The 102,182-nt window shown below is 43.3% G+C and overlaps 6 protein-coding genes across 12 annotated transcripts; 3 read left to right on the top strand and 3 right to left on the bottom strand.

Annotated features, from left to right (window-relative positions):
* Nucleotides 1-27,174: 27,174 nt before the first annotated feature.
* On the bottom strand, nucleotides 27,175-30,405 carry supt7l (SPT7 like, STAGA complex subunit gamma). 2 transcript variants are annotated; one of them, XM_061301876.1, is made up of 5 exons: nucleotides 30,299-30,405; nucleotides 29,464-29,910; nucleotides 28,952-29,276; nucleotides 28,517-28,754; nucleotides 27,175-28,362 (listed from the first exon to the last, which is right to left on the bottom strand). In XM_061301876.1, the coding sequence occupies exons 2-5, from the start codon at nucleotides 29,886-29,888 to the stop codon at nucleotides 28,067-28,069; spliced, it is 1,284 nt and encodes a 427-aa protein (XP_061157860.1). In that variant the 5' UTR covers nucleotides 29,889-29,910; nucleotides 30,299-30,405; the 3' UTR covers nucleotides 27,175-28,066. The 2 variants fall into 2 exon arrangements, with proteins under 2 accessions (XP_061157860.1, XP_061157859.1); XM_061301875.1 differs by having other exon boundaries at nucleotides 29,464-29,913.
* Nucleotides 30,406-30,617: 212 nt separating this feature from the next.
* On the top strand, nucleotides 30,618-34,894 carry slc4a1ap (solute carrier family 4 member 1 adaptor protein). 3 transcript variants are annotated; one of them, XM_061301205.1, is made up of 15 exons: nucleotides 30,618-31,463; nucleotides 31,584-31,779; nucleotides 31,852-31,980; nucleotides 32,054-32,114; nucleotides 32,204-32,343; nucleotides 32,410-32,570; nucleotides 32,652-32,721; nucleotides 32,798-32,987; nucleotides 33,104-33,200; nucleotides 33,272-33,494; nucleotides 33,695-33,784; nucleotides 33,852-33,919; nucleotides 34,002-34,071; nucleotides 34,179-34,232; nucleotides 34,314-34,894. In XM_061301205.1, the coding sequence occupies exons 1-14, from the start codon at nucleotides 30,627-30,629 to the stop codon at nucleotides 34,226-34,228; spliced, it is 2,382 nt and encodes a 793-aa protein (XP_061157189.1). In that variant the 5' UTR covers nucleotides 30,618-30,626; the 3' UTR covers nucleotides 34,229-34,232; nucleotides 34,314-34,894. The 3 variants fall into 3 exon arrangements, with proteins under 3 accessions (XP_061157189.1, XP_061157187.1, XP_061157190.1); XM_061301203.1 differs by having other exon boundaries at nucleotides 34,179-34,894; XM_061301206.1 differs by having other exon boundaries at nucleotides 33,698-33,784; nucleotides 34,179-34,894.
* A 303-nt stretch (nucleotides 34,895-35,197) lies between these two features.
* Nucleotides 35,198-44,365, bottom strand: si:dkey-16j16.4 (uncharacterized). Of its 2 annotated transcripts, none has more exons than XM_061301207.1 (5): nucleotides 43,815-44,365; nucleotides 40,588-40,669; nucleotides 39,862-40,412; nucleotides 38,217-38,270; nucleotides 35,198-36,474 (listed from the first exon to the last, which is right to left on the bottom strand). In XM_061301207.1, exons 1-5 carry the CDS (start codon nucleotides 43,881-43,883, stop codon nucleotides 36,370-36,372), a joined length of 861 nt encoding a protein of 286 aa, XP_061157191.1. In that variant the 5' UTR covers nucleotides 43,884-44,365; the 3' UTR covers nucleotides 35,198-36,369. The 2 variants fall into 2 exon arrangements, with proteins under 2 accessions (XP_061157191.1, XP_061157192.1); XM_061301208.1 differs by having other exon boundaries at nucleotides 39,862-40,385; nucleotides 43,815-44,363.
* A 4,975-nt stretch (nucleotides 44,366-49,340) lies between these two features.
* mrpl33 (mitochondrial ribosomal protein L33) lies at nucleotides 49,341-50,308 on the top strand. Its single transcript, XM_061300835.1, has 4 exons — nucleotides 49,341-49,486; nucleotides 49,617-49,635; nucleotides 49,716-49,822; nucleotides 50,038-50,308. Exons 1-4 carry the CDS (start codon nucleotides 49,465-49,467, stop codon nucleotides 50,085-50,087), a joined length of 198 nt encoding a protein of 65 aa, XP_061156819.1. The 5' UTR covers nucleotides 49,341-49,464; the 3' UTR covers nucleotides 50,088-50,308.
* Nucleotides 50,187-79,678, bottom strand: rbks (ribokinase). 3 transcript variants are annotated; one of them, XM_061300832.1, is made up of 9 exons: nucleotides 79,595-79,678; nucleotides 65,372-65,433; nucleotides 62,533-62,665; nucleotides 61,465-61,528; nucleotides 60,767-60,829; nucleotides 59,835-59,999; nucleotides 57,411-57,502; nucleotides 54,817-55,005; nucleotides 50,187-50,616 (listed from the first exon to the last, which is right to left on the bottom strand). In XM_061300832.1, the coding sequence occupies exons 1-9, from the start codon at nucleotides 79,661-79,663 to the stop codon at nucleotides 50,443-50,445; spliced, it is 1,011 nt and encodes a 336-aa protein (XP_061156816.1). In that variant the 5' UTR covers nucleotides 79,664-79,678; the 3' UTR covers nucleotides 50,187-50,442. The 3 variants fall into 3 exon arrangements, with proteins under 3 accessions (XP_061156816.1, XP_061156818.1, XP_061156817.1); XM_061300834.1 differs by lacking the exon at nucleotides 79,595-79,678 and adding an exon at nucleotides 77,964-78,105; XM_061300833.1 differs by lacking the exon at nucleotides 79,595-79,678 and adding an exon at nucleotides 66,794-66,936.
* On the top strand, nucleotides 66,988-96,330 carry babam2 (BRISC and BRCA1 A complex member 2). Its single transcript, XM_061300831.1, has 12 exons — nucleotides 66,988-67,144; nucleotides 67,554-67,709; nucleotides 67,944-68,020; nucleotides 70,321-70,415; nucleotides 74,708-74,902; nucleotides 75,237-75,311; nucleotides 85,275-85,384; nucleotides 91,982-92,081; nucleotides 94,917-94,987; nucleotides 95,120-95,202; nucleotides 95,279-95,432; nucleotides 95,579-96,330. Exons 2-12 carry the CDS (start codon nucleotides 67,573-67,575, stop codon nucleotides 95,640-95,642), a joined length of 1,161 nt encoding a protein of 386 aa, XP_061156815.1. The 5' UTR covers nucleotides 66,988-67,144; nucleotides 67,554-67,572; the 3' UTR covers nucleotides 95,643-96,330.
* Nucleotides 96,331-102,182: the final 5,852 nt, after the last annotated feature.

Genomic DNA, 102,182 nt, shown 5'->3' on the forward strand with positions numbered 1-102,182 from the left:
GCAGCAACTGCATTGCACTGCCACCTAGCAGCTAACCTGACGCCTTAAAAGACCATTTCAGTCAGGCATGTGCTTTGAATTTGTGATTTCCTTCCACCAGTTTTTTTCTTCTGTACTTTGGCAGGCATGCACACAGCCTCATAGCCTCTCTCCGCTCTTGCAAAGAGAGGCACATATCAAAATGGCAGAATCCCTGTGCAGGGATTATGCCACTATGTTAATTCCAAGAAGATCAAGCGGCCAACACATCCATTTTGCGCAGGCACTGCTCTGACTCACCAGTCATGCTGTGTGACCAAAGGCAGTTGAGTGCATGCGGGTATTTTGCCATGTTCAGGTTAGTCCCCCCCCCCCACCCCCAAGAGGACAACATTGTTAGCTTTCTCTGTCCATCAGTGACTTCCCCCATGGGGAAAGAGTCAATATGAAATGTTTGGGCACTTTGTCACCGTTGGCAGCTGTCGGATGCGACGGATTAGACTTTGCTTGTCTGCACGTCGATGACAAATCGGGTCATCTTACAGTAGATGTGGGAAAGTGCCACTTCTATCCTGTTGCTAAGGCCAAGGAAAATGGACAGACTTTAACATTAAAAAAAAAAAAAGAAAAAAGTACGAGTCGTGATAAAATAGCAAAAACTGTTTGCAACCTTTTAGGAACCCTGACAAAATACAAACATTCACTCCACTTCTGGGGCCGTACGAGTGCAAGACTCACGCCGTGTGTTGGCCAACTTGGCAGACGGGTCGGTCCCGGCCAAAATGACTAAGGACTGTCTTGGCCAAATGACAATTTGCTGGCAAAAAGTCAATATAGTATCCACCTTTTAATTGCTGCTTCAGCCCACATCTAACACCAGCGCAGGCCATCTTAAATTTTGGGTCATACATTTATGTGATCATTGGGCACTATAACGTCTGAATCATTGTCTTCGATATATTCTTTTTAATGATCACAACTATGAAGAAGTACACAAACAATTTGAAGAGAAAGTGTTGAATGCAATAACTATTCCCACAGCGGCGCAGCCCTCCCTGTTTCCCAGCACTCATCTGTGAAATGACCGACATTGAATCTAAGCCACCTCCGCGCAGGTTTATTATACTGGTCACAAAAAGAAAGTCCAATATTTTATGATGAGCTTGGATTAGCTTTGAAACGGGGAGCTACGGAATACAGTATGACCTTCTCACAGAGGCCGTTGTTCTCTTTCAACGTACAATACACGCGCAGCATGAAGAGTGGCGCGAAGCGAGAAATGTACATTTTCAGGCATGAAAGTAGCAAGATTTCTTGGATTTTTATGTCCCATTGGGAAAGCACAGCAGCATTTTCTATGCCCTGCCTCCCAACCGCTAGGAAATGAATCTCACTGAGCTTTGCTACTGTGAAAGACATTTGTATGCTTGCAGCAGCGTGTGCATAGGCTCGCTCCTTTATACTGTAGAGAACCTCATACAGGTGATTAAACAATAGCTCTGTCAGTTCTGCTGCTTCCAAGTAGCGTAGATTAACAAAATAAAAATGATGATTTGACCTCTAAGTCTAAAAGATTGTTCCTGCAAAAGACTGGGTGAAGAAATCCTGAGCGAGCAACATAGTGCTGGAGAAAAGTTTGTCAATAGAATTCAAAACAAATCTGGCATGTTTTGGTAAACAGAAATGCGGCACATAATCCTTTTCACTGGTCTAGCTGTGATAAAACACTTGCAGCTGTTGTTTTGGCAATTTTGGATCGGGGGGGGGCGCCACAGCAAGTCGCTCGCATGATTAATTTGGCAGGGTTTTTCACGCTGCCCCTGATTCCACCCACCCATTCGATCTTGTACACGTTGGGGATCGGCACGAGCTGGGTTTGGGGGGTTTCTCGTTAATAAGCAAACTCAGTATTGTTGAGTATTGTTGCTTTGAATGGCAGCTTAATTCACATCACGTCTTGTGTAGTTTCTTCAACATTGGCGCTGGTTATTGTTTTGAAATAATCAATCTAAAGAAATGAAGGCAAAGTAAAGGAGTTGCTGGTAAGAATCTGATGTCTCACCTGAGATTATACATCAGTCATTTGAAAAATAAAAAAGTCACCACATATTCAAGGAGAGAAAATATTGAGCAAAGGTCATCCATTTCTTGCTGAATTCTTTAACCTCTAAGATGTTCATCCATAAAGTTTACACTGCACACTTCCTTTTTAAAGAAAGCTGTAATACAACTCCCAGCTCCACATTAGACAGACGAAGAAGCCCCAAAACACATCTCCTCTGTTTTCTTTGATTGTTTGAGGTACATATTTCACAGTCTTGGGTTCCCAGTGGTTGTGCACTTACATGTGCACGGATCTCATTGATAACACCGTCCTTTGCAACTGTCTCTCACACACACGCGCACATTCCCAACGACGTATCACCTGCATGCCAATTAGTTCTGTTCCCGCGTGGCTCGTTTTCAGGTCTGGAACTATCATATTCATCACAGTTTGGTCTCCGGAGAATCAACTGCATGCTTTCAAGCCTTCGCTCCTTTTTTCAAGTGGAACTCTCTTAGCCCTGAGCATAGGACACTGTCCCACTGCCCCTTGAGAGTAAAAGCCCAGTGATTGGAGAGGCTACTCTCAAGAATACGGACTAGCATTCAAGTTATCAAGGTATAGTGCTAAAGTCAAGGTCTCTTACGTGGACACTGGGACAGATTTTCTTTTTTTTTCTGTTTTATTTGGAAGGCAGGCAATGCTCTTCAAATGCTCCACAACACAAAGCGACATCTTTAATTAATGATGTCTGAGTACATATTCAAGCAGTTCTCCTACCCTCTATCATGATCCATTTCGAGTAGGTTCAAAGAAGCATGTTGTATATTATCTACTTTGTGGTATTTAGTTTTTCTTGGCACCGCCCATCTTCTCCTTGTATGTAATGCACCTATAACCATGAGAGAGGATGCCAGCCATTTTTGGACCGGTGCCTAAAGTGGCAGTTGGCCAAATTTGGTCTCTCGGGCTCTATCTGCGTTTGCCGTGCACCCGCCGTCGTCATCCGTGTATTGGCAGTGCCATTCTTGGGGAGCAAAACTGTCCTCCCTGTGTTTTCAAAAGACTTTGCTCAGGGCTCGTAAACAAGCATGCTCGCTTGTTAGTGGAGCTATTGTGAGCTTTCTGTCGGAGATGTAAGATACAAGAGAAGCCCCAGCCTCATCAGAAGGTGTTCTTGCTCCGGCTTCGTTGTGTTCTCATTTATGAAATCCTGAATATATCTCCGCAGAGAAAGTTTAGCATTTCAACTTTTAAAGAGCAAGTGTAGACCCAAGGCAATGCATCAGCTATAGTTAGTTAAGAGCAACGTGGAAATACTTTCAACGCTTCCTTCTGTGCCCCCAATTTAAAGTGCAAGAGATTTGGATTGAGGCTTGGGAGAAATTTGATTACCTAGAATCTAAACACTATTATGTTTGATCCACATCAAACCGAGGCAGCTTCATGTACTGTATGTTACCGAAGCTTTTCATTTATTTTGTTACCGTCTTAAATGAACGTTTGAATTCAAACATTGGGTTGAATTACCTTGAATCAGTGAGGGGAAAGTGAAGTGATAGCATTTTTAGCCCGTGTTGATGATGGTTATGTAAAAGTGAGCTGCATGTGTTAAGAACAGGCAATATGAATATCTGCTCTATTATATACAGTAGTTGCTCTATCCACCTAATTATCGTTTCGACATTTGCAGTTACCTCTATCAAATCCACCAGTGACATTCCTTTGTTGCATTTGTGTGATCAAAGTTTCAATTTTTTTATTATTATAAATTGCGGGTGTTTTTTTTTTACTATCATAAAATGACACGAAGGTGTAAAAGTATGAGCAAGAAGCGGCGACAAAAATGGCTCTGATTTTCACGATGGGATTTCACTAGCTCAAGTACAAAAAGCTCCTGAATGAAGAGGGCATTTGCCCATCAGATGGGAGACCAGAGGAGAGTGCTTGGAGAGAGCAGACAAATGAATTTGGTCCATTTCACAAGGTACTGTTTATTGCCAATTACAGCCAAGTACGTACTCCAGACAGAGGCTGTGCGGAAGTGAGTGACACTCACCTCACTTCTCTCCTCGTGAGATAAACACTATATGCCAACATGAGTACTGTTCAATCAAAACCATGATCCTGTGCCTCATGCTTCCTCTAGCTCCCTACATTATTTTTTGGTGTGTTTGTTGTTTTTCTAACCTTAAAGGGGGGATGTTAGGATTTCCTTGACAGTTTGTCTGACTCCTGTCACTACCTGAGCCCTTTTGAGATGGCTGCGCAACACTACACATTTAAGATGCAAGAAGAATACGGCGAGCATATGCAACGCTTTTGTATTTGCTCCCATTTTTCCTCATCTCTGAATTTGTCACAAATTTCTAAATGAGTGAGCAATTCCGTGCTGGGGTGTTGCCAATTTTGTGCTATCGGCGTCGCACAAATCTTTCTAAATACGTGTTCAGTGAGCACTTGTGATTTGAGAAAATAATCCATCGACCTCAACGGTGCAGCATTGAGATGTTGTTTGGACAGCATAATTATTGCACAAATTAATGCGGCGTAAATCAATGTAAGCCATATAAAGATTTGACTAAACACTTTGTCAGATGATCAAATCATTCTCTCAAATTTATATTTGTAGGGGCTCTTTTGGGCATGCCCCTAAAAACAAGGACATAAAAATGGTGAAATTCTCTTTCTACAATTCACTTCCTTCGACTGTACCATAGTGCGGTGTCTCAAAAGCGTTCTCATTTTAGCATGTTAAACACAGGAGATCCCAAACAAATCAAGCAGGAGCCACGCATACAAATCTGGGACAGCATAATGAATCATGAAGGGACGACATGCGGGGCCTCATTTAAAATATAAACCACCCACAAATTAATGTTGAAGCCCATTCCAGTTAATGACTTGGTCTCCAATGCTTTGTAAAGCAAATCCCACGGCTTGCGAGAATAAAAAAAAAGAGAAATGAGGGTCCCATAGTTGGCCCATCGTTGAACTGGACGGCTGCCAAGGGCTGTCACGTTCCCTCCCAAAGAAGCAGCAGCAGCAGCAGCAGCCTCAGACCTTTGTATTCCTCCAGCAGACAGCGGCGTGCCGTAGACTGAACTTGCGTTAAATCAAAGCGTTTTCCTTGGCAGTGCTCCCGGGGATATATTGATATTACACTGTCACAAGATGTCTTTTCATAAATCATGCTTTGTTGTAACTTAATGCAACGGTTCCTCAGCTCAATATGGGCTCCATTTCTTTGCATTGCTGCCGGTGCTATTTTACATATCTGGATTATTTCAAACGCCACAAAGGAGCGGAAGACTGAGCTTCTGAGGTATAAAGAACTTTCTTTGGACCACTTCCAAGGATATTGCAGACCTTTTGTACTGCATCTAGAATTCAATCAGGTATTTTGCTATTTGATGTTTATTTATTTCCAAGATGGACATCTTGGCAGATGTATTATTGCTTACAGTGACAGTTGGCATCTTCCTAATGATTTGATTAAAATCGTCAGGATGTGTTGACATTTTGTTTACTGTATGTCCAAACTCAGCATGCATGCAGGAGAAATAAATTAAAGTCTCGGCCTTGTCTGGCACATTTCAGTTTGGAGTTTCTGTTCTGGGCTGCTCAAAAATGTCATTTGACACGCCTACTTTTAAGACAGGAGGGAGAGTAGAGCAGTACTTTGCACAACTCGGGGGAATCCATCCATCCATCCATTCATCCATCCATCCATCCATCCATCCATCACCCCCACCCAAGACCCTCAACAGTATAAGCACTATTAGAAATTGATGGAAGGAATTGGAACTACGTTAAGAAAATCTTTGTCAAGATCTACTGATAGAGCTTGCGCCAAAGCACAGTAGAAGCTGCTTGGATGACGCATTATCTCACTTTGAAGAAACATAGCTTGCAGAGTCTGTTGAAAGCAGATAGCAGCCCATCTTTCGAACAGCAACATGCATGACACGTTCAAACACTTACAGTCTGATGACACAGCAGAAAGGCTCGCACGCGATTGGCCAGTCACGGTGAATTTGGAGACAAGAGAGGGGGGGGGGGGGGAAATGCATGCTACAAGTGCACACTTATTGCACGTTAGCCATTTTTATTGCGTTGGGACAATAATTCAACTTTATTGCGTCCTTTCACACACACGGGAAGAGGCTCGTGTGTAGTGTATAGCTTATCGCAGTGGAGGCGGCTTGTTGTTGTTGTTGATGAAAGTTGTATTAATTAAATCCTTGGCCCTAGGGTGGAGCAGAAGAACGCGCTGTAAGCACAAAACGGACATGAACCAGAGCATGTATTGTTGAATCCACCTCATTAGTGAGATTGGGGTCCACGTTGATAAGAGTCAATAGATAAGATCATGTTTCATCATGTATAGCTCAAATCATTCTGGGTAAACAGCACACACAGGAAACGTATGCCTGTCCAAAACATTTTACATCAGTTCGGCTCAAGTTATTTTCATTAGAAGCAAACTTCATTTTTTTTTTCTTTCAGGCAGGAATTAAGATGCTCAGACAGTATTACACTATTTCAATTTGTTCATGGTGTTTCGACAGCAGAAATGTCTTCGCTAAGCAGATGAAACGTTAATAGAAATTGAATTTTGCCATGTGTGTGTTTGTGTGGAATATTACAATTAGCTTACGATGCAAAATGGTGCATAGTATCATCTTGTCACTCTGAGGAGCTACTTTGGTGTTGAAGAGTTTGTCGGGTTCATCCATCTGTGCACTTTTGCCTCTGTAAATGCTTGAGTGATGGTGTAGTTAATATCTTGAAAACGCTGCTGTATTTTTGTCGGTGGAAACTTTCCCAGAGGAGTGCAATTCATCTCCTGTGACTTGCCAGGTAGATAATTAAGCTGGTGGATGTGCTTGACAGGTCCGTTTTCTTTGGTTCTTCCACCTTGCTTTCAACGCGCTCACTCAACCATAGATGAGCAGAGGCGGACAAAAATAATCTATTTAATTAAAATCACAGTGCTAGATCTCAGCCCTATTGTTCAAATGCAAGCCGAGTAGGAGAAGTCACATTAGACAAACATCATTGTCATATTGTCCCGTGTCGTCCTCACAGAACCATCCATGTGGATTATCGATCGACAGATGCTCAGAATGCACGTAGCTTTTTTTTTTTTTTAAATATATACAGAGGCAAAAGACTGCCAGGAATACTCGGCAGCCTCTCGAAATGCTAAGGGTTGAACTTTAAAGGAAAGCTCAGTGGGTCTCATCCTTTTTCCCTAATGCCCACGATGTGTTTATCAGCGCTTCAGAAGAGCAAACCCTCAAATCAATAAAGCAATTAGTACACCCTAGCCACCAAATCTGGCCAGTGGAGATTGATTGGATGCAACAACAGCCCGGGCACAAAAGGACCTCATCGTTTTTCGTGTGCCTGGCTGACCGCTGACAGGCACGTCATCTGCGGCTTGGGTCTGAGAAGGGCTGGGCGGGGAGGGATGATGGAAACTAGTCTTCTTTTTCCATTTATGTACGATGAAATTCAATCAAATTGGTCTACTTTTTAACAGAGCCATTTAAAAGGTGCGCACACAAACACACACACACACACACACACACACACACACACACACTTAATGATCAGGAACATCTACCTGGTCTTTTGTCTTCTTTGTACATCAGCAGCTCGACATGATGTCCTTGCCTACATATTGATGGAGCAGAGTGGAAAGTTCTGTCTTCCACTGTGATTGGTGAAAAGTGACTCCAGCTCTGTGCTGTACATCATGACGAGCAATATCTTCTCGAGTTCCATGGTAAGTGGACACCGGGTGACAATCTAGCTCAATGGGCCACTATTGCTCAGCCAATGAAAGATTTCTTCGGGTAACAAGCAAACCACACTAGCTGGGTTGATATTTATCCATTTCCAGAAGTGACTTGAAGGAAATGGTTCGTGAAATAACACTTAGAAAATAGATGGGTTATTTATTTTTTCCCAAAATTACTGAAAGTTGGGTCCAACTGACTCAACTCTCTGGGTCAACCATCTAGTATTCATGTCCAGAGAAAATATTGGGTCAGGCATTTTCTATACCAAAGAATGCCTATAATCTTTTCAGCCACCTTTTATTGACTTGACACATATGTGGCAAAGTCATCACATTTATTTATCTTCAATGCTCCATAAAGACAAATACAATTTTCGTAGGGCGGGGGGCTTTATAGCCTTTGGTGCTCCATAGTTGTCAAAAGGCAGTTAGATCATAAACTAAATGCCATTTTGTGTACTGTGGGGAAATAAAAGTGAAGGTTGATATTCTACTGTGTTAATAAAAAATAAAAATAAAAGGGGGGGGGGGGGGGTACACAGAGCTGCACCTGGATGCAGCAACATCCTTAATTACCTGGACTGCTTTCAGGTTGCTTTTTGTGCTGATGTCAGGCTGTGGCTTCCATCAGGGAGATGCTCACTTTGTCACATCTGCAAAGGCATTTCCTTTGGCCCCATGGACACAAATCCCCTTCCTAATTACACATTCACACCAAGCCATCGCTCTCCTACACGCTCGCATTTGCACAAATAGGCAGTCTCGGAATAATTCATGCGTTTGTGCTTTAGAAAATGCTACGCCAGCTCCTATTTAAGGGCCATGCAGCAAGCGCACACCTTGAGCCCTCCGTGTGTGTGTTGACAGCGCATGGCACGCCATGCAAAAAGGTAACAATCAGTGTGTGAAATGTCAAGAGACTGTCGTTTCCTTTTTCAATTGGTTAGGATTCTGGTCAGCGTCATTATCATCCACCCTTGGTGCAAGGACATTGTCTTTAAACGTATCTCCCGCTGTGCCCCCCTTCTTTCCTTTCTGGTCAGGTTTTCAAATCTAAAATGGCTATTGTTTCACGAGAAGGCTTTCATCCAGCGGCTGAGGAAAAAGAGCAGCAGATGGCGTGGAGTTACTGTGACTTGGCATGTGATGATGGCGGACACCTGAGGATTACCAATCACACCACGGACTGCCGGCCTCATGCCTCCTGGTTGTTTTGACAAAATTCAAACCAACAGTGTACACCGAGTCGTGAGTCTTTAATTAGGTCCCGTTGAATAACCCGGACAGCTGCTTTCTGATGGCTGCGACAACATCAATCCGACCCGGGCGTCAGCAGCTCTATTGTCTCGGTCATATCCCCCGAGGTTGTAGCCAAACAATTTAGCAATCCGAAAACGCTCTTGCGGGTCCTGTTACTCAATTTAATCTGAATACAAACACCTCTCGTCTGTCTTGGATGTTTTATCTTTGACCTGTTAGTGGGAGAAAAAGATGTCTAACCTTTCGCAATGTACAGAGTGGGTGGGCTCTGATATTTAAGACATATAATCAGCGACAATATGTCCTTTGGAGCAGTTCTCTTCTGTTTCATGTTAAAGTTTGATGGATGCGGTTAGTTGATTTCAATCCTTTCAATAATACATAAGATAGAGTGAAATTTTGTTTTGATAAAACATGTGGCTTAGCAACTGTTAAAAGTCTTTGCGTGCATTTTTTATACTCTAAACAGCCCAAGGTGTATTATTATGCATAATTATGTCTACTATAGAGAAGCTTTATTTAGTACGTACAAAGTACTGGTCGTGCCTCGACAACAAAAGGATCACAATTACCAAGCGGGACTACACTGTAGGCTCGAAAAGACAATGAAAGAGAATGAGGAAGTGACCTACTTTGCCTCCTTTTTAGAAAGACACCAAGTTTATAAAAGGACCAAATACTTGCAACTTTTGCATACAGATGTTTTGATGAACAACAACAGGTTCTTTTTTCCTGAAGTGCATACAAGCACATCTCATTTTGCGTAACTGTGAGAGTTACTCAACACTCCAAAATGATTACATTTCATCAACAGGCAAAGATCATATATTACATTACAGAGAATGGCCAGGGGAGCGGCACTGGACAAACCTTTGCTGCACGTTAAATTCTGACTGAAATAACAGCACGTGCATGACCAATATAAAATAATGAAGCAGAAAAACCCGGCTCCTAATTTCGAGAGAATAATACAATCGGACATACTGAACCCTGCCGCGATGTTATCGATTCCTCTAACCTCACGTCCCTCTGGGGTATTGTTTTGTGTAAAGCCTGCAACTCTAAACGCAGATTTGTTTTTCAACTTCATGATTAGATAAGAAAACCTAGCAAGATTGAAGCGGAGGCAAATTGGCTCAGCAATATCATTATGCTAATTGCGCAATAATGGTCATTTTCATTCATTAGGCACTTTGTTTTTATCTACAGCTTCCCAAATTTGAGTCATTATCTATTTGATGGTCTCGGCTAACCCCGAGCTAGAGCGCCCATCGCTAAAAAGCCACAGCAGCTTGCTTTGGTCAAATCGCCCTCACTGTCTGCAGTCCAAATCCTTGTTTGTGTATGAAAAGTTTTTTTTTTTTAATCCAGGCAGCATCTGCTCCCTCTCTTTATCTGTCTTCCGTGTCTGCGATATTAAAATGGCAACTTAATCATGATACGAATAAGGCAATGATGTCCTCCTTTGAAGAAAAGATGCTTAGCTATTACAGTGGAAAATCACTGCATTAAAGCAAACCGACACAAGTGAGCACGCGCTGCATGGCCGGATTGCATTTGAAATGACAAACCCTGCAGGGGTGTTTTCAAGCAGGATAGCCACCAGATGCTGTTTCCCGTCTTTAAAGTTCACTGTTCTTGCGAGGGAGTCTCAATGTTTAAAAAGAAAGAGCAATGTTTAATCATCACCCATCCGATGGATTTGTTTTTGGACAAGAATGGATTTTTAGTGGTAGTCAAAATTCACATGGCAGTTTACAGGGTCATTTGGCTGTGAGATGTTTTGTTATTCTCTCGGCACAGCATGAATATTTTCTTTGGGACAAAGTCAGAACATCCTGATAGTATCCTTCCAGGCAAAGGGAGGGCATTCAACTCACAAAGAACCCAGACAACTGTCAAAGCAGACTTTTCTTGTGAGGTGACATTTATGCGCGGCAACACACAAAACTGCCTGCTGCACCGAGGATTGAATAGATTATTGAATGGCATCTTGTAGGAGTTCAAAGAAGATCTTTTTGCATCACACTCTGAGATTACATTTACATGCTATCAAAATTCAAAACTTGATTCTTGGATGCCGCTCACAGATTATCCTGATTGGCATTTGTTTTGTGTGGCATGGTTTGTTATAAAAAAAAAAAGAAAAAAGGAGGGCTATTTTTCCTCCCCTATCCATTCAGAAAACAACTGTGGCCAACAACAATAGATGGAAGTACAGCCGTCACTTAAGAAAAAAAAAAAAGAAATCTTTCGATGGTAATGAACTGATTCAGATAGGATTCTAATTGAACCAAGTGAAATACAGTTCTGGCTCAAATAAAACATATATAGAACTGTTGATATACAGTCAGCATTTCATAATCATAATTCAAAAGCTGCACCTAGATTCAGTGAAATCGAGACGAAAAAATGTTCGTTTAATACCAGCCTGGAATTTCTCATGGGTATTTAGCGAAATGATGAAATTATTCAGCTGCATAAAACCAATCTCTTCTCAAATCTTACTTAAAAATGGCAGAATAGATCTTGTTTTGTAAGAATTGGAGGTCACAATGGGAAAGCCATTCCTCGTCATATGTGGCTTAAATAACGAGCAGTTAGAAAAACAGCCACATGAAGGCAATACATCATTTACAATAGTTGCTATTTCATCATTTCAAATGGCATCAAAAGAAGCAAGTTGACAGGCCATGGTTTGGCTTGTTGACTTGTCGCAAACCAAATTTGAGCTGCTCAGTTTATATTGGTGCAACATTGAAATGAATCTTATTGACCTTTTTACCAATCAGGTTTGCAAAATAAATTGTACATTGACAACTGGAGTATGTACACCTAATATTGTGACCAGATAATCTTCTACTTATTCACCTATAGCTAAACATTTCCCATCTCCACCCAGCAAACTGTATTTCAATGAAATGGAATAGCGGAAGGTAAATAAAATAAATAATAATAAAATAAAAAAAACTTGCTAGCTTCTGGTGCACCTTGACTGCAGTAGCGTAGAGGCAGGTCAGTGGCAGTAAATCCCACAAAGGCCATCAAAAAGATATAAACATAACAATGAATAATGGCTTGGAGAGCTGCAGTGACCAGAGGACTTATGAAAACTGTATTTGAAAGACTTCAATCAATAGGGTGACATTGGATGGAAGCACTGAGAAGAAGAAAAAAAAATCAATGTCATTGCCTGTATGAAAAAGAAAGAAGGTCCAAACTGGATGAGAACATGTAATAATGAGTGACTCAGGAGAACGCTGACCTTTGAAAGGTCGAACAATCTTAAACATAAGCTGTCTGATGTATTTCATTAAAAAATCATGTGCAGCAGGGCCATCCATGCAAGTCCTACGAGTCCATCACTAGGCGCTGAAGAAATAAAGTCTTCTTGTCGCAGGACCTGTCAAGTGATTCCTGCCTTATCGTTTTTATATCTAATTTAGGTGTAAGCAAACTGCAACTAGTCCTGATCAGCAATCCAGCTCACCATTTAAGAAAAACAGGAAGCTTTTCTTTCTTACCAGAGGGGAATATGAATCCACTATTTGTTGCGCAGATACAAACTGAACCATTTCAAAACTTCTGCCCGAACAAAGTCTATGATACCGCCGGACCCCATTGAGCAGATGTTCCCTTTCTTATGATTGTATCCAATGAATTATTTCTCTTTGACATTTAAAAGTAATACTCACAACGCAAAATGTGTGTCGTTAAATGAAAGCTGGCTCAGATGATTCTGCCCCAATATTTGAAGAATGAGCATTCAAACGGCATGTAATGTCTTTTCATTGGCAGCAAATAGCCTGGAGCCACCTCATTTGCTCTTTTCAGGCATCAGGTGAATAATTGTGTTGGAAAATTCGCCGCTGTGCTAATGAGTGAGTATTTGATGGGCCGCCATACGGCTTGATCCGTCCATGGTTCTGTTTCGCTAGCTGGGTGACGGAGCCAGAAGGTGAGTGCGGTGCTGCTACATTGTGAAAATAAACAAGTAATAAAGATGGGGAGACACAAGAGGTGTGACTAGCCCCTGCTAATGTTGACTTACTCTGCATACAAATGTATTTTTTTTCTCTCTCTTCCGAAAGTGGATGTTTGTCACAGCTAGTATTTGAGTGTGATGTTATTATATCCGTGGCACCCGGGAGGGAGTGTGGACTATGAAAATCGAGGCTCCAGACACTAAAGAACCATGTCATTAGGATTTATTTTTTATCAAGTCAGCCTCAGAATTCATATTTATCCTTCACTTGCAGTTGTTTTTTTTTTTTTGGACCAACAAATATAATTTGAGCAGCCAATTTAATACGTGTATTTGCACTTACCTCTTGCCAATGATCAGAGGAGAAAACCAAATTCACGACTTGATTTCGCAAAGAGCTTGAATTCCCTCACATGTGTGTATGCCAGCGAGACAGAGGAAGAGAGTTGAGATATTTATGAGGGGCATCAGCACACGTAACCATAATACAAAAAAAAGAAATACAGCATTTTGATGATAGAGGCAAAAATTCCATCTGGATAAGATTGTAATTGTGCAATAGCGGCGACAGTAAATCCCACAGTGTTGCATCAGAAGCTACTGGATGAAGGCAATATTGACGAGGGGATTAGTCACAACCACAGTACTGCCATAAAATGGATTAGATCAATCGATACCGTGACATTGCATGTGAGCACTTATCAGTCCATTGGCTCTCAGTCTTGATGCATTTAGGTGGAATGTTTTTTTTCTCCTTGGATCCATGATATGTTGGATCTGGCTGAAAGGACACCTTAAATCGATTTTTAAGATGGCAAAGGTATAACTGTTTGAATCGGGTATATTGCTTTGCCAAAACAAAATGGGAAAAAAAGACAAATCATCTTGTACATTATGCTTTTGCTCTCTGAAGATTGTGCAGCATATGGCGATAAAGAGGTCGCTAAATTGCGTTAAACGGCAAAAGATATTTTTAGCATGCCCACGTTCGTGAGAGCTCATTTGTAATTTCATATTCACGATCAGGGGAATATCAGCAGCGACCGCTGTGGCTGCGGCGGGCGCAGCTGCTTGCTTCAACCTTCAGAGAGCTTGTATGGAAATGGCTGACTGGATGGAGACAATCCTCAGTAGATTCTGCTACGAGACACTTAGCCTGCAGCTCTTAACCGAGTTCACTTAATGAAAACATTTCAACTCATTCAAACTGGGAATGCTAATCTATAATGTAATGAGCTCGGGGTGCTGCTGTTCTCGGCTACGCACCAGTGAAAGGTGTTCAGGTTTTTTTTGCATGGCAGCTTCTTAAGCATCCCAATTGTCTGTGGATTGTTGCTGTTTTATTAGGCCCGGTTAAAGTGTTCAAAGATGTTTTATGCCTCTTGAAATATTCATGGGTTAAGATGATTTAATGAGATTTACTTAGCATTTGATGTTTGCCGACTTGATGTTATTGATTCCTTGCTAATGTAGACACACATCACCTGACTTGGGAATAGATTCATATGTACATACAGAATCAGATACGATTCTTCAACGATTATTCAAAAATTAAAAAGCCGAAAATGATGCTGCTCCCATTTTAACTGCAGCTTATAAGAGGGAGCACGTCCAGTTCCGGCCTCTGCTCGCTGGCTCCTTGCACATTTTAGAGTGCATGTTTTTATTTGTCTTTAAATCGTCTCGGCCTATCTTTCCTCTTTGAGCTCTTCCGCCCCAGTGCCTCGGGTCAGCTAGCCACCGAATGCAAATGGAGGTATCAAGGACTAAGAGGGGATGGAGCTTTTCACGTTGCTGCTCCATCCTTCTGGAATGACCTTCTGCTCTCCATTACTGTCTTAAAACAATTGTTATTGTTTGGTGGCCAATGCGACATGTGACTTTAAAAAAATGGATGACCTTTCAACATGTATGCGACCCTCTACAAACTTCTGGAAAGCTTCTTTTTAATTTCAGACTTCTATTGGAAATGTGACATTTTAATTGCTAGTATAAAAATAGCTCAGTCTCGGGAATGCTAAGCCATCCATCAAGTGGGAAATAATACAGCTAAGTAAAACACTCTTGACCTGAAAATGTGTCTGGGAGCATTGTGAAATTTGCCAGAATTTGACTGATCGCTGATCAATTGCTGCCTTGACCTCATTCAGTGTGACAAATTACGCAGATTGAAAAAAAAAAAAAAAAAAAAAAAAAACACCCATTCTTAGTTTAGGGGTGTCATGCTTTTGCTGCTTTGTTTCCTTTCCTTTTGATATAAATAAATATACATGATAAAATGGCTCCTCACTTTGTTTATCAGCATTAATGTCTAGTCACAAACTTTCGAGAGAAGGTACTGTGTTTGCTGTGCTCCGTTTTGCTACGCTCGACTTCTTGAATGAACACCAACTGGAACGTTGGCTTGTTTACAAAGCCATCACCCTTTTCTTTGTTTCCGTTTGTTGGATGACTTCACGTTCCAAGTCTGCCGTCTCGTATCGGCTGTCATCTTCAATTGGACAAATCTTCAACCTCGAATGCGTGTCTGCTTTAAGCGAGGAGTTCAAATCGATGACGCGGTAGATAAAAGGTGCTCGGCAGTAGTGCGGTTATAGATTTGCCAGTTATCAGATATCGAGGTTGTTACTTTTGAACCTCTCATAAATGTGCTCCTTTTTTGGTGATCCGTCCGACTTCACTTTCTGCCATCATTCTCGCTGATGTCTGTTTTGCCCACTCCGAGATGTTCAGTGAAACGACTCCAGTAGATTGAATCGTACTTGAAATCGATTCAAGTGGCACCAAGGTAAAAATGCACAATTATTCACATAAATAATTGCATTTTACAAACCTTACCCAAAATAATGGGTGTCTCTTCTTTAATTGTCTACTTCTAGCCAGTCCAAATGTCACATCCTGGAAATGCGAGTCGCTATGATAACATTGCATTCCAAAAAGGTAAAGAGGTGCTGACGTGCACTTGGCTTGATGATTTGCCCTGTGTGTGCACTCCATTGCTGTCATCCAAAGCCGTAGCCTCTGCAGCATGCGCTCTTCTTTGATATGCTGACGATGAAGTGAAAGCAGCGGTGCCGTAGGTATTTCTCAGATAACGACTTTATAGCATCGGAGATGACTGCCTAATTCCTGGAAGGGAGGGAGAGAGCAATCATTGCTGTTCCTTTTATTAGCGCTACCGCTTCATCAGGGCGAGGGGAACAAGGCCATGTCGGCGGCGTGCGCAAAGAGAGAATAATGACCCTGTCATTGTCGTCGACAGCAAACAGACAACGAAGGGAGGGAAAAAAAAAAAGAGCCAACGTTCATCTGAACTGACTGTGCATAAAATCATACACATTTTCCCCCTGCTTGCACAATAAGTCTATGATTAGGAGTGACATGGACTTTTATAGGACCCTTGCAGGGCTTTTCATGTCAAAGCCTTGGTAAAAGAAAAACGGTGCGACGTCCTTCAAGGGAGATTCATGTTTGCTCCATTTAAAAGATGTTGCTTTGACATTGCTAATTGACCACTTGAAGTAAAAAAGTTGTTTGCTACCTAGAATGAATTAGTTAGGGCGTAACGGATACTGTCATCTTATTTCGAGGGGAGGACACTTTTTTTTTTTTTTTTTTTTTTTTTACAATGATTGATCAAACACTGCACTGCTATTAACAAGTTTGAGTAGGATGAGTACATTTTTGTAACTTGGGACCTCAAGAACCATCTGCACCCCAAGTAGACATCTGCTTCCGTAGAGAAGGTAGTCAAATAAAAGACATAACAAGCCAAAATATTCATTTCAATTAGAAATGAAAGAACCCCTTCTTCCTTTTTCTTATCGTTAGATTTGTCTTATAAAATCCATACAATGGAAATGTGTCATCTCTGCCATACAGATTGATGAGATGCAGCCAGATCTCTTCAAACACAAGAGGTTCAATGACAACATAAGGAGCATGGCAAATAACTCCTAAGGAACCTGGGCTCGTGAAGCCCTTTCCCCTTTTGAAAGAATTTATTTCTCTGCCACCGTGTGTCTTTCAAAATCCATGAAATCTGTTCTCCTCTCCAAGCATCCGCTCGTATGTACTAAAAAAAAAAGAAAAATCACTCGATTCACTTGATTAATAGAACTACTTCATGTAAGCAAACGTGAGGATTGTTTAGGTTAGGAAATATCATAGGATATATTCTGTGGGTCTGTCCTGTCACACGCTGAATAAAATGGACACTACAGCACTATTCGAAAATGTTTTGCAAATGAGTACAGGGCGCATTAGCTACTTGAGGAAATCTCCCCTGAGGATTCAGCTCAGAGGGATAATCAGCTGTGGTGCACCACACGCTTGACAAAAGGCTTACTTGCGTGCATGCGTGCATTTTTCTTTTTCTTCCGTTGTGCAGCCTTCGTTAACATCCACGGACACAAAAGTAGAGAAATCCCACATGCATGCTAGATCCTGCAGAGTTAAGGGGTGAGCTAATCTGACGTCCGTAATCCAGTCTAGTTGTTGTTGTTTTCCCTCTGGTGTGTGTGTGTGTATCTGTTGGACTGAGCCATTCATGGAGTTTGTGCGGCATGTTTTTGCCTCGTTAACGAGGAGCCTACTCCTTGGATTAGTCACTGATAAATGACATTTAAAAATACCAGTTTTGTGATTTGGAGATGAGTCCATAATCTGCTAATAAGGCATTCTCTTTTTATACAGCGCAAAATATTGCTGTTTTTTCCTCACAGCTTGATAAAAAAAGAAAGCTCTAAAACTGCAAATCCACTCCTTTAGTTAAAGAAGTCATTAAATGTTGAAATCTGTCTCGAGATGATTATTATAACCCACAAGATGATTGGAAATGGAAATCATGGCCTGCGAAGGCATCAACAGAGGCGCTCATCGGCACGCAAGCTCTAACAAAGCCTTGGACGTGGAAACATTTGAAACCATTTGCTGATCAGCCAGCACACTTCTTCCCCTTCAGTGCTTCTTTCTGCCAGTTGAATGCACTGAGCGCCTCACTGCGCCTTCCATGCACACCAGTAGAGAGCACTACCTATTTCTGTCTGCAGGCAACCTGTCCATGATATTGCTTGCCTCGAGCCAGGAAAATCTCTTGCTGCATAAAACGGAGGGGGTAAATCAGATGAGAGCCGGCGCCACCATTTCGACACTCCTTTCTCAAGAGGCATCACCGATGTGTGTTTGTTGAAAAGAACTAAGATGGCATCTTTAGCAGTAAGTGCAAAACTAAAACGTCGCACTAAACTACTATGGGGCGGTTGCTGTTAAGATCAGTTGCTTCCTCCTCCTCCTCTCAAATAAACACCTTATGGCTGCTACTTTGTACACTTGAGTGAATAAATGCTGAACACAATTTGAGGACATATGTTCATAACTGCTGAGTTTTTCTTAGAGCTAAGACTTTATCATTTCGGTTGAATAATGACAAAAAATTGTTGATGAGGGAAATTCAATCAAACCTTTCTACTACATATTTTAGTAACTTGAGTCCCCCCCCCCCCCATACCAACAGCACTCACAAATTGCGTGACCTGACTGAACACAACACAAAGAGCCAAAAAGGAACCACACAAGGAGCGCCTCAGCACCTCCACCGGTGCACTTATCAACATGGCAAAGCGTACGACTCCAGCAGCTGCGACGGTGACAAACTACAAGTCAGTGAGAGATAAGTCAAGCACAATGAACCCCGACTGGATAATCATTGGCGTGTGAACACTGGTCAAGCCGCGCCAGCAGTGACCATGGTCCCTGAAGAGGCCATCTCTGTAAGGTCAATGACCTCACTGTGGTCAGTGCTGGTTGTTTTCATGCTCAGTCAAACAGCGGATGTTGCACACAGTCAGAGTTACACATTTTGATGATAACCAATGTCTGGATTATTTGCATTGCTTCATCATTTAAAACAGTAGCTCCTACCTTGTTGGAGATGGAGGAAGGATGTCCAATAAAGGTGTAGGTAATCCAAAGCAGTAAAGAACTATGTTCCCACGATCTTTTTTTTTGCTCTCACACACAAACACACACATCCACTATCTTCTCGACTGAAACAGACTGCCATGTGGAAGGGATCTTTACCTGATTAGGTACCTGATCAGGTGACTGACCAGGTGACCAAAGACTGTCAAAATAAAAGTCCCAAATTATAACCACAATTCCAAATAAAGATCCATGACCCTAGGCCATGACCCTAGGCCAGTCAATCCAAAGCAAAATTAAAGTTGAAGATAAGGAAACCAAATGTTGCCAAGGTGAATCAGCTGAATGTTGTGAACATTGAATTCTTAGGAATGAGAAAAATATGAGGCTGCAAGGCATGCATTTCTGGAATATTCTTGAACTTGGAATGATGTCATGATGTACGCCACAATTGAAGTTTCGTATAAATGTGAGCATTTCAATTGGTTATAGTCTGCAACATGAACCATCAACCGTTGCGGATATTGCGTGTAGAGCGCTGGTCCAGGAACAAGCAGGGAGCAAAAGTGCCATCTGCTGCATCAATTGACCCGAGCTCATAATTGCCACTTTCACATTCTGTGAAAGTGTTTTATTTACTTAAGCTCGCACTTCATGATCATTTATTACACGATAAAAGTGCCCAAATGGTCTCAAAGAGGAGCAGTTGAGGAGAAGCTTTCTGTGGGCATCGGAAAGGTTTGCAATTAGCCACGGCGTGAAGAGGATTCAAGGAGGGAAGTGATTCTAATGAGGAACAAAGAAAACACTCGAAGAATGACCTTGTACTCGTATCTCTTGCAGGGGCGACCGTATTATCACATCAGACCATAGCTGCGATTACATTAAGACGGGAGCATGAACCAAAGCAGCAGCAGGTGGCTGAGCAGGATGTTTCAAGCAGGAAGTTAGCACCCGTGGAGCCATTCCAACAAGAAACGGGGCTGCCTGGACCCGTGTAACGGTTGGAACGAGAAACTGGCTCGCCTGGAGGCTAGGGCAAAATTCAGGAAGGAAGGTCATTAAAATTGTCTTTAGCCTGTTGTACTTCATTCAAGTCAAAGACAGCCATCACTCATTCTCTGCTCGTCCTCTCTTCTTAATATTCCACAAAAGTAATTTGTGTGTGGAAACATCTATTAGGAATCAATTTGATTGGCTGAATTCCATTTGCAATGTTGTTCTATTTGTCACTCGCCTCCAATTCTCTCAGGTCGGTACTCCTTCCTCTGCTGTCATTTACTTTTTGTTGTTATTCTATTTTGCTCAATCATGCCTGGAATAACTTTTTAATCCCCCTTCCTACTTGTTACAATGCGTAAACTGTTTGTTTTTTTTCTTTCTTGTTTCTGCTTTGTGTGCTTTTGAGGTCATTTGAAAGGGTGTTTTAGATTACAAATGCATCATTATTCTAATGATTATTATGATTGTAGGATCTTAGCTGTGACTAGACGACATTTGGTGCATTCATCGCGTGGCTCATTCGTCTTTCTAAAGCTAATCCTTTCATCTGTGATTGCGTTTCCCAATTCTTTCTTTCATTTGTGAGCAGCCAATATGTAAAGCAGGATTCCTATTCCACGTTTGACTTTCAGCTTACATCAAAATGTAAAAAAATCCTTAGAAGTGACACTAAACCTCCAGTGATGACTCTCTGAACATAGCTTAGCAAATGTAAGAAGCTATAACCGGCCTGTCACCCTTGAAATTTGTCTGTGCGGGTAAGAAGCAAAGGATTGCAACTTCTGCATATAAAAATGGCAATAAAAAAACTCTGGAAAATGCAATGGAAGTCCTTGAAATCAAGGCACACCAAGATTTTCACCATGTTAGTGTCACATGTCAAAATACAATACATCAAATTGTAATTGCTTGACAGCTAAAAAAAAAATTGTAATGCAGGAATTTCTCGTGTCCACCCATGGACAATTTAAAATCTTCACTTAAGCTAACATAAATGTTTTTGGTAGAATGGGGAAAAACTGCAAACTCCACACAGAAGGCTTTCCAACCTTCTCACCTTCTCATTTTAGAATTTCTGCAAACAGACTTTCTAAGGCGATCGCTTGCTTTCACGATTCGGGAAGCTTTTATTTTCAATTCGGCCTTTGCATTGACATGTTACAAAAATCCTTGTATGCTCCGGGCTACAATTTTCCTTCTAAAAAAAAGAAGGAGAGAACCTTTCGGTCGGAACCAACATCCACGCACATCAATGGAATAAATGATAAATCAGACCACGACTTGTATATAGAATATTACAGTACTTAAAAGAATACTATATTTAATTGATCCCAGAGGTTAGTGTGTGTTACATGTTCTGGCCTGATTTGTATGAATTGGCAGTATTTTGTGCAGTGCAGGATGCTCTACAAGCTTGGTGAAGAAATGCTGCCATTTAAACTCGCCTACCTCGACAGCCTGGTCAATTCTCCCTGTCGTCATTCGAATGTCAAATATGGGACGTTGCTATTTGATGTCGAGAGGCCCCGCGGGCATATCTATCGGAACGAAAAGAGGATACAATCTCTCAAGCGATATGTCTCCTCCTTAGTTGTATTTAAAAAAGATGCACTTCAGTGGCTGCCTCAACACAATAAACAAAGAAAGGCAGGCTCACACTGTCAAACGTGACATTTTCATTTGTTTTTCAGTCATGAACTCATTCTAGAACACATCCACGTTCCCAGCAGCGCTCGCCCTCCATGGCGCCGCCCAAGTTGTTAGCATCAGTAACTAAGAAGAATTTAGCTGAACAAACTCTGCAGGGCACTAATGAATAATTGATCATTTGAATAATGGCAACATTTAAAGTCGATTCTAAATCTCCCCCAAATGCACAGTGAACAACTTTCATTTGATACGCTTCACTAGCAGAGTCAAGTCGACGACAACAACTCAACGCTCGAGCATTTCAAATAGATCTTTTCCTCTTAAAGAGAGCCGACGGGAAGACCGAGCCACGGTGCGCTACAGGAGGGAAGAGGATTGACTGATGAGCCGTGGCTTGGACTCGGCTGGTCGCAAGCGTGGAAATGGCCATTTAGTCCAAGCTTGTTTCAATTGTTAATGTGCAGCACTTGCACAAGTCTTGCTTTCTCTCAATCCAAATGACATATTATGACAGTGGGCTTGATGCATGTTTCCTATTCTCTCGGCAGGGGAGTATTGACCAGATTGTCTGCTCCTTATATCGTGCTGTGATGGAGATATGACTTTGCGCATTTAGCCGTGTTTGCCTGGGACAGCGCTTAACTGCAAAGAAGCAATGACTCTTGGATTGTTTTGCTCCAGGGGCGTTGCTAGGATTCTACTCTACTGGGGCACAGCCCCCCTGTAACTTCCCATTTGCATTTTTATTAACTCCATTTATTTGTTTCATTTCAACTTGTTGGCATAAAATGTTGTTGTTGGCAATGATCTCCAATTTAGTTTTTTCAACCAGCATTACAGGTTTGATGAGTTAGCAGTCTGTAAGAAACTAAACTCGACGAGGTCTAGCGATAGCCCTGAAATTCCCAGAAAGAAATGCCGAAATAAAAGTGGACCTTTTCCAACAAATGGAACGGGCACACCCGTGTGAAATCCATTGAGCGCTGCGGACGACTCCTCGCTATTGTTTCCCGGGGTATTCGTGTCTCCCAGTGAAGCAGCATCATGCCATTTAGTTGTACATGCTTCATTGATTGACGTGGAATGGGCTTAGTGCTTGTCACAGATAAGCAGGCTTGAAAAGAGTTTGGTGGAGGAAGGCTTTTAGTGTGAAACCAAATGAGAAGGGGAGTCAGATGGGGGACAGTGACAATGAAATTGGCTGTGAGCTTGATGATGGCGCCACACATTGTCTGCATAGACTTAAAACACGGCTTCAATCCCAAAGTGTATGCAAGCTTCTCAATTATAAATCAGATCGGAATGAGGAATATAACCAGCCGGATACCTTGGTGACAATTCATTTTGTTCTTGGAAAGCGTAAATGCACGGCAGATCGTGACGCGTGTACACGTCTGCGGTCTTCCCAGAGCCCAAATTCTCCATCGCCGGCACCTAATATGAAGGATCTTGATTCACGGGAGCAATGATGTAAGGGAAGTAACCATAGCAACTGCTCTTTCCCTGTCTGCCTGCGCAATCTGATCTTGTTTATTGAGCTGTTCTTCTCATCAGTGCAGCTGCATGGAAACAGCCCCTCATGCCTCTCGGCTGGCCACCAGGTCGGAAAGGGAAAGAAGGGGCACAAAAGGAATACAAAAGGGAGAAAAAATACTGAAGGCATTTAGGGATCTTGGAAAGGATATTAATCAGCCATTCATCGTAAAAGTCTGTGGGGTTGAAACTAATTATGAAGCCACACCGATGTTGTCATGCAACGCTTCCTGGTTGGGGCAGATAACTGCCTTTGTTCAGTATCACAATACTGCATTATAGTAGCATTATCCTAGCAGGAAATAGCAAATGAACAAACTCCAACAGACTTCACAATATAATTGTAGTTATGATATCAAGCCAGCTTGTACAGTTTGCGTTTACCATCTTTATAAGATTTGAGCGCCGCGGCTGCACCACAGAGATAGATGACGGATGATTATGCAGAGTTTATAACACTAGATCCAATATTTGTGTGTTTGTATGAGCACATGGGTTAGCATCGTGCAATTTGTTTTATTCTAATATCTGGATGACTGTCTGTGTGATATGAATCCTTTTTGAACATACAAAACGATTCGGGCAATTCAGTTAAGAGAGGTTGAATTTACAATAAAATATGAATGTCATCAAATGATTTTACTCCTATGTATATATAGCATCTAAAAAAAAAAGAGAGTGTTGTTGGGGTTTTTTTTTTTCAAAACATTTCCATACTTGTTAGAAGGTTGGCTCACAATGCCCTTTCCGAAATCGATCGTTCCCAGCAATCACTGTCAGCCGAATTTGGATATTCACCTGAAGACAAGTGAAGGAGAAAAAAAAAACCAAAATCCTACCTGAAAAGATAGAATTCATTAGGAGAAAGACAGGCTTTTAATAGAAAATCATTATACACTACAAGTGTCAAGGGCTCAGGGAGCTAGCCGAGGTTAATTTCATTCTCTCCACCCTCTCCGGCAGCAAAACAGTATCTCTGTCTGCACATTTCAAAAGAAGGATTAATTGGATCATTTGTGTAGCGAAGGCATCGAAGGCCGCAGTTTGGAAAACTAAGTGAACAATTGGAACTCTTCAAACCAATTGTGTCCATTCAATTCAGTTATTGCTAGTTTTTTTTTGTGTTGTTGTTTTCCAGCAACTAACAATTTGATTACATTTGGATAACTAAAGGTCAAACAACAGATACTTGCTTTTAATTGTACATCAAGGTGTCAAAAAAAAAAACACATTCTCTTGATTTTTTTTTTAACTAAACTGTTTCCAAATGAGCTAAGAAATACTTATTGCCTACTTGATACAGTATAAATGGCGCATTAGCCTTGGCGCTGATCATTTACTGCACATTATATGAAGCTCTCATTATGCAGCAATGGTTAAGGGAATAGTTTGTGTTTTTGTTGCACGTACGCACGCACATACAGTGTCACTTTGATTGACTGGTGGCCAGTCTAGGGTGAAGATTACCTTTCACTCAAAGTCAGCGAGCGTAAACTCCAGCTCTCTGCAATCAAAACAAACTAGGAAATGAATGGCTGAATTGGAGCTAGATCACATATTGTCGCAAAAACAAGCTATGAATATGCATCAAATATCACCGTGAGCAGTGAATCTCACTGTAGACAAAGAAAAGAAATCTCAGATAGTTTAATCAAGTTGAATCCAAGGAAAAGCGCCCTCGATATCAAGCCGTTTGCAGGCGTGCTGGCACTGTCAACCAAATCAAAGCAAATTGAATGCTAGGCAATTGAGCAAATTCCAAAATGAGAAGGAATTAACCTTTCCAAACATGTAACACAACAATTGCTTACTAACCAGAGTGACTCCAGATAACAGGCAATCATCTTGGCAGCTAAGTCACAATGCTATCATTTAAGTCTGGTGGCATCTGTGTTTGCTTCCGAAAGCATGCTGCGTCCACTTTCACGTGTTGACACAATCATGTTCCCAATTAGGAATCAAATACTCAAATAGTTCGGCTTGAAAAAAGATTCCCGCTGGTGAGAAATGCAACTTTGGTGGAGTAACACAGATCAGCTACACCCTTTCCATGAAGACACAAAACATGTCAACAGTTTGACAGAACAACATCCATTATTGCTGCCACGTATCAGATAAAAGCTTTTCTCAGATGAATTGGTGGGATTTTGGAGTAGAAGCCATACAAAATTGCCGGCTCGAAACATAAATGCAACATCAAAAGAAAGATTCCAATGTTTGCCATGCTGCCTCGCTCGCGTGGATGTGACGGTAATTAACGATGAAAATTCAAGCCAGGGAGACAAATAATGAAGAAAAAGAGATCATCGCAGGCACATTGGAGTACCTACTCTGGGCCCTTTTGATTGAGAAGAATAATTGGCATGGATCTCTCGAGCTTTTCGAATTCAGCTTTTACTTGACATCATAACAGCGCAACGAGCATTCAAAAATGCAAGTGCTTCTCTTCCGAAACCTCGTCATCTTTGTCAGCAATTTTGGAGTGTCTCAGAGCGTCTTGACGGCTTTCGAGAACGTGGCAACCAACAACAGATGCCGTGAAATGCTGTCATACAGCCTCAACTCAAATGAGGCGCAACTGCGCTGTGACAAACAATTCTTGATCAGGCTCTGCGAGAAGAGAGGAAAAAGACTTTTTAAAGAACACGGTGTGCTGTGGGAACATCCTGGGACGTGAACCTTTTTCAATGCTTTTGTATTTACATAACGTGAAATCACTTTCAACGTCACACGGGTCAAAGCCGGCACTCCTCGCTTATTACAAACGAGCGTGTGTGTGAGGCTCAGCTGAACTCCACGTCAAGCAACTCATCATTTGAAGCCGTGATAACTCTCTGCTGTCATGAATGTTTGAATTGGAGATGATGAACGATGAAGGGCAAACACTGCCGTTTAAAGGTAAGACAGCAAGAGACTGACTGGGGGCTCCTTCACTCGATCAATACATTGCTCGCAACAATTGAAGCGGAATAGAATGGGAAATGCAAGTAGTGTCACTTGTGTCTCTAATGAGCTTCACCAACATGCAACACTAGAGGTGCAAACCATTCTGCTGACAATTATAGGGAGCGCTACATGAGTTCAACGGGGGTGGATTGGTCAAATGGTGCATTTCCAAAATTCAACCAAACCATAAGTGTCAAACTCCAGATGATTATCAAAGATACACCCTGTTTTGCCTTTCACTCTATATTATTCCAAATATTGCATGTAGCCTACTTCAAGTGTGGGGGGGGAATAATACCATGCAGGGCTGGTTTAATATACTCTGTGTATTTTTTTTGCAATTATTAGTCATGTGCGATGGGATCATTTGTTCCAGTTTCCTCTTTTATTGGCTATTTCTATACACAAGTAACATAAGTGGTGGTGCATGCGATATAAATAAAATACAAGTAACAGCAAGCGTTTGGGGACTATGTAGTGCAAAATTAAGCCATTTGTTAACATTCTGGACGAATTAGATGTCTGGTAATTGCAATCACTGCATTGGCACCGAAGCCTCCACTGAGGAGCTTGTATGCAGTGTTGACGATAGCGAGCAAAGCAACACTGCCCTCTAGCGGCGGAGAAATGAACTAAGGATGAGGATTGTTAAGAACGGACTTGCAGGTATGATTGCCTCAATTAAGAGTGACATTTTGTTGCTGCTTTGCGTGATTTTAGGCAAAATATTCATGTGGGCAACATGAAACTGTTTGGATATGCAACAATTGCTTCAGTTCAAAACTCCATTTAAATGAGTTTGCAAAATAAAATAAAATAACTTTCTGTTAAACACATTAAAAGGGTCAACTCATCGCACACCTCTGTAGCCGTTACCCTGGAAAACAAGGTACCTTGGGGAAAAAAAATCCATTTCAGCCAGCCATCCCTTGTTTGTCAACAACATGGCCTAAGACTAGCGGAGCAATGGGACCTCAAGCAATGGAGAGGATTCACAAGCAACATGTTTTTCAAAAACAAATCATTAAATCATTTCGTACAAAATTGCCACCAGAGACGCTTTAATGCATCATCATCTTTACTGGCCCTGACGTTTTACCGCAGGAATCTGGCACAAGTTCATGATGATGTATGAGCCGCATTTAGGAAGTGCCACTAGTTTGGAAAACGTGAGGGAGAGACTTTGAAATATATTACACGTGATACCACTGAGCACTCCGACTACTTTTAACCAAGCCACTGTATTGCCACATATGGGGGAAAAGTGCAGATCCTTTTTTTTTTTTTTGTTCAGACAACCGTGACTTAGCTATCACAGGACTTAATTAGACGTTAGTACAAACCTGGCTAAAAGCACTTCTCCCACTCGGAACATGCGCAGCAAACTGCCCGTGGATTTGAATACATCAGCTCATTGAGCAGGAAAAAATGAAGCAATTACTTTGCCATTATGGCTGAACGCACGATGTCTTCATAATGTGCACAAGCACACGGCACTTCTTGCTGGTGTCTCGCTGTCAGCTCGGCTAGAACGGATGCTAATTTAGCATTGCATCTGAAGCTTGCTAGGTATGTGGAGCACGTATAGTGCAGCCCCTTGTACGTTGCCTTACTGAGGAGAGAGAGGACATGATTGGTCTGGAGTCAAAAACAATATGCAGCAACATTTCTGCTTCCGGCTGTGCCGATTAGATTTAAACAGAGAAAACAAAGCGTTCAATCCAATGATGGAAAGGATTATTTAAAAAAAAAAAAACAAGCAGAGGAAGACAGACATTTTCTTCCTTTCATAATAAATGATAAATCTTGCTAACCAATGTCTAACAATGTCAGCAACTTTACTATGTACTGTACAATTGATTGTTTTTGAAGACAAAAACAATCAGGTCAACTTTTTTTTTTCCTTTCATTTTCTATTCAATTTTAAAAAACAACCTCACATCTTCCTTGCTCGTTTCTTGGGTCTCTGATTGAAGACTGGTGAGGTGCTCATCAAAGAGTCCGGGGAATGTGAGGCATAGCTGCCATCTGATGCCGCCCCAGCGGGAGAGGGGTTCATAGCGCCTCCAGACTCGCTCATTGTCGACATGGGGCCACCCTCGTCAAACACGTCTCCGCCCAGGTGGTGATGATGATGATGGGGGTGGTGTGAAGCACCCTGGCCTTCCTCGCCATCGTGCGGTTCCATTTTTACGTGTGGCCACAAGGGAGAGTTGTTGGCCACGCCACCACCTTGAAAGAAAAAGGGAGAGATTATTCAGCCCAAGGCGGAAGAAGCAAGTACCCTGTGACCACTGGCAATTCACAAATGACATTCTCCCAGGAACCTCATTTCATTCAATTCAACATTTGCTCATTTGTTTTTGCGACTAAAAACAGGACTCGCCTGAGGTGTGAGGAGAATGGTCGGCATCCAGGCCTGCTGACAGCCTCTCACCATGAGCCCCGAGGACCCCCATGGGCAAGGCTTGGTCCCCAGATGCTAGGTCAGCCTCTGGCTCCTCACTAACAGGGAAGGAAATGTCACTCATCGGCTCCTCCTTGATCCTGGGGGGCTTGGAGTCCTCCGGAGCCTTTTCTGGATTCACCAACCTCTCGTATTCTTCTGACAGATCATTACAGACCTGGAAGAGCACAAGCGGTTTTATTTTTCAGTCCTACTAGCAATAAATGCCAAGCAAGGAAATAAAAATAAAAAAACAGGGCCTCCACTGTCCACAGCTCGAGGTAGTAACGATACACTCCTCATTAAAATGGATAGTTAATCAAGTGAGCCATCATTTATTTAGTTTCACCAGTCATTCAACTTGTCTTCCCTCACCTGTAACATGTAACTGTGATAATCCTTGATGCGCACTTGCCAGAAGCGCTGCAGGGCAAGCACACTGCCGATCCCCATTTCATGGAAAACTTGCTCCATCACATCAGGAAAGGGTGTGGCACCCAGCCGGGCCTCCCTGTCCACAGCTACCCGCAGAAGGCGGGTCAGGCGTAGGTAGTGCTCGTGAACCAGATCGGTCAGAGTTTCTAGGACGCTCTCATGGGCCATCTCCAAGCCTGCGTGAGCCAAGATGGTGGCCACCGACTGATAAAGGAGCTGTCTGCAGGAGGGCCAACTCAGCTCTGTGACCGGCTCCCCTTTACCCCTGAAAACGAGAGAATGCAAATGACGAGAGAGGTAAAATGTTCTCGTTATTGGATGGATGGATGGATGGATGGATGGATGGATGGATGGATGGATGGATGGATGGATGGATGGATGGATGGATGGATGGATGGATGGATGGATGGATGGATGGATGGATGGATGGATGGATGGAAGTTAGAACTTACTTATAAAAGTCACTTTCAGGGTCACTGTGGCGGAGCTGAAAGGGTTGTCGAGGTTCTTTGCTATCAATTGGTAGCAAGTCATCAGGCATGGCAGGTGGGGTGGGAGGACGCAAGGGCAGGTTTGCATCCACATCCTCCGGCCTGCCACCAACCTCCGAAGGCGTCGAGCTCTGACCCTGAGATGCCGCCAGAAGGCCACGGAGGCGGCGGGCATGCTGGCACAGCTGCACCGTGTGAATGGTCAGACTACAAGGTTCTGACGGGACGTCCAACATGGTGGTGGGGCGCGGGCGCTGGGCCGACGGCTGATGCAGCGGAGGGTCCTGCATCTCCACAGAGCGAAACTCACGCTGGAGCAAATCAAAGGAGCTGCGACTGGCCGGGCCACCTGCAGGCCCGGGGATCTCGCCCCAGTAGCGCATCATGATGAGCAATCGCAGAGCAATGCTACTGGAATTCAAAGACCAGATGAAAAGCAAAAGTGTTAGAATACAATACTGACTGACAAGTAGAGTGTCAAAGTCAACCTTTGAATGGGAATAAACAGATATTGACGGGAGTAAAAAGGATAAAAGGACGCTGTCTTTGCCATAGCGGCAACAATTGGGATAACGCCTGGCAAGTTATTGCTGTCAAATTGTCTCAGAAAGCTAAATAAAAAGAAAAGAAAGAAAGAAGAATTCTCTACTTTATCTAAGCTGAAAGGCAGCGATTGTCGTTCAACATTGAGTTTGGAAAGGCAAAGCATTTCAATGCATTAGGGCGAGACAATTATGCTGATGTATACATTACATGCATATTAAATAGGAAAAAATGTAGAGCAATCGTGCCTCACCTCTCCGTAAACGAAGCGTTTGTTAATGCATGTGTATCTACATCAACGACCAATGATCACCGTCCTTATTTGAAATGTTGAAAAGGAAATAAGACTTTGGGTTATCTTGAAATATATTCCGGTGAAACACTGTATTCATATTTTGTTCCGGAAAGATCGTGTAAATCAGTAACAAAGAAAGCTATTTTGTTCAGTTGGGCATATTGAATTGTTGTCCTTGTTTTATAAACGTTATTTTAGCATGATTTATGTTTCATTTTTTTTTTTTAATTTACGTTTGTATATGAAAACAACACCCGGACGGAATTGCTACACGCACCAAACAAACATGGCCGCCTCCGAGCAGCTAGACGTGAGCGTGATAAACACGGATGAAAAAGAGCGCGACTCGGCGATGGAAACGGACGAGCGCTCCATCTCAGAGAAAAACACAGACTCCAAAAAGAAAGAAATACCTGCAAGTGGTCAGGAAACAGCGGAGCCCTTTAAAAAACCAACTGCGATCACTGCGCCTTCTCTGTCCAGCAAACGCAACCTGAACGCTGCTGCTCCATCCAAAGCCGGAGCTGAGAGGAGACTCGAGAAAGAAAACAACGAAGCTCAAGTTGAGGACACTAATTGCGGCGAGCCATCGGTTCTTCCAGCGGACAATAACGAAAGGCCGGACACTGCGCCTGAAAAGAATACAGATGGCGATGAACACTCAGACGCTCCTTCAGTCAACGTGAAATCTGAATTACAACGAAGGGTGCTCCAAGCCAAGGTTCCTCCCGCTGGCAAGTTCCCTCCTCTCCCATACACAGAGCCCGAGTGGGGTGGCCCTGCCCCGGATGACCTGTATGCTCTTGAAATTCTGAAAAACGGCACTATAGTGGACAAGGTGCTCCTCATGCATCAAGGCTACTTTGTGGTTGGACGTTTGCCGGTGTGCGACGTCCCTCTGGAACACCCCTCCATCTCCAGGTATCATGCTGTCATCCAGTACCGACAGCAGCCCGGCCAGGAGGAGTCTGTCGGGGAGGAGCGAGGTTTCTACGTGCAGGACTTGGGCAGCACGCACGGCACCGTCGTCAACAAGAACAAGATTCCCCCCAATACGTTTGTCAGACTCCGCGTTGGACATGTTCTTAAATTCGGCGGCAGCACGAGGTTGTTCATCCTACAGGTCTGTCTTAGTTTCCGAATTTCCGACTGATGAACATTAGTCATTAACAGAGATTGTAAGGTGATAAAAAAAACAATATGAGCAAATTTCTCCATGCAATTAAAGTACGCTCCTTTCCAGGGTCCAGAATTCGATGAGGAAGAGGAGTCTGAACTAACAGTCACAGAGCTGAGAGAGCAAGGCAGGAAGCAGAGGGCGGAGCTAGAGAAGATCATGACGGGAGAAGGTTCTGATGATGAGAGCGAGGCGAAAAGTGAAGGGAACAGCGGCAAGAGCAAAGTGTCCAAGGAAGACTCGGGCTGTTCTTGGGGAATGGGTGAGTTGTTTTTTATGACGGAAGTGTTGCTGCTGAATCTGGGTATGAACACCATGTAAATTCCTCATGCAGCTGAGGAGCAGCTGCCGGAAGAAGATGAAAATGAGGAGAACCCCTTTTCAGTAGAGTTCCGAGAAGACCAGGAAGCGGCCTACCTAAAGGACCCTAAGAAGGCCTTACAGGGTTTTTATGACAGAGAAGGTAATTTATTCATTCACACCCAGAGAGGGCGGAAAATGTTTTTGACATTGTCTTGGTTTCTATTGACCATCAGGCGAAGAGCTGGAGTTTGAGTATGAAGACAAAAGCCACGGCAGCTGGCTCTGCAGGATCAAGTAAGTGCTCTGAAGACGGTTTAACGACAGAAATGAACTTGGCGCTTTCATCAGTGGTAGAAAGGTGCTTCAAAGCTGTGTCTTTTCAGGCTGCCGGTGGACGACGCCTTGGGCCGACAGCTGGTCGCTGAGGTGACCCTCACGGGCAAGAAGAAAGAAGCGGCCGTCCAGTGCTGTCTGGAGGCCTGCCGGATGCTCGAAGCCAGAGGGCTGCTGCGCCAGGAAGCAGGTTAGCCCTTGGAATTCCACACCACCTTCTGAGCCTTCCAACAAGTGCGTGGCTACATGCGTACAGTGTCCCGCAAACGCAAGAAAAAGAACTGGGAAGATGAGGACTACTACGACAGCGACGATGACACCTTCCTGGACCGGACAGGCACCGTGGAAAAGAAGAGGAAAGAGAGAATGAAAAAAGCTGGCAAGATCGAGGAGCGGCCCGACACCCACGACTCGCTGGTGAAGCCGGCAAACAGCGTTTACAAAGATGGCCGAGCTCACTTTTGATTGGCTAGGGATCACTTTGTTTTTCTCTTGTAGCTGGCCAAGCTATCACAGGTGGAGAAGGAGATAGCAGAAGCACAGAAGAAGCTCGGCACCGCTGGGAAAAGTGAGCGGAACCTCTTGGGCTGTAACGTAACCAGAGATCTGGCTCAAACTGTGAGAACTCGGTATTTGCTCACCAGACACTCGGGGCTCTTCCGCCGACGACCCGCTGGACGCCTTCATGTCGGCCGTCCGCAGGGATGAAGCCATGGATGCCGTGGAGCGCAGGAAGCTCCACGTGCACATCGCTGATCTGCGAAAAGATGCCCAGCGACTCCGCAAGTTGGCGGAACTCACCCGGCCTTCTCAGTTGCCCTCGCTGGTCCCCAGGTGAAAAGCTCGCTCGTGTTACGCTATCGATTCATGTGGACGGTCAAATTGCAAAAAATAGCAAACATAGATGGAACTTCACGGACGCTTTTCCTGCTCATACTTTGATGTTCTAGCGGGAGCTCAAAGTGTGAGAAACCAAAGGCAACCTTGCCACTTTTTGGAGCCATGAAAGGAGGAAGCAAGTTCAAGTTGAAGACCGGCACAATCGGGGTAGGTGACCACCCGAGAGGAACAGGACTTGAAACTGTCGCAAAGATAACAAGTCTTTGTTTCTTCTGTAGAAGATGCCTCCTAAGCAGCCCGCCTTGCCTCCTGAACTCTTTAACATGAAAGAACTTCCGCCAGGAGGAGAAGAGGAGGAGGAGGAGGAGGAAGAAGGAAAGGGGGAGACGGCTGAAAAAAAGGAGGATCATGAAGATAATGCACACGAGTTAAATGTTGATCCTTCAGAGGCCAGTGAGACTTCAGGACAGAAAGGAAGAAAATCAGTGCCGGAGACAAAAGGTCAACTGGCAACATTTTCTTCACAAAACAGTTTATGCCACAAGGTGGCAGTAGTTGTTGCAATAATAATGACACTTTGTCTTCAAAAGCCAGTGCAGCTAAATTTGTTACTTTCAGTTCATTTTTTAACATTCTTATTTATTGAGACATACCTGTATTTTAGGTTATGAAACATTTTTCAATCAAATCTTTCCTCATAGCAGAGCCAAGTCCAGAAAAGAGGGAAAGCAAGGCTTGTAGTGACACGGGGAATCAGAACATCAAGCCCAATCATGAGGCACCATCTTCCGGTGAGATTTATCGTTTCCAAGTGCCACGCTCTTCAAATTTGCATATGAACTCGCTGCGTCTCAACAGAATCCAGAGACAAGGGTGATCAGGATCTCAGTCCGAAAAAGAAAAAGAAAGTCATGGGCCCCAGCAGGGTAAAAGTATTTCTCTCTCTCTCTCTCTCCTCCAAATTGTCATCCTGTACAAATAAGAGCAGCTCACGGTGTGTGTCCACAGCCGCCCGTTCAGCTCTCGAGTCAATATCCACAGGACGACCCCGATTACTGTGTTTGGATGCCGCCGACAGGTAAGCGAGTCAATACACTTACACGAGCCGAAGATTGCTCCCGTAATCTTTCCGCAGAATGCTAATTGCATATTATTTGAGCCCAAATTCATATTCCTCACTTTTAGGTCAGACCGGAGATGGCCGCACTCATCTGAATGACAAGTACGGCTACTGAATGAACGGTGTCATTCACAACGCAACCCGTCAACGGCTCCTGCACCATCATTTTGCATTTGATGACCAAGAGACTCAAAGTCAATAATAAAGTCGATGGACAGAAAGGACTGTCGCTTTGCCAATGCAGAGATTTCAGCCCAGCTATTGCATGGCGACCTTTTCACCCTTCAAGCAGAAAAGAGAAAATGGCTGCCCAAGCTGATGTGAGCTGAATTCACCTTTTTTTCTTCCTCTTGTCTCTGGCTTCTCCTCTTTCACTTCAAACCACCTGACATTCAATCTGTATCCCTCCCCTGTTTGGCTCGACTTGATCACTGGCATTAATAGCCCCGCACACACACACACACACACACACACCCTGCAAAAGAGTGTAGCAGGGAGGCAGAGCAGCGAAGCAGCTTTTCTGACCATCTGGACACTTGGATGGCTTACTGGATGAAACGCAAGCTGATAATGACTCGCGCTACAGTAAGCGGAGTTGTGTGTCAGCTGACGCACATATCCACTAGTGGGCCAACCTTCTCAAAGTTCTCTTTTTAACAGGATTCTCCTTACGCTGCAATCGGCCACTCGGTGCCGCTCATTTGTTTCGTGGACGTTTTGTGTTTCATTTTGTGGTAACTACTTTTACATTGTATTTTGTTCTAATAAAATGTCAACCGTTTGTCTTGATGTGAACATTTATCACACAATGCACACGTGTGATCTGGTCATTTTGGCTGTCAAGATATTGCTGCGACTTGCTCGTCGTTGGTGGAAAACATCTATGCTGGCTTCAAACAAGTAGGACAAGCCTCGTGTACCCCCCCACACACACACACACCACGCCGATTCTTCTCACACACACCAACTGTGACAAGCCACCGATTAACACACTCAGCGCAGTGGTCACAGAGCCACTTGGCGTACTTAAGCAACCTCGTTAGGGGTTATTAGGGGCACTTACATAAGGTCAGTCAGGTCAAAGCGTGATTCAGCTCATTTAAAAAATAGATACAAAGCTAAGCTAACATAATATAAAACAACATGGCAGTGCTACATTTTGAATATGTTTATATAAGTGTGTGACATGATTTGACACTAGTAGTTAGCAATGCTTGAAAAAGGTTTCATTTTAGTCCCTTGCCAAGCCACTTGACCTAAATTGTAAATCCAAAGAGCTGACTACCAACCACCATGTTATGTTCTTGACATGTATGCGGGGTTGAGCTCAAAGTCAGCTGGGATAGGCTTCAGCTCACCCGCGGAACATGCAGTCCAAAACTGCAAAAAATCACCTTTATGCAAGAGGCCACAGAATATTTATTAATCATTTTGTGCGACAAGGGATGACAAACCGGTCACCACGTTACATTCGTTTCAGCCAAATCTCAGTCACAGTGGCGACTTTTCTTTTTTTTATCAACTGGAATTTCGAGCCGAGACCGACCTCCGCTTCCTTTCGACCCACGGGAATGTTATTTCAAGGCATTAGAGACGATATAGCGGTGGTCCTCTTCTACCTAAAAAGTCATGAGGTACAATAGTGAAAAATAAAATGGCACACTACAAGTTGGCTATGCGTAATACACAGCACCGGTTACAAATGTGCGGCAAACTATTCGGTACTCCTTCGTCTCGCTCTTTCTGCAAAACAATGGAATCCATGCAAGGAAAGAGGATACGTTGAAAAATGGACATCAACCAGATGCAACTACGTCGCTCATAATGACCCGCATATTCAAAAGAATAACACATCCATCCGACAAAGTTTCTTTTCCAGGTAGGCAAATGGAAACATTCGGACATTGGCTTGTTACCAATAACCTGATGAGCTGTAGGAAGAAACCATTTTGATTGTCTTACATGCATTATTTCCCTTGCAAGTGATCACACCCAAAGGTCAATTTGTGCTCAATAAACCGTGTTGCTTTCTTTCAATCCCAAGGGGTAAAAAAAACCCTGAAATATCCTTCGAAATGTTACGTCCAGGCCATTGCATTCTCCAAAAAGCTGATCGGAGTTGTACGGGAATAATCAAAGTGACGTCGTTACAGGGTGGGAATACCTGAGTGTGCAAACAAATGTCTCTTTCCTAACAGTCGCTCTTTTTGAGAGAAGGAGGGATAGGCTTCATCTACCGGTGGGCTCGTTTCTTCATCAGCACGGAGGATCCTCGGAGAGGGGCGCCGCGCTTAAAGAGCGAAAGGCAAAAATGGAGGGATCGCTCGAGTACCTGGCCGGAGGACGACTGCCGCTCAAAGTCTGAGGAGAGACAAAGAGGAATGTCATTCCATATTGGATTCAGTCCCACTACATTAGCTTATGCTGCATTGCAAAAAAAAAAAAATCAATGAACTAAAAAAGATCCCGGTGTCACTATTTGGCTCGGCGAGCAAGCTCTGCGACACCAAATCAATTATTTAACCAAGTTTCCTGTTTGCGCTGACGATAAAGTTTCTGCAGACTGCAGCATTACCTTGTGTCGTATACACACCATTTTTGGGGGGGGGGGGGGGGGGGGGGGATTGTCCATGTTCCAAAATTGATCTAGGCGTTGAGGAGGAGTCATAGGTAGCAATTTGAAAGAGGAAAGGACTGGCTATTTTTTTTTTCCACATTGCAGGTCCGGTGACAAATGATTTTCCACCACTCTTGCTGGGGTCTGTGAACTCTCGGTCTAAAATTAGCCCTGGTCATTTTCCTCCAGACAGGAATTGACAGGAAATGACTCTGGCAATAAGGCGGCGCTTTCTCCGGAACTGGCAAAGTGGGGCGGGCGAGGTCCAAAGGTAGCTGGACCCTTTACAAACAACCTCCAGAAATTTGACACAGATTCTTCCATGCCAGTGGTAAGAGTGATATTTTTGTTTCCCTCCATACTTTCCCACATCAAACTTCATTGGACACAACATCTCTCTGTGCTGCATGAAACCGGACGCCGCTGCTCTCGGCCGAGGAGTGCTCATCGCCTAATCTCTCCTCTTCACTTCCACTTCCCTCTTCACCTCCACGGGGACGAGGAGGCCCCGGCAGTAGCCAGTGCTGTTTTTTCCCTCTGCTTTCCATGTAACAGGCCTCCCTCCCTCCCTGCACAAACTACAACCTTCTCAAAAGCCAAAAGAGCTCCCATTGCTTGAATGTTTCAAGCAAAGAGGGCCCCTCATCCAGATCCAATATCTCTTCTGGATGCAAGCCAGGAAATTGGATGGGGGAAAAAAAGGAAGTGTGATAGCACAAACGGTCAAAAGCATCTATCTCAGCCGGCCGCAACTATAAATGGAAAATGACTTCATGGCTTGTAATGGCACACGGGGGAAGTGCAAAAGCGTCTTGTTCCTCCTCAGCACTCTCCAAGTTGGATGCAGATGGCCAATCCCTGTCTCTGCGTTACCGCGGCTGCGCGCGATGACGTTCCATCGGCACGATCCCACGCAAGGTGACGATGACGTCACTCTTCTCACCACACTGCGCGTCCTTCTGGAATAGCCCGCCCCGCGCCAAGTACCGGTCCAATCTGCTTCCCTTATGCACTACTACTATCTAAAATCCAACACGGCTTCCAGAAGGCGGATGGATGATTCATAGTAGAATGTTTGTGAGAAGAGTCGTAAACAGCCAAAGCCATTTTAGCGGGGCGACTGGGTGATTGCATGATGGGATATTTATGCTCGTCTTATTTTGTTGTATGGAGGATCATTTCTTCGATTAAAGCGCTGCATTATTTAGCATTAGGATTATTTTCAGAAGGACTCTATCAGATCTGCACTGATGCTGTTAGCAGGGCACGACTGCCAGATGCTTTCCCACTAGGTAGCTGGATTGACTTCAAGGTGCCAGCCTGGGCTGGGCTGGGTTGGGCTCTTCGTGGGAGGGAGGGGTCGTTACACAAACAATCTTATCATTGTTGCAATCAACACACAGCATCAAGGGAATTGATTTGCAAATGTGCACGGGTTGAAATAAAGACACATGGCACATTGATCAACCTTACGTATTGAACTCACTCGAATCTTTATGGTCCGTGTCTTTCCTCCGCAGTTCTTTTTCAGCAGCATTTTCTACGAGGGGAAAAGAAAGAAAGAAATTCAATGTCACGTGGTACATTTTTTGAGGTACCGTAATTTTCGGACTATAAGTCGCACCGGAGTATAAGTCGCCCTCCCCCCCACCCAAACTAGTCCGAAAATTACGGTAAGTGTAAGCATTTGAGTGAAAAAGACTTCTGCTGCAGAAGGACCATCTGTCGTGACGGCGGCGCTCAATTAAGACAGGTTCAGTAGGATCAAGGGAGTGCGGCAAATCCAGCTGACTCGACTCAACTAAATAGTCAGTCAATGAAGCTTATGCAATATCCTGTCTCCCTTCATATCCACCCAAGTCCACTCTTCTCAAAGAACAGCAGGGGTGAAGGGACCACACAATCAACAAATTGTCTCCAGTCCAGGAGGTAGCTTCCAAAGGGGGAACAGCATTTTCATCTGTACCAATGCCCAGTTTCATTTTTAACCCAAAAGTTTCATTTGCAATTATAATACCGAAAAAATTCTACTAACTGATCATTTACCGGCATTTGACAACCCTGATGTAGTAAAATATGAAGTCGTATTGCTGGAAGTTGTCCAGCTAAAGGGTTAATATTAGACTGAGGCTCAGTCTGTCAGCTACCTCCAAAGGCCCCCTATTGTATTCCCCGCAGCACCTCCCATTCCACTTGACTGAGTGTGCACACACACTCGCACAAACAACAAACTCATAGACATGAGGATGGACACATGGAGACACAAAGAGACGGCCGGCCAGGATGACACACACACCGCCCAGCCCAGCCCCCTTTGGACCCCTTGCCGAGCAGCACCCTTGCCTCATCGTCGCACATATGGACCCTTAAAAGCTGCAGTCTCTGCACAAACACACATAAGCATCTTTGAAACATTTCAGCTGGATTGTCATGATGAGGAGGCCGGGCCGGGCCGGGCCGGGCCGGGCCGGGCCGGGCCGGGCCGGCTTCTCCATGACTCATTAGCGGATGCTGTTTTTGTTGTGTTTTTAATCCTCTCCTTCTGCCTGCACCCCTCCGTCGTTTCCCCTCGCTTGCCAGCCTTTGTGAGAAACCAGGACGGACATCTGCCGTCCCTGCCTGCCTCTCCTTCATCCCTCTCCAGCCAGACCACCGTGGAGGCGGGCGGGCGGGCGGGCGGGCGTGCGGGCGGGCGTGCGGGCGAGCGGCTACGCAGAGGGATGACTTTGTTTTCTCGTGTGCATTTGTGTTGACTAAAGAGACATTTTTGTCACAATGATTTGCATTTTGCGAGGACAGATCAGCAATGATATGGCAAAGCATTTCCTCCATCGTAAATTTCCACTAAGCCGTCGGTCGAGTTGAGCACAGTTCGGTGCGGTGCACTGTACTGAAATGGAAAAATTCTGTCCACCACCAAATGTGGAGCAGTGTGACAAGATCCCGGCTTTCCCTGATCCGGTTGGAATATTTTGGGAAATGTTTGACATATCAAACAGAGCTTTGACGGTGAATGAATCCTCTCAGTTTTTATCAATGATTCTGCCATTTGACAAAGCTTGACCTTTGAACGGGAGGCTGATATAATAGTTCGCGATTGAGCCGCAAGTTCAATAAAGGCGACTACGAACCTGTTGCATTTTCTCCAGATCGAGACTGGGCCTCCCCGACTCGTAGCTGTGCCGATACTTTCGATAAGGTGCCGCCTGGTCAAAGTGGGTGAAGATGATGGGCCGAGTGGGCGGCTGGACCACTTGGAGCTGAAAGCGCATGGGGGGTGGCTTGATGCTGCACGGCGGGCTGGAGCTGAAGAGCACGGGGCTGGACGAGGCGGCCAGACAAGCTTCGCTCTCCACCAGAGGCTTGGCAATGGCGGCGGCGGCGGCGGCGGGCGAAGCGCAGCCGCATATGTTCCGCACCTCCTCATCGCTGGACGCGCTGCTGTGGTGATCGGCGTGGCGCTGAGGAAGTGCCGACAGCCACTTCCTGTTGTCGCCGTAGCTGATCCGCTCCAGCTCTTCCTCCGAAGAGTGGCGGTCCAGATTGGCGTCGAGAAGCAGGCGGAGACGTCGTAAACGAGCCGGGGGGGTAAAGGAGCCCTGGTTGTGCTGCTGACTCGTAGCCAAGGGGGTGAGGGCGCAATTTCGCCGTCTCTCTGTCGGAAAACGTGGGGCGGTCATGTCTTTTGAAAAGGACAATGAACATTTTGACATTTTTAATAAATGATGTATTGGTAGTAGTATGAATTGAATACGTTTGAATACATTTGAAAATGATTTCTGTATAACGATAGAATTCATAGGGAAGTTCTGAGACAAACAACAAGAGTAGAGTCATTGAATGTGCAAAACACATACCTCTGTCAATTTGTGCAAGTTCCTGGTTCTCTCCTTCTGAGTCATCACTCTCACCGCCCTCACCACCGCCATGGTAAGAGAACTGGGAGACACAAGAACAAAAAAGAATGGCATCGTAAAGTCACAATGATGAAATCTTTAATGACTACAACAGCACAAACAATTGGTGCTAAATGCTAATATTGTACATCTGCACAAGTCCTATACGAAAAGCGGAGCGAGACTGCCGCAAATTGGAAGAACGACCAAGTATCGACACTTGGTATCGGCGCGTACTTGGTATGCATGCATCCCTAATTTTGCTTTGACAGCTCCCAGTTAAACGGGCCCCATCCATACGAGGTCACCTGCTTTCTCTTTTGTGAGTTTAGACAGGACCAGAGTCTTTGCCCCAAAGCCTCGTCCATCCATCCATCCATCCATCCATCCATCCATCCATCCATCCGTCCGTCCGTCCCAGCAGACAAGGACGTCTACACGAGTAGCAACAATGCAGATTGCAATGTTCCCAGTTAAGTAATGCGCTGCCTCACAATCAGTAATTACCACTTTGAGGCCTCGCTTAGCAGCTGCCATCTGCGCGCTCGTGCGTGTGTGTGTGTGTGTGTGTCTATGCTTACACACCAACATGCAGAACACAGCCGCCTAGACGAATGCACACACACACACTCCTTTTCTTTCTGAATGGCTTAATAAAAGTCCTCAGTGTACTGACGCACACATTTGATCGCTTTTATATCTTGAAGCAAAATGCTCTATTTTCTGTGCATTCGACCAAAATACGAATCATGACAGGGAAAAGGTCAGAATTTTTTGGTGCTTTTAAAAATCGAGAAAACGGGTCCTTCTCGCAAGCTCTTGACTTTCGTCGCTTTTCGATTGTTTCATTTTCAGTACCGCAAACCATGTGAAACTTTCATCAATTGAATCAAATGTGGTTTTGCAAAGCAAACGTTGGGTGCACATGTACAAATATTTGTGTAGGTGTTGAGAAGATGTCCACAAAGCCCGTGCTAGAAAGCAAGGTGAGACCTTTCACTGTTTATTTGGAAATGAGCTCATTTAGAAAGAAAAATCGCTTACTCGCTTAAAAACACAACAGAGAGTTTTACACTAGATGCTTTTGTTTTGTTTTGAATACAATAACACGAGTGTCTATAAGAGGGCAAAGGATTTCAGAATTGACGCTGATTCGAATTCTAATCAATAGAATAAAAATGGATTTTTGTTCGGACAGACAAACTGTGTGTCAAGAACAGCTGAATGAAATCCTTGTCAGTCCCCGACATGGTTGAGCAGCTTGCTAAGCTGGATCAATGGCAATGTCACAGTGTACACACACACAAACACACAGTCCAGTTGACACTCGCGCACACACACACACACACACACTATCAGCTTTGCTGTGCTCCACTGAAGTGAACACTGTCCCACTCCCCTGTCATGACCGCATACTAACGCAGGGTCAAAGATGGCCGATTGTCTTTCCCACACGCTTCTGCCAGTCGTAGCGTAGTACAATTAGTCGTGATTAGGTTAAGCTCCTGGGAATAGTTCAGCAATACGACCTCTGGTTCTCCTGGACAACTGTAGTCGATGACGTTAAACTGAAACCTCGTCATCGGGCCTTGGACGCAAATCAAAGGGGGAGTTCTTCTTTGACGGTGTTGAAAAGCAAAAACTGGTTTGACCGTTCCGCATTTCCATTTTTAGCACAGCATTAACGCACATACCAGAAAACATTTCCAACAACGTGTCCTGCAAATCAACGTTGGAGGCTCGCGTTTGAAAATGGGCCATCTTTCTGCTTTCCTCTTCTGCAGACCTGAGAAGAAGCTAGAACGACGCTACAAATGTGTCACCATATATGTCATGTATGTTTACGACTCCAACTTGTTTTTTCATCTTTAAATGGATACATAGGGGATTTCTTCGCTTAGAATTATAGACTGCTAACCAAAATGGGAAGAAAAAAAAAAAACTTTCATAGCCATTGCGAGGTTGCACAAAATCTGCCACTATTTTCAGGGCAACCAAAAACTTTAATATGCTGGCTAAAAGTTGCTGAGGTTTTTTTTAACATCACTAACTGACTTTTGCGGGGTCACAGGCAAGAAATATACATTTTTACGTAGCTTGTCGATACAAGCGGACTTTGCAAAGATCGTAAAACGCGAGTGCCCGGATGGCGTCTGTCCAGAACCGCTAATCTAATGGACCCTCTTGCACAGCTCTCATGACGTTTAATTTGGTGTATAATTTCATGTGATCCATGTTGCCCACAATGCTGCCATGGTCATCATCCTCAAAGGGGGATCCTGCCATCTGTGCTCCCTTCAACATTGTTCTTCCAAAATTGTGACCCGCGGAGCTTGTCGTCAAATGCAAAGAACTTTGAACTGTGGGATACTGAATTGAACATTCATATTGTTTTGCTGGATTTCTAGACAGATCATTTGTTTGATGCGTTCTTTGGTGATGAATGGCTAGAGAAAGAAAAGTAAAAAAGTATGCATGGATGAATGAATTGAACTGTTTGCCAAGAACCCTCCTCGGTAGCAGAATTGTTTGGCATGACGCCGATGCACTGCAGAGAAGTTGACGGAGTCCAGACACACGATGGGTCAGGAAAAGTGCTTCCATCCAAACGGAGCAACAAACACAAACATGACGCCACAATAGAGATGGCACACTTTGCTCTGGATCCTCAGCCAGGCAGGCCTTTGAACCGGAGCCCTTTGGCACAAAATGGCTGCCATGTGACTGTATAGTCGGTCTCGGCACAATAGCGTCGTGAATAGGGCAAGTTAGTGACCCATGCGGAATACGAGCCACCCCTCGACACACCGAAAAGAACCATTGTGCAGCCGGCCCGTAACAATTGAGCAGCACTTCCACGGGTTTGCTTGCAGAAAATGGATGTTTGGACAATTATAGCTCACAATAACAACATTTTTTCATTCAACCGCAAGCACATCTATAGTTGTGTCACATACTATCCATATTTGGACATGTAAAATGATGTGACGAGCTTTTTGCTCCACATCATTGTCATCCGAACACATTCAAAGTGCAAAATGGGTCGATGACATTTGGTGGGTTTGCGTTGCAAAATAGCTTTGCTCTTTGTAAACATCTGGCAAAGATGCATTGACAAGTCAATTCCACATACAGTTAGAAATGGATTTTAGCAGATGCAATCAGGACTAGAACTCGGGCAAACTTACCTTGAGTTGGAAAGGATGCATCTCATTGAGTGAGTGTCTTCTTAGCTTTTTGGTCAGAGTCTTTAGCATGTCGACCTGACTCGATGGATGGCTTATCCCCTTACGAATACGCTGGATCCAGATAGAACTTCATGAGCGACAAGAACTTTGCTCATATACAATAAGGCACATGGGACTCTTTACGACTGACAGCCGCCCCCCATCGCAAAAAAACAACACCGTCAGCTGCTACTGACTCCCGATTGCAGGAAAAACAAGACCCCAAGTAAATTAAAACCGAAACTGGTTCAACTGCGTGCGTCGGGAGCCAACTTATTCTGATCGACTTCATTCAAATAGGCGTTGAATTTGGAGTGTTCTTCTTCTGGCACTGCAGGATGACTTACTCACCGGCGACCCGACTGTCATGGGTTCGGAAGAAAAAGAGCAAAAAAAGCAACTTGCTCGCATTCACACACGCACACATTCACACACACGCAACACACGCACAAATACGAAGCAGCTGCACGAGCCTTCAGAGTTTTGCTTTCGCCAGAGCATCTCGCTCTCTGATTGGCTCCTCTGCCGCATGACGTCATTTGAAGACCTCAAGGCGGAGGCGAGTTCAAGTCACGTTATCTCCTGTTTACTTCCCCTTATTGTATCAAAATAAGACGCGCAAAATTGAATACGTTCTTTTGAAATATGTCCAAGTAAATGGAACGTATTTTAGCTTGCTCTGCAGTACAAATTTGAATTGAAAAGCTACATTAAAATATGGAATGCAGTAGTGTAGTAGGCCTAGGTGTTCATCAACTGATGAGATCAAGCCTTGCAACCAGCGTCTATCCTAATCTGCCGATTTATATGAGCATATGCTATTCCATTATACCTGAATTAGAAATGCTCAATGGATTTTGATTAATACAATTTAATTCGACCATTTGCATTCATTTCCTGCGATAAAACGTTACCCCTATAAGTGGATATTTGAATATTCATGTGCTCCTAGTAAAGTGGGACTTTCGTTTCAATTATGAATGGTTTCAGAGAGAGCTGTCTGCTGTCTTCAGATCATTTTGGCTTGTGAGTGAGAAGCTTTCCAACTTAACACCTCCGGTCGCTGACCTGGTAAACTTTCCAAAGCACCTTTGGCTTGACTCAAGGTCTCACTAAATGCAAATCCAATTGACTTGTGTATACAGCCCGCAAGTCAACATAGAGCAAGTTGAATTCCAATACTTAAGCACTCTTAAATAAATGTCCTATTGCAAGTAATAGTGTATTATTATTATTTTGAAACACATTTCAGGTTTGGCCCATGTTCATCATCTTGACGTTGACATATATTGGCCACACGAGGGCAGCAACGGTGTTCCTAAGGAAGCTTCTCTGCTCTCTAGCGGCACTTTGCTAATACTGCATGGACCATGTGGCAGTGCTTAGAACAGAGTCTACTTGTTTTCATTGTGTCCCATAACCTCATGCAGGGTAAATGACTGCTTGGAGCAGAGCTGAGAAAATAATTTAGGGTCTGGAAAAATCCGGGCTTCTATGACCAAACACAAGAAATAAAGTGAAGTGAAGAGTGAGTGAGTGCAAACATCAGGCAGCAGATGCAATCTTCTTACCAAATACGGCTCAACGTACACAGGAAAGCGTGTTTTAGTCCACCCGGGCGATTGCGCAATCAGAGAAAATGCGGGGGCAAGTGATACGAGCCGATGATGTCAAGTTTCCCTCTCCTTCATCTGTGGTTGAACGTTGCTGAAATAGCAGCCGGCAAATCAATAGGCCCAAGTGTTGAGCGTCACGGTGGCCATTTTTAGCTGCACGCCTCGACCCACTTGGCCTTGGAGGTCCTTGTCTTCCTCATTCTCCGTGCCTGTGTCGCCCACACGCTCTCCTGGATGGCGGCGGTAGGCCACAGCTTCTCCTCATGTCTCCACTTTTCCCTCATCCACTGACCCACTGGCGGAAAGTGCGGGGGCCATGTTTGATGGAGGGACTACTTTTAGTCTCCCAGGCTTCTGTTTCCTATTCACTGATTGAAAAAGTGATACAAAGCACAGGCTTACTTACGCAATACTTATGCAATTACAATTGCAATTTGAAGTTGTTGTTTTTTTAAAATCTTTTTAGGGGTTGGGATCACATTTGTGAGAAATACAACCTCATGGAAGAAATAATTATGAAAAATTGTAGTAATCTGTATTTTCTTAAAACTACTTTCACTTCTTTTATTAGTTTCTATCTAAACACAGAGTTATCGCTCTCTCTACATTAGTGTGGTATAATAATTGTCACCATAGATTTTCTTGTTTCCTTGGTATGTAGTCTATTTAATAATAAAAAAAAAGACAATCTGGCTTAGAGTGAAATCAGAGAGCCTGCATGGAACAACAGAGGGCAGCAGTGTTTTGTGGAAGAGACAATGAGTGTGTCCTTGCCCAGAAGTCCAACACAGTGAAATCCTGCTAATAAGATGAAAGCAATAGGAAGCACAGCATGCTGTGACAAACCTCATCACCCACCGGCCCGATACGGAAAGGCGAGCCACAAAGCCTAACCAGCAACGCCGCAATGAATGGAAGCAGGTGGGCCACAGGGTGCTACTTCCTCTTTTTCCTCTCTTGGCAATGGCATAATTGCTGACGTTGCCTAGCGACAGGAAGCATGGAAACAGAAGGTGTCATTTGTTGCCTCAGAGCTGCTTTAGGACAAATTGCAAAATAGCCTCTGATGCATCACTGAGAGAGATGCTTTACGAAGCTAAAGCTTTGTAAACATACTCCTTATTTTTTTTTGTAGTCGAGATGACCAACCTAGAAAACCACTTGCAATGATGTCGAGTTAAATTTGGAACCCAGCTTGACCAGTGAGAGGAAAACATAATTCCTGGTCCAATTATCGGTATGGGGGATAGTCTACCTGGCTCACACGGGGATGGGAAAAAGAAAAAAAAAAAGTCACCGTTGAAATCCCTGTTCCATTACTTTGCATAGTCCTTTGGCATAGAATTAAATGAGAAAAGGTGACACAAAACTCGATGAACCTTGCCAAAACGAGTCACATGATAATCTCATCTTTAGAGCGAGCTCATTTCCATTGCAGTTCAATATAGTTTGTGTTGTTATTATTCTTATTTGGCTTGCTGGGGTTAATAGGCAAGGCACAGTATAGGTGGGAGTGAGTGCTCATTGTCCCATATGTGCAGTAGGAGGAGACCAGCTCTGTTGATGATCAGGCAATAATTGTGGGCACACAAATATAATAAAAGCCAGTTCACTCATTCTTATAATGATTGCACTTACTGGAGCAGTTGCTCAACAAGTTAATGCTACATATCTCGCCCACCATCATTAGGCACATCCAAATAGTTGAATGTAATCCAAAACAAACGCTTTATCGTAAATTCGGGCAATCATTTTCATCGTATTTTCCCCCCGAACCATTTCAATTGTTCTAATTGTAGTTTCAGTTATTTTTAATAGTTGTGATGTCAGTTTGCCAATGCCCTACTCTAATATTAACATGGAGGCCCCCAGAACCGTTGTTTGGGTTTTTTCATGATGCTTCCATTATTAGCCACTTTTCTCACCAGCCCTTACTATTTTGTCTGTGTCATCACTCACGTGTATCTCCTCCACCCATACTACAGACTATAATCTCACTTGCCTTTCCTCATTCCATCCCATTCCACTTCACTCAGATGTGTTCTCCTCCTTCTCCTCCTCCTCTATTGTCCTCCATCTCTGCTCTGCCTCCAACTCTTGGGCATGCACAGCGGATGGCAGCAGCCCACTCAGTCCTCTCAGGGAGCAGAAGGTTTCTCCACTCCCACTCAGCCTTTGCGTCATGGAACACAGAGAAATAGAGACAGATGGGAGGAGGACATATTAGCTGCCGCTTTTATAACATTCCCTGGTCATAAGGATAGGAGCAGACAAGCAAAGAAAAACATTGAAGGGAACAAATGACTGTGTGGTGGGCTAATGTATCACATGCTAATGAGTGTGACGAGAAAAATAAAAAATACGTTACCGCATAATGCGATTAAAGCTTTAATTGTTGTCGTATTCATTAAATGGATTTCACAGTTCAGGTGAACGGCCTCCGCATTGCAAAATGACGCTCTCTGCGAAGAGCGTCACAAGGAAGGTGTTTGCGTAACCATAGCAACCTGATGCACATCAATGGATGACATCACACCTGACACAATCGCATTCCCGCAAGCGGAAAGGACAATTGACTTTTGCTGCTCGTCATGCTTAAACATCCCTTTGGATTCAAATGAGGGTTACAAAATGGATGGATAATACTATGGATGGATAATACTATGTTCATTTTATTTCTAAATACATATTTGATAAATGCCAGAGAAAATGCATTTTCAAAGTGGCCCCGGGCCATCAGACCGCTCGCTGTTAGAACATTGTTCTTGAATATTCCCTGGCTCATCCCCCTGGATGATGAAATGCTTTCACTTAATCGAAACCACAGTGAGAAATTCTGAGCTGCGCTCGTAAGTGCAAAGCGTGCATGAGCGATATTCAGGCTGGTAAATACACCACGCTTGTGGAGTAAAGTAAAAGTGTCATGAAGTGGGAGAAGGAAAGCACAGCTCACGTCCGGAGTGGTTTTAGAGTGCTGAATGAGTATGGAAGAGGAGGAGGAGAGCTGAAGCAAGTGGTTTCAGTCTAATTCTCAGAATTAACCCACAATGACGTAAGATCCTTCACACATCCTGACAGCTGCCTGGTTACAGTGGCCAGCCTGTCCAATAACATCCATGGTCATTTCAGCTGCCAGACCCTCCCAACTCAAAAAGCATTTTAGAGCTTTTGCATGAGTCGTACTAGTTTCATTTTGCAGTGCCGGCAGGTGACGTTTTCACCAGGAGGTGCTATGAAATGATACGTCATATGCAATGGAGCCAAAAATTGTAGGGACCAGGATGGGCTGTGTATAGACAACATCTGTGGAGATAAACTGTGAAAAGGTATTTTCCATGAAAGAGGGGATATTTGAATAGTTTCTAAAAAAAATAGTATTTTTACTGTTGAAAAAAATCTGTGAATTGTAAAACCTGCTAGCATAATTCCTTAATTATAAGGAGCATATAATCCTCCTCATAAAATAAGGAAAACATTTCCATTTACAGATATTCAAACTAGTGTTTTATAAATTAACTGTAGAAATTAAAATAATATTTTTATGTTACTCATTCTTAAGTGAATATTTTTCTTGATTTTTTTTCAAAACCTGTCCTTGAGTTAATGACTTGAATCACAAAATTATCATGCTTAATAGTTTTAATTTTACCGGTCTTTTACTTGTAGATTTTAATCAAATCTATAATAATAAAATAATTGTCATTCATCACCACTCACTGCGTTGCAACGCTCAAGTACCATTTATCTTTTTTTTTTTTCCACAAAAGAAAATTCTACTAATGAATTTTATTTGTATTAAAATTAATTCTATCGTGCCAAAATTCTTGGGTGAAACAAACAAAAAAAAAGACCGAAAATAAATGCTTAGCGGAAAAACAACTTGCGCTTACCCGGAAGTAGATGACTTGAATGTGACCCCTACCAGCTAGCTTTCCCTCATGCTACGAATGATGCCTTGCTAGTTCTTTTGTATATTTCATTTTTTTCTGGAGAAAATGTTTCTTACCTCCGTGAACTGTGAGTATCCGACGCTTATTATTTACATGTAAAGATGTGTGTCATTCGCAAACTATGTCAACCTTTTACAAACTAGCCTTACCATGCTAGCAGTGTTGTCATGTCTTTTCACTTTCTTTTTCTTTCTCAGTGGCAAAGGCGAAATCAAAGTAAGTAACAATTGATCGGCACAATTATTCTTAGTTCTCGGAGGAAGCTTGTAAGGTGAATGTTGTGTGCCCTCTGGCAGGACCGTCCTGGTGCAGATGATGAGCGCTGCGGGGACGGGCTATTTCTTCAACACCAAGCGAAACCGTCTCAGGGACAAACTTGTGCTCCGCAAACATGACCCATTTGGTAAGATTTGCTTGCATTACAACGAGGTCACAACAAAATCACACAAATCGATATTCATACAATGGATTCATTTGCAATCATTACACTTTTGAATGAAACGAGTACAGATTAAACACTTCAAATAACTTTTCTTTTTTTTCTGTCATCAGTCTAATTTTCTTGGCTGGGTACATTTATTTTGTTCACCTAAAATGTCAAATTTCTCTTTTTCACAGTGAACAAGCACGTCCTGTTCTTTGAGAAGAGGAAGATCAGATCGGTCTAAAATGGACTTCAACACAGATGATGAACCTGCAAGGTTTAAAGGAACACTTTGCTTTGTGGATTCCAAAAGAAAATGTCTGTTCTTCTATGGTGTCAAATATTGATTATAAACAAGTCCTTCACGTTTTATTTTCTTCATGTCATCCACAAGTTATATTCTATAATTACATGAGTAATTGCATTGTCAGTCGGGTGTCACAACATTAAACGTTGTTCCAATGACTTTTCACTTGCTTGTGTGCATTACTTAAAACTCTTCCATTTTCCACACAGTTATTGGTCTTTCCTTGCTTGTTCAGAACGCTCTTCAGCAGCACATGAACCAAAATGCAAGTTGATGCGTCCAATGAAAGGCATCAGAAGAGGTCAGCTGCTAAATCCCGTCTGCGTGGATACGACGACTGCGTGCCCATGGACTGCACGCTGACTCCCGCCACTTGACCTGCTCTCCTGGCCACCTCGTCTAATTCCATTGTGGGATAATGAGCCATGTAATATGCCAGCGCTCCAATGAAGCTGTCTCCAGCACCCTGGCGAGAAGATAACATGGAACAACGCTTTGGGTTATGTTGGCTGTCCTGCAAATAATATACAGTTACAGTATGAGCTCTTCCGGATACGCACATGCAATCAAAATGTATTTTAATTTGTGTGAATCGGGAGAATAGGTGATGAAGTTTTTTTTAAGCTGTCACCAGTAGGGGGTGCTGTGACATGACCCTCGTGCACATGCTTGAACCATCCATTTAAATGGGGATTTGTGTTCAGTTTTTAGCCTTTCTAGCTTTGACCATTGGCCTATAACCAGGAGTTCGGATTATTTAATTAGCCAATTATCTATTGATCGAGATGCTATGTGCTGTGTGTGTGCACCCTAAAGGAGATGGCATGTTGTGACCTGCTAGTGTAAAACCGCAACCACCCCCTCCCCATTAGTTCTCGCAAGTCCGCTTGATTAGTCATCACTTTGGCTGTGGAAAAAGATTGCACACTCTGGTCTGGGAAGAACTTGTCACCCCCTTCACCCTCAGCGTAAGCCTTCCAGAGCCTCACCAATGAAGACATTGACAGCAATGTTGTGAATGATTCAGTGACACCAGGGCAAAAAACTAAAAACAACCAAAAGGTCAGAGGTGTTGTGGACATGCCCCGCGATGAGTAAGCTTCTGGAAATACTCAGGGGTCCAAACGTGTCGCTGAAGGACTCAATTTAAGGCAAGATATACAAATCAACCATGTCCAAAGACAAAAAAAATGGGTCGACTCTCCTGGTCAGCACAATGGGTGTGACTCCTGCATTGTTGAGATGCTGGAAAGCGTGAGATCAGAGCGCAAACATTTCACAGGCCCCGTTGACGTTCCGTGTTGTGTTGATGTCTCCTGTCTGGTAGCTGGGCTGGGCTGGGCTGGGCCGTGACATAGCTCAGCATTTAAAGCACTGACGATGTCGTTTCACTGGTTTGGCTGAGCCCCCCCCCCCCCCCTCCCCACTCTTTGTTCACACTGCAACAGTGATGCTACTTTTGAAGCACACAACATCTTCATAAGCCCGATACTAACAATCCAAAGTGGAAGTAAGCCCACGTCCAAGCTCCCGTCCAACCATTGTCCCCCTCGCTAACGTCTCTTCTCCAAGACGACCATGCGAGTGGATGAAGCTCAACGAGGCTGACAAGCGTTGCCCCCTTCAGCCCCGCTGCCACTGTCCTCGACACACTTTGGTGAAGGTTAGATGTGGAGACCTGTCAATCAAATGACACAAGCGCTCGGCGCCGATGAGCAGTGACGCCGGTGCGGGTGGCCTCCTTCCAACGCTGCTTGACCTTTGCGACTTTCCACTGCCTGCTCTCTGCTCGCGCTCAGCCTTAAGTTTGAAATTATGATGGCAGACGTGATGGCGAGAAGTTCACCAAAGATTTCGGCACCGTTTGGTGGATTGCTTGAGCTCAGCGCACCCTGAAAATTCAATCGAGGCAACAAAAGCGTTTCTATTTTACTGCAGCTCGGGAAATATGTTTGACTTGTTAGCGTTTGCGGAATGTCAAAGGAATGTGGGCTGTGCCTCCAATAAATAAGCTAACAAAACTCAACTCCGCCCTACACATCAAGACTGACAAGTTGTTATTGTGACAAAACAAGCATTCATTCTTCTATTGTTCATCCCCTCCCCGCTTCTTCATGTTTATCCCGATTGTCAGAAAAATGTGGATTTTCACCTAATAGCGACGGCATGTAAAGGTCTATTTCTCACCCCGGTGTGATCTGGACTTCTGTCTGGCTAAGACAGATGGTTCAGACTCTTGAAAGCCTCCAGGCACCCCGGGGAGAGCAAAGACCAAGTTGGGGGCAACGCTGACTCACAGAGGCTTCCCAACAGTAACAAGGGACTCGTCTTTGCAGATCAAACAGACGCTTCATTGGAGCAATTAGCCCACCACCACCATCTTTCATCCATCCATCCATCCATCCGCAAGTTTCATTTTGAAGGCTTTTGTGTTTGACACGCAAGACGCAGCGGGCATCTGGTTTGCTATACAGAGTCAGCAGCTGCTGCTTCGTACACGTGTAATCCGTCCAAAGAAGGTGATATGGCACTTTTCTCATTGTGTCATCCTAATCCAGACTGTGCTTGGCTCAGGCGTTATTTTCCCCTCTAACGTTGAGTTCCAGGAAGGCATCGTTCAATTGCTCCGTGGTCTCTCCCGTCATGAGAGAGAGAGAGAGAGAAAAAAAAAAGGATGACTAATTTGAGAGACCCACCGTGTAGCAGCTGTAATGTCTGGATTAGAAGGGGCTGTCTACCTTTATTTAGTCTTTCGGAGTGGACCTCCTCTAGCGGGACAGATGAAACCAAGGCCACCCAAGTCCACAAAATGTAATATAGAGAAACGTGAGCGTGTGTGTGTTTTAGCTTCAGATAAATCCCGACACAAAACAGCCCAGACAAAATGAGGCAGAGACTTTTTAAATTCCGATTCATGCTCCTGACTCAGACTGACTTTTTTTGGCTTTCTATCAAATAAATTATTTTCTTTGTTTTTATTTTATTCCATTTATTTGTTGATTTATTTGAAATGATATTTTTACAAAATAGCCCAGACAATTATCTGGGGTAATAATAGAAGAAGCTAAAGCTCGGCCACCTTGTTTTGTTTAATTCAACAATTTATTGATATAAAAATGGAATTGGCAATTTATTTCATTGGCTTTTTTTTTGAACGATTAGCAGCCCCGGCCGGCCATTTTGATTGGATCATTTATTTAGAGCCATCCGGCAATTGTGCTTTTCCTGACTTGGATCGGTAAAATGCTCCAGTCTCAGTGATTGCTATGCGAGCACACTGCTTTCATAGAGAATGCCTTTAGCCGCAGAATACAAACGCCCTCGGAGCACAAACCAAGAGTTGTATCTTACAAAATAGATGTGCAAGATTGCACTGATATTGAAAAAGTGCAGCGCTCATCATATGAACTCAAATCACCGTTGTTTCAAATCGAGAAAGGCAGAAAACAAGCACCGGTGCTTTTTGAATGCTTTCAAACTTGTCACCACGTCTTTCAAAACTAAAACAAACAAAGCTGTGCTAACAGAAGAGTTCATCAGAACCAAAAACACACTCTTTCCCACACTGGCTCAAAAGAAATGGAAACCCAGATAACAATATGGAGTCACCCCCCCCCCCCCCAGACACACTCCAGTAAAAACGTAAATGGCCTTTACTGGAAGAGGGATTATTTTGTCCAAAAGAGTTAAACACCCCCCCAAGTTATGGGCCCATCAAAGAACAGAAGGGCCGGTGTGTGTGTGTGTGTGTGTGTGTGTGTGTGTGTGTGTGTGTGTGTGTGTGCGGTGAATTACATAGCAAGTCTAACCACAGTGAGGTTTGCAATGCCTTCTGCTGACTGATGCATGCGGGCCCAAAAGGTGAGTCACACAAGTGGAGGGGGGTAGACAGTGAATAATAAAGGCACTAATGTGTGTCTACTTCACCATGCGGGGGCACAACGGAGGTCACGGAGCCCCCAAGAAAGGCAGCTTTTTGTTCCTCAAAATGCCATGAGCGCTTTAGGCAAAACAACAAGCCACGGCCGGCCGTCGATGCCGTTGACACTTTTTCACATTGAGGGGATGTCGAACTAAATAAATGTAATGTGCATGCACAAGCGCACAGATATAATGGTCATGTTTAAAGACATTTCGAAGTCGCTCGAGTAAAGACGTTGGGGATGAGTCACTAAGCATGGTAATTAGAGCACAATAAAAGTCTCAATAGCGAGGTGACTCAGAAACAACTGAAGCATTGACACAAACAGTTGAACAACCTCGCTTATGATCTATTCCAAGTTGTAGAAAGCAACAAAGTAACACAACTTTATCGAAATGTTGTCCACAAGATAGATTCATTTAGAAAATAGAAAAAAAGTGTTAAGGGGAAAAATATGATTTCCCCATACCTGATTCTGTCTTGGTCACGACATTTTGTGGAAATTGGTAGAAATTATAATGGAAATAACATTAATACTTCTGTTAGGACTGGACAAACAAAATATTTCAAAAGACTTATCTATGCAAATGCAGTCTATTTGTCTTTTATATTTGTGTAGGTATTATTATTATTTTTATTACGATCTCAATTTGATATGGTGATATACGTAGCGGGATTATGGCGGTGAAGTGTTGGGATCAGACGGTGAGAGGAAGCCTGTTCCTAATGATGCTTCATGCTTACCGTGGTGTCCACTGCGGTGACTGGCGTTGCTGGAACATGTTTGGAGGTAGACTCTGATGCCTGGAGCACCACACATCCTTGGGCTCCCAAGGTGATAATAACGGTGCCGCATCCTCGCCTCAGCAGCTCGCGGCCAGCGCAACGCGCCTCCTCCACGGTATTTACTGATGAACCTGTCAGCAGCTCAGCCTGGATGGAGGCAGGAGATGAGACATGGATTAAGACTTATTAGGAGTATAAAACAACTGGAGGGGAATACTGGAAGGGATTTATAGATATTAAAATAAACCAATATATTGCTAATACACCCCTGACTTGTTTTCCATAGTTAATCTCTTTTGTGTGAGCCATTCTTCAACGAGTCAGCTTCTAATGACACCCTGTGTGCAGTCAGACAGACTCGTCTGAGATGTTTGGTGAGAAAACGTCATTTGACTGTTTTGCCGCATCTGGCAGCTTCAAAATATTCATCTTCAGATGAACTGCAATATTTCTTCAAAAATAATCATCACACACATTCGATTTTTTTGGGGATGTTCTATATTATTGTATTTTTTCTCAAATGTAACATATGATCTGAAACTATTTAGTTTAATTTAGTAAGCATAATAGGGATATTATTTCTATGATAGAATATTGATTCAAAATCCCAAACTGTATTTATTTGTTGTCAAATGTGTTTATTTTCAAAGGGATAACATTTTTTATTTATAGAAATTTGTGACGGTAAAATTAAAACGAGCTCTTGTTTTTCAAGTCAACATTTAGAAATAATGTTGAATTTCTAACCAGGTAAAATAAGGTTGAGACAGTCATGGTAGCAAACAACAATTCATTTGGACACTTTATCGTCGTCGTGTAACAAATCGCCTATGTGGGTTGAGGAGGGAAAATCACGATGACTCGTAAAGGACAATGACGCGAGCTCCAATTGGACTGCATTTCTGACATGTATCAGCTTGTAAACTAAAGCGGAAAATGATACATGTATTTTGGGCCGGCTCACAGGTAGAGTACGTGGTCGTCTCGCAGTTGTTCCTCGAAGCTGCGTCATCAATAGCGCCTTGGAGGAGGAAATGTGCCGTAAAAGTAAAAAAAAACACAACAGGAGGTGTGATGTCGGGACCATGAAAAATTAAAGGTCAAGTAATCCTAATCAGCCAAAGCTTTGTGCCAAACGCTGGCCCCAATCACAGTCGCATTACCAGAGCAGTTCAATGATGCCTTGGGTACTTTCATCACAGCAGGCCTCTGTCTGTGAATGACTAGGCCCTGAGAAAATTCTTCATCAGAATGGCTGCCTGCTGCCAACACACATACTGTAATGCACTGGTATTTAATTTTATTTTTTTAAAATGGAAAATATAAAAGATCGAAATATGAGTTCAGGCAGGACTGACGCTCCCGTCAAACGGCGTCTGATGGCTTTTTGTGCAATGTGAAAAAAGTCAACAATGATCTTGGAAAAGTTCAAAAATAAACCACAGTGTATCAATGTTTAAGAGCCCGGAGGCTAAAATAAATAAATAGATCGAAAACACACACAGAGGCACAAAAAAGCGTTTTGTTAGTCATAGGCTTCACACCGGGGCATTAATCCACACGGCCCCCCCCAAAACAAAACTCTCGGTGTACAAGAGACTGCATTTAAGTTTCTGCCGTGTGTGAGTAAATGCTCACACACACAGACACATGCCTTTGTTACAAAAGAGGCGCAATTAAAAGTGTTTGTGCGATACACATTAAATATACCGCGGAGGTGGATGCTTTTATCGCAGTAGGTTGCGCCAAACGTTTTTTAACCTCCCATTTTTTCTTACAGCATATCTCAAATAATGCTAATGTCAATGAGTATTTTACAAATGCATGATGGCGTAAACTCGGATTTAGTCTAATGAGGTTCAATAAAATGGCTGTATTCAATAAATAAGGAAGTAAAAATGTAATCATATTTGCAGCATGGAACAAAATATGGGGAAACTTCAACACTTGGGCATCTCTGCTTATGTATGTCCCCCAAAAAAAAGCTATGCACGCTTGTCTTTTCCATCACTGCTGCGTCACTTTTTGACTCCCTCCCTTTCATGTCCACACCTGGCTGGCTGGCTGGCTATATGTTGTTTTCTGCTCTGCAATACGACATGAAATAACAGTTCCCATCAAGCCCGAAGGGACGGACGGACGGCTGACTCAGCCAAAAAGCACATCTGCCCCTTTTTTTTTTTTTTGTCATCACAATGATTCCCAGATAAACACACCCACTTTCACTCATCTGTCATCACCTGAGATGCCATGAGCGCAAAAGGGTGGAGATAGCCATTCCCAAGAATGTTTGCATGGACTTTATGTCTAAAGGATACAGTGACACTATTGATGTGCTAGAAGAGGCCACCATACAGGAGATAGATGAATCACAGTGGAAATGTACGCGTGGGCTCTCATAACTTCTGGAAACTCCCGGGACCACACAGGTCCTTCAATAACGTATTGCAGGTACATTATTCTATGCTTGTGGTCAAACGATTCCAAAGTGAGAGCTTCACAAGTGTCAATGAAAGGCCAAGGAGAATCAAATTGCTTGTGTGATGCATCACCTCAGACTCATTGCAGCAAAATACATCAGAGAGTCGATAAAAATCAGGATCCAAGTCAGGGATAGCTGGCGCCGGGTTGAATATTGTTGTAACTGCAACGACAAAAGTCACTCGTCAATATTACCGATAGCTCACATTTCGGTCAGAAGGTCGACTCGTTCAAAGTGGTAAGACTTCAGCGCTGTCTTAATATTTTTATCCGACATGATACATTCTACCAATGACTTAAGATAAAAAAAAAAGAGCATAACAATGGTCCAGAATGTTCTTTTGTCTAAGCTTTAGCATTGACATTTTAGATGGATGCAGTCCGTACATTAGTACAATAAAATAAAACACATTTCTTTTTCAGAGGTTGACTATAAAGGGCAAGAATCGCCTTAAATCCAATTTCAATGGAACGGAACATCATAAGCTACTGAAGAAAAAAAGCTCAAAAGCTTCTACAAAGAAGCCACAATTTAAATGATTAAATTAGCATTAAGGAAAAAAGACTTGGGAACTGGCCGGTAAGAACAGTCTCAGACCCTGGAGATGAAAGCCATTGCATTCCCACATGACCACATTTATTGGAAAACAGTCCGGTGGACATCTCAACGTGTGAGTGAGATCCATTGCGACATTTTCTGTGTTTATATTTAAGATTACAGCAGAGGAATTTGTAATTCTCCAAATGTGTCCAACATCACGGTCTGATGCATATTCATGAGCGGCAAGCATTAATGCCGCCATTTCTTTGTATAAGTGAGGATAAGCCCAGCTTGACGAAGCGATTCATTCCAATACCGCTGTATCCAAATGAAAGCCTCGTGCAAGTGTGTGTGCATATTTCCATGTATGTTCAAGGATAGCAAAGGCAAGTGTTTGTGAGTGTGCGTGTTTGCGTGGGCACATCGGAGAGCATCTGCGTGGGTTTGCATTGGGTTTGGGCCACCTGGCGCTTTGAGGTAGACGTGAGGTGGGAATAATGACTACCACTTCAGCACAAACACACATCATGGTGTCCCTCAAAATATTGGGCTATCAAAGTTTGGCTTATTTCCATTCCCTGTCCAGGTTTAGCACAAAGCGTGGTCTGGCAGTGGGAGTCGTTTACTTTCTTTTGGTATTTTTATAGATAAGTTAGGAAAGGGGGGTTTGCGCCGTTGTGGGAGTGGCCATAGCTGACTAACGGTGGTGGCTCCTGTCATTCCCTTCAAAACTATTTGCAAACTATTAGCAAATTAGCCAATTATTAGCTCTGAAAAGCAAAGTCATGTAAAAGTCGTACTCATATCGTATGATCATGTTGTCCGTCGATCGTTTTGTCATTTTTTTTTTTTGAAATCATGTTATCTTCCTCTATCTGTTCCTGGATCGTCCATCTGTGCTGCGATCACAGTGTTTTGCGCCAAGCGTGATGTTTCCAGAGCTGATGGCAAATAAATGAGCTCAAGTGTGCATGGGAAAAAAGGATGGAAGCTCATTCGTATGTGGGCAAGTGCGGCTTTTGTGAAATCCCCAATATGCAGACGCAAGACAGACAAAATCTTCCTCGCTAATGTTGCCATCGGGGCAGCGTGTCTGAAACAAAACGGAGCGGCCCAGATGTTGAAATTCTGGGATGCGCAAAAACTGACTCATGTCTGGTAGGCTGGAGTCGTGTCAAATAACCCGGAAAACAGCGAGTGAAGGAAAACTGGACGATAGCTAGTCAACTCCAAAAGCTTTCAATTCTGTTACTTCAATACAAAGGGAAGAAGTTTGCTGGATTCAATTCACGAAATTTTGAAGTCTGGCATATTGCATAATCTTGTGTCATTTGAGCACGACTTCACGCTCGGCGTCATTACGTCTTCACCGCCAAACACATGAACAGATATTCTCCCCGGAGAATTCCATTTACACCTTGCGGTGCCACAACGTCGAGGTGGCCAAAGGCGTTTGTTCCGCTCGTCTCTCTCTAATGCCACATGGTGGTATGGTAAGGGGAGGGGAGGGGGGCAGCGAAAGAGGGCGGCGTTCAGCGACGCCATCTGGGTAGCCCATCTGCAACACAGTTATGGCTGTGACGTTTTTCTTCTGGCAGCGCGCAGCCATCGATTACTAGCGATGAGAAGCTCCCCAGACGTCTTAATGACGCCAAGGGCTTCTAATAATAGGATGCCGCTAAAGATGACAAATTCTGGAATCTGGTCACCATGACAAGGAGGAAGGAGTCATGGGGAAGTAAACAAGTACCCTGCTGGTGTGATTGACATGCGCGTTTAAAAATGTTGGATGTGGTTAGAAATCAAAGATAGATATTAGGGAAGACGCTGCGGGTTTTTTTTTTTCCCCCCACAGTTTCCACCTTTTATCCACAGACCCATTTGTTTGTAGCCCAACAATCAAATGTGAAATTTCCCACACTATATATAAGTCGAGTAGCCTGCATCCACTGACCTTTATTCTCTTGAGCCATCTGTAATGCCCGCAAAGATATTTGGGGGGGGATTTCAAGTTGGCAAACCAGTACTTTTGCAGAAGCGATGGCTGGAAGTGCATCCTGGAGCTCCACCTTGCTCAGTAGCATGTTGGCACCAGCCACAATCACAATGGCATTCTGACCTGTTTGGAGACCAGCACATACGTGACGTATAAAATCCCGAATGAATAGACATCCATTCCTCGACTACTTTCTATCATGCTTGTCCTTTTTCATATTATTGGAACATTTAACAGGCAAACTAAACCCTGCATTGGTCGCCAGTCATCTGGACACATGTGGTGAATATAAAAAGTCTACACACCCCTCTTCAACTGCCAGATTGTGGTTGATTAAAAAAAAAAATATATATAACAAGATAAAAAATGTCAAAAAAATTCCATTGACTTTTATTGTCACATAAAGATGATGGGCTTTTTGTTTTCATCCTAGAAAATGGATTGAAGTACTAGACTATAAATGTATATGTTGATTGAACGTATTCATTCCCAACTATCTGTCGTAGTTCTAATACAATCATTTGATGAATTGAATAAAGGATGACCTTGGAGATCCACCTTGGAGATTTTTAGTCGTGTAGCTGCTGTGAATTCTTGCCTGAAAAATCTCTACTTTTGAGAACTAGTCTGGCGATGATTAAGATATCAAAGATGAACTGTAACATTTGTGTATTTTAGCATTCGGTACAGAGGAAAGTCAGCTGTAATATTTAAAAAAGTGGATCGCGGTGGATTGTTTGGCATGTTAACATCTCGCAGTAAATGACGATATGCATGCTTGGCTCAGTCGCATGTGTGACTGGGAATTCCTTGATAATTAAACTGAGAATGTGCGCCAATGTGTGCACGTGACACTTCCAAGTGTGAGAAAATGAGCATGCTTTCTTTACCTGCATCACTGACTATGATGGAGGCAACGCCTGTGGCTGCAGCAGACGTCTGTCCGACAAAGCCTAACAAAGTGACACATGATGAGAGAAATACCAGCAATGTTTTTTTTTGTCACAGAATACTTCACACCGCTTTGAATTTACACAGGATTTGAAACTGAATGGCATCGCATGTGCTAACCTGTTGCTCTTTTGCATTGGATTGTAGTTTGCACATAGGCGTTGCCGAGTTTTACGCCTCTCCTTTTGTGGCTATTTCTTTTCTCTGTCTTTTGCAACACACGGCAAACAAGGTGCCGCCCGCCCGCCGGCCCGCCTTCGACACAGAGGTTTGCGCTCTGTAGATGCGCAGACCGCCGCCTCTGTCACGCTCACGTTTAAAATGCTGAAAATAAGCGCTTTCATGACGTCGAGGTATTGGATTACATTTAAAGCGGCTAGTTGATTGCCATTTAATTTTTTTCTTTTTTTTGCTATCCTTGTATTGTTAGTAAAAGGTCAGCAAAAAAAGTTTCTGATCAACTTTGGACTACAAATTTTAGACATTAAAATTTGCGTTCGGGGAGATGAATTCAAATCTTAAACCTGTTCTTAAATGATTGAAACTTTAAGTGCGTCTTAATCCAATTGCAAGAAGAAGCAATATTCCAAACTTTCTAATGTCCTCCTGGTAAACCCAATTTGCCAATCGGCTTTACCTGTATGCACGCCGTGGTCCTTGAAATTGCGGATATAACTGTCTCCAAAGGAGTCGTTACCGACCTAGAATAGACACAAGACAAAAACGATTACAACAAGGAAGGTGTCAAGCGGGGTCAGACTTGGTTAGCGGCAACGTTTGAAAAGTGTATATCCTTAAATCTCTGATGGCTTGGATTTCCGTGCGCCCTGCCAGCGTACTGGCATGGTGCCGCCGTTGAAGAGCAGCAAATAGGAACACACAAAAAAGTCCGGGAAAAGCACACACGCGCAAACACACGACCAGCTGCGCCAAGCCTGGAAGACACGCTTACCCCGCCCGCTTTACGCCTCTTCATGCCCACCTCGTTTCATTTTCTTTTCTTCCGTCCACATCTGTAGCTACTTTGGCTTGCGGAGGGGGTCCCCACCTTGGCCCGAGGCGCCTACTTGGAACCCACGCTTTCCCAAAAACATGCCAAAATACCAGAGACTCGTAGCCGTCCGTCTGTGATGATGCGTTGGCCCGCTATTGGCTGCTTGGCCCCGTCCTCTTTGAAGACTGCCCTTCTGTCTTGGATGTTCTTGATAAGCCAGAATGTCTATTTTTGGGTTCTCCCCATGCCCGGAGAGATCCTCCTGCGCTGGCTTGTTATCGATCGGGCCTCTTTGTTCTGACAGAGGTGGGGCGCCGGTGCTTTAGCGCTCGGGTCGAAAGGCCGCGCTACGCTTACTGATCGGAGACGTCGGGTTCGCGTGCTATGGGAATAGGCTTGTTTGAAGGCGGGCGAGAGTGGGTGGCGTATGCACGCAGTCTGGTATTGATCAAGAGAAAATGAGACATGGAGAGTTTAGGGCGTGAAATGAAGTTTGGGGAGTTGCTAAAAAGTTGGAGGACGTCGAAAAGACTCGCAGTGCTAGCAATTGATCAGCCAACAGATGAGCAGTGTGATGGGATGACGTCACGGAGCATACATTGTTAGAGGTGCGCCTCTCTCCAGAACCTCCAAAAAACTCGCACGCACCATTATAGACTTTAGAACGCATCTCCATCTGTCCTACTTTATAGTCAAGGTCAAAGGTCATACCTTGGCGACCATCGCGGTTTTAGCGCCCAGTTTTGCAGCCTGTATGCATTGGTTGGCCCCTTTTCCGCCAAAGCCGCTGAAGAAGTTGTGACCGTGGATGGTTTCCCCTTCCTTAGGTAGTCTTGGTGACTGGCTGTGCATGGGGGGGGGGGGGGGGGGGGGGGGACAAAAGCACAACCATAAAGATACATTTTAAAAGTACATTTTCTTCACATTATGATGGAACAAGCAGAGTTGAGTGGATGTCAAACTTCACACTAGCAGTACTAGCTGACTCATCAAGCTTAAATACAAGCTCTGTCCTAATTTTTTTTTATTTTTGCCACAGGTGGGTGCCCTTACAAGCCTCCAATCGTCAAGCAACTGGAGGGTGAGTAATACGGGCAAGAGACAACAGCAGTATGATGCCTGCGTCAAGACTTCACACTTTGGCCTCGGGCCAGTTGTGCCACAGAGTCAAAATATTTGCGGTTGGCAAAACCTTGTCATTAAATTGTTTCCCTTCTCTCGTTGAACTTTCTTTTCGACGTAAGTTTGCGTGGTGACTTTGTTTGACGCAGGTGCTCGGCCATATTACAGTAAATTCATTCAATCCCGGAATTTCCAGTAATTGAGACAACACTAGAGGTTGCCTTTGCATTGCTGTGTAAAACGACCAAATGTTGGAACAGGATGTGAGGTCAGCACGACCGTAATGCGGTGGGTGGGTGAGAGAGGAAATGGAACAAAGGGCCGACATTTAGACGCACACGCAAGCAACCGAGTCTGCTCCTTTTTATCACGCTGAGAGGCCAGGGGAGGAGATGTGAATTTCTTGGCAAAAAGAAAGACCTCCGAAAGTTGTGTTCTCAAACGAGAATTACGACATCTGGAATATTGTTGACGGTGAGAGAAGCTCTGAAAGGGAATGCTCCCTTTGTGTACCAAAATGCATGGAGTGTGTGTGTGTGTGTGTATGCGCTCTGTTTGCAAAGTACTCCAGTGTTTCCACTTTCGCACACCCACACAGGACTTTGGACTATGCTAACCTGAAAAAGACAGGTTGGAGGTACTTCCCTTGAATAATTAGAATATACAAAGAAAATGATGGATTAAATAGGGATAAAGCAAATTTGTAAAAGCATTTTGGTCTTTTGTCGTAAAATAATGCCACACGCGCGCACGCACACACTGAAGTGCCAGCACCATTATGCTTTTATGTTACCATGACGACCAGGGGAGGAGAGAGGATGAGCCAAATAGCAAAAAGGAAGTGCACGTATAGCTCTTTAAAGCGAATAAAAGCATTGATAGATAATTCAAATGAAGTGATGTGAATTGTCAGCTCAGCTGCAATAAAATGTGATGGGTCGGTCGGGACATCCCTGGTCACTGGGAAACAAAGCACATTGTAGGAACAATAGTTGTTATACCAGAATTACATTATCCAAAAGAGAACCATCATGCAAAGATTACTTCAGACAGTTAAAAAATATATAGAACAAACTAAACTACTGAATCATGCTTTTGCAAGGAAAATAACCGGACTGTGAAATTGCAAAACATATTCTCGTGTATGAATGTATCATGCTTCAATAGAGAATATAATGTTCTTGTTTTGCAAGTTCTCTCAAATTTGATGAATTGAACATTTTAAAACAGGTGAAAGGTGTCTCTACACAGTGAGCTTTAGCAGTAGGGGGCGCTGTTTGTCTTTCAACTCTTGACTGTACTTTGACTCTTTTTACACTGCAGTGATAGCCCCATTAAACACAACTTTTTATTAGCCTTTTGTATTTAGGAGTAATAGCAGCATACATTAAGTGTGCGCGTTGTGTGTGTGTGTGTTTGTGTGTGTGTGTGTCATCTGCAACCACACGTATCTGACTTTTCAAGACAACCGTCTTTTTCCACTTCAAAGCCATGCTTATCACTTGGAAAGACTTCCTTCCAATCTCTTCCTGCTAGCCTCTGCTATCCGCGCTGTGACCCTCATCCATAAAGCCCCTTTTGCAACATGGGCAATTTTCTGTTCGCTTATAATAGTTCTAATTGATGACTCCTGTCCTAGATAGCAGAATACAAAGCAGCAGAATCGCCAATTAAATTGTTGATGAGAAAAAATAGTATCGCAGAAGACTTTTTTTTTAATAATAGGTTGGGACTTTTGACTTACTACATAAAAGGCTCACTTTAAAAATATGTCTTTTTAAATGAACCCCTCCACCATCAGCCCAGAGTGTAGCAAATAATATAACTTGGAAGGATGAGATGTCATCGTATGAGCAGCTGATCATGTCACTCCTTCCAAAGTTCATGATAAATCCGTCATGTGACTAGAACGTATTGTGTTTGGCTCGAGGACTCTCACCACCCAAAAGCCTGATGCAACGTCAACGTGGACGTAATAATTAGCTATAATCCTTAGATCTTTAACCCAACATATGTCAAAAAAAACAGAACAATTATTTCATCCCTATAATTATGAAAAACTGTTTCAAATAATAAATCTCATGACAGCAGCTTGTTATGAACTACTTCCATCAAAGGAACTGTTGAAGTCGATCTCTGCTGACAATTATGATTAATCTATGGCCCGAAGGTTACAAAGTTGAAATATGTGACTGATTAACACAGCAGGCTTTTAGGTTAAGCAAGAACTAAATTTAAACAACTTCCTCTATTTTTGCGGAGACGGTCGCAAGCCGTGATCGAAAATACACTACAGCTCATCTTTTCCGCAGGTTTACAGAACAAGTCCAAAATAAAACTGCTGATGGACAGTTGCGGCTATTGTTATTAATAAACATTTTAGAGATGATATTTTAACTACGTCAATTGTAGGGCTGGATTTACTTACCTGACCAAGTCAGTCATGCAAGAACCGACCACTATAACGTCAAAGGCCTCTTCAGTCATGACCTGTTAAGACAAGTACTTGTGTTATTCAAATGTCTCATTTCTGAAGAATAAAATGATACCACATTCAGGATGAAAGAAAAATTAAAAAAATCCATTTCTTTATGCTGGATTCCTTTTAATGGACTTCTAGTGGACATCTTGGGTAGAAAGTGTCTCAACAGCCTACAAAACTAAAAGGCTTGACAGTTGATTTTCTACATTAGCATGCACATGGACGAGAAAAACAAAAGGTAAAAATAGAGCCTTCATCATTGACTGAGTTGGACAACATCCAGTCATATTGGTAATATCTGAGTGTGTGTGTGAGCACACTGCCGTGTGTGTGTGCAGTAGCGGGTTGCGGCTTCAGTACTAGACGACATGAACACATCGCAGCCAAGCAAAGACTTTAATTAATTCAATCCTCAGCTTGTATCGGAGCTAATGCAAGTGTGTTAATCTCTTCAAATCTCTTCCTCGGTAGAGGAGGACTCGGAAAGCTTGGCCGCTGGCTGTATGATGCTTTACTTCTCTCTTATTCCACATTTCACAACATACAAAGGAAATGTGAGAAGTAGCCAGTGATTCTAATGCAGGAGCATATCTTCACATATTCATTGTCCAATTATTTTCAAAAAGAAATTATTTGCAGGATTAAATACTCCTCTGTCGATGCTGACCATTTCAGCTTGATTTATAATGCAAAGGGTTTCACTCATCCGCAGGCAAAACTGCATCGCTGCCAAATGAATAAATTAAAACAAACAATACAACCGTTTTAGGAATAGTCTTAGAATCCCATGAGATTTGGTCGATTACTCTAGTTCTACATTAGGTTAAAACATTTACATGATTCAAAACATTTACATGATTCAAGAATGAAACAAGACAGGCCTTGTCATCTTATTTGGCTATATGATATTATTAACATTCGTGTTTACTCTGCAAACCTTTGTTTACTTTTAGCTCAGGATCACAAATTCGAAACATTGGAGCCACAAATTGCTGAAAGCTTGGAACTATTTCAATCTTATGTAGGTATGGATTTATGTATGGATGTCCAGAAAAAGCCTTTACATTTAATATCTTCAAAGGAATAGCCAAAGAAATAGTACAACTCATATTATTATGATCATTTCACTAAATTCATATAACTTCTATACGTGTACAATGTTGGATTTATTATTTGTGCACCGAACACTCTACAATTCAATATTAACTTCGTGCATGCAATAAAAGTACATCTTTTAAAAACGGTAACACGCACAGTCCACATACTCCAACATAAGTCATGTTGCAACTTTATAAATATCATGCATATCATGTCGATGATAAAAATCTCAATTCTAGTTAAATTGGACATTATACTAAACATGTTTACCTTTTCTGGTTTAATAATGAGGAAGCTGGGCGAAGTACATCGGCCGGTGAGCAATTATTGACAGCTACAATGAGGAAAGTATTGCCTGAATAGCGATATTTGATAACAAAAACAAGCTTATCAATTTCAAGTGATTGAGCCGAAACTTGAAAACATATCAAATCACTCGTTATGACCATTGAAGATGTATGTATACCTCTGTAAACATGTATATCGGCATTGTAATACATACTTTCAAACAGGCGTTATGGTAGACTACTTAACAGGGTCTTTCAAGTGGACCCAAACAACATGTATCCGGAAGTAACGAAGAAAAGAAACGTTCAAGTTATTTAATTCCAGCTTTTCCAGGTAATATGATTTACACAGTATGACATTTAAATTAACAGCATTGAATGTATATTCCACACTGGCAAATATGATCGGTTAATGATAAAATACCGTTTGGTGAGATGCTGAGATTTCCTCAAAGCCATATTACAAGATAAATAACAAGGTAAATATCATAATGGTTTCTCTTAAACCCTAGCCGCATTGCTTATTTGCTTGATCACAGATTGCAGAGTTCACAACTTGATCGTCTGGAGTTAAATCCGTGACGGATATGATTCTCGTGTGCTCAATCTACCCCATAGCACCAATAAATTAATTAACATAGTCATGCACTACTCTTATGTCAAATTTGACATGCAATTGAATAGTGCACTCCACATCAAATCAGACCAAACACGCCTTTGAAATTTGTTCTGTTTTTCTTCAGGCTTGTCAGGGTAGATAAAATGAACAACATGTCTCCAGAAGTTGCACTGCACAGGATCTCACCGGAGTTGCGACCTTTGCTGTGCAGCGTGGTGCGGAATGGCCGGGTGGGACTGGACTCCACAAACTGCCTCAAAGTCACAGACCTCAAAACCGGGTAAGCTTGGTCGTTTTGCACGTACTTCTGATCATAATGACAATTCAGGTAACAATGGTTTCTGAAGCGCGTGTCAATAAGTGTATATTTTTTCCCCTTTGATTAAGTATACGTTGATTATGCTGTTACCAGGTTGGACCTCCTTTTGCCTATTTGTAGAGTTGTGCTATAAACATTGCAGAAGAAGCATAAACTGTTTATACAAGGTTTCCCATTGTGACCATCCATTTTCAGGTGCACATCGTTGACCCCAGGTCCTTGCTGCGATCGCTTCAAACTTCACATCCCCTATGCTGGAGAAACCCTCAAATGTATGTGAGAAGACTGACCGATACGTCTGCTTTGAGTTGATCGAATTTGTCATGCATGACAGTTTGTACTAAGAGTTAGTCATATCACCAACATTTTCTGTCGGCGTCCATCCATTAATTATCTGAACCATTTTAATTAGGTACAAAAGGTAAACATAGACGTAATGTCTGACAGTAATTGCACGAGCACTTATGACTGCATGAATGGTCAAGGGGAATAATTTTCAGCTGGCTAGAACATGCCAGACTTTGCCCTAAAAACAACCACAATCAGAGGGATCAGTATTTCATCTTCTATTTCCAGGTATTTACACCTGGATCCATAACTCGGAACAGAGTAGCTTTTGTTTGAACCCACTCCTTTTTTAAGTGAGCAAACATATCGACTGACAGCTATGTTTTGTTGGCTAGGTGTGTCCTACAACTATTATTGAAACCGTTCGTAGCGCTAAATGTCTGTGTTCATTTTCAGATTTGGGTTTTGCTTGTGAAGAAAACACTTAATAAGTGTTAGCCAACATTCAAAACAGTTGTGGGAAAACAAGCAATTGAGAAGCTTAGAGAAGGTAAAAATCAATCCAAAGCCATCCAAACATTGGCCGTAAATGGAGTTCGACCCATTCCTCAGCATGATTAATCGAGCCACTGAGAAATCAGTCAATTTGTGACTAATAGATGAACTTTTTTTGTTCCGAGGAGGTTCTGTCGCACTTTTTTGCTGTGTCTGTGCTGTGCTGCACTCTCTGAGTGTCTGGCCCCTCCTCCTAACACTCAGACCCAACAAAACATACCGTACTCCCAGCTCCACGAAGCCACCCTCATCTGCACCAGAAGAAACAGTGAATGCAATAATTATTTTATTTTTTTCTACATGGTAAGTTTGTAACTTAAAATAACAGAAAGTTGAATGAAAGTTTTTGGAATACGTCTTCAGCTCTTGGAGCCGTTTAGGCTGCAAGTAAACAAAAACAGGCCAATGGCATTCCTCCGTGGCACGTGAAATCTCTGCAGCTGTTGTACACTTCTTTCCTGTGCTTTTTGGCCTGAGGACGAATGTTTGTTTAATCAAGGATGCAGGGCTGCAGGTTGGCCAGTTTATGGACCGGCCCACTTCTAGCGTGCCAAAGCTTGGTACACCCCGCACACATCTAAGCATCATTAATTCAAATGCAGCCACCCTCCCCTCCCCTCCACGCCACGCCAACACGTTTCCTGGTACAACTAAACAGCAATTTGGGGATTTTTCTTCCCCTCATGCATAATAAGACCCTGTGACCTGCCTTTGCAGAGACTGTCAACAGATTTCGGGTAGTATAGTACAGATGCCCGAGTTGGTGGTAAGTGTGTGCTGACTCCCATTTAAGAGTTGGAATGGTTCATTGTGAATCCAGCCACATCCTCAGTTAAAGGGTGTGCACATTAGTGCAACCACATTATCTCAGTCTACTTGACCTCTCCAAAATAGATCGTTTTTTTTTTTCTTTTCAATGACTTGCGGAGGTTAAAGGTCACATTAATGGTTTTGAAATGATTTATTTTGATCTCATTTTTTTTGTTCCCGGCATTTGAACAGGGGTGTGTAGACTTTTTAGTTCCTCTGTATTTCCACAACACATCCTCTTGTCTATTTGAGTCCTCTCCACTGGAAATTTCCATCCATACGCTTAAGTGTGTCTCTTCCTCCTGTCGTCAGAGTGACCAAAAAAGCAGAACTCAACAGACCCATTCACCTAAATAGAATTGCGCAACATATCAGAGCATTGTGATCCGGCATTATTAAAACGTTACGCGGCTCCCTTTCCTAATCGAAATCATGCCATCTGGCAAATTGGTTTGTATTTTTCAGTGCATGAATGTAATACTTGAAATTTGATTCACATTATTTGTTTAGCTTGACTATTTTTGTATCTATGAACTTTATTTTCTTTACTCCAAAATGTCAAGTTGGCTCATTAATTCGGGTGCTTAAATCCACAGAACCTAGGGCACAAACACAACTGTCTTAAAATGACATTTTACGTCAGACTCAGTTGTCGTGTGGTGTGACCTTAATTCTGTTTTTGTTTTCCATGTCACAACCATCCATTTATCCAATCATTTTTTTATACTCCTAAAAACCATTTAGAAACTGATTACAAGAATGAAATAACTGAAAGAAACTAGAATAAGGTCAAAATGACATTTTCCCAAACTCCAGACTATTGCCAATTTCTGTTTCCAAAGTCAAAAGGGTATTTTACACTCTGTGAGTCCTTAAACTAATCTGTTTTCATCTCTTTTTTTTTTCTTTTCTTCCCTAGGGGATATTATATTTAATGCCTGCTATCCCAAACTGCCTCCAGATTTTATATTTGGAGAAGATGCTGAGTTTCTACCTGAACCTTCAGAATTACCGGTGCGTATCCAGGTTTAGTAAATCATCCGGTGGAGACACATTTTCTTGAAATGATTTGTCTCCTATATATTGTTGGCATCTCATGGTGCTTTCTCATTCTCACCCTACATGGACCTCCATTTTTTTTTTAATATTGTTTGTATTTTACAGAGTATAGTTTTGAACCGTATCAGGCTGGTGTCGTCTAATTAATATTTGTATTTTAAGCAGCTATTTTTGCAGCAGCCTAGCATAAAACAGCTAAATTCCCCTGCTTGTGTCAGAGTCTGGGAGAGAAGAGGGGAGTATTGCTCACTGTCTCATAAATCCAGCTGTGCACATAAGGGGAAGTACCTCTGCTGAGCCAGTGCTTGGCAGCTCTTTGCGTGTTTATTTTCTCACATACAGTTTTGTCTTCATATATTTGTAATTTTGCTGCCAGAGCTCTTCTGGCTCAATTCATTTTTCCTTTACACATTCAGTATGCGTATCCTCCCTTGCACTTTTAAACCTTACCCCCACGCTAAAAACATTAATATTCTGGTTTTATTAATCCTAGAGCAGGCATGGGCAGCTGGTGGACGGCCAGCAACCACGCTCTTTGTGGCGCCCCTTGTTCAGTTTAAAAAAAAAAAAACGGGGAGGACATAAAAAAAAATATATATCTATATACTGATACACATTCAATATAAACAAAAACAGAGAAATCCAAAGAAAATATCTTTTTAAAAATCGGAGTATGCCAATCTGCGACTATTTTAAGTTGTAATATCACCAATCACCACAAGATGGCAGACATATGTTAGTTGCACTCACAATGGGTCTTTTATTGCCATATACTACGATTATTCACGTAGGCCTCATATTTTTTGGCCGATTTATATACGTGATATATTTTGTATCTACGTATACTCAACAAACATAGAAGCTCATAGTTTCCTTTTAAAGTCCTTTTTTTGGTAGTAACTATTTTTAACTACAGTGAAATGTTTGGTTGTACTGAGTGGGTAACATTTGATTTCAAATTGTAACCTCAGTGTCCTGTTCTTTTGACGATGTGAGAACACGGTGCCCGAATGCTACAACTGGCACGGGAAGAAAACATGTCTCCTTTTCTTTTTTTTCTTCCCCCCTCTTTTTTTCCATTGACGTCAGATTTTTACATCATGTTCTCCAGTAATAGCGTCTGGTGGGTGAAAGCTTTTTTGTGAATTTGTCATGATGTTATCCTCAGATTCCCCCACCCCACCCCACCCCAATTCAGCCTATTGGCATCATTTGTTGCTTAATAGCTTTTTACGAATATTGCTTTTGACGACTTATCCTAATGGAGCTAATATTCTCTTAAGAAAGGGGCGGCTTGATTCCTTTTGGTCTTCAACTCGGTCTCCTTCAGCCAAAAGGCCGTGATGGCTCTTTTCAGGATTGCACGGGTGGAGGGGACGGACGGGGGAGTGACGAGCATTTTGGGAACAGAGAGGTGACCAAAGAGGAGGAAATGACAAAGACAGAGGCAGGAAGGGAGTGGTGGTGGACAGCAATACCAGTTAAATCCCTTGCCTAGAATACTCTTGCATAATATACTTTTTCTTCTTTTTTTTTTTTTTTTAAATTGACAAATTCAGTAAGTGTTTAGGTAAAATAAAATTTGTTTTCTTTTTAAATGTAGTATTTATTCATTATTTTTTTAGGGGGGTTGGCAATGTCAAACACTGCATCAGATTTTTTACTTCTTTGGTCTGTTGGCATATTAATTACATTACTCAATATTTATATATTGGATGTAGGTTAAAAAGGATTTCAAATCATTGTACTGCTCTTTTTTTTTTTTTAAAATATATTACGCAATGTCCCAGCTTCATGGGAATTGGTCATGGTTATTGCAAACGACGTGGTCGGAACATTCATGTAGGTAGGTCATCATCGGTTTAGTTATTGTTGGTCATCTTTAATTGAGTATGGCTAAGACTGTGCTTAAAAGCAAAAGTTATACTTATCTCAACTTTTCTTTTTTCCTTCTTTCTGGTCCAATGCTACTACCTCTGTCTTTTGAGTAGTCGTTTGTCATTTGTCAAGTCTAGACTTGGCCAGCAATGTGTGTCGGCACGAAAAATTTGGGGAGTTTCCCAACAACTTTGCTTTTTTTTTTTTTTTTTCTTTTCTCTCCATTTCGCGTGTTTATGGCCAAGACCTGGGGTTAGCCCCAATGGCCTCCCCAGAACCCGCAGCAACATGTTTCCACTTATTGGTTCCAGAGTCCTTCGAGATGCAAATGCAAGGCAAGCGCTGTCTTGTTAAGAGTGGGAATTTTATTAACATAAACAGCTCAGGGCTCTTTTTTGTTGTCTTGTCATGCCAAGTCATTACAAAGTTGCGTTTCTGTTTTTGGGCGAATCAGCAGATCGAGAGCAGAACGTTGTTGTACGATATAAAATATGGGGAGACGTCTCGAACATTTGACATGCTTTTGTCCAAATATACCAAGGATCAATAATTACAGCAAACTCGCTGCTAACAATTTGTCACTTGTGGCTCTCTCCTAGGCCTTTTTTTCTTACTCCAACCAAAAGTCTAATTGATCCTGTTTTGCTCCAGTTCCTTTCTCGCATGTTAAGAGAATCTCATCCAAGGCTTTGTGTCGTTTGAGACAATGTCGCTAGCTCACAACGTAATGCGTGTAATGTGAAGCTAATCCAAGTATTCTTTTCGGAAGAGAAAGGAAACGTGACTTGACGCTAGCCTCTGCTAATCTCCAATGCCATATATTGGCCAGCGCTTCCTAGCTGCTGCTGCAGGTTTCCCCTGGTTCTGTTCTAACAATGGCACCCCAATGGCCTGTAAAGTCGGGTCAACCTGAGCATACCATTTCCCTTTTGCTTCAGCGAATAATGCGTTCCACATTTTAGTGGCGTTTTCTTATTGGCAGAGCTTTCACTAACATGTCTGGGAATGCTTTGAACAGGCGTGGTATTGTTTGCAAACTGAGAAGCTTGATGGGAAGAACAAACAGGACAAATTGGCCGAGGTGGTAAACCAGTTCAAGAATGTCTGCTATTTTCTGTCAACAACTTGAACCGTGTTGGACAAAAACTGCACAGATCACACTGAAAAAAAAAAAAATAAGAAAAAAAAACACTGGCTTGAGAATGCCAAGTGTCTTAAACACATGACAAGAGCAATTTAGGATGATCTTAGACTTGGCAATCTCTGGGGGCGGAACAGGGTGTGAGCCCACTCTTGAATTAGAGACTAACAGAGATTAATTTAATACTTGGGAGTTGTTTAATGCCGTACACTTTCAAGTCAACAGCGATTTATTGGATCAGGTTGCCAGCTTCTATAAAAATCACATTCAAGACATAAAAACAAATCATTCCTCTTGGCCTATATAATTATCTTGGATTTTCAGATGCCAGCGCTTCTCTTAAGTGGCCTAAGATAAATACTGGAACAGAGATGCTACAGACGGATGGATGGCATGGGAAGACATCATTCTGTCAACTTGGGACTATTAAGTGTGAAAAGACCAAATTTAGGTGTGCATACACTGTGTTCCTTAACGCATGCAAACCCAAATCTACTTTTAGCTTGTCAATCTTCATCATCATTAAAACGCCAGAGATCTTTATCGTCTGATTAAAAAAAAAATAATAACTTGTGACCACAACTACATGAATAGTGTCTAGTCTTTATTGAATGAAATTCTCCTCGTAGCACAACATGACTCTGAATTGCTACTTGTGTTTTTTTATATTCTATTTTAGGATCAAGTTTGCCTTTCCCAATGGCTTTGGCCTACTTGCCTGAGCTCCTCAGTGCTTTACCGACCCCCCCTCGCCCCCTTCACCTCCGATCCCGCCTCAACTCCTCAGTGTAGATTCACTGATATTGTATGTCACAACGCTGACACAGCAGTTCCTTAAGCCGCTCCTCCATTTCTGCACGCTCCTGCCCCGGGGCACTGACCGCCTGTTTTGGACAATGCCCATCCTTGTTTGCATCACCTCCTCATTTCGGGAATCCCGGCCGGCATGGCTGGTAACCACTGGACGATGAAGTCACTCTCTCGGTTTAGCTTGCCCATGCCATCGTTAAGTCACTTTCAAACAACGGATGCTTTCTTTATTGCTCTAATAAGGGACGCAAAGAGAAAGTCGGTCGTTGAGACACGCTAACCTGGACCAACATTGTCACCGACGCCTTTGTGTCAACCATATTCATCCACTCACAGATTGAATTTAACTTTAGACACGAGCAGATTTGTGAACAATATTTGATGTTGAAAGAAAAAGTTCAATTGTGTCTTTTTCCAGCATTTGGTCCAATGGGATGCTGGCAACCCAGATTGTTTGCTCCAGCTTGTCAAGGAGCTCATCCAGCAGTACCACCACTACCAATGTCAGCGCCTCCGTGAAAGCTCCAGACTTCTCTTTGAGTACGATAGCCTGCTGGAGGACCCCAACTATGGCCGGAATATGGAGATATATGCTGGACACAAGAACAGCTGGGTAAGAATGGTGTTGTATATCAAATTGAATATGTGTTTTTAATCTGTCAATTACGGGTCCATCATTAATAAATAAGCTCGTTTCACCATCAAAACACCCTTCTTTTTTTCTGCATGTTATTTTGGGTCAACTCAAATGACCCTGAATGTATTTAAATCGGCAATTTCCGACCACCTGTCGTGGGTGCATGAATAACAAGAAGCGTTCCGTACGCTGTTCAAAGCTCGCCACAACCTCCATCTTTCCCCCTCGGTTTGATCATGTGGTACCAACAAAAGTTTTTTTTTTCCCAGATATCTCTTTTGTGTCAAATTGTCCAATACTTGTATTCCAGACAGGGGAGTTTTCCGCTCGCTTTCTTCTGAAACTCCCCGTGGACTTCAGCAACATCCCAATCTATCTCCTCAAGGTAAGTCACGAAGCATTATCTACAAGTACGTATTGATCATTTAACATCCTCAAGATGCCCTTCAAATGTTTTGCATGGGCCAAAGCGTCAAAGGTCGGATTTGTTTTCAAATGAATTTCATGCCGTGTATATGTGGACTCCAGTCTTAAGGGGCTGTGAGCTGACTAATCAGCAAGCCGTCACTCCAGATCTGCTCTGAACTGCGTGCTGTCTGGAGGCTTCTTTACTCTCTCTCTCTCTCTCTCTCTCTCTAAGTCTCCTCGCTTGCCCCGGTTCTCACTCTTTGTCACTTGTACCGTCTTTGCCTGCTTGACGCTCGCGGCTTTGGCTCTCTGGCCTTTAACGAGGTGGCCCATGTTTGTACGGAGAATTGATGCTAAACATATGGCAAATAGCTGCAATCATCAGTCTCACGACCTCCTTTTGTTCCGACATCACTCAGACCGCAAGCCGCTTTAAGGTCTGGTTCTCGCTGTCCCCAGGCAGACTTGATCATAGTTTCATGATTTACAGACAGACTGGCGATCGTAAAAGTATTACTTTTGTCTTCCTGCAGATTTTTAGGAACGACGCTTGGCTCATTCTTGCAGACAACTCTGTCGCAATCTTTTTTTATTTCAAACCCAAGCTGTCAGTCAACATTAACCATTTCTTTTACAGCAATCATTTCATATGCAGTATAGAGTCCTATAAGAACAAATAAAAAACAAGCATTTTCAGAAAAAAAAAAAGAATAAAATAACAATATAAAATACAATAAAAATTCGTTAATTTTCAAGCTAATACAAATGAACTGAATTTGCAAATCAGTAGTCACATCAAAAATAAAATGATAGCTATTGTGAAAAGTTCCAACCCATTCAGCAATGCTTAACACATCAACAATATCATAAATTGCCTGTTTGCAGAGGTCAGACAGTTGACCTTGTTTTGAATCCACCTTCCCAAAAAATTGTGGACGTCCTTGCCGGAGGACAGTAGGTATGGAAATAAAGCGGAAGTGCATTTAGACATGGGCAAGCTTGCACAGGTGGTGATTGCTTAGCAGAGCTGTGGAGGACAAGCGCTACCTGGAGCAAAGCATTTGTGCGCTTTGCTTTGCCCTCGCTGCACTGGACATGTTTACCTTCCTGCGTCTACTGGAAAGCAAGCCGTGGGCTGCTAGTTGACTTCATATTTTGAGGTGGCCAGCCTGTCATGCTCCAAATGAAACATTAAGGAGGATGTAGAGAGCAGAAATGAAGGAAGCGTACAATGAGCGTTGGCACTTTTTTTTTCCCCCTTGAAAGGCCATGTGAGCCTTTGCGGTTTCTCTTTCTTCTATTGTACCTTAACATCTGTGTGTCTAACATTGTTGCGGCTACATTTAAATTGCAGGTCTGTGCTCGTATTTCGTGTTGCACATCAGGTTGAATTGAAACGTCAAGGTTGTAAGTAAATCCGTCTTTTTAATCATTTAGTCCGTAAATTGTGCATCTCGGACAAATGTTTATCAATATGACAAAGCCATGTGGATGGAACCTCCTTGGTGGTGGTAATAAACCATTTCCCCCTTAAAGACAAAGCAGAAGCAAAACTATGGTGGTGTTAGACCTACTGCTCCTGTCATTCTCCAACATATCATCTTGTATGTGCAACATGCTCCCAAATGCCCAGACAGATCAGTGTGGCGTGACAGCGCTCTCATGTTGCTAGCCTCTGCTCTCGCTTCACTTGAGCTTTGTTTCCCCCACAAGCACTGACCCATGCCACCAGCTCCAAAGCTATTGGTGGCTCTGTTTAGTGGATTTGTTTTTGTCAGTCTGTGTTTGGTGCACGCGTATGTAGCAAGTGTATGTAGCTGATACTGCTTGAGTATTGGAGGTACGATAATAATAATAATAATTAATAATGATGATAATAATAATAATGCACTGCTGCATCTTCATTTTTTGCCCTCTTTTGGTTCTGGATATATTGTATGGTTCACCAAAGCATTTGCATCCAATAAATTTTTTTTTTTCTTTTTTTTTTTTTGCTTCTGCTACTGTTCAAGATCATCTTCAGTAACATTATGCAAATAAGTTGAAAAGGAAACCAAATGCTCTCCTTAAATTATTCCTAATCCCTCTCCATTTATCAGTGGCGTTGTCATCTCACGAGAAGAGAGTGCATCCATTATCCCCAGTGGTCACAAGGGAAGCAACTAATGACAGATTAAGGATATTTATAGGCTCGTCAAGGGAATGGAGGGGACAGGCTTGTTGCGCTGTGACTGGCAGCGCAACGTTATGCTTTGCATTTTCTCAACGCTTGGATTTCAATGTATGCCAGCATGTGTGCACAGTCATGAGCCACTGGAAGACAAACAAGCATTCCCACTCATAATTACACCTAGGTACGAGACTTGGGTAAACATATCAGACTTGTTTTGGAGAATGTGGGAGGAAGGTAAAGTTCCTAGAGAAAACTTCAGCAAGACGGAAAGCCTGAAGAGAAATTTGAACACCCAATGTGCGGCGCCGCAGCTCCATCGCGCCACTTGTAACAAATTAAATGAATAAACGATGGACTCGGGTAAACATGTTTTTGTGCTCTAAAATTGCCTCGTTCGTGTTTTGGGAAGATTGTAAAAGAACATGCAGAAGGCCAATCCGTCACAGCTGCGGTTACCTTGCCTTTCCGGTTGCCACATAAATGTCACATCTTTCTCAACGACGCGCGGAGCTTTCGTTCTTATGCTTTTCTCTCCTGCCTTTTTGGTCTGACGGTTGAGCTTTTGGAGAAGTCGTGGCTGCAGATAGCCAGCCTATTTCATCACAAGTCTTTCTCAATTCTCCAAAGGCTCTCAAAACAACATTTCAATGGATGAGCCAATACTTAATATGACCCATCGTTAAAAATCTCTTTGAGCTGGCCATTTTGTCTTAATAGCGCCAAGAACAATCTTTTGCGTGACTGCAAAGAGATTGTCCCAAAGCAAGTGCTTGGAATTTGTGTCCCTGCCGTGCCCTTCCACGGTAAACAGTGACTCAGGAGCTATAAAATAATTGTAGGTTCAACCCAAATGTCCACATCGGGACATTGTTGCCTCAGCTCTGGGGAGGAAAAAAAAATAAAAATACAAAGCTAATAAATGAGCGGGAAATCAAATACTATATGAAGCTGCATTGGTTTTCATTTCAAGTCCCGTTGCCGAGCGATGGCGTGTCTGTTTAGCACTGTGACTTGGCATTTAGTAGGAAAGCAAGTTGCCCAAAAGACATTGTCAAGTAATTGCCAGTCTGGGCTTGACTAATGCAGTGTACGAGTGAAATCTGAAAAGGCCAGCCAATGCTTCCACGCAGATAAACAATTATGTGTCTTTTTAATGGTACATGTATTATCGCTTGGTAAATGCTCGAAGATGGATTGAAATGTCACCAATCTCGAAAACAAAACTGCCAAGTGATGTCAATTAGGAGAAATGAGATTGACATCCCTATATCTGATATATTGTCGGCCTCTGTCCAAGCCAATGTCGAAATATCCTATTTAGTACAGTAAAGTGTTATCGCTTGACGCCATGGACACTAAACAAGTGGCAGGAAATGCATCATCTTTGTCTTGGATTTGCTGATTTAGCGAAGCGAAACCCTGAAGTGGCATGGAAAAAGGAATCGCTGCGTTAAGTGGGTTTCATCGGTTCTCCGTTTGGTTCGTTTGCGATTAGCTCTCTGATGCCTACGCGCTCAAATAAGTGCAAGGGTTACTTTTAGCAGTCATTTCAGGCAGCAGGATGGTTTGGTCCATTGACGACAATTCTGTACATATTTATTATTGCTCAGTATTGTTCAGTTTGGTTTGTTTCCACTTATTTAGAACCAACCTCCGAATCAAGCCCAGCTGCAAAGTCGAACAGATTTTTCTTGTTACAAGGACATTTTGAACGAAATGGAAAACAACTAATTGTGATTGCAAGGTTCGATTGTCCCCATTTCTCTCTCAATGTGGTTCCCACCCCAATGAGAATTTACTATAATTAGTAAATCGTTTAATTGGTACCTAGTAGGCTTTGTGATTGCATTTTTTTTTCTGTCTACGGGTTTATGCAAAACTAGCAGAGTTTGAATCATTACCCAAGAAAAATCTCATTCCGTTTTGGAGTTCAAAAAGGGAAGATTCAGGAGTAACACAAAGCCAAAATGTTCCAGGTAGATTGCGTGGCCTCCTCGGTCGAGATATCTACGCTTCAACTTGACTGCATTTCTTGTTCCTCCTTTTGAGAGATCAAAAAGCTAATCATCTTTTCGCGTGCTCCGTACCTTCAAGATATTTCGGAGTCTTGCTGTGGCCACCGCCGGGTGCTTTAGCATCTGGTCGTCCGCAGTCATAGCCTGCTGAGAAAATGTCTCCGAATTGGAAAGTTTACTGAGAGTCTAACCAAAGTTGCTTCTCATAATAATAATAACAACCTGCTTTCATCTTGCGATAGTACCGTCTGGCATTTCTAAAATCAAAGGACATCTGTGAACTGGAGTGTAAAAGAAATTGTGCTTTGTAGCCCATCGTTTAACGTACATGATTAATTTTCAGAACCGCCATCAAAAGAAAAACCTCCCGCTGAACTGTTGCAAATACAAAACATGTCGGGTAAAGCTCGCAATCTCACCACCGACTTTTCCAACCGTAATCACAAAGCAGTAGTCCTGTTGATAAACAAGAAGCAATCAATTGCAGATTTTCTTTTCAGTTAGTCTGGCCTATCCAACTTGATCTCCACTGTTATCACAAAGGTTGTCTCCTGAGGGAGAGACGTCAGTCCTTTTGTTTCCTTCCTTGTTGTGACACATTACGAGTGCCACCAGAACCTTCCAGCATTTGTAAAGTGAAATGCAACAGGAGAAAATGTGAGCTTGCATGAATTTCTCTCCGCTTCATGACAGCTTCCAGTTATGGCCACGTTAACGTCCTCGTCACAGCTCAAATATTTGAATGTTTTGCTCTTAGAAACAAGAAAAGGACAAAATGCAAAATAATGTTCATAGCGCCTAAGTCAATTGAAAATGAACTTGACTTATTTCTCCAGGACCGTCAGAGTGGAGCTTATTGTTCCATTTAAAATTCAGCTCCAGGCCAGTTTAGTACCAGGGCTTGGTACCCATCCCTAGGCATCATCTTAAAAAGGCCCTTTGCTTGATTAAAATCATGCTGCAAGGAAGAGTAGGCCAAAACAGATCCGAAAAGTCATTGCCAATTACCAAAGGTAGATTTTGGTTGTATCAGCCAAGGGTGGCCTAAGCACTTTAGGTAGCTTCCCCCCCCCCCACTTAATAAATAGAATTATTTCAAAACTGCATTTTATGTTGCCGTCAAATGGTGACCCCAACACGACTCCTTCATACCAAAGGTCACACACACCCTAGCACTGTCTTCCTGTGGGATTTGGATCCACTGTCTCTCCCGCCGCCCCCTTAAGCCACCCACGCTATTTCTCCACAAGAACATTCCCACCTACCTGCTTGAGCTCCAAACCCCCTGCAGAGCGTTAGACTATTCTCAGGAGAGCATCCACCCCCCCCTCCCTTTCCTGTGCTTCTTCCTCCGTCCCCAACACCATTCTATCTCCCTACACACAAACACACACACACACACACACACTTCCCCACGCCTCCATGGAATTACTTCCATCTGGCCTACTTTCTGCCCTCGCTGTATATCAAATTGTACATCGCATGTTGTTTTCCTGTAACACCTTCGAATGTTCATCTCGCTATTGCTGTGTTGTTTTCCTCTTTTCAACTTTGGGGTCACCTGGTTGAGCTGTAAAAGATCTGTCCTGCTTGTTTCCTTCGTCTTCCCATCTCCAATCAATAGTGTACTGCCAAAAAAAGCACCATTGAATCTCATATTCTCACCCTCTGCATTCATTCAATTAAAGGCACCTTGATTTAAACTTTCGGATAGAATTTCTTGTATTTAGTTGAGGTCAGTGTAAGAGGTACAATTTGAATGACTGCTTTTGTTATATTAATTTAGCCTCGGTTAATTCTTACATCTCGAAAAAAGATCCAAACGAGGCCTTTACAAGTACGGCAAAATATTATTTGAAGGGAACGTTATTTCTAAAATTGTATTTACTCCTGCTATTCACAAAGTATTCTTTATAACATGAAACACATTTGCGATTGCTCGCACAGACGCGCACGAGAGCCCCAATTTACATCTTGAGCATAATTATTTGAAATGTCATTTTACAATTCGCAGTTTAGGAACGTTACCACCACCACCACCAAGTGCCATTCCCCTCAAATAGGGGGCAAGAGGTTGCATTGGTCCCAAAATAAAAAGCAAATCTCATTAACAGTGCAGAGGGACAAAAACACCCCGCAACAGTGTCTGCCAAGCATGATTAATACAATTACAATTATCGCCTGGAGAAATACCACTATAACCAAACTGTTGCACTGCCGTCTTCCTTTTAAATCTCCTCTTAATGTCTGCAGTGATCTCGCTTGGCTTTTTGGAAAAATATGCTCAGCGTAATATGAATGCACGATTCCTTATTACGGGAATTGGATTAAAAGACCTTTCTGGCCCGATACGTCAAACAACGAGAGTAAACATACGGTCGAGGAGCTAATTTAGTCCTTCCCATAATGCATGTTATTTTCCACATGCAAGTGATCGTACTTGAGTCAGCCTTTGTGGCCAGAAGCCCCAGCCAGCAGCATCACATCACACTCTGCAAAATGCGCAAACAACAAAAGCCACCACATGCTATCAGTGACGCATTATTAGTGGCACTTGGCCACAGTCACTCTTATGACTTGTTTCAGTGAAATATGATCTGTTTGCATGTCAATGACGCATCCGTTGGTCAGATTGTACTTTGATTTCGGCTTGGTTCCCATTTCCAGCGATGGAATATTTGACAAACAGATAGATGACTTTATTGCTACAAACTGTATATACAGTATTTTTTTTTTTGCTAGCAAAGAAGCGCAGCATATAGCGTTTTGGTTTCTCCGCACAATACTAGAGTTTTAAGGTGTGTTGACCTCCAGGTGGAGCATGTGTATTCTATAATCCATTGGGCACATGACAGAATTCATTCTTGGCACTGACTTCAGCTATGAGCCAGCCTGGTTAATCATCTACCCAACTTGTCACACCAGAGTGTAAAGTCAAAGTATGAAATGAGGGCTTGCTCGGAAGGAAGGAAGGAAAAGGCAAACACTTGAGACGAGGACCTTAGGTCCTCTTGGATATGCGTGCCATTTGGGTTGTGGTGATTTGTGCTTGCCCTGGCATGTTTTTGTGGTAGCGGGTGCAGGATTGGCAGCGCCACCACATCATTAGCAATGGTATGCTGGACTTTCTTCGGCCCAGTGTCACATTTGTGACTTTATTCCTTCCTCTCATGATTCCTTCTTGTGATTTCCCCCAATGTCAATTTTGCCTTCCTAGTCTTAACCGGTGCACTCAGAGCTGGCCTAAGAGCCGGAGATGTCGTCGCACAACAATTGCGCTGTCTGTCAGTCAAGGCAGCGCATGACATCAGGCATGACATTTAAAGTTGGGCCAAGAAGGCAGACAGTCTCTTTACCTCCTCCTCCGTCCGTCCGTCCGTCCGTTCTAGGCCTGCAGTCGAGCCTCTGCGTTTTTGTGTGTTTTGACTTTGGCCAGGCTTGCTCTGGCATAAGGACAGCTGTCACATCTCCAGCCTGTCACTTGAGACACAGAGGAGATGCCAGAGGCCAGGGCAGCAGGAGACACACAAACGGACACAGAGCTACGAGTGCGCCGCCGCCGCCGCCGCCGCCTTCATGTTTGTGTGTGTGCGTGCGTGCAGCCATGTGTCCGAAAGAGTAACGGGGGATGGAAGACGTGGGGCGGCGGCCGTGAAGGGCTTGACCGGAAGGCACCCTCTAACCTTGACACAGTATTGCACATTATTCACCCAGCACTTTCTTAAATCTAGCCCTTGAGTAGTTGACTCACTTTCTCTCAGGGCAGGTAGTAAATACTTCTTTTACGTCCGACCATCTCCCCTGCAGGACACCCAGTATTTATTTATTTTTATTATTTTTTTACTAGCAATCCTCTGACCGAGTGTTCACTGCTCATTATAGAAGAAGATGTCTTCATTAAGGTTCTGCCCGTGGACTGGAAGCTTTTTGAGTTTGCTAACGTTTCACGTTTTGTCTATCTGGTTATTTGTGTTTTTCTTTTTAATGTCTTTGACACCCCAATAATAAATTTTTTCACTCTTATCATCCTCTGCTCAATTCGCCCTCCTCTCAGTCACCTCAGAAAAAAGGTGTCGTCGTATTTTCAAGCATGGGGTCATTTCTAATCACTAAGCTGGACGTCCGAATTATACTTGGTCAATTTCTCTGCATGTGTGTGCAAGTGTTAGCAGCTAAACTCCATACTGAATGGAGTTTTTTAATAGCCCCCACACCAAAAACAAAAACAAAAAACTGTACATGAGGATGTTTCAGAAAATGTGCCAAAGAAATGCTCGTCACTTATGAGCCGAATTAAATCTGTTTGATTGTTTTTAATTATAAGTATTTATGTTTTGAATGGGAAAAGGAAAACCAAGTAAATGTCAAAGAAGGTGAGTCTGAATCATTCCACGAAAAGGCTCTCCTTTGTTCTGAGCGGATTGTGTGATAGTCCCAAGAAGGCTGTGGCCCATGTTCCTAATCTGGCCCTCTCACCTTCCTGTTACTTTTCATCCATCTGTGCTCGCTGTCCCAGTAGAAAAATTAAATCACCTTTAAAGACAAGAACAGGACTTGACAGCTACAAACTGGAGCAAACTAATCTTTTCCCAAACCACAGCAAGCAACCGCGGCAGTCCCACATCTTCATGCCTGTTCCTATCTGTCCCATATCGTCAGCGGCAGAAGCCCGGCCGGCCGGCGCTGCTGTGAGACACAGAGCAAGCCTTGTTTACTGATGCAGACTATATTGATGTGAGCTGATTCCATCAGGCCACACTTTTGGATGCCACATTCATACCCTGCCATTTTTTTTTCCCTCTGCCTCTCCTCGGCCACAAACGTATCAAGACGTAGTTTCTCGGGGCTGGTATATTACAATTTGAAGTCTTTGGCCGCTACAATTTTCATGGCCGTTTGATGGGTACTCTTATGTAACCTAATGGTCTATGCTACTTTTCGAAAACATCTCCCATTTTTAAATAATAACTGTCGTGGGCCTGAAGGCTGTCTGTTATACTTTTGATTTCACATTTTCACCAAACGGATTCCTTCTTCCACCAATCAATCATCAACGTTTTCCTCAAGTCTCGACGATTAGTCGGGTTTTGTGATCAGCGGAGCAAAAATGCGCCCAATTAGCTCATGGGTGGGATCACGTTGGAAGCTATCAAGTGCTTGAACTGCGCCTCCATCCATTCATCCATCCATCGTGTGTGCCGGTTAGATTTCCCCTCACCGTGGCGAACGAACAGAAGCAATTATAACAAACGGATGAGTTCAAACCATCTGTAAGACATTTGATTATCACCGCAGAGCCTTTTTGTCAAGGCCTGAAATATTTGATGGCAAATTGCACTAATGACAGTGCCTGCATGGCTGCCTGGGAAGTGGCCATGCTCGAGGAAATATATCACACAATGAGAAAGTCCAACCTCCGAGACAGAGGCGGATGAAGGTTTTAGCACGCAGCTCCGGGTGGCCTCTGTAAGCATCTCACACATGACTTGATCGGTGCTCCGAGTCATCAGATCAGCCTCATGTTGAAGATGTTGAAACTAATGGAGCATGAAACCAAACAGATGTTTCTTCTGGTGTCTTATGCTTGCTGCAGTCAACCATATTTTAGGACTTGAGCAATACTATCATGTTGGATTTTTTTTCTTTCCATTTGGCAAAGAACTGTTTTAAATTCTTACATGTATGACACATTCCTCAAAAGTAGCATACCGGTGGATGTTCCTCAAAGGTTGACCTGTCTTTTCCTGCCTAGGACACGGCACTGGACCCTGGAGAAGATGTGGCTCTTCTCTCTGTCAGCTTTGAGGATGCTGAGGCCACTCAAGTCTTCCCCAAACTCTACCTTTCTCCAAGTATTGAACAGTAAGTACATCATCTGAAAGCGACGAGAGTAGGAGTGGCCGTCCTTAAGAGACGATTGCAAAAGCACCAAAGTCAAAATGTGTTGAATGAACACATACTTTTAATAGTGTGCCTGTGTGTATGCGTGTTGACATTTTTGTCGCACCAATGAGTGACTCGTTCGTTGGTGTGTGTGTGTGTGTGTGTGTGTTTGAGTGTGTGAGAGAGCGAGCGCCAGGTATGGGCCCACTCTGACCCCGGGGCCCAACGGTCTGGGCTTCCGTGCTTAGAATAATCTCGACCTGATGTTTATTTACAAGCACACGCCCCGTCGCACCAGGTTAACAGACCTCTGCCCCTTCTCGTTGGCCAAACGCCTCCCCTCTGCTCCTGCTTCAGTGTTTTCCGTCCCATCTCATCAGATGTTTTCCCATCCCTCCCTAGGTTGGAGCACTTTTTAGACGGCACTTTTCATCCGAATCATTAAAGGTGATGTCAAATGCAATGCAATGCAAATGTTGGGATTCCCACTAGCGTCAATTTCCGTTTTTTTATTGTTCTTTCGATACTGTATTATGCAGATGAGCGAAATATTTTAAAGCCAGTTAACCCCCGTGTTATTTTTGTAAAGACTTTCTCTTGTTTTGGAAGTCATTAGTGTGCAGCTTTACCTCCAGCCTCACTAAGAGCTGCTTCTGCTTCTCATTGCATCCATCTTTTGGCTCAAAGGGCTTCTGCTTGAAGAATGCTTTCTCTTAGCACTTCCAGCATACATTGTATGCATCTTACCTTTGTTTTGCACTTTTACTCAGGCCTCTCCTCCTCTGGCAGTTACATGAGGAGATGAGACAGAAGGAGGCTAAAGGCAGTGCGCTGCAACGTTTGAACTGAAAAAGGCTGGTTGACGCCAAACGAGGCGAGCAACAGTGCAAATGCAGACGCTCCATCGTAGCACTCGGAGCCAAAGTCTCATTTGCCAGCCTCCTCTTCCTGCTCAATGTTCGACTCTTTCTCTAAAGACATTTGCACATATGCATATCAAGGCCCTCTGTGAATATCCCCCCTTCCATGCTTTTTATGCACCTTTTTGTCAGCTGTGTGGGAGTGTGTTAATTCATCACCCAAGGCGGCTTCTTCGCTCTTGTTTCAAAACAAATGATTGCATGTGCGTACCAGTTTGTGCATGATTGCGTTTTGCTCGTACTCATCACGGATGCTCCTTAATTTCACATGGGAGCGTGAGTTAGCCCGCTTTTTAGCATACTTGTCTTTATGCAAATGACTTGCCCTGATAGTTTGCCTACATGTTGCCGCTGACCCTTTTGAGTCGCTCATTATCGCTACGTCGGCGCTGCTGAAGAGGAAAGCTGTTAGTTAGTTAGTTTATTGTTTAGCACATATTATTATATCAATAACCGTGCAAGGAGGGAGACGAAGCCTAGGGCTTGTGAAGAGCTCCACTAACCCCCAATTCCAACCCTTAATGCTGAGTGCCAAGCAGGGAGCCATTTTTACAGTCTTTGGTATGACCCGGCCGGGGTTTGGACCCGCAACCTTCCAGTCTCAGGGCAGACACTCTAACCGCTAGGCCACTGAGCTGTCTTTGTCTGCCCCATTTTTCTGGCAAGATAGCGAGCGATTTGGTGTCAATTTTCGATGATGAAGCTTCAATTCCTATCATGCGATCTTAGAAAATAATTGGAATCGATTTATGCGGTTTTGGAAATCCAGGAGCTAAAATTGAACGCAGCAACGTTAGTAGATTTATATTTGGTACGTTTATTTAGAGTTGAAATGACAGGATTTGGTATTTTGCATCCTTGTTGTCTGGCCATTCATAGTGTCCGCCTTTTTTTGTTTTCCCAAATTATAATTTCGCTTTATCTTCTATCTTCTTCTTCTGTCCCTCAACCACCTCGTTGCCTTTTTTTTTTTTTTATCCAAACGTCTGCAGCCTTGTTTCCTCTCTCGCCATCTTTCTCCATTTTCCATCACTCCCTTTCCTCCGCTGATCCCTCTGGCTGATCCTCAAAGGGAAACGAGTGAGTGAGTGGGACTTAAAAGCAAGAGAAGCGCTCTGCTCTACCCAGCAAGGTCGTCGCTCACTCGACATAGAGAGGAAAAATGATGGAAAAAGAAAATCAACACACTGGAGAGGGAGCGCGGTTCCCTCTCATTTTGTCTTCCTTCCACTTCTTTTCTCTTTTCTTCTCTCCAGTCACGGCAGGATTGTTTGATATCTTCCTTTCATTCTTCCTTGGGTAGGGGCTGAACAAAACTTGCAAAGCCCCCCCCTGAGCAGGAACGTTGTACCTCCGTTTCCATTCCCACTGGCTCCCGCTTTCTTGCTCTCTCTCGCTGCATTTTCTTGCGTGGTCTTCAAAGCCCGGCGCCGTACGTAATGTTTTCGGCCTCGCAGCAAGGGAAGAAAAATACGTTGAAGTACCCGGCCCACCGACCGACCGGCCGACCGACCGAGCGACTCCCACAGTTTTAGCAGCGGTGCTTTGTGTATCCGGCGGCCCCAGTGCATCTGCTCCTGTCTTTGATGGGACTGTATGTTTGTTTCTTTTTCTGTAGCAATTATTGATTTTGAAAAGTCCAAAACAAAATACCTTGCTTAAGATTCATTTCTTATGTAATGTTTAGCAGCCAAGCACCAGGAGCTATACTTTGAGTTTTCATGCTAGCCTTTTTTTTCCCGTCTTTGAAAGAGATTTATTTTTGCGCTTTGTTATGGGAAGAGTCGAGCATACTTTTGTTTGACTCAAGTGAGCCAGCATTAAGACCCAAGTCATTCTCTCCAGCCGGATTGCTAGTCCGACTATCATCTCCGTTGATCTTTTTACGTTGACTTCTCTTTTACCTGATTGTAGCATGCCCATGAGATGAGCTGGATACATCCAGCTCTCCTTTCCCCACAAAACCTGCTGCATTGCATAAAAGAATGGAGTGGGCACCGTCTCTGCCCCCAAAGCAGATTTAGGAGCCCAGAAAAGTCAACACAGAGAGACAGTTTTAGGCTGCAGTGCACTAATGTTTGTGTATCTGCATTTGCCTCTAGGTGCCGACTCGGCTCGGCTCGCTTGTTTGTGCGTTCTGGATGCTGATGTGTGTGTGCGTGCGTGTGGGTGAATAGTTTTTGCGTGTCCTTTCTTCAGGGTCTGTCGAGGTGCTTTATAGCCTTTGAAAAGGCTTGCATTTGGATCGAATGTCTTTCAAGGTTTTGCAAACATCTCAAATCATTTGAGCGCTAACAGCAAAGCTAGATGAGACGACTCGACGCCATCGCAGACACTTAGCTCGCTGTCAGCCACTCAAGACACCTTGTCACCTTGAAAACTTTGGAATTGTTTGATGTCGCTGTGTTTTCCAGCATTTTACATCGCAGTGGCTCATGGTTTGTTTGTGTGAGTGAGTGAGTGAGTGAGTGGGAGACTAAAAGACTCTTTATACTTCTTTTATATGGATCCATCCACGAGTTTTTTACAAAAATGTTATGCCTGACTTGAATTGTTGGTCAACAAAGATGTCGATATTCACTCATTTGATTTGATTTTGCCTCAATTGTTGTTTTCTCGATGGGGTCAGCAAGCCACTCGCCATCCCAAAGGCCTCACTTACGATTTGACGCCTACAACGCTTCAAAAAAGGTGCACGTTTAAGTCCATGTTCCATCACCTTTCCGTTGGATAACATTCAATTAGCATTTGGCAACTGAGATGGCTCATTATCGACGTTTGACATCGGAGGTGTTGTAACTTGCAGACTGCGGCTTGGCATTGACTCGCCGGGATGTCACCCCCCAAAAGATTGACGGCATACGTCGCTCCAAAACCTCGATGTTCTTTTCATCCTTTACGATGCCTTCACACTTATGGAAGTTTGAATTTGCATACGACTCGTGAGCCAACGTGACGATATCATCGGAATGTAGTCCTACGCTTTATCTTTCACGTTGCTTGATTCATGATTCATGTCTGTCTGTCTGTCCCCACTGCAGCGGAGCTTTTAACGGCGCTCACTCAGTCACCGTATGCACACACACACACACACACACACACACACACACACACACACAAATCCCCCCCCCCATAAACAAACAAGCTGAGCCTCGTCAACATCCACCTGAGTCACAGAACATAATCTCTCTGGTTGATGAAGTCACGGGCAACCCTGTCACATTGGGCATGAGTCTGTGTGTGTGTGTGTGTTTTCATATGCTACTGTAAATATGTCATACAGTAAGCAGCATTGCTCAGAGGGGTCGTGCCAGGCACCACGTTTGTTTGCGTGACTCCAGCCTGTGTGGCTAATGGGAAGAGCCCTTTTGCCGGCTCTTCTTAACAGGTCTTCCGACTTGCGTGCCATGGCTTGATCTGTTAAAGAATTTTGTTCCGTCCGCCACCGTGTCGCCAGGTTTAGGTGAATGAACAAAGATATACAATTAGTAGTAAGCAAACAATGAATTCAAATTGAGCAGTTTCCCACGACACACCTAATGGCGGCACAGTTGCGTACGAGGCGCTTGCATAACCAGAAATTCCACCAGCAGTATGTACCAGGACTGGCGCTACAAAAGCTTAACTGTCAACTACGAGTTTTCCCCCTTCAATATTGGCCAGTTGATCTACCAGCAAGATTTTGTGTCCCGTCACTTTTCTGACACCTCTCGTAAAATATAATCTTACAAATATAGTATATTTGGTGAAAACACCAGATCACTATGGCAATGACTTGAGCATTTGAAACTCATCCTCTGTTCTAAAATGACATGTTGAAATGGCTCAGTCAATTTGTAGCCCTAAATGACTGAAGATGAGCAAAGGGACTGTTCTTAAGATGTCAGACTTTGATTTATATTAGAATTAGAACGCCGATTTAAGCGTTTGCTGTGTGCCTTGGCTTTTCGCCTCGAGTAGTACCGTATTTTCCGCCCTATAAGGCACACCTAAAAACCTAAAATTTTCTCAAAAACCAACAGTGCGCCTTATAGTCCGGTGCGCCTTATATATGGACCAAATTCCTAAATTCAAACTGTCCCGAAGTATTGTGTCATGAAATCAATCATAAATGGCCCGCTGAAGACTATGAATCATGACTCAAAAAGACTATGGATCATTATGTTATGATTATAAAGTAATTTGTTCCGTCTGAAGTTGAAATAAAAAAGATAAAATGGAGAATGATTTGATTTGGATTAAAAATCTGACATGATGCATTAATGGTGCGCCTTATAGTCCGGTGCGCCTTATATAAAGATAAAGTTTTAAAATGGGCCATTCATTGAAGGTGCGCCTTATAGTCCGGTGCGCCTTATAGGCCGGAAAATACGGTACTTGTTTTTGTTATCTCTTAACTCGTCAGTAAACTCAAAGTGGCTCCTTTTGTTTCATCACAGAAAACTAGACGTGCGAATTGGTCTCAAATGATATTCGGATTGTGTTCAATCTTTCTCAATTGTTCTAATGAGTCTCCTTTTGAAAGCAAGGCATGGAACACCGTGACACAAATGAGTGACAAACAAATCAGTGTGTATTTTGTTCCGAGGTCCGCATTTCCATGTGAATGATGCGACGCTATTCTTAGAACTGTGGGCGGATAGATGGGCATTATTTAGATTTCCCTTTTCAAAGGCTCGTTCGTCTTTTCACTGCTGTGAGCAATTTCCAATCCAACGTCGCTTGGTGTATGGTAAAATGCACAGGCTAATGCTACTTATGTGCACAAAGCCTAGTGTAAGTAAATAAATAGCCTGGCTCTTTGAAATTCTCCAGAAGAGACAAGAAGCCACTCGATGGCAGCTTGTGTGGATTTTCTTTGGAGAAAGAAAGACCCAAACAGGTTGAACTGGGACGTTGTCATGACAGAGCAGCAGATGAGGAAGCAGCACTTGTGACAAAGAGGAGTATTCACACTTGCATCAGCTCTCGTCCAAACCACCGGTCCAGTCATTGCTGACCTTTTGCTGAACTCCATGACAACATGTTTCCCATAAAGAGTTGGGTGATGACGCCAAGGTAAAAGAGATGATTCTGCACTCCGCCTTCCGCCCTCTTACTCCCACAATCTTCACGATGTTCTCTGGAACTTTGGCTTGTCAGTCGAGATTAGGAAAAAATGTTGCTCATCTTGGGGAATTTGCCGGATAACGATTACACCGATGGGGCTGTTATTGATGTTCTGGTGTGGGAAAACTCTCAACATTCCTCAAGGTATATGTGATGTGACATTTAGCGTTCTATTCACGGCCTGTGATGGGATCATCCTGCTATACTGAAGGATAGGATGGCTTCAGAAAGCAGAAGCAGCAGCAAATGCAATAAAAGCCAGTAAGCGGCCCTTTCAAACCTTTAACCCGTCCTCGGGTTATTCCGTTTTTATTTTGCCCCAGATGAGAGAAAAACGAGCGAGCGACAACCTCGGTTGGTTAGGCATCGGGGAACCGCAGCAGCAGATTTTCCGATTCGACGAGCGTGGACCGATCACCGATGGCACTACGGGATATGAATGAACGGATGACGGAGAATCATGTTCGAAGGAACCCTGAGCTGTTCAATCACCGTCTCCAAGGCATCATCTTCTGCTTCTAACAACGCTGTCCTTTTTATTCAACAGTGCTCTAGGAGGTGCGTCTGCACTTCATATCCCAGCATTCCCGAGCGGAGGATGCTTGATTGACTATGTCCCACAAGTGTGCCAGTTACTCACTAACAAGGTAAAAACGCGACACTATTTTTGGATGTCTTTAGGAACTAGCATAGCATAGCAACAAACTCTGCTCGCTCTATCCGGGGGGCGTGTCGTACGTCCCTATTTATATCTGTGGTCAAAATGTCATGAATAATTACAATGATGTCATGTTGCACAATGCTATCATTGGAAAGCTGAGATCGTTCCCTCTTTGATGATGCCAAAAGTGCACTTCTAAAATAGGGGTGACTCAATTCGCTTGGTCACAAATAGCCACTCGGTCCCGACGTTACTCCCACCGAATGTGCGACCAATCAAGGTTGTTTTTTGTCAAGGCCGTGTTTGTGCACTCATGCACGTGTGTCCGTCATCTGGCCGTGTGGGCGCTCTGGCCAACATCCACTGGCCGTCTGAGCGCTCTCCGCTCTCCGTAGGTTGACAGGTAGGTCTGCCGTGTAGACTGGATGTAATGCCATGTATCCCGAGGGGAAGTCAACGCATTCCCCGCCTCCACCCTGTGCATAAACACGCACAGCCAAAGTGAACATTGCTTGGGCTGTATCCTTTGCCTTTACCTGGAATCCCACGTGATGGAGTCCCGAAATGACCCCGGTCTCTCCAGCAGCATTAGAACCGAGCACTACAGCATATTTTGCAAAACATTTTCTTCATAATATGATAGGAGTTGGACAAAGAGCTGGAGAAAGATCTGCATGCAAGATCCGGACGCAAAATGACTGAAAATTCCAGACGGTCTTATTACTGGACCTTATTCTGCTAACTGCTATGACAGCAACTGTGCTGTGTATCATTTGAAAAAATGAATCGGCATCAAAAGATAAGGGTTGTTTTTTTGTTTTGCCGACCAACATGAAACAATGTGTTGATGTATTCCAGTCATTTCGTTTCTGATTGAATTATTCAATATAGATAGCTTCACTTTCATTTTGGCACCATGACATCATCGAACAAAACTTTGTTCACGGGAAGAAAAAGGAACTTTTAGTTTCTCTTGAATCACGTCACAATCAAGTTTGTTGCCTTTTTTCTAAATGTTTTTTTGATATAAAAGTACAGTTTGAGTGAAATGTGTTTTTATCTCCAGTGAGATATACGTGCAGTAAAGTGATAGCTACTTCACATAAAAGGTCGTAAAAGTCATGAATCATCGAATGAGGCAACTGGTATGAGTCTGATTTATGCAGAGATCCCGCTGCACATGAATTCATCTGCCTTCACATTTGAAATATCACTTAAGGAGAAGGCTCCTTTTACGACCTCTGAAGTCGGCACGGCAATTTTCCATCTCAATGGTTACGTTTACGTGGACACCTTTTATTATAAAAACCTGATAACAATAAAAATGTACACCCCCATTGGAAATATTCTGACTCAATCAAGCCCGTTCCAAACCAGATTTTATTCCAAACCAAATGCCCGTGTCCGTAATGTCCATATTAGCATTTCTCTTTTTCCTGGAAGTTAGTAGAAGCAGAACAAGCGAGCAAATCCAGTTTTTTTTTTCTTTTTCTTTGCTCGTCTGTGTTGGTAAGAATCACCTCCTTGTGTGCTCTCATGATCAGCCCACCTGGCTCTTATTGCGTCACAACTCAAGTAGTTCCTCAGATTCTGTTCACTTTCATACTACCGTATTTTCCGGCCTATAAGGCGCACCGGACTATAAGGCGCACCTTCAATGAATGGCCCGTTTTAAAACTTTATCCTTATATAAGGCGCACCGGACTATAAGGCGCACCATTAATGCATCATGTCAGATTTTTAATCCAAATGAAATCATTCTCCATTTTATCTTTTTTATTTCAACTTCAGACGGAAACAAATTACTACATAATCATAACATAATGATCCATAGTCTTTTTGAGTCATGATTCATAGTCTTCAGCGGGCCACTTATGATTGATTTCATGACACAATGCTTTGGGCCAGTTTAAATTTAGGAATTTGGTCCATATGTATATAAGGCGCACCGGACTATAAGGCGCACTGTTGGTTTTTGAGAAAATTTTAGGTTTTTAGGTGCGCCTTATAGGGCGGAAAATACGGTATTTTTTTTTTTTTTTTTTTTTTTTATTAATTCTCCCTGCTTCCTGCCTCCTGCGGATTGTAAAAATCCAGCTTCAATTTCCGTCAGCCCCAGCGAAAATACATTTGTTGCATGAGAACTAACAATAAAATTCATTACCAATGCTCAGTTAGTTTCATTTCGAAAATTGCCTGTCCTTCCCTATTCCGTGGAAATACATTCATAACTGACAAATGCATTTTGGGTTTGAATATATTTGACGAGATCTCAGTAGGGGGTGGTGAGAATGGATTTTTTTTTCTTTTTGAAGGAGAAATGTCTTCATTACGCAATAGGAAGCACTTCCGGTGATGTTCTTTCTACACTCACGCACAAACATAGAAGAGTAAAAAAATATGCGTTGGATGCACTTCTGGGTGTGGGCAGACAAGAATACCTGCAGAACAACATCACCTGTGTTGCATCACTCCAAGCTCCAGGCAGCCAACAAATCACAGGATGGAGGAGGCTTTTTTGCTTTTCCCAGTATGGGTGTGAAAATGAGTCATGGTCATTTCCCGGAAAGCAAATATTTAGTCAATGTAAAAAAAAAAAAGTCCAGTTTTTTGTGGTATTAAAATAAGACCAAGACAAATCATGTCAGAAGTCCTTGAGAGCTGCTTCTTTTTTGAATACGTCATCAAATATGACCATCATCCTGCTATCCCAAAAGCCTTTTGACCTGTTAAACGACGATCGAAACGAGATGCGCAAACTTGTGTCTGGCCTTGTGACTGTTTTGCTTCTCAAGTAATCCCCCTGTTTTGTTGCGTGAAGGTGCAGTATGTCATCCAAGGCTATCACAAGAGACGGGAGTACATTGCTGCATTCCTCAGCCACTTTGGAATGTGAGTTAACAAGGCAGGATCACGTCCTCTACTCGAGGCTTCGGCGGCCATTCATTTGTCTCTGCCTCTAATCTTTTACTAGACTCTGCGGTGTATATATAATCACTGCCTGCCTGTGTGTGTGTGTTGCAGGGGAGTGGTGGAATATGATGCCGAGGGATTTACAAAGCTTACTCTTCTACTCATGTGGAAAGACTTTTGCTTCTTAGTGCACGGTAGGAGCATCGGAAAAGAACCTTGGCATCCGATTGTAAAGCTGTCAATAAATGCCCTGCTTGTTTCCCCTGGTAGTGGATCTGCCACTGTACTTTCCCCGAGATCAGCCCACCCTCACCTTCCAGTCGGTGTACCACTTCACCAGCAGCGGGCAGCTTTATTCCCAAGTGGAGAAGTCCTATCCTTACAGCCCACGCTGGGACGGCAATGAAATGGCCAAGAGGGCAAAGTAAGGACAAGCCATTTGACACGGGAATATGAAGCGCTGACTTTTTCTGCCGCTCTCGCGACACATTTTTAGAACCAACGGCCAGCAATAGTTTGGTTCCACGGTTTCATGTGAAACCATCTTACGCTATCCCTCCTCTTCCCCAGGGCTTACTTCAAGACCTTCATCCCTCAGTTTCAAGAAGAAGCCTTTGCCAACGGGAAACTCTAGTTCCCCGCAGCTCTGTTGACATGCCTGCGGTTCTGCAAATGTGTCGGTACATGCCGTCGCGTGCGTGCCCGCAGGGGACTGCAATTCCTCCAGCGACATATTCCCCAAATTTGGTGCATCTCGAGATATAGCAAAATGCCACTTTACCATCGTCGTCGATCCGATTTGCGTCATCGGTGTAAAGCTGTCGGTTCCCCTTTTTTTTTTTTTTTTTTTTTGCTCATTTCAGGCTCATGTTTTCAGACCTATTACAGATCAAACCTTGTCCAGCAGAAGTCATGACGAAATGGCACCTTCGCAGTCGTAGCTGCGGGATCAGGTAAAACTGGTTCAAGCCGGTCATAAATAATAGATCTTTGCTGTGAAGGGTATTTCTTTCGGATAGAAGCTCTGATGTGCTACTGTGAAAAACCTCACCTGCGCTCTGTGCTTACAATCTCCATCATTTCCTTTCAATTGTGCTCTGACCTCCTGCAGTCATTCCAGAATGTGCCGTGAAGGACTGTACAGACAAAATGATTGGGAATTGTTTCATATTATTGCCATTGACCCAACTTTAGCCCCAATCCTTAGTTTGCTGATAGTCTCTCCATTTTGCCTTTACGTCATCAGTATGTTGCATGTGCTCGTTTTGATCGTAGTGTTTTCGTCAAAACGCCTCCTTAAAATAAAAACTAAATCTGTCATATTGGATCTCGGTTATCACTGACACCAGCTACCAACACTTGGAAGTACTTTTAAGTCGTTTTCATCTGACGGACGCGTCCCTCGAATCCTTCCACTTATCAATCAGACACTGATGACACTGGTGAGCTGAATCCATTTGTTGGCCGGGAAATATCAGTTGTGTAAAGGTATACTTTAGTGTGTACGCTGACATGAGTGAGAGAATTTAATAAGGAGCTAGAGGTTGTGTATGTGTGTGCCCACGCCACGTGAGGCAGAGTGTGTGCGCGCTCGCTCGCTCGCTCGCTTGTTTTCGTCATTAAAAATGAGGGTCATAGTTAGGGGTCCTTCCTGTCCTTAGGCACAGCCTTTTGCTATATTTATTGTTGCTAATGCAGCCACTGTCAAGTCGAATTGAGAACTATAGGCTGAATGTTTGTGGGGCATTTAATAGCATCAAGGCGCTTAATCAAAGAATTAAAAAGCAAGATTCCTTTTGTCTTTTTTACCGCCCGGCTCCATGTTTCCCGCTGTAACCTTTGCTGACCTGCTTACAAAATACGGCTTTTGTCAGCCCAGGGACGAGAAGCTCTCGTTCGGGGAGAGTCGGCTTTGCCACTGGGAGGGAAGTTCACAGCGGGGTCAAGAGGATGGGGACCGTCTTGAAAGAATACGTCAACTCAAAAGTTAGCGTCTGCTTTGCGATACTGATGAACGTCTGGCTTGATAAAGTCCAGAACCTGAACTCGGTCAAAGTCAATCCGAGCTTTATGTCGGATGAAATATCCGAGGAGTGATTCAGCCTTCAACATTTCTTTGAATACAGACTTGACATTGCGCTGAGAGAAGTTAAGTGACCTAGTTTGTTTCGGGGCGGCCGGCCGACCGGGGTGAACGCATTCTCTCTTAAAGTTCATCAAGCAGTTTGACGTTGAACCAAGGTGACATAATCCCTTTAAGTAACTTGTAAACAATCTCCTGCAAAGTGTCTTTAATGATGTCACTTTTGCCACGCTTAAGTCACAGTGACTTAGCCTTCCCCCCCTTCTCACGTGGATCACCTTTTTATTCCAACCAACCAACGTGCGGTGATGATCCTGTGGAGGTGCTGCTCAAGTCACCTTTTGAAGATGCCTCGCAGTGCAGAGGTCTAGCCCGCCTACCAGCCAGCCCGCCCGGCTAATACTCTGCAAATCCACTAATCCGGCCGCCTTTAACAGATCTCAATGGCAGTCGGGTGGAATCCTTAAAGGCTGGAATAATTAACTTGGGATCTTTGGACGCGGCCTGATTAAATTGATGTGTGCTCTGGCACACTTCACGCTTTGCTGGGCCCATCGATGCAATGGAGGATTGGTCATTTTCCCCTTGAAGGTTAACTGGGGGATTTTTTGGAATTCTTCCTCTTCTGTTGTTTGGCTTGAGGTGGACAAGTCCAACTAAGCAACGCTACAGTTCATTAATGAGCCATGGTGTGCAGAAGCAGGTGTCCTTATAGCTCAAGGGAGCCGGCAAACAGGAACATTAGCATGAGATGAATTTTAAGTGCACTGGTGACAGCGCTCTAAGCAGCTAGCTTGGGGACCTGCCAGCCTCAAGTAGTGACAAGTGTGTGAAACAGGATCACTTCAAACTCTCGACTGAGTAGCGTTCTGTGCAAATAGTTGGCTGTTGGACTCGCTCGCCCCCGCTTCACCTCCAAAGTGAACTTCTAGGGCCCATTCCGTGACACTGCTCAATTAACTTTAGGGGAGAGAATCCGGTCAGCACCGTTTACTAATTGTTAACATTTTCGAAGTCTCACGTCAAGCAAGCATATGTGTACAAGCTCCTCTTGAAGATGTTTGAAATCCTAACAGGGATGGAAGGGAAGTTTGTGAGTGAAAATCCTGAATCACCTTAAGAAGGTTAGATGGTAAACCGCAGAGAAGGAGGTAATCAGCGGGAAACACGGAGCGTCCCAAGGGCCTGAATATGTCCACTTCATCTCGATTATTTACAATTCTGGGCCTCCTCCTGTCAGCGCGTCCGAAGCCCTCCCGATTCCTTTGTCCAATTCCTCATTTTGATGTCTTCTCATGAGAAAAGACAAAGAAACTCCAGTGACTGTGTTTTGTCTGCATGTACAAATTCAGACTGACATATGGGGTGTTGTCGTTCCCCCCCCCCCCCCCCCCCCCCCCCCCTCATGTTTTACCCTTCACTGAAGAGGAGCGCCTACGTGTGTGCGTGTGAGGAGGGCTGCATTTCTGAGGCGATGCATGCAGCATAGGGTTGTTGATGCGAGCCATGTTGAGGATGATGGAGCTGAGAGGCTTAACTCATTTTGGAAAGAGAGACGAGGACGGGGAGGGAGGGAGGGGGGGGGGATTTGGACTTCTTTGTTGTCGTCTGTTTGATCTGAGAATTAAAAAGAAAAAATGGCCCAGAGATGTCATGAAAATGAGAGAATTACTGCCCAGGTCCCCTCATTCTTCTTTTTAATCACAGAGATGTCTAATGCACTCTCAAGTCAAGACACACACACACACACACACACACACAGTTGGCTTCTAAGCGAATGGAGCTTAACCCTGATGCTTAATTGCTAATTAGCCCTCATACATGAGAAGCCATGTAGCTAAGCCGATCAAATTGCTCTTGAACGCTTGTACCTTGCACAGGAGGTTTTGTCATTTTGTACTGGATGTGCTCGCTGTCGATGGCTTTCAACAAGGTAAAGATAGTTTTCATGGAAGTGAGGAGAAGGGCAAGGTGGGTGGGATTCACTTCTCATCTCATCACCCTGGAGTGTGATCACAAGCACTTGATGCCAAAGCTTTTCGGGGTTAGCATAAGCGCATCCTGCAGGTGTTTTTCACTCGAATGCATCGAGCTCGCCGTTTGTTCTTGCTTTGAATTTTCCTAAAGACAGCAATTGGTTGGCTTGCACCAGCTGTGTTCAGTGGACTTGAGTGAATATAAAGATGAACGGATTCGGGGTTTCGTGACTCCAAAAGTTTCTTTTCACCAAATGGAGCTCTTCTTTTGCTTTCATGTTATCACTGTTCAAATAAAAGTGAGCCAGCATCATATTTGGCCCCAATATTGCCATTTCCTTGGTGTCTCTTAATTCTCTTGAGCCGTCCTTCTTCTCACTCATCCAAAGCATGGCTGTGGCCCACGCCACGCCGCGCCGCATCCTCCCGCTACCTGAGGAGCTGTCACTCTGGATGGAGGTGCTGTCGGCTCAGCCTGTCACACCGAGGGACGTGTTCTGATCGGCCGTGGACACTGATAGACCTGTCAGGTGAGATGACAAGCGCAAGTGGAGACGCGCACCGACAGGTACATATAATGTGACAAGACTCCTTCAGTCCTCCACCAACACACACACACACACACACACACACCCCTTCTTCTCCTTCCGAATGAGAAATATCCGTGCTCGGAAGTTAGGATGAGAGTATTTGCTGATGAGTTGAGGGGAAACTTTTCATCTGAGCACATGCCATGAGTCCACGTGACAACAGCATCAGTTTGGCATCCAAATCTCGATGACAAGACGCATTCAACATCATATTTTTCCATCTGCCATTGGGCGCTTCTTGCAGTGACGGAGACTACTTGGATAATAATTTGTAGGGTTCTGTTTTTGTTTTCAAAATGACTTTCTGCATTTTTGTGTTTTGTTTTTTTGTAATCACCTGCGCCTCGTCGTTTCTCCGCCACCAATGGATTCTCGCGTTGGGTTCAAGTTCACCTCTGTGTACAATGGCCAGATTTACACGGCACGGTTCGAGTGAAGAAAAACACCCGCTGTAAATCTTAACGACGTCGATAATTACATGTGTTTTAATTAGGGAAAAATAGAGCTGAGCCCTGAAAATAATTTCCAAGCGTGGAGTGATGTGGCGAATAGCCTCATTTCAAGCAATGGGCGGGAAGAGTTAGCTCACACTCATTATTGTTTACTGGCCTTGCCACTTGTGGACTTATTTCTGTGCACATGTAATTTGGCTGTCTGTGTGTTCAGGTTGTTTCCAAATGCCAGTCTTAAGCCTTGGCTGTATGGATATGTAATTGTATGTATTCAATATGCCATAGATAGTAAATCTAATGTAGGAATTGCGAGCTGCAGTGTAAATTGTTTTCTTGGCTGTTGTTGCAATGTGTTTGCCAGTAACTTTGTTTTCTGAAATGGTTGTGCAATCATTAAAGTAAGGCCAGTGTTTACTTTCAACAGATAGCTGAGTCACGGTGGCCAAGCACTCTGAAAGAAAAAGTCAAAGCAGTTGTCCTACCTCACTTCTCCACAATGTTTCTTTGACAAAACAATCATTTGTCTGCATTATACGGGGGAACACAAATGTAAATGAAACACATTTGTTTTTGCTCCCATTTTCATGAACATTTGGGAACAATAAGCAAAGCCCCCCCCCCCCCCAGTATACGGCATATTCCAGTTCCAGGGGGTCAAAGGTCACCAATCTATCAGAAAGATGCTCGTTAAACTGTCAAAGCCAGTTAGTTTTTCTGAGCCAAGCTATCCAAGGCATTCAAGAGGTGGCTGGCTCAATGTTTATTCCCAGGCTCCCTCTTTTAACCGATCTTTTAGGGATTAGTCTTGTTTTCAAAGTAAAAGATGGGTCCGATTCCTTTGTAGGCTTCTCCTGGTTGACACCTTGAGAGCCTTCTGATGCGGCTGTCAGGAAAAGCCTACATTTTGTGTGACTCACTTCAAATGTCGTTTTTTGCAATTTGCTCAATGTTGCTGTCAGTATAACGATGTCAATTATTGAATTTTACACGAGCGATGGATTGTAGTATTTGCAACAACGAAAAGGACTTCCGCAAATGAATCATCTATATGAGCGCTAGTGTGCACTTTGCAGTTGCTTGCCACCAGCCATGTAACCATGGTGATTTCTGTGCGTAATTTTGATCTACAATAGATTTCAATGGACAAAGCGTGATCACAAACTGAGCATTTAGACTCAAGTGTCCTCAGTCATTTTCAAAAATGAAAACATCCAGACATGCCTCTTACAAATTAGTTCATGTTTGGTCTGCTGCATCTTGGCAGAGCCTACAAATTAGGAGCGAGGCATTTGTGGATGAATGACAATAATAATTCAAATGAAAATATTTCAACCCACTTTTCCTGTGGTTCCTGAGTACTGTGGGATGATAATCCAACAATAAAAAAAAATCTAAAATCAGATGGGCGACCATGCACAACAGAGAACCAACCGTCCGTCAGCATGCTGTTGTCCACATCTTCACCGCGTGACGTTCGAGCAGAGTTGACCTCTACCTGCTTCTGGGAGCCGCTGGGCTGTATGGCCGAGAAAGCTGGAGAAAAATACAAACAAGCTTCTTGTGGCAAATTGAAAAGAAATGCAAAGGGGGAGGAGGGGGGTCATGATGGTGGTGGGGATGGGATATGGGGGACGGCTCGTGCCAAGTGACACAAACCCCCTTTGGCAGCCTAATTAAATTTTCCACTTTTCCACACTCGCATTAAGCCTCCATCGAGCTGGAAGGAATGGACGCAATGAAGGAGTCGACCCCATGCAGAGGATCAAGCGCCTTTTGCCTCCCCTCTCCTCGCTGCTTGCTTATTGTTGTTGTTTTTTTTGTATGAATTATTGTTTCGCAATGCTGACTTCTCCAACTCCTAAAAATATTTGCTCAATTAAAGCATTAGGGTTTTGTTTTTTTTCACATTTCAAGATGGTCAGGTTGAAAGTTGAAGCTGCATAAATCATCTGATTTGAATGGAGGAAGAACTCCACCTAAACTTATTAACATTCCAAAGTGCTCGGCCCTCAGAACAACATCCTCCAAAATGACATAGACAACCTTGTTGACGGTGTGAGCTGAACTTGTCTA

Source organism: Syngnathus typhle, linkage group LG16 (assembly GCF_033458585.1).
Source record: "Syngnathus typhle isolate RoL2023-S1 ecotype Sweden linkage group LG16, RoL_Styp_1.0, whole genome shotgun sequence".
NCBI classification, from domain to species: Eukaryota; Metazoa; Chordata; class Actinopteri; order Syngnathiformes; family Syngnathidae; genus Syngnathus; species Syngnathus typhle.

What these genes read in the sequence shown, in the direction of transcription:
- supt7l (XM_061301876.1), bottom strand. Translation starts at nt 29,888, where the DNA reads ATGATGCGCTACTGGGGCGAGATCCCCGGGCCTGCAGGTGGCCCGGCC. An exon ending in ATCACAGTTACATGTTACAG is followed by an intron (nt 28,755 to 28,951) that starts GTGAGGGAAGAC and finishes GTGCTCTTCCAG; the next exon opens with GTCTGTAATGATCTGTCAGA. An exon ending in CCATTCTCCTCACACCTCAG is followed by an intron (nt 28,363 to 28,516) that starts GCGAGTCCTGTT and finishes TTTTCTTTCAAG; the next exon opens with GTGGTGGCGTGGCCAACAAC.
- slc4a1ap (XM_061301203.1), top strand. Translation starts at nt 30,627, where the DNA reads ATGGCCGCCTCCGAGCAGCTAGACGTGAGCGTGATAAACACGGATGAA. An exon ending in GGGCTGTTCTTGGGGAATGG is followed by an intron (nt 31,780 to 31,851) that starts GTGAGTTGTTTT and finishes TTCCTCATGCAG; the next exon opens with CTGAGGAGCAGCTGCCGGAA. An exon ending in GCTGCTGCGCCAGGAAGCAG is followed by an intron (nt 32,344 to 32,409) that starts GTTAGCCCTTGG and finishes ACATGCGTACAG; the next exon opens with TGTCCCGCAAACGCAAGAAA.
- si:dkey-16j16.4 (XM_061301207.1), bottom strand. Translation starts at nt 43,883, where the DNA reads ATGCTAAAGACTCTGACCAAAAAGCTAAGAAGACACTCACTCAATGAG. An exon ending in ACTTGCACAAATTGACAGAG is followed by an intron (nt 40,413 to 40,587) that starts GTATGTGTTTTG and finishes CCTTTTCAAAAG; the next exon opens with ACATGACCGCCCCACGTTTT. An exon ending in ATCTGGAGAAAATGCAACAG is followed by an intron (nt 38,271 to 39,861) that starts GTTCGTAGTCGC and finishes TTCCCCTCGTAG; the next exon opens with AAAATGCTGCTGAAAAAGAA.
- mrpl33 (XM_061300835.1), top strand. Translation starts at nt 49,465, where the DNA reads ATGTTTCTTACCTCCGTGAACT. An exon ending in CCGCAAACATGACCCATTTG is followed by an intron (nt 49,823 to 50,037) that starts GTAAGATTTGCT and finishes TCTTTTTCACAG; the next exon opens with TGAACAAGCACGTCCTGTTC.
- babam2 (XM_061300831.1), top strand. Translation starts at nt 67,573, where the DNA reads ATGAACAACATGTCTCCAGAAGTTGCACTGCACAGGATCTCACCGGAG. An exon ending in TGCTGGAGAAACCCTCAAAT is followed by an intron (nt 68,021 to 70,320) that starts GTATGTGAGAAG and finishes TTTCTTCCCTAG; the next exon opens with GGGATATTATATTTAATGCC. An exon ending in GCCAGTTACTCACTAACAAG is followed by an intron (nt 92,082 to 94,916) that starts GTAAAAACGCGA and finishes TGTTGCGTGAAG; the next exon opens with GTGCAGTATGTCATCCAAGG.
- rbks (XM_061300832.1), bottom strand. Translation starts at nt 79,663, where the DNA reads ATGACTGCGGACGACCAGATGCTAAAGCACCCGGCGGTGGCCACAGCA. An exon ending in GGACCACGGCGTGCATACAG is followed by an intron (nt 60,830 to 61,464) that starts GTAAAGCCGATT and finishes TCACTTTGTTAG; the next exon opens with GCTTTGTCGGACAGACGTCT. An exon ending in TTTGCTGCAATGAGTCTGAG is followed by an intron (nt 55,006 to 57,410) that starts GTGATGCATCAC and finishes GCCTCCATCCAG; the next exon opens with GCTGAGCTGCTGACAGGTTC.